The sequence below is a fragment of the Eschscholzia californica genome, unplaced genomic scaffold, assembly GCF_041429995.1.
Source record: "Eschscholzia californica isolate CP2 unplaced genomic scaffold, dmEscCali1.0.p SCAF_4, whole genome shotgun sequence".
In the NCBI taxonomy this organism is placed as follows: domain Eukaryota; kingdom Viridiplantae; phylum Streptophyta; class Magnoliopsida; order Ranunculales; family Papaveraceae; genus Eschscholzia; species Eschscholzia californica.
This window is the reverse complement of record NW_028238461.1, coordinates 1,457,556-1,561,027: the sequence shown is the minus strand read 5'-3', so window position 1 is coordinate 1,561,027 and position 103,472 is coordinate 1,457,556. Positions and strand designations below refer to the sequence as shown.

Here is a 103,472-nt window from a genome sequence, read left to right as displayed (position 1 = left end):
TTTTGGTTGAATAACTCTTTAACATCTTGCTCTTCTTCTCTTGATCCATAATAATAACTCTTTTTGATTCATCCACCTTTCTTTTGCTATTCATCTTCTTTCTTTTCCCTCTAACAGTGATTTTAAGTACTTAGTTGGTATTTCCTAGTGTAGTTTATCACGTGAGGAGATATCTGAAAGAAGAAAACGATGTAGAGAGAGAAAGTTTAATTGTACTCCAATAGCAGATGAAAAAGGTAGAGATGGAAATTGTTAAGAGAATTTGTGTACAACCAACCACATTAGGGAGTAAGCCTTATTTATAAATATCGGATTTGGAAACTTCCTAAACTCAATAAGATTACTAATTTGCTAATTAATAAACATCATTACTATTTTCTAACACAAGCCCTTATCTTTTTATACAGGCCGAATCATATTATTTGGTAACCCCGTCCCTCGATTTCTTTTTATTTTTAGAAACGAAAAAGGGGTCTTATTTTCTCCACGATTGCTCCTCTCTTCCTTACTTTTGCCCAAGACCAGATGACAGAGGGTGCGCCTATAGTGGTGTTATTTTTTTTTTTGGCTAAAATTTTGACTATGCTACACTTTAGTTTTCGTGGCTTATCTAGGAGATGCGATGTATTACTCCCATTTGTTCGAGAGTTTGTGTTGGAAATTAAAAGTGTTTAATTTCTGAATGATAAAGGAGATTATAACTTGCACCAAACAAAGAAGAATGAAGAAGATATTTAACTGAATTAAATTATTTGACTTGATTTGATTTTCAAATAAACTACTACAAAGAATGGTCTATTTATATAACCAAATTCTACCAACTAACTATGACCACAACTAACGTGATCCCACTAACTCATCTATTAACTCACAAGCTCGTCCATTAACCCACTAATTTAATCAACAAATAAATTAGAAATAAACTGATGATGATCATCATCAGTTTGAATCCCTCTCTCAGCATGTAAACTTATTTTTGCAAGATCTCAACTCTCCGTGCCCGTTAAGTCAATTTTTGAATCTTTACCGTACTTCTATTTTTCGGTTTTTCTTACTTAGGTTGTGTTTGTTTTTTATTTTGTGGCTGAATCTGAATTGGCTGAATCTGAATTGGCTGAATCTGAATTAGCTGAATCTGAATTGGGCTGAATTATTTAGAGTTAGATGTTTGTTTTTGAAATCTGAATTATTGAGTCTGAATTAAAATATTGACATTTCTACCCTCACTCATCTTTTAACACCAAAAAACCCTAATTTATAAATTATCCTTTTTCCTTCCATTTCATGCCCAAAGGAAACCCTAGCTTTTAAACCTTTCCCCCTCTTTACTGCTCTCTCTCTCTCCTTGCCTGGTAGGAGTCTCTCTCTCTCTCTCTCCCTCTCCCTCTCCCTCTCCCTCTCTCTCTCTCTCCCTCTCTCTCTAGACATAAGTTTGTGGTAATGGCGGTTTAGTTTGTGGTGGAGATGGTGGAGATGGTGGTGATGTCTGTTGGTGATATGTTTCTGGTGGTGGTGGTAATGGCGGTTTAGTTTGTGGTGGAGATGGTGGTAATGGCGGTTTAGTTTGTGGTGGAGATGGTGGAGATGGTGGTGGTTTCTGTTGGTGGAGATGGTGGTGATGGTGGTGGTTTCTGTTGGTGATATGTTTCTGGTGGTGGTGGTAATGGCGGTTTAGTTTGTGGTGGAGATGGTGGAGATGGTGGAGATGGTGGAGATGGTGGTGGTTTCTGTTGGTGATATGTTTCTGGTGGTGGTGGTAATGGCGGTTTAGTTTGTGGTGGAGATGGTGGAGATGGCGGTTTAGTTTGTGGTGGAGATGGTGGAGATGGTTTCTGTTGGTGGAGATGGTGGTGATGGTGGTGGTTTCTGTTGGTGATATGTTTCTGGTGGTGGTGGTTGGAAACGGTGGTGGTTTCTGGTGGTGGAGATGGTGGTGATGGTGGTGGTTTCTGTTGGTGATATGTTTCTGGTGGTGGTGGTTGGAAACGGTGGTGGTGATGGTGGTGGTGATGGTGGTGGTTTCTGTTGGTGATATGTGGTGCTGGTGGTTGGAAACAGTGGTGGTTCTGGTGTGGGTGACGGTGGTGGTTGTGGTTGTGGTTGTGGTGGTGGTGGTGGTGGTGGGATGGTGGGAAAACTTTGAAACAAAGAAATATTTTCAAAATCATGGGTACAAGTGTCATTTGACACAATTCAGATATTGAGCCATTGTTTCAGACTTGTTTTGAAGTCTGAAAATTATGGACTATTTTTCAGCCAATTCAGACATAGACTAAATTCAGCCAAAATTTCAGATTTTTTTAAATTAAAAAAAACAAACATCTGAAATCTGAATTGATCTTAATTCAGATTTCAGATCTGAAAATTTTGAAAAACAAACAGTACCTTACTCTAATTTTTGCATAACGAGTAATATATTACTGCCTCCCAAATTGCATATCTTCTCTTAGTTCTCTATCTGCAAATCTCATCTTTTTCAGACGAGTGTCTATCTTTCTTAAAACAAAATAAACTTCTCTCTCCTTTTTCATTTTTATTTATACGTTGTCTTTCCCTTTCTTAGATCTTTCTTTCTCCCAACCCTCCCTCTTCAACTCTCTCTGTCTAGTCTTTGTCTCTCTCTCAAATCCACTTCTATAACTTTTATTTTGGATAGTCGGAGAAGATAAACTTGAAATTCTAATTACTAAATTAATTCATTTTGTAAACTCGTTTCTCTATTTTTTTTTTACTTTTGAAATCGTAATGAACTTTTTATATTGATTTTGCAATTGAAGAGTACACATGAATGTTTTAAACAAGGCTATTAGTTTGGGCATTGTTATAAAATTTTGAAATACTATCATAAATGGATGTCAGACTTATCACAGACTTCATCGAACAAAATAAAACCTTCTATCGACCAGTATAAAGGATCGTAATTTGTAAGTATCCAACAAAGACCAATTCGGAGAAAAGCAAACAAGAAAAAAAAATAAAGGCAAAAGTGAAGATAGTTCTTCATCCTTTAATATGAGATTTGAGATAAAGAAGCGCATGAAGACAATATAAAGAGATTTCTTCAAGACTCGACATTGTTACAGCGAGAAAATCTAGAATTTGAGCAGATGCAATTGAGGTAGACTTCACGAATCAAGACACGCATAACATGTGTCACGTGCAACTTGTTCTTCATGAGAAGATGTTGCAGCAATATTTTGCCCGAAAATTCGACAACAAATTTTTTGGTTAAAATCATTTTTTCTTTTCCTTTTGTTTCCACCAACTGGCCGCCACTGTTTCTTCCCCTCATTGGTTAAGGTCGCCGACAACCTGCTGTCGCCGACGACGTATAACTTTTGTTCACATTTTTCTCTCTTCTTCTCCTCCCACCACCGCCACCTATTATCACCATCAACATTTCTCTATTTTTTTCTCTATCTTGCTCCCTTTCTCGCTGCCTCTCTCGTGCTCACTTTCTAGTACTATTTCGACGAAGGAAATCCCTCAGTCAGAATGGCAAACTGGCTTGGGGGATTCTCCCAAACTGCATTGATTGGGCAATCTCCTCAAATGGTTGGTGGTTTTGGGGGATTCTCCCAAACCACACTAGTTTGGGTATCCAAGTCGACGTGGTTTACCAGATCGACATGTTGGCAAAGGAGACACTTCCCTTCGTCACAGTAGATAAAGAGATAAAGGGAGGATGAAAGAGATAAGGAAAGAAGAAAAGGGATTGAAAAAGATAGTGGCGATGGTGAGAGGGGAAAGAAAAAAAAGAACGAGAAGTGAGAGAAAATGGTGGTGGAAATTGAAGGAGATGAAGAAGAAAAAGAAATATGTTTCTCCAAAAATTTTGGTAAAATCCACTTATCTTTAAAATTTCAAATATGATGGTATGCCTGGGCAGCCCCGGTTGAATCCCGGGCGGGTGACGTGGTCGGGCCTGATTTAGAAAGAAAAAGTGAAAATTCACTCTCTAAGAGCATCTCCAATGCAACACTCAAACTCTAAATCATAGAGTGCCACATAGGAATCTTTAGAGTTTTTCTTTAAAATCAATCTCCAATGCAAAACTCAATATGAATCTCAAAAATGATGTGTCAAGATTTGTTTTAGAGATCCTTAAGAGGACACTCTAAGAGCATCTCCAATGCAAGACTCAATCTTAAAATCTTAAGTGCCACCTAGGACTTTAGAGTTTTTTTTGAGAAAAAACATCTCCAATGCAAAACTCAATTGAGATCTTAAGATGATGTGGAAGCATTGAGTTTTAAGATGTCTCAACTAGAAACTCTATTTTTGAGATCTCATCTGAGAGTCTTAAGTGTCCTAGTCATCAAATTTAATTTTTAGACCAATAGAAAACCTTTCTTTCTCAACCACTTTTTCCTATTAAATGTGTGTGCGACATGTGTATCTATTAGAGTTTTTTAGAGTGTTGCATTGGAGAAGGACTTGAATTAGAGATACTCAAGTTAGCCACATAGGAAAGAGAAACTCAATTGAGACTTAACACATAAGCCAAATAGAGTTTATTTTAAGTTTTGCATTGGAGATGCTCTAAGTTTAGAGTGTCCTCTTGAGTTTCTCTAAGTGCCACATAAGCTAATCAAGTAATTTTATACCAAAATATAGATTTTTAGAGTTTCTCTTGAGTGTTGCATTGGAGAAGGCTTTGCAATAGAGTATCTCTAAAGGACCAAATAGGAAAGAGACCATTTAGAGATTCACTTTTCATACTTGACACATAAGATTTTTTGAGTTTTTCTTGAGTCTTGCATTGGAGATGCTCTAAATCTGGACCGATCACGTCGACCGGGATTCAACCGAGAGACTGGCCGGACATACCATCACCATTGTTAAAAATTTGTTTCTAGAAAATTTTTATGTTTCCACATTCCACATTCCACATTCCACATTCCACATACCGCCTGCCTAAAAGAAACTCATCTTCATACTTATTGGTCCATTTTTTAGTTCGCGGATTGAACAAAGCGAGAATTTATAGCCGTCGATTAAATTTTAAATCTAACGGTGTAACCAATCGATCCGCGTGACAACATCCGATAAAATCGCTTCTATAAGTAGTTGATTCTGAATCATTTCCTTCCAAACTCACACTACTAACCCCCGCCTGAAAATTTACAAGCTTATCTTCTTCTTCTTCTTCACAAATTCCGGTTTATTAGTATTCTTTATTCAAGTAGAAAATGGAAACAACAGGGAAAGTAAAGAAAGGGTTTGCAGGAAGAAAGGGAGGTGGTCCAAAGAAGAAATCTGTTTCTAGATCAGTTAAAGCTGGATTACAATTCCCCGTCGGAAGAATCGGTAGGTATTTGAAAAAAGGAAGATATGCTCAGCGTGTTGGATCTGGTGCTCCTGTTTACTTGGCTGCTGTTCTTGAATACCTTGCTGCTGAGGTAAATTCATTTCTTCTTTCTAGGGTTAGGTTTTCTAATTCTGCTGGGTAATCTTCAATATTTGCAACTAACCAGTTGAACTACTGAATTATATATATATATATATCTAGGGTTCTTTAATTCATTTCTGGGTGTTGTTTAATTTTTGCAATTAATAAGTGTTGATTTTAATTTGGGGATCTCGATTGTGGATGATTTAGGTATTGGAATTGGCTGGGAATGCAGCAAGAGATAACAAGAAGAATAGAATAATACCAAGACATGTACTATTAGCAGTGAGAAATGATGAAGAACTTGGGAAGTTATTATCTGGAGTAACAATTGCTCATGGAGGTGTTCTTCCTAATATTAATCCAATTCTATTGCCTAAGAAATCTGAGAAAGCTTCTTCTGCTGCTTCTACAAAGGAACCCAAATCTCCATCAAAGGGTACTAAATCTCCTAGAAAGGCTTGATCTTGATTTTTTCAAGCTTTGTTAGAGTTTAATACCCTTTACTTCTTTATCTCTCTACTTGTATGTAATCTAGGTTTTTTCAATTTCTTTCTTGTGTTTTGCTTATTAGAATCAGTAATGACAACATGGCAAAATTGGTACTTGTCTGATTAATGAAGCTTGTTTTTCCTCATGTGGTTGCTGTTCTATCTCTAATTCATTTTCTTGTCCAACTACCCACTAGACATTTCTAACACATCTTCATTTGAGAGAGAGAGAGAGAGAGAGACCATTAAACTCTTTTTTTTTTTTTTTGTGATGAAAGGACCATTAAACTCTTTAGGTCAATCTCTTTTTGAAAAATGGTTTTGGGTACTAGTCATCTTTGATGGTCAATCTTCTTCTTCATGAGAGTCTTTGTAGGATTCAATGACCAGAGGAAATTAAATCCAATTCCAACGTTAACCCATACATAACAAAATACAAGCTCAATTCAAGTTTTATCCTTTTTTTTTTTTTTTTTTTTGTTGAGAATTGAAGTTTTATCCTTTTTTTTTTTTTTTTTTTTTGTTGAGAATTGAAATTTTATTCCGACCATCTATAAAATAACTAATTTAAAATACAATCATTCTTAAAATAAAATTACTTGATAAGAAATAAAGTGAAGGAAAAAAAAACAAAAAATTGAAAAGATTAAAAAAGAAAATTAAAATCTTTCTCAATAAAATAACTAATTTAAGAAAAAAAAAATAAACAAATAAATAACTAATGTATTGACTTATTCTTCACAATTAGCAGATAGGTAACATTTAACTATTAAGTCTCAATAAAGATGGATTATGTAACACTCTTCAAATACACCCCACAAATGCTAGATTTCATTCCACGCTAAAGTACGTTGAGTTAGTCACAGATATAGTTGTACAGTGACCAGTAAACCTAACAATACATTGGTTTCAACAACAAAAAAAAAAAAACAATACATGGGTCATAATTGGTACTCTATCACTCCCGTTCTCCAATTATGAATATTATGTTGCTTCTAATAAACATTAAGTTCCTGTTAATTTTGCATTTGATCACAGCATATGCAAATCTAATGCTAGGAGTATTAAAATTTGAAAAAAGTACAACAAAACTAATTGTGAAGCAAAAGATTAGTATGAACGTCTTTCAAAGTAATTGAACAAATCAAACATACACTGTACTTTCTCATAATGCAGTCTAGAAGCAGAAAAACAAAGAGAGATATATCTTATCTATCTAGTTCAATAACAAAAAACCAAGTCTTCTTTTCTATTTGTTCTTAGAACCTAAGCTTGGTGAAGAACCACCTGTTCTTGCCTGTCTTGAACCGTTCCTCCAAGCGAGTCTTAGTCTCTTTGGCAGCAGTAACCTTCTTGTCACGAGATTGAAGAACATCTGGTGTGATAATGTCCTTGAGATCAACGTCAAGCGTGTAACGAGTGGGCATTATGTGGTTGTAGTTAACAAGCTTGATGAACGCCTTCACTCTAGACTTCTTTGCTGTTTTCTTAGCCGAATCCTTTCGGATCACCTTCTTTGGGTACTTGGAAATCCCCGCAACCAGGCAATGGCCATAAGGACGATCACGAGTTCCCTCATCAAAAGAACGAATTATCACAGCCTTGCGTCCTGCATACCGCCCCTGAAGAACTACAACAGCCTTGTTTGGCTTCAAGAACTTCACCATTTTTACTTGCAAGATTTCCTAAACTTGCCACCCAGCGCCTGGTCACACAAATGTGCAATACGTTTCAAATACCATACAAAATACAATAATACGGGGTTAAACAGATACAGATTTGCAGTTAACAAAGAGACTTAACAACTCATTTGATCACAATTTGTTTGATTGTTTATGGTGAGTGTGTGGTGCGTATGTAACAGGCATAAGCATGGACGCATCAACATGCCTGCAACGACGCACCCACAATTTTTATCCCAGACTTGTAACTGTGTCAACCACTTGATCAAAGTTAAGCACATGACTAAGCCTGGATCAGTTATAATATTTTTCATACCAATAAAGAGAATGATGACAAATAGACAATTGCAGCCGATGAAGATTCAAAACAACTCAAATTAAGCACTTGTAGCACAAGATAAAGGACCGATGTACTCATAGTAAATTGGGTTCTGATTCAGAAGCACATAACTTATTGAGATTATTGAATAGAAACAAATAAACAGCAGTGTGGGGGACGTATGGAACAGGCATTAGCATCAAAGCATAAAAATGCCTGCAACGACGTACCCACGATTTTTATCCCAGACTTGTAACTGTGTCAACCACTTTATCAAAGTTAAGCACATGACTAAGCCTGGATTAATCATAATATTTTCATATCAATAAAAGAATGATGATAAATAAAAATTTAAAATAGTCTCAACACAGCTCAATTAACACAAATTGTAGCTCAAGAACAGAAAAAAAAAATGTCCAAATGGACAAAGATTGTCACGGGTACTAAGCACAACAAGATGAAGGACGGACCAATTGACCCATAGATAGTATCTTTGGGGTTTTGATTTATAAGCACACAATAGTATATTGAAACGATTAAATAGTAGTGTGGGGGACGTTTGGAACAGGCATAAGCATCAAATAATAAAAATGCCTGCAACGACGTACACACGGTTAATGTCCCAGGCTTGTAACTGTGTGAACCACTTTTATCAAATTAAACACATGACTAAGCCAGGTATAGTAGGTATTCTAAAATTTCTCTCCTAATCAAGTGGAAGTTTAATTGATAAAATAAAAAAATAGGGGTGGAGAAAATGTGGGGTTCGAATGGAGCAGAAGTGAGCATTAAAAAGCAAACAATTCTGCAACGACGAACACCATTCAAAAAATTTGATATCCCAAACTTGTAACTGTGTCTACTATTTTACTTTTAATTTGAAGTAGACACATGACTTAAGTATGGATCAAAGTTTCATTTCATAATAATAAATAAAAAAACAATACTGCTGCATATGATCAAAATGAGATTTAGGGCAACAAAAATGGGGGTTAAAACAACTATAGCTGTTGGGTAAGGGATGTGTAAATCAAATATCATTATTAACACTAGATTACCAGCTTAAAAACACTACTAACTAGAACACTAAACTAGTACCTCAACTAAGATTTAAAAGGAAAAAAAAAAAAACAATTAGGGTTTCTCAGAGACCATACCGGCGATCCAAACGGAGAGGGAGAGGAGATGCAGGAGATGATGTGGTGGTTTAAATAATAAAAAGACATTTGAGAAAAGGATCACTTTTCTTTAGGGTTTTAACTCAATTACGTATTTTACCCTTCATAATTTCTTTAATTCCCTTCTTTCCCTAGACAGGCCCAACCTCAGGCCCGGCCCACGGTAAAGTATCGGTAACTATAACGGACCCCACTATAACGACGACGACCCCCGATGATTTTTTTTTTGCGTCGATGTTTTGTGGATACGAGTACATATAACAAAAATGGGGAGCAAATTTAACATTTACCAACAAGAAAGTCTCTTCTCTCTTTCTTTTCCAAGTTTTTCTTCAATTTCTCTCTCCTTTTTTGCTACTATGAAACTTATATGAAAGGGAAATGATAAAGTTACAAAAGATTTTGACAAAAAAAGGTTCCCAGCTGATGCGGCGAGTGTGATTTCAAACTTTGACCAAATCTAGGCCGTTGAGAGATGAAAAACACAACCACCACATCAGCTGGGAACCTTTTTTTGTCAAAATCTTTTGTGATTCTAGCATCTCTCTATATGAAATGGGTTATGTTGAGCCAAATAATGGTGAGTCTTGACCAGTCAAAGAAGTCAACTGATTGATATGGGCGGCACATTTCGAATCCTTAAATAGGCGCAAACGAGAACTTGACGGAATAAATAGATAGGTTAACCCAGAACTCTGTAGCCTCCACCTAACATGGGAGATTGACACAAGTCTCCTAGACACATTGCGCTACACTGGTTAGGAACTTGGTTTCCACATGTAATAGGTCTCGTGTTAATACTCCACATGTAATAGGTCTCGTGTTAATACTCTTTAACGTTGTGTAAAGATGTAAGAATATTGATCGAAGCACTATACCGCTGATTCAAAGTTGTAGTTCTCTAATCTCTCTTATTATTAATGAAGCTTGTTTCCCTTCTATGATCTGTTCGTATTTGATTGCCTCTTTTCTTGATTACAGTAATAAAACCTTAACACAGAGTGATTATCCTATATATTAAAACAGGTCAGTCGATTACATGTCTTTTAGACTATTGAAGAAATCAAGATACTAATCAAAACATATAGGTTAACTCTAATGTCCCAGCTGTTCAAGCTCAATGCAGGAAATGGCCTACAAATTAAGGTACCCAACATTAGAATCAGCAAATTTGACCGGAGTAAATTGAAGTGAAGTAAATTTCCGTTTAAACTTCCACGTACATGTTTTTTTACATCAAATAATGTATATTACCGGCGTTTAACAATCTCAAAGCCCAAAAATGAAATAGAGTTTCTTATGATAAATAAGGCAAAAAAGAAAAAAAAAAAATCCTCAGTTACTATATTTCGCACAATAAAACAGTGAAGAAGGTGGATACAGGAATATCAGCATCTGCTGCAGTTTCTTCATCAAACTTTTTACACCACCTAGGACTCTCTCTTGTTCTCTCCCCTCGGCCCTCTCCCATGTCTTATGATTTTCTTAACCACAGCAAGCGGATTTAGGAGCGGCTTGACTGGTTCCGGCTCCCTCCTCTGGTTTGCTTATCCTGATGGTCTGTGGCTGTAATAGTCCAATCAAAAGTAAGAATGTCAGAAGAACCATTAAAACAAATTTTATACCAGTTGTATAGATGAACATATAGGTATCATATTATTATTATTAGTTTGAAATTTTCATCTATTAACCTCATCGGTGATATTAGATGTGTTAACTCTGAACCCACTATAGGGTTTTGATTTTCTATCTTCTATAATGAAAGTAAGTTCTAAGAAAAGGAAGGATAGCTAGTACGTACTTCAGTCCTGGAGTCGGTTTCTGCAAGTCTTTGCTTGATATCGGTTGCTATGGAGAAGAAGACTTGCTCCACATTTAAGTTCGTCTTTGCACTCTGTAGCGAACGACACTTCAGTACAAACAATGTTTTCGTAAAAGCCAAGGAGATTTTGCATCAAAGACTTCAACTTACAGTCTCAAAGAACTTGATACCGTATTCATCAGCAAGTGCTTGACCCTTGGAGGTAGGCACAGCCTAGTAAAAGGAGACTCCTCTTTCAAAATAATGAAGGAAATGAAAAAGCGACCGAATCGAAAAAGAGAAATAATAAAATGGAACTGTGAAAGTATTTAGTTACTCCGTGAAGGACAGAGCTAAGAATTACAGAAGACTTACTCTTTTGCTTTCATCCATGTCAGCCTTGTTACCAACTAATATCTTGTTAACGTTGTCAGAAGCATGCTGCTCAATGTTGCGGATCCAGTTCCTGATGTCTGTGAATTTGTAAGTTGAATTTAATGAAAATTTGGAGGTAATCTATTATAATTAAAATGGTCAGTCGGTTACGGGAGAGATAAGTCTAGCCGTCCATTTTTGTTGGGAGTTTGATAAGATTACATCCAACAGCCGATATAAAATCATCTTCGTGTAAATTGACTCAAAACAAAAGGGTACTAGTGTCAACAAACAATTTTATTTTGAATATACTAGGACGCGGCAGAAACCTAGTAAAAATACAAAACTAAGGAGGTATATTTACTTAGGCAAACCTAACTTACATACTAAAAACCCGTGTGCGAAACTTGCATACCATGTGCGAACTTGTGCAAACCTTACTCTCTGTAAACCTTAAAGAAAAGAATGGATCATTTTTCACAAACGCAAATTTTGTCTAGCCATTTTTTCTAAAGTTTTGGTTTAATTAAAAAGAATTGAAGGGATGGCCCCCAATATACTAGTTGCCAACCCAGAGAACTAAGGAAATATTTAAGGCACGTTAGAAGAGAACTCACGATCTATAGTGCTCTATCAATCTTACGGTACTACTAAAAAACAATTGCTTGTGCAACACAAACAAGGACAAGAATCCAAACAATACATATTCAGATAAATGAACGGATGATCCATCTTCAGGTATTTAGAGGTTAAGAATCATTAAACTTGAATTTATATTTAGCTACGTGCAGATTCAGGTAAAGTTCAATGAGGGTGAAGAGAAGTACTGTTGAAAGATGATTCATCGGTAACATCATATACCAGCAAAATACCCATGGCTCCACGGTAGTAAGCTGCAAATAGCAAAAAAGATACTTCAGCTTTATATTCACCAAACTGAAATAAAGGGTGGATCTGAAATTACAACAAACAACATTGGTTGACAACTATACAACGTGATAGAACACATGGGAAAAGTCACTGCTTGGGCGTTGAGTGACATGGGAAAATCGCTTGGAAAATAAGACCTTTCTTGGGGAGTGACAATAAGACTCTATGGTCGAAAGACCCGAAACATGGGAAAATCATTTGTAAACTATAGACCTGTTGTGTGGGTGTCATGCTTGATTTCGGGTGCATACACTCAGAATTAGGAGTTATTTTAGGGTTATATACTTCTATAAGGTTGTTTTATGCGGTACGCAGCAGTTATTGTAGAGAGTCATAAGAAGGGTTGTGAAGGTCCTAACTTAGGTTTCTCTACAGATGTTCAATCTAACGAGCTATGTTTTTCCTACATTCTCTTTTAGTATTCCATGGTTTCAGCTTTCAAAAGACACGTTCACGAGATCCTTAAGTTATCAAAATTAGGATGAATATGTATTTTTCTTAGAAGCACCAAGAAAGACAAAATCGAGGACCCTGAGGCGTGGCACACGTTTCCTTAAACTCAACTAATACATTATGAGCGGAAAACGTGAGTAGGTCACCACCCTTCCATCATTCAACTATTACATTAGAAACACAAGAAGTGAGTAGGCATATATATACCTGTTGTAATAGTACGGAACCGCTCTTGACCGGCTGTATCCCAGATTTGTAGCTTAATCCGTTTACCGTCAAGCTCAATAGTTCTTATCTTAAAATCAATACTGTTGAAATTATCATATGATCTCATCAGATATACAAGTGTAAGAAGAAGAAGAAGAAAAGTAATATGTTTTTTTTTTTTTTTTTTTTAAAGTTTGGAGAGCACAGACAGACAGACAGACAGACAGACCCGATGGTAGTAATAAAACTGGTGGTGAAGGATCCATCAGAGAATCGTAAAAGTAGGCAACTCTTGCCCACACCTGCATAAATAAATCATAGTAGTACTATTAAGATCAGGCAGCATGAAGAAGATGGCTACATAATCTGGAAAGAAAACCTAAACCTAATTCCGAACCAGTAAGAATGTGATAATACCTACTACTACTACTTCATATCTAAATAAAATCAGAACAAGTTAACTCATGATATTATATCTATTAAAAGAAAAAGAAGAATGCTATTTACCGCTATCGCCGATGAGGAGAAGTTTAATAAGGTAATCGTAATCAGCTCGAGACCTAGCGGGTGGAGTAGCCATAGGAAATATTATATATATATCAACCCAAACCCTCCTTGTGATTCAATTTTCTACTAAAAAACAACAACAACAACAACAAGCAAATGAAGAAAGAAACAGAATTTTTAAAAGACAGGAGGAATTTCAGAAAAAAAAAAAAAATTTGGCCGCAAATTAAGGTACTAAAGAATACAACAACAATACCAGAGGATCGATCTAGAGAGAGAGAGAGAGAGAGTTTTTGTTTTCCAAATTAGGAATTTGAGAATAAACGAGTTCGCTAGTAAGTCGTCGTGGGGAACGCGGGACTTCTTCAAGTCTCCCTCCCTCTTTTCCTCTCTCTTCTCCCTCCCTCCCTCCCTCCCGGTTTAAGTGTTAAAAATGTTACACGTGTTCTCTCCTAGGCTCCATAATACTATCATTGTCAATTTCAACCGCTAGGATAACCAACCAATTTTAACTCTTACAAACACAAGTCTAAATCTAACTAAACTATGGCCGGTGTCCAATTACATTATTTACATCTTGATAACCCAAGTTCAACAAACTATAGAACTCACTTATTCAAATCGAATCTGAAACTCTCGTAATTTGATAATTATGTCAACACTTTTGAATGACCAAATGTTGACTTCAGTTTTTCTTTTTAAGTTGAGGTAACTTTCTTTTAACAAAAAAAAGGTTGAGGCATCTTTACCAAAAAGGATGGTCATATTTCAATGATTGGACTTTTACAAACATGATAAACTTCCATTGTTCACAAAATCCTTTTCCGCAGAGTAATAACATGTTTTCTTGTCCATAATCGTTGTGCTGGCGTTCAATTCTCAGGGTTACTTTCAAAAATGATGTAATTCTCAGGTTTTCTTTTAAAAATGATGTGTGTTTGACCAAAAAGTTAAAAGTATATATCACGATGAAATTTTAATTCAATTGTAGTGACTGCACAAATATAATTTCATTTAACATGTTAAGTATTTACGAAGGTTGAGCACGTCATATTGAAAGATTACATTCAATTATTTGTCTATTATTAGTTGGGAAGTTTTATAGGCAATGGCCAAACATGTGTAAAAGCTACGTGGGTTTTTACTGGAAACTTGATCCAACAAAGTTAACAAAATGTGGTTAGAGGCAACTCCAACTGGGATTTTTTTCCCTTCTACGAATAAAATTTACCAAGACCAAACAGGCAGTGGTACCACAGAGGGCTAGCAATGCTACTGGCCCATCTGCGCACAGCTCATGTCTCGACCTAGCTGGAGGAATAACAAAATCCCAACCACACATCCAAAACTCAGAATCCACCTTGGCTAAATACAGTGTAGTCATACTAAGGGAAGTCGGAACCCTGATCCTTATAGAATAAACTTGCAAAAATATTGGAATTTTATGCATTCAGAGAGGAACAGATAACGTTATAGAGCATTTTCAAATAATAGTCTATATAACTCCAACCTCTGTCTAACCTCAAAATAGTAAATTAACATCGATCCAAAAATAACAATTAACACTGATCCTAAACTCAGAAAAACTGATATTCACCTTGAAAAATCTCAGTTCATAATCGCCCTCCATATTCGTTGGTGAAATAGCAAAACCTTAGCCAAGGTGATTATAGTGTACTACAGTAAGGAAAACTCGAAAATATCCAGCAAATTCATTGTCAATATAAACTATTTCTAGTAAAAGAAACCCAATACTTTGCCACCAACATTCTTTCTCCTTGCTTCTTCATGATCCATGATCCCCGCTGATGTCGTCAGCACGATGTACCCAAACTGCATTACAACAAACCCATTGTCAAAATAACGCATATATCAACTTTGAGAGTTAACATGTATGGATAAAAGAAGGTTACAAAAATTATTTCTAAATACAACCATGGCCTTCTCGACAATACTTCCTGCAGGCATAAATGCAAATAGTACACTTCTGATGACGACTATAACATCCTATAACGATGACATCCAAAAGGCAAGAGCCACAAAAAAACTGTAGTATTATATAGTTAAATACTCTTATTACGACGGAAAATACGTACTGCTGAAAGAAAATGAATTTAATAAGTGAATAAGATTGGGTTGCTCCAAGTATCAGAGGCGAAAGAACATTTGGCCAGAGTAATTAAGAATATGTGGGTTCATATTGTTCTCTAGTTGTTTTTACAGCATTCATGACGGGGAAAGGCTTTCAAAGAAAACACAAGTTAACATGATAACAAACACTGTACCTGTCTAGATGGAAGCAACCTTGCAGTCCAAGGCTCAATTTCCTTGACTCCAACATCAAAACGAGGACTAATAACCCCGCACTTGTTGAGTCTTCCGTTCAGTTCTACAACGATCTTGCCAGATCGGTGATCGTCGACATATTCAAATTCCCCGATATAACCTGTAGTCGAAATAGTAAATCCATAAGTAAGTCTATAAGAGAAAAAAATCGAATGGAGGTGTCTTGTGGTTGAAACTGATGAATACCCACCATGCTTTTGCATGACCATGAGGAACTTGATGATCACTTTTGAAGAAGGACGGATCATGACCTGTCTCTTCCCCCGTTTCTCCGCATTATACATGCTTTTAAGAGCATCATTTAAGACACTAACTCTAACCATCCTTGCTTACCTAATCCCGACATCAAAAGAAAAAAAATGTTAAGTGATTTAAATTCAAAATAATTGAGCAAGTATACAAAAATTTAGGAACCAAAAATCGCCCACAAGCTAGTACAATGAGACCCGAGAGATTTCAAATAGCTGGAACATAACAACAACAGTTTGGCTTTGTTAGGTTTTTGAGACTTGTACGAGGCTTACATCTGGGTGCCGCCTCATTCTTACGTTTCCAGTCATCTAAGCAAACTATCTCAGAGGTTTAACATTGTTACTTACAAGATTGCGACCTAATTTCATTAAATAAATCTCAAGTGTCCTGAGTGAACCCAATACAAAGTTAGAATGATAGGACTAACAAAACCCAAATTGGCAAACGTCTTATACTCCACTGCTCTAAACCAGTTGGGATCTAATAGCTTCTTCGCTCAAGGTCTTTGTTTTCGGTTAGTTTGTTTTGATTCATAAACTTAATTCAGCATTTGGCTTGAAAAGAGAGAAACCCAGAGGTAATCATAACAACAACAAAATCAATACAATTACAGGAATTAGTTGAAATGGGGCATGAATACTTAGACCTAACATTTAATCAATCAATTCTTCATAAGATCTGTTTCATTGTTCATGAAATCAATTGAATCACTACATACAGTTAGATCGAACAAGCATAGAGATAGAGAGAGAAACCTGAAATGGAAGAAGATGAGAAGCCTTCTTCGACTTGGGAGATCAACAAAAAACTAGGGTTTTGGCGCCGGAGGGGATGACAAGTGAATCGTGATCCTATTTATGTGAACAGATTTTATTTAAATTACCAAATTATCCTTACTCTATTTCATAATGGCAAGAGAACTGAACTTGGGCTCACTAATTCTTACTCTCTGGGCTTCAGTTTTTGCATGTTAAGCAAATGATTAGAAGTGTTACGAGCACACAAGATATCTTACAAGGTCATGAGGCCGATAAAGACACAACCTAATTTCCGGAGCTTATAACACCTCTGATGGGACCCTTGAAAAATTTTACTTGTCAAGTGTCAATTATGATTCTTTTTATCAAAAATTTGCCTTTTGTCCTTACGACTTAATTTCTATTTATTTTGCAGTGTCCTTATTTTGTATTGTAGGGACAAAACACCCAAGTCGTGATTAGGATGCGAACAAAATCACATCAAAGTTTGCCTCTTGTGGTTGCTCTTTGCTTTTTATTTTTTCTCATGTGCGAGTGGCCTTATTTTGTGTTGTGCGGGCCCATACTAAACACATTCCAAATTCATCTCTAAAGTTTGTGATTATAACTCTCAAACTTTTCTTCAAACCTTCTTCGATAGCTAAAATTAGACCTCCTGAACTTATCTCAGAAGGTACTTCCCAAGTTTATCTTTTGACCCTCTTGAATTACTAAGATTACATCTCCTAAACTTATCTCCAAAAAGGTTGAGATCCCGCATTTGGTAGAACTAGGGATATACACTATTCTATATAATAAGGGAAGATGGTATATTTTTTAAAATGTACCCTCCTCTTAAATAGCTAAAATTACACCTCCCAAATTTATCTATAAGGATTAAGATTATATCTATCAAACTTATTTCAAGATTCTTTTTTAGGCTAAGATTATACTTCTTAAACTTAACTTCAAATGTATCTTTTTAGGAATTTTGTTTTAAATGTGAATCAGAATCAAATGTCATCTACCGATACTAGCCAGAAGAGATTTGTAATTGACGACATCAAATGTATTTCAGGCATATCTGCAAAAAAAATTTGAAAGTAAATCTCTATTTTCATTAATTAGGTATTTTAAGGGTGTAAAGAACAAACTTTTCTTTTTGTAGGAACACTTAATAAACACCTGCACATATTGTTTATAAAGGCTATCAGAGGAGTTGTTTGACACTTCAATATCGACTAATCACATCCTGAGATTGTCAATCAAAATGTTTGCTTACTATCACTCTTACTCATATATTCATGTAAATGCATTTGGAATGAATTAGAGACCGAGTCAAAATAGAAGTCCTTTAAGCTCACTCCTTAAAAAAAACTTTCGTTTTTTATGGACATTTTCCTTTGACCGGCCGGCGACTCTCGCCGGAGAAGATGATGAGTTGGCTAGAAGATGAGGTGGCAGAGAGAGGTTATGAGATGGAGGAGAGATAAATGTTGATTGGTTAACGGTGTTATAACGGAATCTTAAAAAGGGAGCCATATGGGTATTTTTGCTAATCTAAGGAGTTAGGCAGGAAGCTGGACACTAGGTTGGGGGCCATTTGGGAAATAACCCTTTTAATTTTCATACTTTAGTCCCACATGTGTGATTCTCTCGAGTGGCAACCCAATATCAAAATATAACCCATCAAGAGTATGTAAGTTGGTGGGTGTCTCGTGTGATGCTCACATGCACATTTTGTCCTTAACACTAATGCACATTAGTGGATGAAGTAAGTCTAAGTAGGAGAGAGAAAGAGATTTATTGATCTAACTAACCACTTAATTAACACTACAAAACAAACAGTCTTTAGTTACGGACAATTGCGTAGCTGTTGCCCTTATTTCTGTAGCAGATGATATTTTGCTACAACCCTTATCTCGTAACTGATATTGCCGTCACAAAAGGTATTAGCTACGAACTTTTTGCTACGATATTCATCCATAACTACTGATTAGACCTTTTGCTATGGATTTTTACCGTAACTAATGGTTCAAAACTATTTGACCATTAACCATTTATTTGTGATGGAGTAGTCCGTAACAAAAAGTCATATGTTACAAAAATATAATAGCCGTTGAACATCCCTAAACAAGGGAAATATCTGTAGCAAAAAGTCGTGCATTTTAAGACCCTAATACCTAGTTTATTAATCATGGCCCTGTTCAACCTGTAATATATGTATATATATATATATATATATATATATATATATATATATATATATAACATATATATAACTAAAACAGATATATAACCAAAACAAATACAATAACATGTCAATGATATATCTCATCCATACATTAATTAAAAATCCTTCATACATATATCAAAGTAAAAATCCATTACATTGAGTTAATCAAAATATGAACTGAATATAATTTAACGTACAATATATTAACAGAAAGAATCTCGTACGAGGATTCGCTTCTCCAACTTTTTCTGTAACAAGAGATAAAAAATATCATTAGAATGCAATGAAAAACGATGGTTCTTTTGATAAAATTAAATACGATATTTTTATGTACCTTAAAACTCTAGTAGTAGTTGGGTAGTATCCTCTTTAAATGGGTTGCTTTTATTTTATAATCATCTTCAGCATTCGATATCGTAGTCTGCTTCTATATCAACAAGAGATGACTTTGTAAGAAGGCATAATACAATCACAAGTCATCTAAGCAACTACTATCCACAAAGAATCAGTTAGGAGTACCTGCTATGAAGAGCCAAATAAGCTCAGAGCTCATCTTGAGAGCATTTGCATTAACTGCAACATGGAAATGGGAAAGGTGACCTTTCAACTAGACAAAGAATATACGAAGTACTAATTTACAAATGTGACACAAAACTAGGATATGCCAATAAAAGATACCATCAGGATATAATGTCATTGTACTAGTAGAATCAAAAACATTTTAGTTGTTAGCACTCTATGTTATTAAAGCCCCTGTACACTAGTAATACGAATTACCAAAACAACAAAAGGTCAATATACATTCATATATAAGTGCGGGCAAGACAATATTAAAAATCTACTAGCCACCCATTCAGCATAAAAATTTGATATTGAAAGACGAAGTGAATAACAATTTTCACACAATACTATCCCGCGGCAGCATCTCTTGACATGGACATTCTAAATGTTATATCCTTTCTCAGGTATTACCGAGTACCAAAATCAGTCAACAAAAAAACATCTAAATAAATGCAATGGTACCTGTAGTTGGCCGATTCTACTTCGACGTTCTAGCTCCTGTCTGTAGACAATAAAAAAATCCATAGAATGAGCAAACAGTTATGAGGTTTCATCAGGTGGTGAGGATGATCCAAGTGGGTATTCAGTTTTGGATATAGACAAGCATTATGGTTTCTCACAAAGAACCCATTCCTTAGCCTCTTAACTATTAGTAGATGAAAGTACAAAACGACCATATCTCGATCATCACTTAAAAAGTTCACTGAATATACAAACAACTATGCAACATCACCAGAAAATTTCAATTGCTATACACTCAATAGATCTAATGGTGATAAACTCATAGACATAAAAAATTTCGATTCCATACATATAAAGTAAAACTCAATTCTTTGTTAATAGAAATTTGAAATCAAATGAAAAAATTAGAAAGAACGGAATTCTTAGAAAAAACAAGCAATAGGTTTAATGAGTTATACCTCATTTTTCAAATTCCTAGAGCCTTCGTTTCTTTCTCGTTCTGCATAACAATGACCAAATTAGAAAATGAAACAACTGTTGCTGAAAATGTTAAAGAAGCACCAAAAATTTGAAGTACCTAGGGTTTTCTTGTTCCATACTCGCTTGAAAATTGCGTTAATCAGATCCTAAGAAACATAGATGATAAAAGAAAAATACTAAATTAGGGTTTCACAGGACCAAAATTGTAATGTACGATATCTTTCCGAAGAGAGAAGAACGAAAAGAAAAGGAAATTAGGGTTTTACCATATCAAAGGTGGTCTGATCTTCCATGAAGCATCACGCCCGCCTGGGTGAGAATAGCTTCCCTCCTGATTATTTTATGGCTTATTCCGATAACTTTAATCTAACCTAGTTCATATGGACAAGTCTAAATCATAGTCATGCCATAAGAATCCAATTTCACTGGTCTAAAACAATAAGCAAGAAATACTTAATAAAAGTAAAAATCAAGACAATTCATACTCCAATCAACTAGATTTATGTTAATTACTTTCAATTCTAGGTTAGAAAATCACAAAACCATATATGTCTCAAACAAATTATAACAAAATAAATCCATGAACTTTGAACAAAAGAAGAAACCCAGTATTCTTCTTTCTTTCTCTACGCTCTTCGGTCTTTGTGATTTAAGTGAGAGAAAGAGGGGGAAAATCAACTCAGAAGAAATTTACTGAGAGAGAAAGAGGGGAAAATCAGAGAAATACATGATAGCTCGAACCCCTTCTTCTCCAGCTCTCCCTCTCTTCTGCTAGAAACCCTTTGCTCCAACTCTCCCTCTCTCAGTTGATTTCTCCTTTTTCCTCGAAACCCTTCATCTCTTCTGATAGAAATCGTTCCTCCTTTCTCGAAACACTTTGCTCCAACTCTTCTTCTCTCGATCAATTTCTACTTCCAAAATACAAGAAAGATTTGGGGATGATTTGGTCACCCCAAATCTTTCCATATTTTGTAAACGGGACCCAAAATTGGAGCTCTATTTACAGAAGGCACTCAAAGCTTTTGGCGCTAATCCCAAACATTTGACGCAATTTTTTCCGCCCAAACTTAATTAGTATTAGCTACCGATCTTTGATCTATTAACTACAGGAAATTGGGCCGGAGGCCCAATTTCTAGTATTTTTTTGTTAAAAAGACAACTCATCTTTTTAACTAGCTAGGCCCCAAGTAAGTTATAAAAATAGGCTTCAAGGACATTTTTAAAGGCACCAACTTTTTAAGAGTCAAAAATACCCTTCATTCAATTAGAAATACCTAGTAATAATCTAACTAATAAATCAGGAATTTGAGTTTTCTCATGACCGAACCGAGTTGGATGGTCGACGCCGATTAAAATTTCTGGGGTTTGAATCGATTTTGGTTATAAGATAGGTTGATGTTTTTAGGTTTTGGTGATTTAATCTATTTGCTTGTTGTTTGAAGAGGCTTTTAAGGGGTTTGATTTAGTTTTTGGTTCTAAATTCTAGAGAGAGAAAGTTTTATATACTTTAAATGGAAGGAAAAATTGATAGTGTTTCAAGGTATAATTCAACTTCTTCATTGCTTTATTTTCATTGAGTTATGAATGATGGATGACAATTTGTTAGTTTTGATATTTATGTTCAAACTTATTTGTTGGATTTATATGGAAGTTGTGAAAGTATAGTTGATGCAAGCAATGTGTTTGATAAAATGCTTGAAAGAGATGTTGTTGCTTGGAATGCAACGTTTGTTGGTTATACAAGACTTAGATTGGTTGAAATAGCTATAAAGTTGTTAGATGAAATGCCTATGAGAAATATATTTTCTTGAACAATCATAATTGGTATTTATGTTCAAATTGAGAATTTCATGAAAGCTTTGGAAGTTTTTCGAAGAAATGTAAAGTGATGGTGCTAGAGCTTATAAAATGACTATTATGAATTTGTAGGGGTTTTAGCTAGTTTTTCGATACAACATTCTATTAGACAAAATATAATAATTTGTAACAAATTTCATGTTAAATCAATTCAAAAACTAATTTGCAAACCATTTGCATGACACTGCAAGGTGTTTGCAAGGCTCTGCAAGGTATTTGCAAGGCTCTGCAAGGTATTTGCAAAGCTTTGCAAGGCTCTGCAAGGTGTTTGCAAGGCTCTGGAAGGTATTTGCAAAGCTTTGCAAGGCTCTGCAAGGTGTTCGCAAGGTTGTGCAAGGTATTTGCAAAAGTCATGCAAGGTGTTCGCAAGGCTCTGCAAAGTTTTTGCAAGGCTCTGCAAGGTGTTCGCAAGGCTCTGCAATTTGTTTGCAAGGCTATCCAAGGTGTTTGCAAAAACCATGTAAGGTGTTTGCAAGGCTCTGCAAGGTGTTTGCAAGGCTTTGCAAGGCAGTGCAAGGTGTTTGCAAAGCAGTGCAAGGTGTTTGCAAGGTATTTTCTTAGACTAGGGTTAGGTTGGTCTTTTTACTGAAATTGAAAATTACATAATTGCCATCAGGGAGTTGAAGCCTAAAAAACTTTGATGAATCCTTTTTAACCAAAGTCATAATTTCTTAGGGAGTTTTGGCCAAATTCCCCTATTAACTATGGGTTGCTCGTAGCAAATGACCACCAATTGATATGCCAAACAAACCGTAGCCAAAAAGCACTTTCTAATTTTTTTAAAATTTGTGCGCGAGGTGCGCTTGATACGGAACAATGTGTAGCAAGAGCACACAAAGTTTGTAGCTGTTGATCGGCATCTACTACGACGTCGAAATATCCATAGCAAATGGTGACTAATAGCTACGATACTCTAAGTCCGTAACAAAAAGGGTGTAGCTAAAGCCCGTCAATTTTGTGGTGTAAAGTAGTCTATGTTGTTTTCGATTCATCTAGTTTGCTAAAGGATCTCATTTATACAAGTTGGTTTGATAAGAATTTGATTAACTCAAGAGTAAACATATTTTTATTTACTTTATTGGGGCATCCGTGTTTAACTTCTCTAGAACTTGTTTCATCAGCTGACATAAAACGTATTTTGTAGAACTTACTAGGTATGACCCGTGCCTCTGGCACGATGAAATTCATTGAAAATGTTGATGATTTTGTTTTTTATAGCAGGAAAATACATTTTCGTTGTATTTTTCATGAATTTGTACAGTGACGAATAAGTTTTACTTAATTTTGAAATGAACAATTACTTCTTTTTAAAAAGTAAACTTATAATTTAAGTTAGTTAGAAATAAAGAACTTCTGAAGAGAGGTGGTGAGGGGTGGATTGAAATGAGAGAGAGATTAAAATAGTGATAATCCTGAAATTATTACAAATTAGATAGCTTGCAATATATCTGCTTTGTTATAAACAAAAAGGTTAAGAGTTAATTCCTATATGGCCCCCTACTTTGTGACCAGCTTCCTTTATGGCCCCCTTTTTTTCGTAAATTCAAATATGGCCCCCTATTTTCAAGTAAATGTCATTACTACCCTTCTTAATTTTAAATTTAAAACATTTAAAAAACATTATTTCCACCTCACCCATCTCTCTCTACAACTCACCCATCTCTCTCTCTCCAATTCACCTCTCTATCTTTCCAACTCACCTCTCTCTCTTCCAACTCACCTCTCTCTCTCTATCCAACTCACCTTCATCTTCCCCGATTAAGGTCGCCGGCCGGAAAATTTTCCGGCCGGCGACCTCAAAAAAAAAAAAAAAAAAAAATTCCTCTCATCTCTCTCTCTCTCTAAAAGCTCCGGCGAAGGGGGTTTCCCTTCGCCGGAGCTCGTGAACAGACCAGATCGGTCTGTTCACGAACAGACCATTAGTGGTCTGCTCGTGAACAGACCATTAGTGGTCTGCTCGTGAACAGACCGATCTGGTCTGTTCACGAGCTCCGGCGAAGGGAAACCCCCTTCGCCGGAGCTTTTAGAGAGAGAGAGAGAGATGAGAGGAATTTTTTTTTTTTTTTTTTTGAGGTCGCCGGCCGGAAAATTTTCCGGCCGGCAACCTTAATCGGGGAAGATGAAGGTGAGTTGGATAGAGAGAGAGAGGTGAGTTGGAAGAGAGAGAGGTGAGTTGGGAAGATAGAGAGGTGAATTGGAGAGAGAGAGATGGGTGAGTTGTAGAGAGAGATGAGGTGGAGAGAGAGAGAAGGGTGAGGTGGAAATAATGTTTTTTAAATGTTTTAAATTTAAAATTAAGAAGGGCAGTAATGACATTTACTTGAAAATAGGGGGCCATATTTGAATTTACGAAAAAAAGGGGGCCATAAAGGAAGCTGGTCACAAAGTAGGGGGCCATATAGGAATTAACTCAAAGGTTAAAGAATCCTCTCTAAAGTACCAAAAGGAAAGGGAGTGAAAAGTCTGTAAAATTATTGATGTACATATAAATATCATACAACAAGTACCCAACAAAGGTGAATTAACTCCAAGCATTAATTTTATTTGTGCACAAAGTGGTATTTCCCACTTTCTAATAGGCTTCATACAACCTTACAACCTGCTTATACACCTCAAGTGGCATAAACCCAAGAACAACAATAGTCCCACGAGTTTTAATCCTATGTGCAATGTATAGAACTCTTGCGGTCAAATGATATGAAGCTGCATGTTTGTTTCCATGGGATCATCGTCGTTAGTTGTTCACCCTGCTCCCACCCACCTATACAAACTTAAAGCAAATACTTAGATAAATTACTTATGTAGATAATATAGGAAAAGGAAAGCGTCTCAATGATGTGACAACTCACAATCGAGTACGTCTTCAATGTCTACCAACTTACCCTGCCATGAGTACATAACTAAGAATGAACAATCAAATCAAATCAAAGAAATGCATAAGCTATTATATTCTCATCAGAGAAAGAAAACAAAAGAAAAGAAAATAATAGTTCTTCTATAAATATTCAAGAAACATAAGCATTTTGCCATTCCAAATCTATCTGACATATGAAATTTATTGACATTTGCCAGCTTGAAAAAATCTTAGATTTTCAAACTGATTTAAACTTTATGGGCATTATAATTCAATGGTTGATTTAGACCTAAAGGCATTATGATTCAACGGTTAGTATCAAGTGAAGTAGCTTATTGTCTAACAGTATGGGCATTATAATTCAATGGTAAGTATCAAGGAGATCAATCAAAACAAATGGAAATTTCAGCATTAGAAGATTAAGGTGGTACCATTCGATGAGATCAGATGGAAAACTTGAGAATAGAAACCAAAATGATGGTAGTTAAGCTCAATTCAGTAAAAAAAAAACTTGAGAAACTCATTACCAATTCATTTGCACGGTGCAAAAGGTTATCGACTCGTAAGTATAATTGAAGAGTTTAGATTCTATAACTCTTTCTCTATTGTATGATCCAAGTTTCAGTTCTCATTAGAAATAGTGAATCTAATTTGTTCATCAAAATATACCATTTCAGATTATTTTCTTGGGCATTTTGAGGTATTAAGGGGCTCGTTTCGATACTCGCCTGTGACTATATACGACTATACATTAGTTGAATAAAATTGACCGCACGAACCTAATGACTAAATGTACCATTTCCAGATGAACAATAACTATCTTACATATTTGGGATCAAAGCGCATTTCATTTTGTGTTAGAAGCACCCTAAAGGAGAAAACAAAAGGAAGTTGAATCCAACCTGTTAGTTAGCGTTCTTCAACTCTATGCTTTTCTCTCTATTGTTCTTTCAGTTTCTTCAAACCTACCTAATCACCAAAAGAGTGCTCTTCAACTAATGCGGTTATATACTGCTAGTTCTTCAACAACTCCAAAATTTAATCAGGATGGAGGAATCTATAAATGATTTATGGTAATAGATCTTATGCAAAAGAAATGAAATCACTTGAGCTAATTCAAACAATTCCAGCTAAGTACAAATTATAGAAGCAACTCATGAAGAATTTGATATCACAACTTGAGTTTGAAGTTTGAAGAACAACCCTTGTGTAGAAGTAGAAAACTTGAAATTTTATTCGAGTCGAAGTCAATTGTACACCTACTCCTGAAATAAAAGACAAAAAAAAAAAAAAGTTTAAAAAACCATAATCCCTTATGAAATATGTAATCATCCTGTATATTTTTTACGGGAGAAAATTTGTCCTTCCTTACGAGGAATAATAAGAAGAACAAAACTACCAAATTCTGAAAATATAATGATAAAATGAAGGGTCTATAATAATATGATTTTTACACAAAACAAAAGAAGTTTGATTTAGTTAAGATAGTTGTTCAACAATTGTGATACCCGAGTGAAGTTGATAGTTCTCAAGTGTCTGCTATGTAATAAAATCCAGTTATTGTTTTGGGTCGATACTCAATGAAGGGATGAGTTTTTCTTCCAATGATTCCGACTTGCTGAAAATTAATAAACAATATTCTACAATGATGGATAATAGTGATAAAAGTTTGCAACCCCTTAACTTATTTGAAGTGCTCATATTGAGTTTTAAAGCATATTACAAAGTTCTTATCGATACTTGAAAACCAGTTTGAATATTACATATCACCATATAATTGCTCAAGAATCATTTAAATTTCTTATGAGCATTTTAAGATTCACTTAAACTTCTTCTGAGCATTTAGATAAACACCTTTAGTGCAGTTTTAAAACATATTTAGAAAGTTCTAAACTGAACTTCAAAAAATAGTTTCATCACCATATATTATCAAAATAACAATTTAATTGGGAACGCATAATCATTTCAAACGATTATACAATGAGCAAATAGATCTAAACATATTTATCCATTATTTGGATATGATACCATTCGTAAGTTGCAATTATTTGGAGAAGACACCAACAATAAGTTGAAGCTCTCAATCCAATCTTTAAACTGAACAGTAAAATAAACTGATTTCCGAATAACTTAGCTAAAAAACATCACAGAGAGAAGGTTGGATTAGAGAAGGTGGTTGCTTACTTCAAAATTACCAATTGAATTGAAGTGAGGATTTCCCACTAACAAATTCAACAAAAAAAAAAAAAACTGAAGTGAGGATTACAAATGGAGAAATTGTCCAAATTCCCATTTATCCTAGTAAATCAGTCCCATAAGATTTGCAACTGAAGTTATATTCATTTGATGAATGAAGAATTGACTAAATCCTAACTTATTAGAGTAGATTCATCTCTCAAATTTGTAACCTAAACTGATAGTTGAAATTGATGATGATGCTAACCTGAGTTTCCGAGATAGAGAAGTCGAAGAGAAAGAAACGGTTGTGGTGGGAGAGCAACTGATCGTGGATGAAGAAGACGCATCGAGTAGGGGAGGAGAAGGGTTTTAAGTGTCACATTAAACTTGAGATTCATTTGAACTGTTCAGATTAAAGAGGATGGTTATTAATGGAGTTGCCCAAGTCAGCATCCAACTCACCAATAAAAACACTAATTTCGTCCTAGTCAGCTTGTCCTAGTCACAACCTTTGTGTTTTGTTATATAGATTAGACCAATTATCCTCAACCTAATAACACGATATAGAATGTCGAATGTTTCCGTTAGATTATTATTTACTCGAGAAAGAAGAAATTTATTCATTTTTGAAATTTTTGCGATATACTAGCATACCAAAGCCGAAAGAAAGGCAAGGAGAGTGTATGAAATTTATTTGTCATTAGGATCTATATTATGAGACACCATAATTAAGTTTTTGAAAGTTAAATTTCCTTGCACTCCAATTTGGTCTTATTTTTTGCATCCAAAAGTAAAATGAGAAGGGTCTTGTCCCTAATCCTTCCCAACTTTGAAGTTTAAGAAGTTCACTAAAACCTCTATTTTCTCCTTGATTTTGGATGGTTTGACTTTGTTCCAATTCTAGACTACTAAAAATGTTTCAAGAAAGATAAACTTTTCTCTCTCTAATAAACATAGTCTCTCGAACTAAATGCAAAACAACATGTCTCCAATTAGTTTTAGTCAATCTCCATTTATGTGTTCCCTTTTACATCTGCAAAACATTTCCACTGCTATATTTATCAACTTCAGCATTTCCATAAAACAACTTCACCCACTTAAAGAAATAAGCGCAGATTAAGAAAACGTTAAAACTTACAATTACTAATCCAAAAAGAACAAAAGGAAACAGATTATAAATTAACAAAGAAAATAACTTAGATTCTAAAAGACTGCTTCACAACACACTCATAATATTTGGTTCTTATTTACAGAGTCCGATGAGTTCACTATAGAACTCTAATATAATATGTGGATATCTATAAATATATGGAAATGATATTATTTTATTATTGCAGCTAGTATCCAATGTGTCACTCAAAAAACCATTTGCAGACCACTCATGTCTTTTTTTTTTTTTTTGAAATTGCAGACCACTCATGTCAAGAGTCATTCTATCTAAAGGAAATAGTAAATAGTCATCTTAACAAAAAAAAAAAAAAAACACTAGTAAATAGTCACCTATTGTTTGTAAGAATACTAGGCTTTTAACTAAAGGGGTGGCCTTTCAACAAAAAAAAAAGAAAAACTAAAGGGATGGCAGGATTCAGCTCAAATGGTTAAAAAGAACATCACTTGGTACTTCATATTGGGTCCCGTATTGAATAGATAAGGTTCACCCAATCTACCCATCATACAAATGATATATACTAAGAATCTAAAAACAGTAGGAACAAAGCTAGTGAAGCTTTGGTGGCGAATTTTAAAATCAACCGTCAGAGATTTTTTCTTGATTTATATAGCAAACTAAGGGTAGATTGACAAATCAATTCCAACCATTGATTTGAGATTCCCTCCTACCTCTACTAGAATATTTTTGCCTAAATCATTATTCATGGGTTTCAACTTAAAAAGAAGTTGACAAATCAATTTGAAAATTCCATCCAAATCTGGCTAGGATTTTCCCATTTGAACTTAAAAAGAAGTTTGGCATCACAACAATCGTTGGGGGAGCCTTTAACAAGATGAGAAGTGCCTTTAGTATGAAATGGGTTAAGCTTAGTAGTTCTAGTTAAGTATCAGAAGTGGCCCAGTTTTGTATTAGATAGCAGCAGCTAAGCCTCACATATGGGTTTCCAACGCGCTCCTCCATCTCTGCTATGGACACCTACAGAATTTGTACGGGTTCATATGGTTATAATGTACTTCACACTTCATCCCCAAAAAGTGGTAGGTTCTAAAGATACCCAACTTTGTGCTAAGCCCAAACTATTGGGGATGCCACTGAAATAAGAGGTCTCCATTAGGACTAACCCTAGCTATTATATATATATCAAGCCACTCTGTAGTAACTCTTCATAGTACAGAACACTAAAGTAGGAAGATGTTATATATCAAGCTACTTTGTAAGAGCAACTCGAGCGGGAGCCGGCTGAAGCTCAAAATTCGAATTTTGGGCTTAAAAAGTGGTTTTTAAGCGTAAGACAGACTGACATTAGAGTTTCTCTAAATTAATTCACCTATACAATCAAAATTAGCACATGTTTTATTTAGCAAAGGACGAAAAATGAGGGGACAAATAAGGAGGTAGTCTTGTCTTTTATGCCAACATTTTTCGTTATCGCGTCTTGTACCTTCCCTAACACCACAAATTGAAGGTGGAGGAGTCTATGTGTTTATTGAGTTTGACATTTTCTTTTCATGAATCATTTTGTACTCGATTTCCAAATTTTTGTGTCTTTGGACAAAGACGATACATAAATAAGTAAATTTATATTAATTCATAGATACGTAAAAATGTTATTTCAGAAAAATTTGCCATTGACCCGCCTTTCTCTTAGTGCTTTTTGTGGGTGGGCTTTGGACTAAGCATTCTCAACCCTGTAGACAGAGCAATTCGAGGGCAGTAAGACTACCCCGAGTCCAGACTGTCCAAACTTAGACAGAATGGTCTTAGTCCGAGTACCCTCATACTGCCTTATGGAAGGGTCGCTAATAGCGAGTGCTAGTCTATGACAAAATTTGAGAGCGTCTATAGACTCTCAAATGGGTAGGACTCTAATGTGAGATTAAGACTTTTTAATCGCTAATTAGAGATCTAACTAGACCGTCTTAACGTAAGAAAGACTAATTAGTCAGTACACTATATATATCTCCCTCCATCTCTCTAATCTCTTCTCTGTTTTCTGTCTCTCTCTATTCTTCTCTCTTCTCTCTCTCTCTCTACTTGGGGGATTTCGCCTCTTCTCTATTTCTCTATCAAGAACAAACATCGGATGTGCTATTGTCTTCGGTATTCTTCAAAACCCTTCTCAGGTTTTAACTCTTTCTCTCTCTCTAACTTTCTATTGATTGCCCTAATCTGAATCATTGCGTTTTTGTTTATGTCACAGTCATCTGAGAAAGTAGAGAAGATCTACTATAATGGCGACCTTAAGATCAAGCTTGCCGGCTCGATTGCGGCAACTCTTATCTGGCGAAGGAGCCGTCGGACCATCTCTAAAACTGGAGTCTGAGCCTGTAAGTTTTTTCATGTTTCTCATTTATTTCTACTTTATTGCATGCGATTATCACTTTAGGGTTTTATTAAATTGGGTTTAGTCAGTTGTAAGAGTTTAAATAGTTTCTAGGGTTGTAAAGTTGATTGCTTGACGGGGTAAATTAGGGATTAGTTTCTCTGTTGTATAAAATAATTATAGCTTAGATAATCAGTCTGGTCATCCGTGCTACAGTTAATTGTTATTTGAATTGGGCTTAATCAGCTTAAGAGTTTAAATAGTTTCTAGGGTTGTAAAGTTGATTGCTTGACGGGGTAAATAAGGGATTTGTTTCGCTGTTGTATAAAACAATTATAGCTTAGATATTCAGTTTGGTCATCCATGCTATAGTTTATTGTCATTGGAAGCAGTAGGATAAAGATATGTGATTCTTAGTCTTAGTTTTACTCGTGCTTTTCGATAGTATTTACGGGATAGTTGTTACAGAATATGATGTATTTGTGTTCGCTATGTACTCCATGATGTTAAAAGTCATTTCTTTCTTTGGTTTTATTTTGTCTTTTCATCATGTTCGAAGTACTTCGACTTAGGAGAAATCCCTTCTTTTAAACAGGGGCAGAAATACTGTGTCGTTATAACTAGTGCTAATTTGTTTTGTTATCTGTTAAACAGCCTCCTGCAATTAAAGCGTTCATTGACAAGGTGATCAAGAGTCCATTACATGATATAGCTACACATCTTTCGGGATTCAGTTGGGAGTACAACAAGGTTTACTTGGCCCCCCTTGTAATCTAAACATTATATTCTACAGCTTTATATGCTTTTCTTACTTAATTGTTAATATTATCTGCAGGGTAATTTCCACCATTGGAGACCGTTGTTTTTGCATTTTGATACATACTTCAAGACGTATATCTCTTGTAGGAAGGATCTTTTATTATCTGATAGTATTTTGGATGGTGATGAAGCTTTCCCCAAGCATGCGGTGCTTCAAATTTTAAGAGTGATGCAGACGATTCTAGAGAATTGTCATAACAAGAGTTCATTTGCTGGGCTAGAGGTATTGTAGAGATAGTTGGATCATTAACTTATACTTTACTTCACTTTACTTTGTGGGCTTGAATTTCTCCATTTTGTTCTAGTGTGTCAGCTCCAACTGTTATTGTTGTCTAAGGTCTTGCCTCTTTTTGATACTTCTAAGATCTTATTTTTGTCTTCCTTCATTGTTTCAGAATTTCAAGCTCTTACTCGCATCAACGGACCCTGAGATTTTAATAGCTACATTAGAAACTCTTTCTGCTTTGGTTAAAATCAATCCCTCCAAGCTACATGTGAGTGGCAAGTTGATAGGATGCGGCTCAATAAACAGTTATCTCCTTTCTCTGGCCCAGGGATGGGGAAGTAAAGAAGAGGGCTTGGGTCTGTATTCGTCTCTCGTGGCGAATGAGAGCGTACAAAATGAAGGATCTTCTTTGGTTACATCTGATGTGGAGAGTCAAAGTGCAATATCTCAATATTGGTTAGGTTCAACCCTTTATTTTGAATTCCGTGGGCATAATTCCCACAGCAATGGGGAACCTAGTACCATGGCAAAGTCTTCAGATTTGTGTGTTATACACATTCCAGATCTGCATAGAAGGAATGAGGATGATTTGTCACTTCTTAAACACTGTGTTGAGCATTACAATGTACCTCCAGAGCACAGGTTCTCGTTGCTGACCAGAATTAGATATGCCCGATCTTTTAGGTCTCTGAGTGCCTGCAGGTTGTATAGCATGATTTCCCTGCTTGCATTTATTGTGCTGGTTCAATCTAATGATGCTCATGATGAAATTGTTTCTTTCTTTGCAAATGAGCCGGAGTACACAAATGAGCTTATAAATATTGTCCGTTCAGAAGAAGCTGTTCCGGGAACTGTGAAAACACTTGCAATGCTCGCATTGGCTGCACAATTGGCTGCCTATTCATCATCACATGAACGTGGTCGTATTCTAAGTGGATCAAGTATTATTTCTGCAGGGGGAAACCGCATGGCTCTCTTGAATGTTCTTCAGAAGGCGGTCTTATCATTGAACACTTCCTCTGATCCGTCGACTCTTTCTTTTGTTGATGCACTTCTGCAGTTCTACATGCTCCATGTTATATCTTCTTCAAGTTCAGGCAGTGCTATAAGAGGCTCGGGAATGGTTCCGACGCTCTTACCCATACTACAAGATGTTGATTCTACTCATATGCATATTGTCAGTCTTGCTGTTAAAGCTCTACAAAAACTCATGGATTATAGTAATGCAGCTGTTTCTCTTTTCAAAGATTTGGGCGGAGTAGAGCTTTTGGCCCAAAGGTTACAGATAGAAATTAATAGAGTCATTGGTGTGGTTGGTCCAAGTGATAATTTGATGATCGTTGAGGGCATACCAAGGTTCGATGATGATCTTTTGTACACACAAAAGCGTCTTATCAAAGCTCTATTGAAGGCACTGGGATCTGCTACATATGCTCCTGCAAACTCTTCAAGATCCCAAAACTCCAATTCGTTACCTGGTTCGCTGTCATTGATATTTCGTAATGTAGATCGATTTGGAGGTGACATATATTTCTCAGCAGTGACAGTCATGAGTGAGCTTATTCACAAGGATCCAACTTGTTTCTCTGCATTGCATGAGTTAGGTCTTCCTGAAGCATTTATAGCATCAGTGGTTACTGGAATACTTCCTTCTTCAAAAGCTATTACTTGTGTTCCTAGTGGCATCGGCGCCATCTGTCTTAATGCCAAAGGCTTGGAGGCAGTTAAAGAAGCTATGGCATTACGTTTTCTTGTGGACATCTTCACCACCAAAAAATATGTGCTAGCAATGAATGAAGGCGTTGTCCCTTTGGCAAATGCAGTGGAGGAACTTTTGCGCCATGTTACGACATTAAGAGCCACTGGTGTTGACATCATAATCGAAATTATTGATAAAATTGGCTCTCTTGGGTACGGCGAGTCCTCTGCGCCGTTTGAGAAAGGAAATAGCAGTAATGTAATGGAAACAGACTGCGGTGACCAGAAAAATGAAGGGAATGACTGTTTAGTCAGTGCATCAAATTCCACCTCTGATGGCATTAGTGATGAGCGGTTCACTCAACTATGCATTTTTCATGTGATGGTTCTTATTCATAGGACGATGGAAAACTCTGAAACGTGTAGGTTATTTGTGGAGAAGAAGGGGATTGAAGCTTTGATGAGGCTTCTGTTACGACCTAGTATTGCTCAAACATCTGAAGGGATGTCTATCGCATTGCATAGCACAGTGGTTTTTAAAGGTTTTACTCAACATCACTCTGCTCCACTTGCTCATGCGTTTTGTTCTTCTTTGAGGGACCATTTGAAGAATTCCTTAAGTGGGTTTGAGTCAGCTTCAGGTTCCTTTTTGTTGAATTCGAGGTCTACACCTGATAAAGTGATATTTTCTTCTCTTTTTGTTGTTGAATTCCTTTTATTTCTTGCTGCTTCCAAAGACAACCGATGGGTAAGTGCATTACTAACGGAATTCGGGAATGGAAGTAAGGATGTCTTGGAAGATATTGGACGTGTCCATCGAGAGGTTTTGTGGCAGATTGCGCTCCTCGAGGATTCCAAACTTGAGGTAGAGGATAGTAGTTCGCTTTCTACTACAGACTCTCAGAGATTGGAAACAAATGGAAATGAAACTGAAGAGCAAAGGTTCAACTCTTTTAGGCAGTTTCTTGATCCATTACTAAGACGAAGAGTATCGGGATGGAGTGTTGAATCTCAGTTTTTCGACCTTATAAACCTGTATCGTGATCTTGGTCGTGCCACTGGTGGGCAGCAGAGGCTGGGTGTTGGAAGTCTCTCTAACCCGAGGCTGGGATCTGTCCCGCAATTGCATCTGCCTGGGTCATCTGAAGTTGCCGGGTCTAACAGAGTGGAGATTGATAAGCAGAGGTCTTATTATTCGTCATGCTGCGACATGATGAGATCACTTTCTTTTCACATCAATCATCTGTTTCTAGAGCTGGGAAAAGTTACGTTGCTGCCTTCTCGTCGGCGTGAAGATTCTTTTAATGTTTCACCTTCATCAAAATCCGTCGTTTCTACTTTTGCCTCCATTGTGTTGGACCACTTGAATTTTGACGGGCGTATTGATCCTTCCAGATCAGAGGTTTCCATCTCAACGAAGTGTCGATACCTTGGGAAGGTTATTGACTTCGTTGATGGTATTTTATTGGACAGAGCAGATTCTTGCAACCCTGTTTTGGTGAACTGTTTTTATGGTCATGGAGTTGTGGAAGCAATATTGACCACTTTTGAAGCTACTAGTCAATTACTTTTTACGGTTAATAAAACCTCTGCTTCTCCTATGGAAACAGATGACGGGAACTCTAGTCAGGGTGCAAAGGAAACAGACAATTCTTGGATATATGGTCCCTTGACTAGCTATGGAACACTTATGGATCACTTAGTAACATCAGCCTTAATCATCTCTCCCTTTACTAAACATTTGCTTGGTCAGCCTTTAACAAATGGAAACATTTCTTTCCCTAGAGAAGCTGAGGCATTTGTGAAGGTTCTTCAGTCCATGGTTCTGAAAGTGGTGCTTCCTATTTGGATGCACACTCAGTTTACTGATTGCAGTTATGAGTTTATTACAACAATTGTGTCAATCATGCGGCACATATATTCTGGAGTTGAAGTTAAAAATGTTAGTATCAACACTGGAGCACGTGCAAGTGGTCCTCCTCCAAATGAAGCTACCATATCGACAATCGAGGAGATGGGCTTTTCTAGGGTGAGAGCGGAGGAAGCTTTGAGACAAGTGGGCACGAATAGCGTTGAGATGGCAATGGAGTGGTTGTTCTCACATCCAGAGGAGGTCCAAGAAGATGACGAACTTGCTCGTGCTCTTGCTATGTCTCTTGGAAATTCTGGAAAATCTAGTGGGGAAGATGTTGAAAATCAAGTTATCCCAGAACAGGAGGAAGAATCACTTCAGCTTCCTCCTGTTGACGAATTGTTATCAACTTGTACCCGGCTTCTGCAGCTGAAAGAATCTTTAGCTTTTCCAATCCGAGACCTGCTTGTCATGATATGCTCCCAGAATGATGGTCAATACAGGCCTAAAGTCATATCTTTTATTATTGACCATGTAAAGCTGTGTAGTCCAGTTTCTGGTAGTTCGGATAATAATGTGCTATCCGCACTTTTTCATGTTCTTGCGCTGGTTCTTCATGAAGATGCGGTTGCACGAGAAGTTGCTTCAAGAAATGGGTTGGTAACGATTGCATCAGATTTACTTTCTCAATGGGACCCTAGTTCACATGGTGGGCAGAAACCCCAGGTCCCAAAATGGGTGACATCAGCTTTTCTTGCAATTGATCGACTGTTGCAGGTGGATCCGAAATTAAGTACCGAGCTTCCTGAGCAGTTGAAAAAGGATGTTATTACAAATCAGTCTCCTGTTACTGAAGAGGACCAGCCAAACAAATTGCAGTCCACGCTTGGAATAGGTCGACTTGGTATAAGTGTTCCTGAGCAAAAGAAACTTATCGAGATTGCTTGCAGATGTATTAAGCACCAACTTCCTTCTGAAACTATGCATGTTATTCTTCAGCTATGTGCTACACTAACCAGAACGCATTCTGTTGCTGTGAATTTTCTCGAGGAGGGAGGCCTTCCTTCACTGCTTTCTTTACCGACATGTAGCCTCTTTTCAGGTTTTGACAACATTGCTGCTACAATTGTTCGTCATATTCTGGAAGATCCCCAGACACTTCAGCAAGCAATGGAAGCTGAAATAAAGCACAGCTTAGTGGCTGCCACAAATAGGCATTCCAATGGAAGGCTCACTCCACGCAATTTTCTGCTAAATTTAGCTTCTGTCATATCTAGGGATCCAGCGGTCTTTATGCAAGCGGCCCATTCAGTGTGTCAAATTGAGATGGTAGGTGAAAGGCCATATGTTGTCTTATTGAAAGATCACGAGAAAGAAAAGTGCAAGGAGAAAGACAAACGACAAACAGCTGACGGTAAAACTATTCCTTGTGATATTAATTCAATGACAACAGGGGGCGGCAACTTTAAGGTACTAGATTTAAATCCCAAGAATGCCAAAGTACACAAAAAATCTCCACAGAGTTTTACAAGTGTGATTGAACTTCTATTGGATTCTGTAGTCACATTTGTACCTTCTCCAAAAGAAGACATTTTGACAGATGCGGTGCTTGGTGCCTCAAGTTTAGTGGAGATGGACATTGATGACCCTGCAAATAAAGGGAAAGGGAAGGCTGTCGATTCATTACCTGAACACCATGAAGTTAATAACCAGGAAGCTTCAGCATCCCTTGCAAAGACTGTGTTCGTTCTGAAGTTGTTAACTGAGATACTCTTGACGTATTCTTCATCTGTACATGTTCTGCTCCGTAGAGATTCCGAGGTGAGTAGTTGCAGAGGTCCTCCTCAAAGGGGCCGTATGGAAAGGTGTACGGGTGGGATATTCCACCACATTCTTCATAAGTTTTTTCCAAATTCTGGAAGCTACAAGGAGAAGAAAGTTGATGGTGACTGGAGACAAAAGCTTGCTACTAGGGCTGGGCAATTTTTGGTCGCCTCTTGTATTCGCTCAACAGAAGGTCGGAGAAGGGTCTTTACGGAGATCAATACTGTGTTCAATGAGTTTGTCGATTCATCTGATGGTTTTAGGCCACCTGATTGCTACATCCATGCATATATTGATTTGCTGAATGATATCTTGGCTGCCCGCTCCCCTACGGGTTCATATGTTTCAGCTGAAGCTTCAGCCACTTTCATAGAAGTTGGGCTGGTTCGATCAATGACTCGAACTCTTCGAGTCTTGGACCTTGATCATGCTGAGTCTCCAAAGGTTGTCACTGGGCTGGTCAAGGCTCTGGAGTTGGTAACCAAGGAACACATCAACGCTGCTGACTCTAGTCCAGCAAAGAGTGAGAATGCAGTAAAGCCTCCTGATCAGAGCCAACCAGGAAGAACAGAAACTGGTGGTGATAGGTTCCAGTCTTCGGAAGTCACATTCCGACCTGATAATAACGAAATAATGTCTGATCAGATTGGGTCTTTTAACACAATCCAAACATCTGGTAGCTTGGAATCTGTTACAGACGATATGGAGCATGATCGAGATAATGAAGGAGGTTTTGCTCCTGTCACTGAAAGTGACTTCATGCATGAAACTTCTGCCGAAGCTGGGGGCCTCGAAAATGGTACAGGAACTGTAGAAATTAGTTTTGATATCCAACCCAACCGGCAAAACAATCTGGGTGATGAAGATGATGACGAGGAGATGTCCGAGGATGATGGAGATGAAGTCGACGAAGACGATGATGAGGAAGAAGATGAAGATGATGAGGAACGTCATGATCTGGAGGAAGATGAAGTTCGTCACATGGCACACCCTGATACAGATCATGATGATCATGAGATAGATGAGGATGAATTTGATGAAGATGTACTAGAGGAAGAGGATGAAGATGATGAGGACGATGAAGATGGAGTCATACTACGGTTGGAAGAGGGTATCAATGGCATAAATGTTTTTGACCATATCGAAGTTTTTGGCAGAGAAAATAGCTTTCCGAACGATGCGCTGCATGTGATGCCTGTTGAAGTGTTTGGTTCTAGACGCCAAGGGAGGACAACATCCATTTACAATCTTCTAGGAAGAACTGGTGACAATGGTGCACCATCTCAACATCCTCTCTTGACGGAACCTTCTTCGGCACTCCGTTCGTCGTCTCTAAGACAATCAGGTTAGTTTCAACTGAATTATCTTATTTTCTGGTGGTATCTTAAATTCTTTATGTTTTGTTTGATTTGTCTCTTTTAAAAAATGCAGGTGACGTGGCCTTGTCAGATAGGAACTTGGATAATGCTTCATCACGGTTGGATACTATATTCCGGTCATTAAGGAGCGGAAGGCATGGCCATCGTTTCAACATGTGGGTAGATGATAACCAGCAGCGTGGTGGTTCAAGTGCACCTGTAATTCCCCAAGGTCTCGAGGAGTTGCTTGTTTCCCAGTTGAGAAGACCAGTTCCTGATACCCCTTCTGAAAATCCCAAGACAACAGAAACTCAAGTTAAAGAGGGGGTCCAGGAAGAAGCTGATGCAGGAGTAAGGGTTGAAACACCTACTGAAAACAATGAAAATGTTCCTGTTCCAGCACCTGGTTCTGAATTGAGTGTTGGAGCTAGAAGCGGGGAACTTGTAGCAGAAGCGAATGATCTCCATGGGATTGATGTTTCATCTACGCACACACAAGCTGTTGATATGCAATATGAACACAATGAAGCTGTTGTGAGGGATGTTGAGGCAGTGAGCCAAGAAAGCAGTGGTAGTGGAGCAACAATAGGGGAAAGTCTCCGTAGCCTTGAAGTGGAAATAGGAAGTGCTGATGGCCATGATGATGGAGGAGAAAGGCAAGGTTCTACAATGGGTGATCTGCAGCCAGCACGAGTGAGAAGATCAAACATTTCATCAGGAAATGCCTTGCCAAGTAGCAGCAGAGATGCCGCTCTGCAGAGTGTAACTGAAGATTCTGAAAGTCGTGGCCAGGGAGCAGATCAGGATGTTCCAGCTACTGATCAGCAATCAAACAGGGCAGTTGATGCTGGTTCAATTGATCCTGCTTTCTTAGATGCTCTTCCCGAGGAGTTGCGTGCTGAAGTCCTTTCTGCTCAACAGGGTCAAGTAGCACAGCCTCCAGATGATCAACCTCAACCTTCCGGTGATATCGATCCTGAATTCTTAGCAGCTCTCCCTCCAGATATCAGGGCAGAGGTTTTAGCACAACAACAAGCTCAGAGATTGCATCAATCACAGGAATTGGAAGGACAACCAGTTGAGATGGATGCTGTTTCAATTATTGCCACTTTCCCGAATGATTTACGAGAAGAGGTAACATTAGGATCATTGGTTAATTTGCACTCGCGTTGGCGTATGCGGACACACACATACACACAGACAGACACGGCACAAAGACTCACACATAAGAACACATTTCTTAACTTCTACCTTTTGTTGATTTGTCAGGTCCTCTTGACGTCCTCTGATGCTATTATTGCAAACCTTAGCCCTGCTCTCGTTGCGGAGGCAACAATGCTACGTGAAAGGTTTGCTCATCGTTATCATAGCCGTGCACTTTTTGGCATGCATCCTCGAAACCGAAGAGGTGAATCATCTAGGAGGGGTGAATTAGTTGGGTCAAATCTGGACAGAACTGGTGGGAGCATTGGTTCGCGTAGATCTGTGGGAGGGAAGCTAGTTGAAGCTGACGGAGTGCCTTTAGTTGACAAGGAAGCATTGTTATCTTTGATACGTTTGCTTCGTGTTGTTCAAGTACGTATTTGGTAAAACAGAATGACTTTACTAGATTCCCTTTAAAATTTTCACCGTATTGACATATCACTTTTTGCAGCCCATTTATAAAGGACAGCTGCAGAAGCTTCTTTTGAATCTATGTGCTCACCGTGAAACTAGAGCAGGTTTAGTGCAATTTCTAATGGACATGCTGATGCTCGATACAAGGAAGCCTGGCAATCACTTGAGTGATGGTGCAGAACCATCATATAGGCTGTATTCTTGCCAGAGTCATGTTATGTATTCGCGCCCTCAGTTTTTAGATGGTATAGCTTTGACTTTCTTGGAGTTTCATACTATATTTTAATGAAAATGTAGACTGTCAGGAAAAACTTGTGATATTCTTTAGCTTTACAAAGTGCTTAGTGAAAACTAGATCCGTACGTCACAGGGACATGTATTAATAAAAAACTCCAAGGTTGCTATCATTTTTATCACGTGTAAGCAACTAGCTTTTAGCATAACGTAAATAAAGAAGCTAAAACATCCTCTTTTAGATGTTAATTTTGGATCCTTCGGCAGAGGAACTAACACCAGTTTGCTGTTGTCTTATTGGTTTCCTAACAGGAGTTCCTCCCCTAGTGTCGCGACGTGTACTAGAAACTTTGACCTACTTGGCTCGGAATCATCCAAATGTAGCAAAACTTTTGCTTCAGCTGGAGCTTCCTCGTTCAACTGTTAGGGAGTTGCAGGCTCCAGATCAGGGACGTGGAAAAGCGTTGATGGTTATTGAAGATGACAAAACAACGAAAGAGCAGCATCAGGAGGGAGATGTTTCCATTGTCTTGCTTTTGACTCTCTTAAATTTGCCTCTCTATTTGAGGAGTGTTGCTCATTTAGAACAGGTATGGGTCTTTCTTTTCATCAAGATATACTTATTGAATTTCTGTGAAGTATTACTGTTAACTTTATCTTCATTGCCCTTTTCTGTTCAGTTGCTAAATTTGTTAGAAGTTGTTATTGATAACGCTGAAAGCAACACCAAAGCATCCACTGCAACTGAAGTGCCTCCTACTGAGCAACCATTAGAGCCTCAGAACACAGCAGTTGATGCTGGAATAAGTTCTGAGGCTGCAGGTTCTTCTGAGGATGCTAAGTTGGGTAAAAGTGAACCCTCAGAACCTTCAACTTCTGGTACAAATAAAGATAGTGACATCAATATTGTTATGCAAAGCCTACCACAAGCCGAACTGAGGCTTTTATGCTCTTTGCTTGCGCGGGAAGGGTATGATATGGTCCTACTTCTGTTGTCTTTGCTTTTTTCCTATGGGCTGTTTCAATATGCCTTGTTGATTCATATGCCGTGACTGTATTCTTTTGTTATAATTATGAACACATTTATTTTGATTGTGCAGTTTGTCAGAGAGTGCGTATGTTCTTGTGGGTGAGGTTTTGAAGAAATTGGTGGCTATTGCTCCAATTCATTGTCACTTATTTATAACCGAATTAGCAACTTCTGTACAGTCCTTGTCCTCATCTGCCATAAATGAATTGCGCTTATTTGAAAAGGCGGAAAAAGCACTACTTAATACTACTTCCACCGATGGGACTGCTATCCTGAGGGTCTTGCAGGCATTAAGTTCTCTTGTTATGTCTCTGCAAGAGAAGGAGAAGGACCTTCAAGGTAAGGATCATAAAGACACCCTTTCTCAAGTGCGAGAAATAAATGCAGTTTTGGAGCCCCTGTGGCTGGAGCTGAGTTCTTGCATAACCAAAATAGAGGGCTACTCAGATTCTCCTGGTGATCCATCCTCTTCATTAAGAGCGTCAACTCCTGCAACTACCGCTGCAATGCCTCCGCTTCCTACTGGCACCCAGAACATCTTGCCTTACATCGAGTCCTTTTTTGTAACATGTGAGAAGTTGGATCCTTCACAGTCATGTGCAAGTCAGGATTTATCTGTTGCCACCTCTGAGGCTGAAGAAGCTACCACCTCTACTGGTCAACAGCGGACGTCAGTTTCCACTGCAAAATCTGATGAAAAGAATGTTGTGTTTGTGAAATTCTCAGAAAGGCATAGAAAACTATTGAATGCCTTCATCCGGCAAAACCCTGGGCTCCTTGAGAAGTCATTCTCTCTTATGCTGAAGGTGCCTCGGTTTATTGACTTCGATAACAAGCGCTCTCATTTCCGATCGAAAATAAAGCACCAACATGATCATCATCATAGTCCACTCAGAGTTTCGGTCAGAAGAGCTTACATTCTTGAAGATTCGTATAACCAACTGCGAATGCGTTCGACTCGAGATTTGAAAGGAAGGTTAACCGTGCTTTTCCAAGGAGAGGAAGGAATTGATGCAGGTGGGCTTACAAGGGAGTGGTATCAGTTATTGTCAAGGGTTATTTTCGACAAGGGGGCATTACTTTTTACAACTGTTGGTAATGAATCAACATTTCAGCCAAATCCCAACTCTGTTTACCAGACAGAACATCTATCGTACTTCAAATTTGTTGGACGAGTGGTACGTTTTTTTTTTCTTGTTCTTATTGTACATCAGTGCACTTTCTCTTTGATTGATAGTTGCACCAGGTGACGTGCTTGTAATATTATTTTCTTGTTATTTCTTTTCAGGTTGGGAAAGCGCTTTTTGACGGGCAGCTTCTAGATGTTCACTTCACTCGGTCGTTCTATAAGCACATCTTAGGAGTCAAAGTAACTTATCATGATATTGAGGCTATAGATCCTGATTACTTCAAGAATTTAAAATGGATGCTCGAGGTGTGTTGCACTTCTGCCTTCTATTACTTCAACCTTACAGAACAAAACTTATTCCTACTTTTGTCTTTCTAACCAACTGTTTTCTCACTTCTGTAGAATGACATCAGCGACATACTAGACCTGACTTTCAGCATGGATGCTGATGAGGAGAAGCTGATATTGTATGAGAGGGCAGAGGTGAACTTCAATCACGGATTTCCTTTCATAGTTTTATGCTTTATTTTCTGTTGTCAAAATCTATATTCTGGTAATGTTAATGCAGGTGACTGACTATGAGCTGATTCCTGGTGGTCGAAATATCCGAGTTACGGAGGAGAATAAGCATGAATATGTTAATCTTGTTGCTGAGCATCGACTAACAACTGCTATTCGTCCACAAATAAATGCATTTTTGGAAGGTTTTAATGAATTGATTCATCGTGATCTTATATCAATTTTCAATGATAAGGAATTGGAGTTATTGATAAGTGGGCTTCCCGATATTGACTGTAAGTTTCTTTTTGTGTTTGTTTAATTATCTTGTACTTACGAACTAGGTTTCCTTTCTTTCTCTCAAGAACCCTTGAGACTTTGTCCCAGGACTTGCTCATGCTATTTTTTTTTTGTAGTGGATGACATGAGGGCGAATACGGAGTACTCTGGTTACAGTACCGCTTCTCCTGTAATCCAATGGTTCTGGGAAGTTGCCCAAAGTTTTAGCAAGGAAGATAAAGCTCGTCTATTGCAGTTTGTGACTGGAACCTCAAAGGTAAAAGCTTGACCTTTTCAAGAAGTATCGAAGGTTCCGTCGTGAACTTATATTTGTCGGGTCATTTGCCATTCAAGCCTTCCTGTATTTTTATATATCTTGTCGCTACCCATGCTACGAACATGAATTCTTCACTGGTTTAGTGTTGTCATTTGTGGGTTTAGCCATTCTTTTTCGTCAAAGTCTTTCTTTTCAGTTAACGTCTTGACTAATCTTAACATCAATTGTTGCAGGTTCCTTTGGAAGGTTTTAGTGCACTTCAGGGAATTTCAGGTTCCCAGAGGTTTCAAATCCACAAGGCATATGGCAGCCCTGATCACTTGCCATCAGCTCATACTTGGTATGGACTTCTGTCTCAAATCGATGTTTTCTTAATTTATTTAGCGATCCGACTTATTATCAAAAACATCTCTTTCTTCACAGGGTTTACTAGTTTCCCTCTCTCCTACGCCTCACTCTTTTTTTTTTTAATTCCAACATCTCTGGTTACGAATAATGGTGGTGATATGAGTACGTTAGATGCGACTAATTAACAACTCCTCTCTGTATATTTTCAATGCAGTTTCAACCAATTAGATTTACCAGAGTACCCATCGAAACAGCATCTGGAGGAAAGGTTGCTTCTTGCCATTCATGAAGCTAACGAAGGTTTCGGGTTTGGTTGATGAAATATCCAGGGAGTTTGTTGGGGAATACGGAAGGAGGAAAGGGAAGTCGGCAGAGCCTCTTGTAGATAATATTGTGTTAAAAGGAGAAGAAAATGTGATATGTGAAATTGAGAGAAACAGAGGCAGGTCAAGGAGGAGGGGAAAAGGGGGGGTGAGTGGGGACAAACTCAAAATGGTAGATATGATACTTATGTTTTTATTTTATTGTACAGAATTTTACTTGGCATTATATGCTAGTAATGGTTAAAACTGGGGAATTGCTTTTTGATATTTTTCTTGCCTATTCATTCAATCCATCGAAATTAGAAATGGGTACTTTGTCTCTGCTGGTTTTCTATATCTCTCACAGATCAAGGTTCTGAAGGAAAAATCTGTTTTAACAACACAACTCTTATAGGGGAGGGCAACCTGGTGGTTGTTCGTCCTAGGGTTGAATCCTCTTGTGAGAATACTGTTTTAGGTCCTTCTATACAGCACTTTTGCATATTGAATGGGTCGAAACTGTGGGCAAACTGCCCATTCCCTTCATCTTTCAGGACTGTATCCTCTCGAGTTTTTAATGGTTGCAGTTGAACACAGTATATGGAGAAAGTGGCAATGAAGATTGGACCAGGGTCGGAGACAGTTATATGTACAGAGATGACAGTTATATGTACAGAGATGATCTGTGAAATGGCCGGACGAGCCCTTCAATCCGGCCAGGTAAAACTAGGGCACTGGGCACCCTATAGGCAACCATCTTCTGAATGCTTTATGTATAGTGTTGTACCAAAAAAAAACAAAGCTTGTGAAGAAAAGCCTCAGATTGTCCGGTCCATGTGCTAGTCCAGTCGAGATTTTAGTGTTTAGGTTTCACTCGTCCAAAACCAATCAAACTTCGCTTGATATTATTCAGATCATATAATAAGTCTTACGTAATGTGTATGTATAAAGTTTAAATCTCTTAAAAACTTGTTGAAACACCATATCTAACGAAAATTAAATCTCAACGGGCAGTGCTTTTTTTTAATTTTCCTACTCATCAAATGGTTTTGGGTACTTACGCATGAAGAGAATAGCAGAGAGAAGCTCAAGATCACCCTGCCAGTAGAGAGAGAAGAGGAATAGAATCAGATAGAGAAGACGAGCACATGAGAGAGAAGAAGAGATGGACTTCTTAGTTGAATGAAAGGGGCGGGGTGGTCTTTGAAAGCCGTTGAGTGAACGGATTCTTGGTTTCAAACCGAAGCGTCTACAAAATTTCACTTATTTGGGCCGCTTGCTAATAGACACGCATACTAATGACATTTTTCCCAATGCATTTAGCAGCTACCAAAAACATATTTCTTTGAATCTAGCTACTTAATCCTTCTATGCTAGGTGTCAAAAAAATTAGTAAGGGTTCATTTCAGACAATATGGGCAATCACCCATAGCTAGCATGAAATGCTGCATTTATCACACTATAGTGACGTTATATAGTATTATTGGTACCTCTATTTTGTTTTATGTTATGAAGAGTTTTTTCAGAACTAGCTAGGGGGGGTGGTGGGGTTTGAAATTAGGGTTTAGTAGATCATTTTAATTATGGTTGCATGCATATCACTACATTAATACTTTTGTACTTGTAAGTAAACATTAGAAGAAGAAGAAGTATAGATGGATGATGGTAGAAAAACCTGTCAGATTATGTTGGGGGTTGTTGTTAGTGAGAGAAAGTCTGTCAAAAGGGACTTAACATGGGAAAGAATGGACAAGGGTTGGTTGTGAGAGTGTTGGCAGCAGAACCCATGACTGCAGCTGTTGCCTCCTCCCCACTCAGAACTCCTACTCCTAACTCTACTAGTGTCTATGTTGCTACTACTGTTTTATGTTATTCAAAGTGTAGTGTAGTACTTTCCTTACCAAATGGTCCTACTTGTTGGCCTTACTAGTGAGATAGAATCAAGATTTAGCTATAACTAGTGACTTGTTATGGAATCATAAGTTTTAAAATTATAACAAGAGTAATAAAAACAAGAAAAACTACACAGATTTTGGACAGAAATCTTAAGTGGCTTGCTTTAATTTGTTGTTTAGTAGATCAGAATCATCGAAAGTACGAATCACTACAATCTACAAAGAATTTGTGCCAAAAGTCTGTCTTTTTTGTTTTCTAGCATTTAAATATAGATTTTCTGTCTATAAGACGAAAAAAGGCAGAAAATGACCATATTACCTTGAAATCTATCTCTCCCCTCTTGTCCTGTTAACGAAACAAAGAAAATAGAGAGTCAAGTAGGGGGAGATGCTAGAGTGCCCAGCTTGGTGTCCAAAAGGATGTCCAGCTGACGTGAAATTCACTAAAAGACAAGATTTTTTCAAAGTTTGACTACAGTGGGGACCTCTTTTTTTTTTTTTTTTTTTTTTTTTGAAATCAAGGACCGTTTTTGTTTCTAAATGAGAAACTTTGAGCATTTTGCTGGGCAGTCTATCATTTCCCGTCAAGTAGGCAGGTCAACTTACCATTGTTCTTAAAATCATGTGAAATTGTTCTTCACAATAAATAGATAATTTTTCATTGAAGATCAGCTTAGTTCTTGAAAATCACATTCTAGGTAATATTTTTCTTTCTATATATTTTGGTTAATACTACCGAAGAAATAAGAATAATAAAACTGTGACATATATGAGACGAAATAGCAACCATTCATGAGACATGTTTTGACCCATTTCCCCTTATTCAATGATATTATTCCCACTTTACTACCTATATCTAACTCTAATAGATAGGGGGACTTTGTTTTTATGAAGGTTATATACCCACTCAAATGATCGCGATACTTATTATGTTTAAGCTCGCCGTTATAACTCCAACCGAAAAAATCTAACTATTATTAAATTGAGCGCACAATAATTAATCAAGTTTCTATTTGTATTACGTCTATCTTTGTTGGTCTTGAGAAAGGACCCTTCTCACATGACAAGTAGAATTGTGAGTTAATTAGGAATAGTAAAAGTTAAAACTCATTACCAAACCATCATACATCCATCATCCATCCCCATTTGTTTTGTCCTAATATAGCTTCTCCCTGCAAGATTAGGATCACTTCATTTACTCTCTTTCACTGTCTCTCTCACTCTATAGATAAATATACTAGACCTTTTTGTGGTGAGGTTTGTTCTCCATCCAGCCCCTCTCTCTCTCTCTCTCTCTCTCTCTCTCTCTCTCTCTCTCTCTCTCTCTCTCTCTCTCTCTCTCTCTCTCTCTCTCTCTCTCTATTTCCTACACTATTCATCTTCTCTATTTTTCATGTGTTCTCTCCTCCTTCTTTGATGAAAATCACAAGTCACCCATCAATATCTCAACCTCATAAGTCTCATGAATGAAAACCCTTTGCTTTTTATTCAACAAAAAAATCTAAACCAAAAAAAAAAAAACCACATACTACCTTCTCTCTCTCTCTCCCCCTGTCTCTAAAATTAAGTTATTCCTAGTAGTAGTGATCATATCTAAAGATGATGCCTTCTAATAGTATTATTCCATCAAAACCCATGTCTCAAGAAACTAACCCAACCTCTGGATCAAACAAAAAAGTTGGATCATCATCAACAACAACAACATCAGTGAAACTAAACCCACCAGAACAAGCACTAAAATGCCCTAGATGTGATTCTTCAAACACTAAGTTCTGTTACTACAACAATTACAATCTTTCACAACCAAGACATTTTTGTAAGACATGTAGAAGGTATTGGACTAAAGGCGGTGCTTTGCGGAACGTTCCAATCGGTGGTGGTTGTCGTAAGAACAAGAGAATTAGCACAAAATCAAGTTCTAGAAATGATTCATCATCAATAGATTACTCTATATCTCCTTCTTCATCAGAAAATATTAGTGGGTTGAAGTTTTTTCCTGGTATTTCATCTCCTTCTATGGAGTTTCAACTTGGTGGTGGTGGTGGACTACCTTTTTCATCAAGACTAATTAGTACTAATGGGGTTTATAATCAGTTTCTTCCTTATGGAGATCAAAACCCTAACACTAGTTCTACTTCAACTACTATAAATAATCCTTCTTTTATGGGTTTTAACTTTCATGGTGGTTCTTCATCAATATCAGATCTTACTACTACTACTACTACTAGTAATTGTACTAATGGAGGAGGGATTCAAGAAATGGGTAGTTCATCAATTAATGTTCATAGTAATCTAGCTTCTTCAATTGAATCTTTGAGTTGTATAAACCAAGATTTACATTGGAAATTACAACAACAAAGATTGGGTATGGGTATGCTTTTTGGTGACAATAATCACAAGGAGATAATAAGTAATGATGATTTGCATGAAATCCAGACAGAAAAAACACAACCAATTTTGTTTCAGAATCTTGATATCTCAAAACCAGATGGTTTAGCCCTTGGTAATAATAATAATCAAAGAAAAAGTGGGTCTGCTTCTCATGGTGGTGGAAACCCTAGAACAGAATGGTTCTTTGAGAATACTCCTACTACCAATTACATCCCAAATTCCAACATCAACATCAATCCCACCACCAACAACAACAACATTAACAGGCAAGGGAATGAAAATCCAAGTGGGTGGGATGGATTTCAAGGTTGGACTACTACTGGTTTGAATCATCAACACTATAATGGCTTACAAGAGTAAAAGTGATAGAAAACAAGGTAAGAGATAGAGAGAGAAAAAGGTAGGTAAGAGAAAGAGAAAAAGGGTAAGAAACAAAAGAAAATCCATCCTATATTATCCTGTTTATCTTCTCTTTTGTCTATCTTAACTTTTTTTCTTCATTTAGGGTTTTCTTTTTTTCTTTTTATGGGTGGGGTGGGAGGAGAAGATAGTTTTAGGTATTGGGGTGAAGCTTTAAACATGACAAAGATGATGAAGGGTTTAATTTGATGAAGGATGATTAGTCATGCATGTTTTTTTTTAGGTTTTTATGTGTCTTAGAATGGAAAAGATGAAGGACTAAAATTGTAGATTCTATTACTACTCTTATGGTAAGAATAATTTAAGAAAAAGTTAAGTATTTCTTCAATGTTCTTAGTTAAACAACATCTATGCAATCTCTCTCTCTCTCCCCCTCTCTCTCCCTCTCTCTCTCTCTCCTACCATGAATCTTTGATATGTGATTAACACAAACGGAAATGCTAAAACAACAACCGCCACATCAGCTGGGTAACTTCTTTTGTCAAAACCTTTCTGATTGTAGCATTTTCGTAACACAAATTATGGAAAAAGTTGGTATTTGTGTAAGAAATTTAGTACTAAGTAATGCTAGGAACAAGGAAAAACATACACATTTTGGGCAGAAATAATATGTGGCTTGTCGTGATTTATGCTATGATTCGCCCTTCGGATGATTTTGACTAGCTGAAGCCCAAATCACAACAAACTACATACAATTTCTGCTTAAAGTCGATGTTGTTTTTCTTATTTCCTAGCATTTTTTGTTTTGTAAAGATAGAAATTTATGAGTTTAAACATAAAATGCATTAATAATGATATTGTTTACTCTCCCAATATACATATTTGGGATATATAATAGTATATGTAATAGTATATGGAATAGGATTGTTGTAGGACTTAGAAACATATTTGATTTGTTTTATGTTTAGTCAGTCATCTTTTAGAACTCTCACTATCATCTCTGATTAGAGAATTCTGAAATTTTCAGCTATCTCTGAAAAAATAAAAACATAACAAAAGTGAAGCTTATAATAAAGATGTCCCCTTAGCCCTAAGCCCCTAACTAAGACAGAGAAAACCTATACACCCTTATGGCCACATCTCTCTCTCTCTCTCTCTAGGTTTCAATAGGTGTAGTTGAATGTATTATTTTTGCATGTCTGTGGTAGTGGTTCAAAAATGAGTTGAAGGAAACTTCTCCTTCATTTTCCAAGGAGAGAGAAAATCTTATAGCTAGGTTTTCATGAATTTTTTTTTTTTTTTGACAAAGATAACATATTAAGAGTTAAACCACATAGAGAGATGTTACAATGTGATAAGGAGCAGTTAGGAAAACAAACCGAAACACAAGAGTTGTTTTTCCTAGAGTTTGTAGCAAGCTTATGAGCCATGCTATTAAACTTTCTATTCACATACAAAAAAGTATAACTATCAAAATAAGAAACTATGCTCCTAGCTTCTTTCAAAATGTGCTTTGAAGTCCAGTGGGTAGTGTTCTTCCTGCCATTCAAGAAATTTGTGACATTCGTAGAGTCACCTTCAAATTGTACCTTCTTAAAACCATGAACTTGAGCCCATCGAATCCCAAGCAGACAGGCTTTGCTCTCTCCCTCATCTACTGTTCTGCTGGGGTTTTCATGAATGCAATGCCAAACAAGTCATATTTTTTTTTTAAAGGGGAAGCTCACTTTGGTTGTGTTGCCACATGTATTGTCACCAGTCAAGAAACCAAAGTTTGTATTTTAGGCTATTTCAAAAAATAGAGGTGATACTTTTCTTGAAGACTATTCCAGTTGAATCGTGGCCGGATACGTTATTTGACAAGATTTTGAGAAAGAAAAAGAGTTTTCTTTAAATCCTGCCCAACATTCATAGACCAATCACTCTCATCAAAAAAAAAAAAAACATTCATAGACCTAAAAGAATATGAATAGGTTTTGTGTGAGGAAAACCATTAACCTCCCTTGTATATTTATATTGTTAATAGTTTACATAAATATGTAATTGACATAGATAGCTATACACAAGAGAGGAAAGAAAATACATAAGAGAGGAAAGAATATGAATAGCTATACACCAGAATCCTTCCTTTCTCCTGAAAGATAACAAAACCATGTTGTGAAAATAGAACAAAACAATGAAGATCATCCACAAGTTTTCCTATAGATAATAAATTCTTAGTAAGAGAAGGAACATGAAGTGAGTCAGGTAAGGTGAGGACACCATGAGGAGTGGGAAGAGAAAGGGAACCTTTATGTCGAATGGTGAGAGGCGAACCATCACCGATGTAGACTTTATTTGAACCAGAATATGGAGTTAAGTGAGAAAAGTTACCGGAACCTGACGTCATATGACTTGAGGCACCACTATCGGCATACCAAGACGGATCTGACGGATTGGTGATGACGAGAGACTGAAGAGCATCAGCGGCAGCTTCAATAGATGCAGCATCGGCAACGTGAGCTTCTCGGCGAGGTGATAAAGATCGATCATGAGGACGACGACGAGATGAGTCACGGGTCCGACGAGGAGAGGGTTCTCGGTACGGTTGTCGTGGTGAATATTGATCACGAGGAGAGTCTCTTTGACGTCGCGGTGGTCGACCAGTAAGCAAAAAATAACGATCAGCAGAATGCCCAGGCTTCTTACACCACTGACAGACAAACGTCGGTGTGGACCGAGAGGCTCGTCTATCATGGCGAGGGGGAGACCGAGAAGACCGATCATAACGAGAGGAACGTTGTGGAGACCGATATTGGCGATGACTTGAATTGTGGGTAGAGACATAAGCACCTTCGGTAATAGGAGGAACAACCCGAAAGGATTTTATAACACCTTCTTGAGCCTGAAGCATAGGTAAAATATCTTTAAAAGTTGGAAGAGGTGGTTTAGAGAGAATGGATCCGGCTAAAGTTTCATAATCCGGGCCGAGACCTTTCAAGAACCAGTATACTTTCTCAGCTTCAGAAATATGATGACCAGTGGTGGCTAATGTTTCACATAAAACCCTGTAATTACGAGCATAATCCGCTATAGATGCATTACCTCGTTTAATACATTGAATTTGTTCCTTGAGTTGAAGAGAGCGAGTGATGCATGGACTAGCATAAGTTTGATTGAGCTGAGCCCAAACATCAGCCGCTCGGGTTAAGCCTATAATATCAGTCATTGCCTCTTTGGAGAGAGAACTATAGATGATCGAAAAAACAAGGCGATCTGTAGTTAACCAAGATTCATAGAGAGGATTAACAGTTAACGAACCTGTAGGGGAAGCAAGTGTGGGTTCCGGTGGAGGGACCGTATTATCAAGATGATGAACCAGACGTTGACTTTCCAATACAGATAAAATCTGAGGACGCCATAGCAAAAAATTTTCTGAATCAAGTTTTAAGTTGATCATAGAGCTAAGATGCGGATAAGATATCATAGTTGGTGCCGAGGGAGATAAAATAGCACTTGAAATAGAAGAACCGGGTGAAGATTCCATAGCAAACGAACTTAATAGTAAAACCTTTTGAAGATTTTAACCTCGATATGAAATCGGAAAAAAAATAGCTCTTGAAAAGAAGAAGACCTCGGTAAAGATGAACCGGACAATAGAATAATGATCTCGGTTGGAGACAACTGGAAAAAATAACAAGGATCGAACTCGTTAGAGAATGGCTCTGGATACCATAAAAGAATATGAATAGGTTTTGTGTGAGGAAAACCAGTAACCTCCCTTGTATATTTATATTGTTAATAGTTTACATAAATATGTAATTGACATAGATAGCTATACACAAGAGAGGAAAGAAAATACATAAGAGAGGAAAGAAAATACATAAGGTAGGAAATAGTATATACAATATATTGGAAAGAATCAAGTCCAATCTCATCCAAAATCTTTAGTCAATTATATCCCGAATCTGATTATTATTACCATTATTAAGACCAATCAAGATTGTGGTGGGACAATCATTTTTCTACAAAAAAAACATTTAGTGAAGTCTATTTCAATTGAGTTTTACCAGATTTATTTCTCGATAGACCAGAGTTCAAATCTTACTGTATCTAGCTCAAAGAAAAATATATATTCGAGAAAAATATATAGTATTATTTAGGGAGTTGGTTTGTGGTTTTGGAGAAAGTAGTACCCATTTCCATGGTGGTGATAAGCAATGTCCTATCATGGTGAAACTAGGGTAAGTTTTTGTCTACTTTATTATGTACCCTTGTTTACTTTTTATATTTCTAAAAGTGGATTTCATTCAAATAAGAAGAAGAATATACATTTTCCTTCATATCTTACTTTGAGCTAGCTAGCTAGTACTAAATAGATATATGTGTATATTTCATTTCATTAAGTTGATTTATCATATGATGTGATAATATTAGCAAACCAGGTTCTTCCTTTTTCTTAAAGAACTGAGTCTAACATGAGTTTTGGTTTGGAGAAATTGGTGCAACTTATTCCTTATTTTCTCTCTCTATGCTTTACTTTTTTCCTTTTGTGCAGGCAGCAAGACTGTTCATAACATAGTACTCTATCTCTCTCTCTCTCTAGATCTCTACATTGACTGCTTGTATGATCCTTTACAGCTAGAGGAGTCTAGACCTTTATCTCTCCCATATCACTGCAAAAAGCTTATACTTTGTGTACCCACATTGGGTTTCAATCCCCTCCCCCCACTCTCTCTCTCTCTCTCTATACTGTTGGAGATTTTGAGAAGACATTGAAGAGGGAATGCAATTGTACTTTTATTTAATGTTTAAATCTTCTCTCTCTATACCATTTATGTAAGATGCTTCTTATACTACTTACGAGCTTCTTTGTCTTTTCTCTCTCTCTCTCTCTCTCTCTCTCTCATCAATCTTCATTCTTTTCTTTCCTTAACATATAAGAATGAAGATCATAAATCCAAGCTCATCAAATTTATATTCTCTTATATCTAATTCAAACTCTTTTCATATTTATATCCAAATCTTGGATGTGTCAAAATATTTTAAGTACTATTTTTAATTCCAACGAATGGAATGTGTCGTATAGCCACGTCGCGTGTTTTATTAGATCTCGGGTTCAGATGTATTTTTCATTTAAATTTCATTACCAATTTCGTCTTTTAACATCGTTTGTGAGAGCAATGAGAGTCTGGACTATTGGTCTAAGTTCCGATTTCAAGTATCATGGCCTTTTAAGTGGCCACAACTCTTGTGGATAATTCGTAAGAATATAAGTGAGTCTTATATAGTAAAAGTGAGGGCAATATCGAAAACTGTTTAAATTTGGGTTGTCACAATTTTATCTTTATTGCTTTAGACTTTTGGGGTTTTAATTCTGTGTATATGATTATTACCACTGTCTCCTACCATCATTAAGAACATGAAAAGAAAAGAAATTGAAACAAGTGCAATACAATTCATATATACCCAATGCACAGAGAAAAAGACTTAGAAAGAGATTTGTAGATGAATGAATGGAGAAGGAAGCATGAATTGTAGATACCATTTTCAAACAAAGTAGGTAAGAACATGGAAGCGTGATTTACGTGAGAAACTCACAGAGATTTGTAGCTTTTGTTGTTTGGGGGGCAACTAGAATATCCATATGTCATTTCTCAAGGAATCCATGACCCTCTCTCTCAAATCTCTCTCTCTCTCAAATCTCTCTCTCTCTCTCTCTCTATAGACATCTGTGAGTGACACACGGGGTACTCTTGGGGTTTGTTTACATGAGATATATGTGAAGATGTGATTATTTATGGCTTGGATTAGAACAATTATAAGTATAACCTATTTACAACAGTTATACATTTAAATAAAATAAAATCGACTTCAATTTAGTGACCGGTTATGATCTTTCTACTAGGGTGATAATGGATAGTACCATGATGTGTTTAAAACCTATAAAAATAGATACTCATTTTAAATTGTTGAATCAGAGAAATTGAATACGATTTATTATGTAGACAACATTCAATAGTGTTGTATAGTCCAAAAATATTGTTTGAGCATACAAGATTTTTTTTTTTTGTTGAAATTTGAGCATACAAGATTGGCGATATGATTTCAAAAAAAAAAAAAAAAAAAGATTGGCGATATGATGCCAGTTTTATACTCTTATACATGTCACCACATCATTCCGGTTAGATACACAACATTTTCATGTCACTTAGAGTTTTCCAACACCATTACCTATTGATTGGACGTTTTATTAGACCTAAGGTTTTCATAGACAACAAGCCATATTTTTTTCTATCTATAAATATCAAATTGTCAACTCCAACATCAATACCAATGTAGTAATTTTATACAATTTGTAAACTTGGGTTCATTAATGAAATTTATTAATATCTTACCGACACCCCAAATTCAAAGATGTATGGTGTTTTCACCCAACATCTAAAGATTGTGGGTTCATAGACTTCTGTTATGGTGTGATGTGGAGCAACCCTCTAGACTACTAATGATACTGTCTGTTTCGACACACTTGAAATCCACGGTCTTAAACGAGCTCACTAAGAAGGGTGTTGTTTAACTTCTCACTAGGAACACAACACTCCGACTGACCGCTAATGTGGGGTTGTTAACAACATACCTCTCACGACCACATCAAAGTAGAGAGAATCGCGCCGATAACCTGTTATGGTATGATGCCGATCAGTCTTATAAGCTTCTCGTGATACTGTCCCCTTTGACACCTCATGAACCTCATAGTTTCAAAAAATCTCAAAGAAAAAATATTCAACCTCTTAAGAGGAACACCACACCCGTCTCTCAGGACTGACGTGGGGCATCTTATTTGACTAATCATTTCAATAACATCTCAAGACTGATTTTGAATATTGAGTGAAGAAGAAGAGAAATAGAAACCGTTTTTTGTTTGGTTTCGGTTTCCGTTTTTTGTTTGAATGTGATTGGGTGATGGGAGATCTAACGGATAGTTAGAGAGAGAGAAAAATGAAGACCTAAAACGAGAAAAATGCACACATCACACCCTCATTTTTGTACTCTTTCTAAACAACACCCATCTCCCATCATCATTGCATTTCTCCTCCCCTCCCTTGAGTCTTGACCCCACCCTTCTTTTGTTTTGGTTCTAAACAATTTCTCACCCATACCTACTTGTCATACATGCACCCATTTTGGCCCTACCAACATTAGTTCCACATTTTTTACAGCTGGCCCACTAGATGGGCTTGGGCTTTTCTGGCCCAAGCATAATGTCCCTATATAACGGGCTTAGGGGAGTTCAAGCAGTATCCTAATGGGCTTACTTTTGGGCTGTATACTTTTTGATGGGAAGTTCGAAAGACGCCCCCCCCCCTTTAGCTATAGTGCTTCCTAGAGCCAAATTGTTGAGGGTTCATGTATGTGTAAATGGAGGAATACCTTCAGCAGTAACAAGAAGCTGCTTTAGAGTTTCTGTTTTTGTTGTGGGAGGCTAAGATAGACTTGCGTAAAAAGGTCTAAGACAAGCTCATTATAACTAAATGTGTCACAAGCTATTGCTAAAAGTGTTCCAAGGCCACAATCTCGATTCCATCCTGACCGAAGTATGTAGCAAGAGATAATTTAGAGAGAAAGTACAACATTTTATCTTTTTGATTCCTGTCCGGCCACAAACCTCGGTCGATACTGAGTGGGATCGTGGTCGGGCTGGTTCTATTTAGAACATAAGAAGGGCAAGATTGAACACTAAAGGAGTTGTGGCGCAGTTGGCTAGCACGTACGTCTCATAGCTTCTAAGAGTAATCCTGAGGTCGAGAGTTCGAGCCTCTCTCACCCCATTTATTTTTGTTATTTTTTTTACTTATTTTTCTTCTCTCAGTATCTAGGTATTTCTTCTCCCATACTTTTTTTTTCTAGAAAGAGAGATTGTTAAAAGTCTTATGACATCAGTAAACACACAAAGGAAGTTGGAAGAAAATTGACTCTGGGGAGGAAAATGGAGGAAATTTCTCTTTTTCCTTGCCAACTTTACCAAAGTCCATTTTGAACAAATAATCTCATTGAAGTAATTCTATTTTTATATAGATTTTCTAAACAAATACCCTATGTTTCAACAAAACAAAAACAAATACCCTGTATAAATTATAGATTCACTTCCAACTATTTACGCGGTGCATTTTGTTTTCATTACTCCCCGCTACCATCTTATATCATTGATTAAGCTAGTTCTACTGAAATAATCTGTGGGTTTCCATCCCAAAGACAGGAGTTCGACTCTCTTTGTTGGCCCTCTAGAATCTTTTTAGTCTTCATTTTCCTATAGCCTATATAATCAATTATGGCATAGTTTGAGAAAATTTATCTTTAAATATGATTGATCACAAGGAGATTTATATGCAATCTTTATGTTAGAAAAAATATCATCATATACAATTTGGAGCACCCAAGAATGGACCATAGCCAACAAAGAGGGCCAACAAGAATTTCCTAAACCTAATAAGAAAATGTTATGGGACATGTTTGCCACGTGAAATTATATAGCAAAAATGAAATAAAATAGAGAGTAGAGACGCTAACTTTCAAATCTTGAAAAGGGTACGTAGTTATATATACAATTCGTAAGACTGCAAAGATTTGCCTGTATAGTTTTGTTTATATGGTTGTTAGATACCGACATCCTTCAATGTTTATTGATTTTCTTTTTGTTTTATTTGTAAATATTATATCCAACTACTGTTAAAGGCTTGGGACCGGTTAAAGACAAACAATGTAGAGTAAAGGAACCACTGTTTTCCAAATGAACAAACAAAAAACACACTAGCCCTAGGGTTAAGGTGTCATATTTCAACGAAACAAAAGAAAATTTGAAATGTCATAAGTCTATATATTTGAAGTGTCATAAGTCTACACAGCGGAGTCGAGCAAAAAACGGTAGAACTGAAATTATAAAAAGTATTTTGTCTAGATCTTCTTCATGAACCATGCACATCACAAAATCAGATGAAAATACCCAAGTAACGATTGAGATTTTGACAACCGAGTCTTCGTCAAGTAGTAAATACCCAAGTTCAACAAAAAAAAAAAGTAGTAAATTCCGGATTGATGAATGGCCATGTCACCTTCTAGATGACTAGATTGACAATAGAATTTAGGACTGGTATATTCAACTATCCAAGTCAAGATGGCTATCATATGTACATATTAAAAAAAAAGTTTCTAACAAAGAAAAAAAAAAGAAATTTAACCCAACAAGTCAACAAAACGAGGGTGGTTAATAGATGGTCTTAAACGAAGTCAAAATAGTCACAAATCAAGGGCAAGGGTGTTCTCGTAATTAGCTTAGTAATCGAGGTTATTTCCAAATCACACACATGTATATATTTTCTAAAATATCATAAATTCTTTCTAAATTGCATTCTTTCTAAGATTTTTTATTTTCTTTATTAAGAGAACAAAAAATAGAAACAAAACAAAAAATAGAAACTAACATTTTTATAAAGGTAGTCACTACTCACTAGTCAGTCTCTCTCAATCAAATTTCTACACAACAATATAGAGAATATTTTTTGAAGAGAGAAAATTACAGAGAGAGTAATGGGAGGGAAGAGATTTGGTGTTCTAGCATGTGCGGAAGATTCAGAGTTTGTGAAGAAGAATTATGGTGGATATTTTGGAGTATTTGTAGAAATGTTAGGAGAAGAAGGAGAAACTTGGGAAGTATATAGAGTTTCGATTGGCGAGTTCCCCGATGATAAAGAAATTGAATTGTTCGATGGATTTGTAATTACTGGTAGTTGTAGTGATGCTCATGGAAATGACACGTGGATTTGTAAACTTGTTAATCTTTTGAAGAAATTGAATTCGATGAAGAAACAAATTCTTGGTATTTGTTTTGGTCATCAGGTAATGTTTTCTCACTCTCTCTTTCTCTCTAGACATACTTACCCATACATATGTCTGTTTTCATTGTGATGATTTTCTTTCACTTTTTGTTTTCCTTCGGTTATGTTTTCTTTCAAATTTATTAATAGGAGTTTTGTCTCAATATGATTATTCACTCAGATATTAAGTCGCGCAATTGGAGGAAAGACAGGAAGATCAGAATCAGGGTGGGATATTGGCATAACTACTATCAATCTTTCGTCATCTAACAACGCATTGACTTCTCTCAAATTACCTTCCGTGCTTTCTATTATTGAATTCCACCGTGACGAGGTTAGTTTTTTTTTCAAATTAGAAATAACATGTTCCACAAACATCTTAGAGTAGGTAATTGAGCAACTATATATATTAATTAAGTCATTATCGATATTCTTTCTAACAACAAAAAAAAGTCATCATCCATATTGAGAAAAATATGTTTGTTTTCTTGATAGGTGAGGGAATTGCCCCCGACAGCTGAAGTGATGGCATGGTCAAATAAGACAGGGATCGAGATGTTTAGATATGGAGATCACATCATGGGTATCCAAGGTCATCCAGAGTATACAAAAGAAATACTCTATCACTTAGTGGATCGTCTCCTCCAACGCAATCTCATTCAAGACTTTCATGCTGAAAAGGCGAAGGCAAGTATAGAGACAAGTGAACCGGATAGAGAGGCATTGAAGAGATTATGTAGAAACTTTTTCAAGGGTCGTTTAACTACACAAACTACCAATAACAACATTAACATTTGAAAATGATATAACTATTGGAAAAGATTTACTCATGAAGCCATAGAGAAAATTGAAGGATTGGTGACTTATTTCAACTCCCTTGACAAAGAATGAAAATGCCACCACTACGATGTTGGTGACTAAGATGATGATGACGACGATGAAAAATTTATTTTTAGATATTTTCCTTCTTAATTTATCAATGTTGTTATTATGAGTAATATGGTATTGAATTTGATAATATTCAGATATTCACAATAGAATTGCTTGAATGAGAACTTCTGGAAAGTACATTTTGAACAAAGAATTTTCATTGAAGTGATCATAGTTTTTTAAGTATAAATTTTCTAAACAAATACCCAATATAAATTGTAGATTACCTTCCAACTATTTACTTGATTTTGTATCCAATTGTTATACTCCATATAATGATATATATATGGATATGTTGTACTCCATGCGCATATGTAAGTGGAGTTCATGTGTAAATGGAGGAATACCTTCAGCAGTAACAAGAAGCTGCTTTAGAGTTTCTGTTTTTTTTTTGTGGGAGGCTAAGCTAGACTTGCGTAAAAAGGTCTAAAGAAAAGCTCATTATAACTAAATGTGTCACAAGCTATTGCTAAAAGTGTTCCAAGGCCACAATCTCGATTCTATCCTGACCGGAGTATGTAGCAAGAGATACAACATTTTATCTTTTTGATTCCTGTCCGGCCACAAACCTCGGTCGATACTGAGTGGGATCGTGGTCGGGCTGGTTTTATGTTAGACTATAAGAAGGGCAAGATTGAACACTAAAGGGGTGGTGGCGCAGTTGGCTAGCGCGTAGGTCTCATAGCTTCTAAGAGTAATCCTGAGGTCGAGAGTTCGAGCCTCTCTCACCCCATTTTTTATATTTTTCCTTTGTAACTTACTTTTTTCTAAATCTGATTTCTAAGCACAAGTATTTCTTCTCCCTTGCCTTTTTCTAGAACCAGAAATTGTTGAAAGTCTTATTACATCAATAAACACACAAAGAAAGTTGGAAGAAAATTGACTATTGGGAAGCAAAGGGACGAAATTTAGAAGCTTCTAACTAGAATTTCTCTTTTTCTTTGCCAACTCTACCAAAGTCCATTTTGAACAAATAATTTCATTGAAGTAGTTCTATTTTTATATAGATTTTCTAAACAAATACCCTATGTAAATTATAGATTTACTTCCAACTATTTAGGCAGTGCATTTTGTTTTCATTACTCGATTTTGTATCCAATTGTCACAATAATAACGATACGCGCTAAACATTACACACCCTCCCCCACCCCCTCCCAAGATTAGACGGGAACTACGGGAAAATGGGCGCCGACAAAACTTTGGGAGGACCTATTTAGATTTATCCTTCTTTAGGCGGTGCTTTTCCTGTTAATTATGTGTAAGCCTGTCAATGGATATTCGACATCTGCATCCGTATTCGAATTTCAAAAAAATATCCGAAATTTCGGATTCGGATATTCCTTATCGAATATCTGCTTATCGGATATCGGATACACTCATATTCGATCCGATAAATATCTGTATCCGATAAGCAATATAAAAAATTTAAATTTATTCATAATAATATATAAAATGTATGGTTGAGATTTATTATTTAGATCTAATGGTCAAAAGTTTAAAGAACAAATCTGAAATTTTGTTAAAGTTTCGGATATCGGATATTATCCGATAACCGTTAATATTATCGGATTCGGTTATTAATTTCTAATATCCGTCGGATAATTATCGGATTCGGATAGCTTATCGGATACGGATATGCCTATATCCGATCCGATAATCTACCGTTTACAGGCCTAATTATGTGTCGTATTACATGCATGAAAATGAGCGCCAACAACACTTTGGAGAACCCATTTAGATTTACGCTTCTTTACGCGCCCTAACATATACTTACAGGCACGACCAAACTTTAAATGCACTCACCATTTTGTGATGTACACTCACATGTAAGGTAATTTTTGAAAATGCACCCACCATTTTTGTTGTGTACACTCACATGCAAGGTAATTTTGTTGAAGTCAGAGGAGATGTGAGTGTGGCAGGTAAAACGGTAAGTGTATATAACATTTCTCAACTTTTTGGGGCACTCGTGGTGTAACGGGCCTACCTGCTTTAATAGGAGGCCCTTTTGGAACTTCGGCTTCCCACAATAATGTTACCTTTTTATGAAGATATATGAATAGCTGGTCCTCAATTTGTACAGAAAACGAATCTGAAAGTGTTAGTTTATAAAAACGAATCTAAACTGATAAGGATAATTAAAAGTGCCCGCTTTGCAAAAAGAATGAAATTTTATAAGGTAAAAAGTTATATTATACTAACAGAGTACTTGACTTTCAAACTATAACTTCATGAAAATAATGTGTCCATTTTCAAGAATTTGAATAAGAAGCAAAATAATCCTTTAATTTTTGAGTCTATAGACCAAAAATTGGGTCCTAATAAGAGATTTAATCCTCTATAATCCTAAAAAGGATTTCAAAACCTAAATAATAATTTAAATGGATATCTAGTCCTTTTGGTCTCATCTAGAGAGAAAACACAAATCCATATAATACATATTAAAGATTTAATACCTATATTAACCTTCTTTAATATCAAAACGTGATTTACATTCTAAACTGTTAAAGATATTTTTTCCATTTTTATCTCAACTTTCTCTCTCCAATCACGTTTGAATTGTAACTAACTACTATATTGATAATATTTCGTAACTGAAATCCGGTAACTTTCCATCTCTCTCTCTAAAAACGAAATCTTCAGTAAACATAAATTAATCTCACCACCAGCTGTTAAAAATTCCATTGTTTAATATTCAATCAAGAGCTTTCATCAAAACTTCCATTGTTATTTAGGTTTTATACTGTTTATCTCTTTATTCTAGCCATTGTTATTCAGGTTTAAAATCTTATCTTTATTGCTTTATAGGTTAAAGATTCATATAGAATCGTTGAAAACATCAAATCTTGATTTAGGTCTTTCTTTTCTTGTTTTCCATTTCAATAACTTTGAATCTGTTTTGCTGTAATCTTAACTACCTTCGAATGGAAGATTTATATTTTCTCTCTCTAAAACTTTCATAACTCTTTAATATCTTTGATGTTTATTTCTTATTTAATGATTTGTTCAATGTTAGTATGTTATTTCTCCTTCCAATGTTCATTGTATATTTCTTCAGATCTACGTTAAATCCTCTTCTTTTTTTGTTTTTTTTGCAGATCAGAATCATCTGTCCGTACAGTTCTTGATCTTTGTGATTATCCACACTTATTCCTATAACAGAATATAAAGTACAGGTACTTTACGATAACTTTTCATGTTTTCTGATAAAATTTGCTAATAATATCTTGATGTTTATCCTTTCTGATTCTTGTAACAGAATAAAAATTACAGTTACGTTACGATAAATTACCATACTTTCTGATACAATCTGCATACATTTCACGTAAGATGATAGTATTAATGATCAAAGGTTCGTAAAGTATGAAAAATTTATCCAACATTACACGTCCTTTTTTTACCAGAACAGTGGCCATGACAAGCATATAAAACTTCTCTTAACCTAATAAACAATTGTACTTTTCCATATATTATACATAATTTATTGATCTGTCCCTGTTATTTATGATCCATCTCATTTGTTTTTTTATTAAATCTTTCATTATTAATGTATGTAAATTTGATTATAATTTTTTTTAACTAATACATATGTTTTTTTTTCTTGTAGTAAACCAGCACTGATGGAATTTCTTACAGAATCATCACATAAACTATAGAAGTATAAATTACGATGAAGAAGATTGTTTCTATGATCCTGTTTGGACAACGGAGTCTTACGTGAAGACTTACAAGGAACATATAAACCCTGCCCCTAACTTCGATGAACCATGTACATTTAATGAAGAGTCAAAAACACTACCATGTTTGATTCGCCGTAAACCTGGAAGACCAAAGACAGTAAGGATCGAGAGCTCGGGCAACATTCTGACGGAGTTTATTTTTAAGTTACCTAGTCTACTATGTTCTTTTCATTTACAATAAAACACAGATTACTGTTCAATAAAATTTCCTTTCAGTCGTACAAAGGTTGTGTTATTTACTATACAGTATACATAATTTATGATAAATCACATACTTTATAACAAAAAACATGATTTCAGATTTACATTTCCTAACAAGTTACTATAATTTATGGTACATAATGGATAATCTAAGTATTCAATGGTACATAATGGATTCAGTGATACATTTCCTAACATGACATAAAAAACAAGTAATTTATGTCAGAAAATAATCTAAGTATTCAATGGTACATAATGGATGACACACACGCATATGATAAATTACGTTGTATACATGACAAATGATGGTTTCCTCGTCATAAGTAACACATAATTTACGAACTTGTTTCATAATTTGTATTCGATGTGTGTTTATGTATGAGTAAAAAATGAAAGTTAAGTGAGAGAAAGTTGATATATATGTTTTGAATATTAACCCCCAAATCACGCTAATTGATCTCAGAAAATATACTCTTTCCAAATCTGAAAATTAAGTGAGAGAAAGTGATATATAGATTTGGTTTCCAAATCTGAAAGGATGAGAGAGAAAATCTATTTTGGAAAATATCCGTTTTCCAAATCTGTTTTGAAAAATCTGTTTTGGAAAATATCCTTGATCCGTTACTTCCTATTAAATCTTTTCAGTTTGTAACCTAAATATCTCCCCCAAATCACGCCCCCTGGTTTGGAAAACTTTCCGGATTCATTCCGAAATTTAACAACCCCGGATTTTTTAGACGAGGGACATGGAGGGTATTTATCAATAAAGTATGAGTTATTTATGCCCTTATTGTAAAAGGACTAAATGTCCATATTTTGGGAAGATTGGTCTATATACCTATTATGAAAATGATTTTGGTCTATATACCCATGGACTCATAATCCTTTAGGTTAAAAAAACGTGTTGACAAAAAAGAACATAGTATAAAGTTTAAAGAGATCTTATTTACTAAATAAAATATCAGAATTAGTTCAACCTTGTAGGCTCCTATTAGATATACCAAATAAGATTAAGCAAATTAATTATAAATACACACGTATATATCCCAGGGTCACAAGGATAACAAATCTAAAGAAAACCTAGGACTTGTACTTACAAATAGTCAAATACCATATTAATATACTAATAATTATATATAATGTGTTAAATCCATAATTAATGAACTTATGTACTTATTATATACTCAACAAAGCTTGTCAAATTTATACCAAAAAAATGTCTTTGGTAGGGCGATATCTGGTATAGACAGTGCGTTACAAAGGTCAATTTATGTATTTGTTTTTCCTTCACCAAATTGGTTCAAGGAGAGCGTTATAAGGATCATTTAACAAATAATGCTAAAATATAAGGAGTTGAATAAAAATGAACAATAAATCTAATATTCTATTTGCTTGTAGTTTTGTCTCGCATAATCAACCCAACCCTATTATCGATCACAACTATCAAATTCACCATTAGTTACAAGCTTTTAACGATATCTCAAGATCTCGTGGATGAAAAACTACCATTACTGAAGGAGGCAACTTACATCAAGAAAGAAGAGTCATTTGAATTAAACGAAGACATCGACTTAAACAAAAACATCGACTTAAACGAGGGTATTGACTTAAACAAAGACATATACAATGAAGATAATATGTCTAAGATAAAGATAAATTTTTATTTTTTGTCTTTTTCTATCGTTGAACAAACATTTTTTAGGTTTTAGGTCCGCGAGTTCGGCTGAAATTGGTCTATTTTTTCATCCGCTTTGGATGAAATTTGTTTAACTTTCCAGTGGTTATGGATGAAAATTTTCATTCGTGAATCTTTGTTTATGTTAAGGGAAACTTCTTAGAAAATTACTGTAATCAGTGTTAAAACCCTAAAATTTGTGGAGAAATCAAAGAAATAACAAGAGGTATGAGCCCTTCCATGGAGATGAGTGTTGTGTTAGTTATCTAGGATTTAGAGTTTCCGTCTCTATCTCTCTCTTTGATCGAACAACATCTCTATATCTCTCTTTGATCGAACATAATTTTTGGGGTTTCTCTCTCTTTGATCGAACATAGTTTTAGGGGCTTCTCTCTCTTTGGTTGAACATAGTTTTAGGGTAGGGAGCAACGTTTAATTTTGAGTTATTTTGGAAAATAGTGTTTATCTCTCCCTATCATAAGGAATGTTCTCCCTATCTAATGCACTGTTTTTACTGAACATTGCGCTTCCTATACCAAAGACCAAAAAAATGTACAAACGCATCGGAATTTTTGACATTGATACGTATTTTATTTTAATAGCAACAATCATATGATTTTATATTTATGTGGTTATCTTTGAGGGTTGTGGATTTTTTTATGCATATGGATTTTACTTTATTTAGCTAAAAGAAAAAACTATAGCCTATATAATCAATTATGGTTTGAGAAAATTTATCTTTAAATATGATTGATGGAAAGGAGATTTATATATATATATTTTTTTTGTTGAAATGAAAGGAGATTTATATGAAATCTTTTATGTTTCTTTTGTCGAGGGAAATCTTTTATGTTAGAAAAAGTACCAACATATAAATTTGGAGAACCCAATAAGGAAAATGTTATGGGACATGTTTGCCACGTGAAATTATATAGCAAAAACGGAAAAAAATAAAGAATGGAGACGCTAATTTTCAAATCTTAAAAAGGGTACGTAGTTATATATACGAGATTATTTAGCTGTATAGTTTTGTTTATATGGTTGTTTGATATTGACATCCTTCATTGTTTATTGAATTTTTTTTATTTGAAAATGTTATATGGAACTACTATTAAAGGCTTGGGACCCGTTAAAGACAAACCATATAGAGTAAAGGAATCACTATTTTCCAATGAACAAACAAAAAACACACTAGCCCTAAATTTAAGAGCAACTCTAACACGGGCCAGGCGCAGGCTACAAATTTGAATTTTTGGCATGCGCCCGACCCTCCAACAACAGTCAGCTGGGGTTCCGCCCCTGCCAATTGCTTCAGTCGCCCTTACATTAGGGGTAACTGAAGCAGTCCCCAACATGACCGTTAGGGACCCCTCCCAGCCGTTGGATTTGCTCAAACGACTGGAAATGGGTTCAACCACTATAAATAGGGGTTGAACCCATTCTAAATTCATCTCACACTCTCTTCATCTCTCTTGTTTCTCTCCATTTCATTTCTATCTCTCTTTTAATTTCTTTCTCTATTTCTTTCAAATTTTTTCTATCTTTTAATTTGTTCTCCCATGGATCCATTAGACATCAACGAATTCGACAACCAAAGTTATATGCGAATGTTGTCCCCTAACTCTACTTACCCGTCGGCTCAATTAGGAGTTGATGATTATGAAGTATGTGAGGATTCTCCCGTGCAAGAAGGGACGACTTCAACAAAGATAACTGGACGGGAACTGTATAAGCCGGAAGAAGATATTTTACTTGCTAATTGTTATTTGAAAATCACATTTGATGCGGTTGTCGGAAATAGTCAAAAATACAAAGTATTTTGGCAAAAAATATCGGATGAATATAATGCGAGTGCAAAGTTTCAACGCACACTTAGAAGTTGTAAATCTCGTTTCAATGAGATAAGCTAGGAATGTCAAAGTTTTATATCTACTTTGAGGATAATAGATAAAGTTCCAAAAAGCGGGGAAAACGATTATGACTGGGTAATTGTTTCAAACTTTTTAATTTCTTTTTTCTATCTTTTCACTTCATAATATATACTTAATATATATTTTGTTTATTTCAGTTACAAATAGCACTTGAAATGTATAAAAAAAATCACCAAGAAAAAGGCTTTAGGTTCCGACATATTTACAAAATTTTGATGACACACCACAAGTGGATGGCAAACATGCCAAGAGAGTCAACATCCGGCAAAAGAGATTCTAATACCAATCCATCGGAGGAAAGACCAATTGGCCGTAAACAAGCCAAAACAAATGCAAGAGTTGGAGAACCATCCACACATTCTGCTGCTTCAAAAACACAGAATGATGGATATTGGGAACAAAGAGATGAAGAATCCCAACAGAGAGCAACAACTTTGACGGAAGTTGTAAAGGTTCAACAAGAAACCCTACAGATTCAACAAGAGTATCTACAAGCAGATAAGGAACACAAGAACCGACAATATGGCATAGACTTATCAGGATTGATGCTAGGTCTCTCGACGAACATGACGCACGAATGCTTATAGCAGCACGAGAAGCTTGGTTCAACGGTCAACCACGAGACCCATTCTAGTTATCTTTAATTTTTCTATCGTTGTTTAGTCGTATTTAAGTAGTTTTAAATTTTTAATCAATTATAAGTTGTAATCGATGTTTTTTTAATTGAATTTTATTAAGTAAATTGAGAAATTTTATTTTCAAATTTTCGGCCTCAAGAGAAGCTGAGGCTGGAGCTGAATTTTTGAGGCTGAGCTGAGGCCAAAAATTTTGGGTGAAAAAGTAATTTTTTTCGACCTAAGACAAACTGCCATTGGACTTGCTCTAAGGTGTCATATTTCAACAAAACAAAAGAAAATTTGAAGTGTAATAAGTCTATATAGCGGAGTGAGCAAAAAACCATTGAACTGAAATTACAAAAGTATTTTGTCTCGATCTTCTTCAAGAACTAAGCACATCACAAAATCAGATAAAGTTGCACTATCTAATTTTTTTTTCATAAAATTGTGTGCATTGTACACAATATCACCGAAATTGATATTATTTGACACCCAGTAAAAATACAGTCATACCAGAGTAACGACTGAGATTTTGACAAACGAATAATTTCCTTTTCTTTGCCAAGTAATAAATACCCGATTGATGAATCGCCATGTCACCTTCTAGAAGAATAGATGGACAATAGTATTTACTATTTTTTTTTTTTGATGAAGAGATAGTATTTACTATTTGGTGTATTCAACTATCCAAGTCAAGATGGCTATTATATGTACATATTTTTTTTTATGTGATTATTATATGTAAATATTAGAAAAGAAAAAGTTTCTAACAAAGAAAAAATAATAATTTACCCAACAAGTCAATAAAACGAGGGTGGTTATCGTCTCAAAGGAAGTCAAAATAGTCTGGAAGCAACAACAAGAGTATTCTCGTAATTAATTTATTAATTGAGGTTATTTCAAAATCACACACGTGTATATATTTTCTTAAATTTCCGTTTTTCTTTCTAAATTGTTTGCTTTCTAAGATTTTTTTGTTTCCTCTAATAAGAGAACGAAAAATAGAAACTAAACAAAAAAATAGAAACTAATCTTTTTATAAAGGTAGTCAAGTGAGTCTCTCTCAATTAAATTTCAACGCAACAACATAGAGAATTTTTTTCAGAGGGAAAATTATAGAGAAAGAGAGAGCAATGGGAGGGAAGAGATTAATTTGGCTAGCGCGTAGGTCTCATAGCTTCTAAGCGTAATCCTGAGGTCGAGAGTTCGAGCCTCTCTCACCCCATTTTTTATATTTTTCCTTTGTAACTTACTTTTTTCTAAATCTGATTTCTAAGCACAAGTATTTCTTCTCCCTTGCCTTTTTTCTAGAACCAGAAATTGTTGAAAGTCTTATTACATCAATAAACACACAAAGAAAGTTGGAAGAAAATTGACTATTGGGAAGAAAAGGGACGAAATTTAGAAGCTTCTAACTAGAATTTCTCTTTTTCTTTGCCAACTCTACCAAAGTCCATTTTGAACAAATAATTTCATTGAAGTAGTTCTATTTTTATATTGATTTTCTAAACAAATACCCTGTAAGAGAAGAGTATATCACTTGTATAAATAAGGCTTAAAGAGAAAGTGTGAGGGAGTGCTTTTATAAACTTTTGATGTGTTGGTTAGTTTGTTAGGTTGTTATACAACCAACTTTCTCTCTCTATAACGACACTACAACTGTGTATATAAATGAGTTCTTAGCTCATATTGAATCAATGGAAATCACTCTTTCTTCTTCAATTTCTTCTTCCTGTTTCTCTCTCTATGCATCTAATACGAAACATTTCATGGTATCAGAGCTTCTAGGTTAAGAAAATTTTTCAAATTCAAGCTTCATCAATGGAGTCAGAAAGCTCGGATCGGTCAAATTCATCTTCTTCAATCTCAAAATCTCATTCTCCAACTCTAAACATCACAAATTACATCTCAGATAAACTTGATGAATCGAATTTCTTAGTCTGGAAAGATCAATTCGAAGCAATACTTATTAGTAACGATCTATATTGTTATGTTGATGGATCTATGAGTAAACCAGAGGTTTCGATCACTGATTCAGAAGGAAGAATTCTACCTAATCCTGAATATATCAATTGGAGAAAACAAGATAATTATGTTAAATCTTGCTTGAAAGCAACTTTTTCGAAATCAATTTCAGCAGATGTCTTAGGTCTTCAAACTTCTCGAGAGATTTGGAGCTACTTAGAAACAGTTTATACTGAAGAATTTGAGGCTAAGCAAGATCTTCTTCGTCGACAACTTCAAAATACAAAGAGAGGATCTGCATCTGTAAGTGAATATCTTCGTAAACTCAAATCTCTTGCTGATTCATTAACTGCTGTTAGAGATAGAGTTTCTGATAAAGAGATGATTCGAATCATATTGTCTGGCTTAGGCAAAGAATTCAATCAGTTTATAATCACAATTAATAATAGAACAGATAATATTACACTTCCTGAGCTTAGATCTAAGCTCCTTCATCATGAACAATGGCTTCTGAGTCAAGATCAAGATGATCAACTAGCATATTATGTCAGAACTTCTCAAGGTAAGAAACCTAATTCATATTCAAACACAAGTTCATATAGATCTGGTCCATCTGGCTCAAAATTCAATCATAATCAGCCTTCAAGACAATATTCAAACACAAATACTTTAAAATCAAATGATTCTCATATTAAAACACAAAATTCAGGACCAAATTCCAAATCAAATTCAAACACAACTTCAAATTCAAACACAAATGTATATTCAAACACAAATCGAAATTCAAACACAAATTCTTATTCGAACACAAATACAAATCAAAATTTTCATAACCAGAAGGCAGTTAATTTTGATTTTTCGAGCATTCCATGTGGAATCTGTAGAAAATGGGGTCATCAGGCTTATAAGTGTAGATTTCGATATGAAACTGATAAATATGCTCATCCTCAAGCATTTGCTGGCTTACATATTTCAGAAGATACTAAGTTTGATGAAAATAAACAAGAAGAGTGTAATATAGCTATTGTTGAAGAATGCTTTACTGCTTCTATGAAAAGTGATTATACATCAGAAGGTACTTGGTTGGCTGATTCAGGAGCTTCTAGCCATATGACCAATGATGCTAAGGTACTAGCTTCATCTCAACCTTATTTAGGTTCTCAATCTGTTCTAGTGGGTAGTGGTCGATCTATTCCTATTTCTAGTTCGGGAGATGTACAAATTCAGTCCAACTCTCATGAGTTCTGGCTGAAAAACACTTTGGTAGTACCTGAATTGAGAAAGAACCTCTTATCTGTCTCTAAGTTCACTAGGGATAATCAATGTTCAGTGGAGTTCTTTCCATGGGGATATGATGTCAAGGACCTAGCTACTCAGACAATCTTAACTACTGGTCCTATGCTAAATGACTTATATCCTATAGAATTTGACACTATTATCTCTCATGAAGAAGCCTATGTGTCAAGTGTCAATGGTTCCTTAGGCCTATGGCATAAGAGACTTGGACATACTTCAAAAAGTGTCCTTGAATCTCTTAATAAGTCAGCTCTTATTAGTCTTGATTCTTCTGAACCATTAGGAGTGTGTGAACCATGTCAGTTGGGTAAGAGAAAATCTCAACCCTTTGAACTCTCTTCAAGTATCACACCTTCTCCACTTCATATGATTCATTGTGACATTTGGGGGCCTTCTCCTGTTACTTCCATCTCAGGAGCAAGATACTATATACTGTTTGTGGATGATTATAGCAGATATTTTTGGATTTATCCTATGAAACTCAAGTCTGATAGTCTAAATTGTTTCAAACAATTCAAATTAACATTTGAGAAGCTTCTGTCTGCTTCTATTAAAGTATTTCAAACAGATGGGGCTCCTGAACTTTCTAAAGGAGATTTTAAGAAGTTTTTTTGGATGCTAATGGAATCTCCTTGAGGTGTTCTTGTCCCTATACACCTCAGCAGAATGGGAGAGCTGAGAGAAAGAACAGGCAGATCACTGAGATGGGTAATACTTTGGCCTTTCAATCACATGTGCCTAAAGAATATTGGTTTGAGTCTTTTGATACAGCTTCATATATCATAAACAGATTACCAACAAAGGTCTTAGATGGCAAAACTCCTTATGAAGTCCTATTTGGCCATACTTCTGATTTTTCTATGCTCAAAGTGTTTGGATGTGCCTGCTATCCACACTTAGGAGCTATTAGAACAGACAAATTGAGCCCAAAGTCTGTAAAGTGTGTATTCTTGGGATATAGCTCCATTTATAAGGGCTATAAGTGTTTGGATATGACTACAGGCAAGGTATACTTCTCAAGGCATGTGGTCTTTAATGAGGATTTGTTTCCATTTGCTATTGCTCCCAGCTCAACCACATCACCTGAAACTTCTACCCAAGTGGTACTTCCTATTATCACCACAGCTACTACATCTCATAGTCCAGCATTAACATCATCTAGTGCTTCTTCTTCTCCACAAATTTCTCAAGGGATTAGTGTTGCTTCTGTTCCTTCTTCAACCCAAGCTTCCTCATCTCAAGGTAATCATTCTAGTGAATCACATAGCTCATCTCATTTTGATGCTCCAGAGAGTAGTTCTAACTCTGCTCCTGGACAAGCTATTCAGCCTATACATAATATGACCACACGATCCAAAGTGGGTGTGCACAGACCAAAGTACTTGCCAGATTTTGTTTCTCATTTTACTGTGTGCCATCCATTACCCCAGGCATTTGTAAGTCTCTTAAACATACCTTCTGACCCCACCACCTATAAACAAGCTTCTAAAAGTCCAGCTTGGTGTCAAGCTATGCAAGAGGAATATGATGCTCTTCAAAAGAATGAAACCTGGTCCTTAGTTCCTTCTACTCCATCTATGAATATTTTGGGCTGTAAGTGGGTCTATAAGACCAAATTGAAGTCAGATGGGAGTATAGATAGGTACAAAGCCAGATTAGTGGCTAAGGGGTTTCATCAACTTGATGGCTTGGACTACTCTGAGACTTTTAGTCCAGTGGTCAAGTCTTCTACTATAAGAGTGGTTCTCACAATGGCTGTTACAAACAAATGGTTAATTAAGCAGTTGGATGTATCCAATGCTTTTCTTCATGGACTGCTTGATGAAGATGTGTTCATGATGCAGCCACCTGGGTTTATTGATTCAGAGAATTCTTCTTTGGTTTGTCATCTTCACAAGTCTCTCTATGGCTTGAAACAAGCTCCTAGAGCTTGGTACACAAGATTCTCTGATTTTCTTCAACAGTATGGATTTAGTAGGAGTTCTACAGATCACTCCATGTTTGTATACACCATGGGAGTAGATACTCTTGTTCTTCTGTTATATGTTGATGATATCATATTAACTGGATCATCATCATCTGCTATTCAAGCTCTTATTGACACCTTGAGCCTTGAATTTGCCATGAAGGACTTAGGTCCTCTTCATTATTTCTTAGGGATTGAGGTAAATGCTCTTCCTAATTCTGATCTCTTGTTAACCCAGCAGAAGTATACTTTAGAACTACTTCAAAAGGCTGATCTTTTGGATTCTAAGCCTATTAGTACACCTATTCTATTTGGAAAGAGATTATCAGCTCATGATGGAGTTTTGCTATCTGATCCTACTCTATATAGAAGTCTAGTAGGTGGATTACAATATCTCACAATGACTAGGCCTGATATATCATTTGGTGTCAATTATGTGGCTCAGTTTATGCATTCCCCAACTGATGCTCACTTACAATTGGTTAAAAGGATTTTGAGGTATCTCAAGGGCACTTTGGGTTCTGGTGTTCCAATTTGTGCAGGAGATATTTCTTCTCTCAAAGCTTATAGTGATTCTGATTGGGCTGGGTGTCCAGACACCAGGAGGTCGACTTCAGGCTATTGTGTTTTCCTTGGCTCTACTTTGATAGCTTGGTCTTCTAAGAAGCAGCCCACAGTGGCCAGGTCAAGTACAGAGGCAGAATACAAAGCCTTGGCCTTTGCTTCTTCTGAACTTCTTTGGCTTTCTTATGTTCTTAATGATTTGGGTGTATCACTCTCAGGCCCTTTTGAGCTCTTCTGTGATAATATGGGAGCTAAGCATCTTGCTTTAAACCCTGTTTTCCATGCTAGAACAAAGCATGTGGATATAGACTACCATTTTGTAAGAGAATTGGTAGCTTCAGGGGTTCTTAAACTCGAATTTGTCTCTTCTTCTATGCAGCTAGCAGATGTGTTTACAAAGGGATTGTCCAATCCTTTGTTTACTTCTCTTCTTCAATCTTTGATGTTTTTTGGTTCTTCTTCAACCTGATTTCTCTCTGTTCATCAGCTTGAGGGGGAGTGTAAGAGAAGAGTATATCACTTGTATAAATAAGGCTTAAAGAGAAAGTGTGAGGGAGTGCTTTTATAAACTTTTGATGTGTTGGTTAGTTTGTTAGGTTGTTATACAACCAACTTTCTCTCTCTATAACGACACTACAACTGTGTATATAAATGAGTTCTTAGCTCATATTGAATCAATGGAAATCACTCTTTCTTCTTCAATTTCTTCTTCCTGTTTCTCTCTCTATGCATCTAATACGAAACATTTCATACCCTATATAAATTATAGACTTACTTCCAACTATTTACGCAGCTCCTTCATAAAAAAAAAGAAAAACTATTTACGCAGTGCATTTTGTTTTCATTACTCGACTTTGTATCCAATTGTCACAATAATAACGCGCTAAACACTACACACCCTCCCCCACCCCCTCCCAAGATTAGACGGGAACTACGGGAAAATGGGCGCCGACAAAACTTTGGGAGGACCTATTTAGATTTATCCTTCTTTAGGCGGTGCTTTTCCTGTTAATTATGTGTAAGCCTGTCAATGGATATTCGACATCCGCATCCGTATTCGAATTTCAAAAAAATATCCGAAATTTCGGATTCGGATATTCCTTATCGAATATCAAATACGGATACACTCATATTCGATCCGATAAATATCCGTATCCGATAAGCAATATAAAAAATTAATAAAAATTTAAATTTATTCATAATAATTTATAAAATGTATGGTTGAGATTTATTATTTAGATCTAATGGTTAAAAGTTTAAAGAACAAATCTGAAATTTTGTTAAAGTTTCGGATATCGGATATTATCCGATATCCGTTAATATTATCGGATTCGGATATTAATTTCTAATATCCGTCGGATAATTATCGGATTCAGATAGCTTATCGGATACGGATATGCCTATATCCGATGCGATAATTTACCATTTACAGGCCTAATTATGTGTCGTATTACATGCATGAAAATGGGCGCCAACAACACTTTGGAGAACCCATTTAGATTTGCCCTTCTTTACGCGCCCTAACATATACTTACAGGCACAACCAAACTTTAAATGCACTCACCATTTTTGTGATGTACACTCACATGTAAGGTAATTTTTGAAAATGCACTCACCATTTTTGTTGTGTACACTCACATGTAAGGTAATTTTGTTGAAGTGTGGAAGGTAAAACGGTAAGTGTATATAACATTTCTCAACTTTTTGGGCACTCGTGGTGTAACGGGCTTACCTGCTTTAATAGGAGGCCCTTTTGGAACTTCCGCTTCCCACAATAATGTTACCTTTTTATGAAGATTTATGAATAGCTGGTCCTCAATTTGTAGAGAAAACGAATTTGAAAGTGGTTAGTTTATAAAAGAGTTAATTCCTATATGGCCCCCTACTTTGTGACCAGCTTCCTTTATGGCCCCCAAATTTCTGTAAATTCAAATATGGCCTCCTATTTTCATGGAAATGTCATAACTACCCTTCCCAATTAATATATTTTCAAAATAAAATTAAAAACAAAATCCTAAATTCCACCTCACTTCCCTCTCCACCACTCATCTCTCTCCACGTCAGCTATCTCTCCAACTCACCTCTCTCTCTCTCCAAGTCACACTCTCATGAAGGTCGCCGGCCGGAAAATTTTCCGGTCGGGGACCTTCAAACTTAAAAAAAAAAAAAAAAAAAAATTTTTCACTCACCTCTCTCTCTCTCTCTCTCCAAGTCAGCACTCACATGAAGGTCGTCGGCCGGAAAATTTTCCGGCCGGCGACCTTCAAACTTAAAATTTTTTTTTTTTTTTTTTTCACTCATCTCTCTCTCTCTCTAAAAATTCCGGCGAAGGGGGTTTCCCTTCGCCGGAATCTGGTCTGTTCTTCAACAGACCAGATCGGCCTGTTCTTCAACAGACCAGTTCGGTCTGTTCTTCAACAGACCAGTTCGGCCTGTTCTTCAACAGACCAGTTCGGTCTGTTCTTCAACAGAACAGACCGGATCTGTTGAAGAACAGACCGAACTGGTCTGTTGAAGAACAGGCCGATCTGGTCTGTTCCTCAACAGACCAGAATAGGTCTGTTGAAGAACAGACCAGATTCCGGCGAAGGGAAACCCCCTTCGCCGGAATTTTTAGAGAGAGAGAGAGATGAGTGAAAAAAAAAATTTTTTTTTTTTTTTTTTTTTAAGTTTGAAGGTCGCCGGCCGGCGACCTTCATGTGAGTGCTGACTTGGAGAGAGAGAGAGAGGTGAGTGAAAAAAAAATTTTTTTTTTTTTTTTTTAAGTTTGAAGGTCGCCGGCCGGAAAATTTTCCGGCCGGCGACCTTCATGAGAGTGTGACTTGGAGAGAGAGAGAGAGAGAGGTGAGTTGGAGAGATAGGTGACGTGGAGAGAGATGAGTGGTGGAGAGGGAAGTGAGGTGGAATTTAGGATTTTGTTTAATTTTATTTTGAAAATATATTAATGGGAAGGGTAGTTATGACATTTCCATGAAAATAGGGGGCCATATTTGAATTTACAGAAATTTGGGGGCCATAAAAGAAGCTGGTCACAAAGTAGGGGGCCATATAGGAATTAACTCTAATTAAAAGTGCACGCTTTGCAAAAAAAAAAAAAAGAAATTTTATAGGGTAAAAAATTATATTATACTAACAGAGTACTTGACTTTCAAACTAAGTTCATGAAAATAATGTGTCTATTTTCAAGAATTGAATAAGAAGCAAAATAATCCTTTAAGTTAAAAAAACGTGTTGACAAAAAAGAACATAATATAAAGTTTAAAGAGATCTTATTTACCAAATAAAATATCAGAATTAGTTCAACCTTGTAGGCTCCTAGTAGATATACCAAATAAGATTAAGCAAATTAACTATAAATACACACGATATATCCAGGGTCACAAGGATAACAAATCTAAAGGAAACCTAGGACTTGTACTTACAAATAGTCAAATACCATATTAGTATACTAATAATTATATATAATGTGTTAAATCCATAATTAATTAACTTATGTACTTATTATATACTCAACAAAGCTTGTCAAATTTATACAAAAGAAAATGTCTTTGGTAGGACCATATATGGTATAGGCAGTGCGTTACAAAGGTCAATTTATGTATTTGTTTTTCCTTCACCAAATTGGTTCAAGGAGAGCGTTATAAGGATCATTTAACAAATAATGTTAAAATATAAGGAGTTGAATAAAAATGAACAATAAATCTAATATTCTATTTGCTTGTAGTTTTGTCTCGCATAACCAACCCAACCCTATTATCGATCACTACTATCAAATTCACCATTAGTTACAAGTTTTTAACGATGTTTCAAGATCTCATGGATGAAAAACCACCATTACTGAAGGAGGCAACTTACATCAAGAAAGAAGAGTCATTTGAATTAAACGAAGACATTGACTTAAACAAAAACATCGACTTAAACGAGGGTATTGACTTAAACAAAGACGTATATAATGAAGATAATATGTCTAAGATAAAGATAAATCTTTTTTTTTTTTTGTTTTTTTCTATCGTTGAACAAACATTTTTAAGGTTTTAGGTCCGCGAGTTCGGCTGAAATTGGTCTATTTTTTCATCCGCTTTGGATGAAATTTGTTTAACTTTCCAGTGGTTATGGATGAAAATTTTCATTCATGAATCTTTGTTTATGTTAAGGGAAACTTCTTAGAAAATTACTGTAATCAGTGTTAAAACCCTAAAATTTGTGGAGAAATCAAAGCAATAACAAGAGGTATGAGTCCTTCCATGGAGATGAGTGTTGTGTTAGTTATCTAGGATTTAGAGTTTCCATCTCTATCTCTCTCTTTGATCGAACAACATCTATGTTTCTCTCTTTGATCGAACATAATTTTTGAGGTTTCTCTCTCTTTGATCGAACATAGTTTTAGGGGCTTCCATCTCTTTGATTGAACATAGTTTTAGGGTAAGGAGCAACGTTTAATTTTGAGTTATTTTGGAAAATAGTGTTTATCTCTCCCTATCATAAGGAATGTTCTCTTTGAGGGTCGTGGATTTTTGTATGCATATGGATTTTACTTTATTTAGCTAAAAGAAAAAATTATAGCCTATATAATCAATTATGGTTTGAGAAAATTTATCTTTAAATATGATTGATGGCAAGGAGATTTATATGAAATCTTTTATGTTTTTTTTGTCGAGGGAAATCTTTTATGTTAGAAAAAGTATCAACATATAAATTTGGAGAACCCAATAAGGAAAATGTTATGGGACATGTTTGCCACGTGAAATTATATAGCAAAAATGGAAAAAAATAAAGAATGGAGACGCTAATTTTCAAATCTTAAAAAGGGTACGTAGTTATATACTATACAATTCGTATGACTGCAAAGATCTATTTAGCTGTATAGTTTTGTTTATATGATTGTTAGATATTGACATCCTTCATTGTTTATTGAATTTTTTTTATTTGAAAATGTTATATGGAACTAACTTCTATCATTAGGACTAATATTTATATCTGGGATTCTCTATTTTTTTTTCTTGTCATTTGTTATTTTTTCGATTTGATTTCTGATTGTACTTGTCCTATCGAGCAGATCCTTCATTTTTTTTTTCTGTCAGTGAATAATTTGTCCAATATTACTATTAAAGGCTTGGGATCCGTTAAAGACAAACCATATAGAGTAAAGGAATCACTATTTTCCAATGAACAAACAAAAAACACACTAGCCCTAGATTTAAGAGCGACTCCAACGCGGGGCCAGGTGCAGGCTAAAAATTTAAACTTTTGGCATGCGCCCGGCCCTCCAACAACAGTCAGCTGGGGTTCCACCCCTGTCGATTGCTTCAGTCGCCCCTTACATTATGGGCAACTGAAGCAGTCCCTAACATGATCGTTGGGGACCCCTCCCAGCCGTTGAATTTGCTCCAACGGCTGGAAATGGATTCAACTCCTATAAATAGGGGTTGAACCCATTATAAATTCATCTCACTCTCTCTTCATCTCTCTTGTTTCTCTCCATTTCATATCTATCTCTCTTTTAATTTCTTTCTCTCCATTTCATTTTTATCTCTCTTTTAATTTGTTCTCCCATGGATCCATTAGACATCAACGAATTCGACAACCAAAGTTATATGGGAATGTTGTCCCCTAATTCTACTTATCCGTCGGCTCAATTAGGAGTTGATGATTATGAAGTATGTGAGGATTCTCCCGTGCAAGAAGTGACGACTTCAACAAAGATAACTAGGCGGGAACCGTATAAGCCGGAAGAAGATATTTTACTTGCTAATTGTTATTTGAAAATCACATTTGATGCGGTTGTCGGAAATAGTCAAAAATATAAAGTATTTTGGCAAAAAATATCGGATGAATATAATGCGAGTGCAAAGTTTCAACGCACACTTAGAAGTTGTAAATCTCGTTTCAGTGAGATACGCTCGGAATGTCAAAGTTTTATATCTACTTTGAGGATAATAAATAAAGTTCCAAAAAGCGGGAAAAACAATTATGACTGGGTAATTGTTTCAAACTTTTTAATTTCTTTTTTCTATCTTTTCACTTCATAATATATACTTAATATATATTTTGTTTATTTCAGTTACAAATAGCACTTGAAATGTATAAAAAAAATCACCAAGAAAAAGACTTTAGGTTCCAACATGTTTACAAAATTTTGATGACACACAACAAGTGGATGGCAGACATGTCAAGAGAGTCAACATCCGGCAAAAGAGATTTTAATACCAATCCATCGGAGGAAAGACCAATTGGCCATAAACAAGCCAAACAAATGCAAGAGTTGGAGAACCATCCACACATTCTGCTGCTTCAAAAACACAGAATGATTATTGGGAACAAAGAGATGAAGAATCCCAACAGAGAGCAACAACTTTGACGGAAGTTGTAAAGGTTCAACAAGAAACCCTACAGATTCAACAAGAGTATCTACAAGCAGATAAGGAACACAAGAACCGACAATATGGCATAGACTTATTGAGGATTGATGCTAGGTCTCTCGACGAACATGATGCACGAATGCTTATAGCAGCACGAGAAACTTGGTTCAACGGTCAACCACGAGACCCAAGAAACACCTTCTAGTTATCTTTAATTTTTCTATCGTTGTTTAGTCGTATTTAAGTAGTTTTAAATTTTTAGTCAATTATTAGTTGTAATCGATGTTTTTTTAATTGAATTTTATTAACTAAATCGGGAAATTTCATTTTCAAATTTTCGACCTCAAGAGAAGCTGAGGCTGGAGCTGAATTTTTTAGGCTGAGCTGAGGCCAAAAAAATTTAGGTGAAAAAGTGATTTTTTCGACCTAAGACAAACTGGCATTGGACTTGCTCTAAGGTGTCATATTTCAACAAAACAAAAGAAAATTTGAAGTGTCATAAGTCTATATAGCGGAGTGAGCAAAAAACCATTGAACTGAAATTACAAAAGTATTTTGTCTCGATCTTCTTCAAGAACTAAACACATCACAAAATCAGATAAAGTTGCACGTTCTAATTTTTTTTCATAAAATTGTGTGCATTGTACACAATATCGCCGAAACTGATATTATTTGACACACAGTAAAAATACAGTCATACCAGAGTAACGACTGAGATTTTGACAAACTGAGTAATTTCCTTTTCTTTGCCAAGTAATAAATACCCGATTGATGAATTGCCATGTCACCTTCAAGATTAGATGGACAATAGTATTTACTATTTGGTGTATTCAACTATCCAAGTCAAGATGGCTATTATATGTACATATTTTTTTTTATGAGATTATTATATGTACATATTAGAAAAGAAAAAGTTTCTAACAAAGAAATAATAATAATTTACCCAACAAGTCAATAAAACGAGGGTGGTTACCGTCTCAAAGGAAGTCAAAATAGTCTGGAAGCAACAACAAGAGTATTCTCGTAATTAATTTACTAATTGAGGTTATTTCAAAATCACACACATGTATATATTTTCTTAAATTTCCGTTTTTCTTTCTAAATTGTTTGGTTTCTAAGATTTTTTTATTTCCTCTAATAAGAGAACAAAAAATAGAAACTAAACAAAAAAAATAGAAACTAATCTTTTTATAAAGGTAGTCAAGTGAGTCTCTCTCAATCAAATTTCAACACAACAACATTGAGAAATTTTTTCAGAGAGAAAATTATAGAGAAAGAGAGAGCAATGGGAGGGAAGAGATTTGGAGTTCTAGCATGTGCAGAAGATTCAGAGTACATGAAAAAGAATTATGGCGGATATTTTGGAGTATTCGTAGAAATGTTAGGAGAAGAAGGAGAAACTTGGGAAGTATATAGAGTTTCAATTGGAGAGTTCCCCGATGATAAAGAAATTGAATTGTTTGAAGGATTTGTAATCACTGGTAGTTGTAGTGATGCTCATGGAAATGACGAGTGGATTTGTAAACTTGTTAATCTTTTGAAGAAATTGAATTCGATGAAGAAACAAATTCTTGGTATTTGTTTTGGTCATCAGGTAATGTTTTCTCACTCTCTTTCTCTCTAGACATACTTACCCATACATATGTCTGTCTTCATTGTGATAGTTTTCTTTCACTTTTTGTTTTCCTTCCATTCTGTTTACTTTCAAATTTATTACTAGATGTTTTGTCTAAATATGATTATTCACTCAGATATTAAGTCGTGCAATTGGAGGAAAGACGGGAAGATCAGAATCAGGGTGGGATATTGGCATAACTACTATCAATCTTTCGTCATCTAACAACGCATTGACTTCTCTCAAATTACCTTCCATGCTTTCTATTATTGAGTTCCACCGTGACGAGGTTAGTTTTTTTTTTTCAAATTAGAAATAACATGTGCCACAAACATCTTAGAGTAGGTAATTGAGCAACTATATATATATATATATATATATATATATATATATATATATATATATATATATATATATATATATATATATATTAAGTCATTATCGATATTCTTTCAACAAAAAAAGAAAGTCATCATCGATATTGATAAAAATATGTTTGTTTTCTTGATAGGTGAGGGAATTGCCCCCGACAGCTGAAGTGATGGCATGGTCAAATAAGACTGGGATCGAAATGTTTAGATATGGAGATCACATCATGGGTATCCAAGGTCATCCAGAGTATACAAAAGAAATACTCTATCACTTATTGGATCGTCTCCTCCAACGCAAGCTCATTCAAGACTTTCATGCGGAAAAGGCGAAGGCAAGTATAGAGACAAGTGAACCGGATAGAGAGGCATTGAAGAGATTATGTAGAAACTTTTTCAAGGGTCGTTTAACTACACAAACTACCAATAACAACATTAACAATTGAAAATGATATAACTATTGGAAAAGATTTACTCATGAAGCCATAGAGAAAATTGAAGAAGGATTTGTGACTTATTTCAACTCCCTTGACAAAGAATGAAAATGCCACGACTACGATGTTGGTGACTCAGTTGATGATGATGACGATGAAGAATTTATTTTTAGATATTTTCCTTCTTAATTTATCAATGTTGTTATTATGAGTAATATGGTATTAAATTTGATAATATTCAGATACTCACAAAAGAATTGCTTGAATGAGATATCTTGGGTTATTGAGCAAGCAAGTACTTATTTGTCTTTCTTTACTAACTTGTTCTTTTCATTTTGTTTCGAGGAATAAAACAAGATATATAATGATAGCATAATAGTTAGACAATTCAGAGACAGGATAATGGGGACTGAAATAATGATAGAATTGTTTTGCCTTCTTACCAAATTCATGCCTAACTTCTAAAGAGTAGGCATGGGGCATATGTTGTTTCCCCATTATAATTTATAAGGTATTTTTCTTATAAAGTTAGCTAAAAGATGTATGTTAAAACCCAATCTTTTGTTATTTTTTTCTCCTTTCCGATGAAAGATTTGGATTTTTGAGTCAAGATAATAGAATATTTTCAGTATATAGAATCTACAGTCAACCAATTGTAAATAACATAATTTGTTCTGCTTAAAATAAACTAAAAGCAAACGTCTTTTTATAAAATGTCTAAATTGTGGAAAACTTTTTTCCTTTTCCTGGGTCACTGAAAATACACAATGGCTCCACCATCCACAACTCCACCGCCACCCCACTGGCAACTACTACACCACCAGTCCACCACCACACACAAACACCACATACTGTCAATCCTTGCCCCTATAACCCAAGGGATGATTATAGTAGTGTCTACTGACTACTAACCACTGCTAATACTTTATACCAAGGAATGAAACTTCGGTTTCGGTGGAAGTTTCGGTCGGTCCAAAAGTGGAAACGTTTCGTGGAAATGTTTCGGTCAGTGTGGAAGTTTTACAATTTACGGAAACGATCGAAATATGTTGCAATTGAATTATTTATTGAAAATAAGACTTACAAAAAACATTTGTTACAAGGAGATGATGCAAGGGCCTAAAATGAAAAAAAAATGATAGACTTTGTGACAAAATCTGTTAATTTGAGGGCTAATCTGCAATATAACAATTTTTTTTAGGGCCTAAATTTAATTATTTGTTACAAATAACACCCAAAAGATAATAATGTTGCTGTGGAGGTAAATAATAGGGCTAATTTGCAATTTTATTTTCATAGGAGGGGGTTAACTTTAACAAAAGCAAATTCATAAGGGTGATAACCAATAACCTTAAGAAACCCTAATAATAACATATCCCACAACTCCCAGCCGACAAGTCCATCTTCTTCTCTTTCTCTCTCTAGGGTTTCTTGATTTTAAGGAAATAATGGAGATATATACAAAAAGAAAATGAAGAAGATAGAGATGAAGGTAAATATGATCTGATTTTGGGTTCTTAAGTCAGGGTTTTTGTAGATCCATCGTTTTCTTCCAGATCTGGATAAAATAGCTCGAAATTTCACGTGATTTTTGCCGAAATCATGCACGAAACGTCTGTAATTGATGTTTCGTTGCACTGGTTTGAAAAACCGAAATATTTCGGTCGTTTCGACCGAAATATTTCGATTTTTCATTCCTTGCTTTATACAACGACCGAAATTATTTCGATTTTTCATTCCTTGCTTTATACATAAGTATATTGTTTTAATGACATATTTTGACCGAACCGCAGTATTCTAACATTTTAAGATAAAAGAGTATTTTCAGTAATAACATGCCAAACAAGTCAAGTGGATTATCAAGAGATCTTGTTATTTAAGTGCCAATAGAAAATTTCTTGAAACCCAAACTAGGTCTACGTCCAAATCATGTTGAGTTTGGACTTTGGAGTGAAAGTTCAATGAAGAAACGCGAGAAGTTGCAAACAGAACATGGAGTAGAATCAGAGCACTAGAGGCATTCACACAGACAACATAGTGACATACCCCATTGGTGTTATCTGTTCGTCCCAATTAAAAACACCCCTCGATTTTCAGAAAATTGTTAAAAACATCCCCTCCCAAAATTCCAGGCACTTCCAATTGAGTCCTTTTGCTCTTTCAGGCTGTAGGAGGAACATTATAGGATACAAATTCAGCTTTGTCAATATCTTAATTCTAGGTCCCAGATTAACTTCGCCGAATTCACGAGTCTTAACTCAGCAAAACCGGTGACATTATATTCACTCATAAGACTTCATAATAGACCAAACATTCTTCAGACCTAATAATTGTATATAATCATCTGTTGTATATAAGAAAACTAGCATGCGAGTTGAACATCACATATCTCACAACAAAAAATACCAAAACCTAATCATATATCCTATGTTGGTAATGTTAATAAAATACTCTTCAGAACACATAGGGACCTTCCCCATCAGCACAAAAACGAAATCCAACAGGACGACTTAATCAAATTTTTAGCTGATCAGAATCTGCTACCCACCGGTTAGGGTTGCTGTTTTTCACTGTAGTTCATTAAAGAAACAAGTCAGACAGTTTAAGTTATGTAAGTTTCTAATCAAATAAACAGCAGATAGGAATATATTCATTTACCCTGGGGCAAGATAAACCAGCTCAAATCTGAACAAGCCAACAACGATTTCTTCGACAAAAAATGAAACAACAAAGAGATATAGTAATAACCATGAAACACCAAAAAGCTGCAAAATCCCATTATTCTCTCTTTTTTTCTTTTTTCTTGTTTGCTTTTTTTCAGTAAACTAAACACTATCAAGGAAAGATATATGATAACTTTCTGATGAATTCAGATTCTACAAAAATAAGTATTTATGATCTTATCTCGAGAGTCTGAGACAAAGACCATCGTGACTTCATTTTTTGAGCTCCGGTAGAGGGTAGTCGCAACCCGAACGAATAATAATAACAAGTTTAATACCAACTGATTGGTCCGAATGCTGTTTCAAATGGTTACATATCAAGAGACGGATAAGAACCCATACTGTTATAGCGTGAATTCCCGTTATCTGGGGTCGAATGTAATGGTGAGTTTAGTTCCCCTGAATGAGAAGATTTCCGGGACTTTGCGTTCTTAGGAGAAGCCATGTATGATGAAGTATAGTCAGTTGTCGTTGAGTAAAAAGATGACGATCCGTGCATTTTTGGTAAACCAGTTGGATCTGTACCCAAACTGTACCCCTTTTCAACTGTCTCAGCTTCCATTGGCAGTTCGTCCAAAGTCTGCAGGAAAAGCATTTTCAGATTGATCACACATAATATAAGATGGCGTCATTGTTCGTAGTGATTGAGAAAGTCTGTTGCTTTCCTAAACAAGGCTCATACTTCACAAAAAAAGGGTTTGTAAAATCATAAATGAATTTCCTCCTCAAACCCGGTTGAATCCAAACGAAAAATCCATATCCAAAAAGTTTTTAGAGTTGGTTTGATTTGAAAATAGTTTTTTATTTTGATTCGAACATATTTTCCGATATTAAAAGGTTTTCAAACACCACAGATTTTTTGGTGATACCAAAGATTCTGAGTTAGAGATTATTATCCCTTACAAATTTTCAGGAAATCACTCACCCGGAATGCTTGTTGCAGAACTCGAAGCAGGTCTCTAGTGCGTTTCCTTTTTGTGGCCATCTCGTCAGGTTCTTGCAGCATTTCTTCAAAAAGGTTGTCTCTGTTTTAAAATAAAAAATCAGCACATATTTCATTCAACATATGCCACAATACCACATGATGAAACGGGAAATGCAAAACTGTTTCCTTCTTCACCTGTACAGCTTTTTAATGAAAATATTGTGCAGCTCTCGTTTGGTATGATTGACCTACAATTAAATATCAAGAAAGATTGCTTCAGAAAATCTCTATATATATAATATGGAGATACATCATAAATTGAATAAAAATTATTACCGGCACCATTAAGACATCTTGGGCTCTAAAGGCCATATAAACTTATAAAGACCCTTGAGGCCATATAAATTTATAAAGACCCTTGACACCATATAACCCATTTGTTCCCACCTCTACTTTATTTATACCCTTGTGACTCCGGTGTCTCGGATTTCCCATCTTAAAGCCATATAACAAAAATCAATAAATGATGGATTTCCAGCCCCACCAATCACCGATCATGTGGCATCTGGGTTCTCGGACCGGATGCACAACCAACTGAGCAAAGTAGTTGTTTACAAGTCTTGGAGTTGAAACTAGAAAATAGAGAGTAGTGCTCCAAATTTGAAGAAAAGTGTTTAATGACATGGAGAGTTCCATAATGTTTATAATGAGCATCCCAACACAAAGAAAGAAAAATGGTTATTACCAGAAAGTGCATAATTGCTTTGGGCACGAAGTCCTCAATGTTCTTCCTGACAATGTCATAGTATGACCTCAAGAGCAACTTTGTGACGGCTATTTCAACTGCCTCCTGCTCCGAACGAGTTTCTGAGGGCTTCAGGACGCTTGGAGGCTGAGTAGGATACGACGAACACATTGATCAATATAAATGGAAAGCAATCAAAGCATTAAGGCCTTCAAAACTAAATCAGTATGAAGTGGATGACTGTTAGTAGTTAGTACTTACCTCTTTCAAATGGATCATAGATAAGGAGTGCTCCATGGCTTGAACAGGTTCACTGAATGGCCTACTCATTGAGGATGAGGTATCCCTGGCAGCAACACGGCTATCGTTTCCACCAAAAATAGATGAAATTCCCCAACTTGAACCCGTACTATTTCCTGATTAATCAGTATAACCATTACCAAACTTGAATAACCGATCAAAGAGAACTTCACCGAACTAGAATTCTCTAATATCGTGCTGATTATCCTGTATACTTCTGTTCGATGACAAACAAACTTTTTTGCAAAAGAACCAGCCTAACTACTCAAAGAGCAAGAGAACAAATCCCTTCTTGCTCTATCTTTTTGTTAAGAAAAAAAAAACTCTTCATATACAACAAAAAAAAACACAGGATAAATAATAAATGAAGATCGAAAAAGAAAAGAAGCAATTATCCATATTTACAACATTACCAGTTAACCGAGGTTTCTCTGTATCTGTGAGAGGTCGAGTTACCTGGTTGGTCAGATGGAAAGCATAATAAGATTCAATTGGTTAAGAAATTGAGTGAATCAATGAAGTAGCTGTTTAATACTAAACATGAATGAAGAATATGAGCGCCAAAAGTTTGTATACCTGATCAGGAACAATTCCATTTGCAGTAGATCTAGCAAGTATAGCTCGAGATTTCTGAGTTTTCTCGGATCCTGGAATTCTATCAGAATCCACCCCATCCTAGAACAATAATAAGAAAAATCCATTAAGACGAAAGAATACTCCCTCTATCTAATTCCAATCCCAAACTTGAGATTGACATTTGCAAGAAAAGTTAAGAAAATACCTTTGGTTTAGGCATAGAGGCAGATATTCTAGATTTGACCTGCTGGAGTGCAACCTCCACTGCTTTACTCCCTCCAATGAAATTTGGATGTGAAGTGTTTATATAATCCATCTACAGAATTTTAACGACAGAAGTTGAAATATTATAAGAAATGAAAATCGTTACGTATCACCGTTATTAAGATAACTCCATGTCAAAGCGCACCTCCATCTCAATAATGTGTCCAATCATCGTCTCAGAAGGTTCAAGACCTTCTCGCAAAAAATTTCCTATCACTTCATCCATGCGCTTCCTCAGAACAGGAAATCGTTGCAGCTCGTTAGCCATGCAACGATGGCTCATCTGATAAATTTCCAAATTTAGGTTTTCCCAACATAAATAAAAGGTGGACGCTAGTGGCAAATGCTTACATGAACAAGACAAATCCTACCTTCACTAGTTCATCATAGATAAATCTTGCACATTGAAGGCTTGGGTCTAACAAACGAGCAATCTGTCTTCGTATGAGAACTTCAAAAGGCACCTTCATGATTGTAGGTAGCAGAATAATTAATATCCAAGGGAAATAAAGTAATGGAACTAAAAATTATGAGGTCTTGCACGATATTCCAAGGGAAATAAAGAATCAAACTCAAATGCTAACCTCGGGTACAAATAGAGCGGACCTAGGACCAGTTGCATTTTGAATAGCTGTGCGGATGTCATCATCGGTTAAGTCATCACATGGATCGACTTCCTGCAATAGATTGTGAATAGAACCAGACAAACTTAATGAGAAACAAAATCCAATAAATTGTACACCTAGAATTTTATGGTATACGCTATGATACACCAGGGTGTGGCAAAGATGAAAATAACAAAATAATTGAATGCAGGGAGCAATATACAGACTTCCAAACTCTTCACGAAAATTGATTGGAAGATATAGTGAATCCGTGCTCCTCCAGATAGCTCTGATGTTGACATTTCCTCGTTTTTACCCTCTACCATTGATGAAAAAGCTGTGACCAAGAAATCATACATGAATATTGCGGTATTTTTTAAAATAATTGCAGAAAATATTTAACAAAGCAAAAAACTAATCCACCGTGTTAAAAGTAATCACTCCATGTAGAAGTTGGCATCAAGTACTGAAGTTCTGAATTATCATAAGTTCAGGATATCGCGTCACATAAAAACTATTACTATTATTTTTATCTACCCAATCATTTAAAGTATAGTATCAGACTTTGGGATATGCTGTCTTAAAGTAGATATGGCTGTCCTGATAAAACTAGAGTTTGGAGATCTCCGTCATTGAGACATGTAGAACAAAAATATAGTTTATCCTCGGGTTAAGGAAAGGGAAACAATAAGACCAAGGCATAAATACATGTGGTCATACAGACGAAATAAGTCTGGTAAAGGAATACTACAAAAGAACTCAATTTACCTTCCGAAAATTTTGAAAGAATGTTCAGGAGAAGAGCTCCTTGACCAGCCTGTAATTTATTAGTAGCAGGTATCAGTAAAATTGTTAGAATATAGATATAGGAAGTAAGAGATATGCAATCCAGTCCACTTAAAAGAGCAAACATTACTAATTCTAAGCTAGCGCCTGTTGCGCATCTTTCATCTCTTATTCTCAATCAATCCATTGAATGTAGAGGTACAATAAGAATATAAGACAAACTATTTTAGGCCATGGAAAGATCAGTTTTTTTCGAACTCGGAAAGGTTGCTAGACCATCCAACTGTAGCGTAATTAAATATCTAACTTTTACATAATTACTTGTGACAAACTTCTGACTTTCTATTGAGTTAGAGGGACTACTGGTTACGTTCATCACAGTAAGGTTCTAAGGTGAACTATTGTGACCAATTGCTGGCACGATCATCGTAGAAACCACCACCAAGAATAAATATATTGATGCATCAATTTAATGGTCAATGGTCAGCTGACTCAGCTCACATCAAGTTTTGTTTCTTACACCCAACCAAATAGAAAAACCAGCGAATCTGGAAACCACTTCTTTAAAGAATTAAACTACACACGTCATAAGATGTATAGTATGCAATACAAGGCACGATTTTGACAGCAACCATTAATACCTTTGATTCCGTTATTTCTCCATAGCTTGCATGCTCCTTTGCTACTGCTACTAATTGAGAACTTATGCGCGATTTTAACTCCGGAAGCACTGTTTTGATATGCTGCACTAGAATCTACAAGTAAAACATGGGAAAAAATCAAGTATGTCTTAAATAGCTGTTAAAATAAAAAGCATCTGCTATGCCGCTGAATAAGAACTAACTAATAAATTGTATGCAACGTCAGAACTCGGGAAAGATACAAGTATATCACAGTACTTAGAACTAATTGTACTGTAGCATAAAATTCACAAAATGGCTCCTCAATATTTCTACCTGGTTCAACTTTTTTGCTAGCTGAGGGACACCACAACGATCTGCAAGACTATTATATACCTGAAATAGAATTTAAATTTAGGACATAAATGATTAATTACTAAATTACACTAAAGTAATGACTAATAACCAGGTAAAGCAGTATTATTATACAGGCCGACTGCGAAAGAAGTTCTCCTCGTACAAAAGTGCATCTTTAATGCTCCGGTTTTGAATGATATCCTGTTCCAAATAACAACAAAAGAAGATAATCAGAGGCTTTCAAGCAGATATCTTTCCAATCAACAAACATGATGGACATCATCCAGCATTCACAGACTTAACCCATAAATCAGAAAGTGACCGTATTTTCAAATTCTGGAATTTCTGAACATGTGAGCAAGCAATCAGAATACTCTGTCCCACATAGCCAAAACCTTAACTTGCAAAGTAAATATGTTTCACTGTACATATGAACTCCCCGGATGTCTAATATAATAAAGTATCATGAGAATGTGACGACTTATACTCATGAAAAATTTCTGACTATGGAATTTAAAAGGAAAGAGTCAAAACAAAGAACAGGAGATGAAATCCTAGAAATACAACAAAAGTAATTTAATTTGTATCCAAAAAGTCTTAATTGTAACACCCAAGCACTGGCATCAGCCATATAAATTGATGAAATATATGTAGTAAAGTTCTACACTGAGACTGAATTACCTCTTGACTACGATTTACAACACCAATATAACCAAGTCGAAGAGGGACCACTTTCCCAAGCAAAAAGTTACGAGCATCCGTGCCCCTGTCCATGATATCCAGCTGCAGCCACATGGAAGAATCGTCACCACAAACTCTCGGTAGCAAATAGCAGTACTGGCAAAAATTACTGGTGTATTAGTGAAGAAAGATAAATTGATAAATCTCGTACCTTCGTAATAACACCGATTGTTCGATAACCTGCCAACCAACATCAGCATATATAAGCTACGGAATGAACTTCTTGCTGATTAATATTATACATGTTCTCTTCAACTACTTTTAAATAAACCACCAACTGAAAAAAGGATCACTATAATTTACCATCAGGATCAGCATTTGCTGCTATTTGGAGGGCATCTGAATTTGCTAAATCAGCATTTGCTGGTGTAACTGCTAATATTAGACAACTTGGGTGTTTGATATATGATAATATCATGGTTCTAATCCGGGCCTCAATGTCAGATGGCTGGTCACCTACTGGAACCTTTGTTATCCCAGGTAAGTCGACCAATGTAATATCTAAAACATTTGGCGAGTAGATCTTTAACCGGATTTGTTTGTCTGAAACACCTTTGTTACCTCCTGCTTCTCTCTCGGTTTCGGCCTACAATCAAGAACTTAAACTTAACGAATTAGATAAAATAGAATGTATATGAACTTGCAAGCAGTCTAGCGACTAACAAGATATTCGACTATAAATGGTCGGACAGGTCACCATGTATACATAATTGAATTTGCAACTTGCCGTCTATTAATACTTGAATTAGCAAACCAGTCTACTGACTCTGATTACAGAGTAAAACCTTTATCAATCTAGAACAAGTTACACCATATGAGTCCTACGAACTAGCACGATGACGACTGTCTTTACTCTGGCGTTATACAAACAAAAATTTGCACAACAACTGTGTACTCGAAGAGTCTCGAACACTGGTGGATATTAACAACCTAAAAAGATCCTCCAGTTTCGAATGCAAAAAGTCTTTCCACATCGTGATTTCGTTGTGTAATATGTTTAGGAGAGAGAAGTTACATGAACTGGGACTAGGTAGGGATAAGTGGCAGACACCTTTTGCTAACTGGTCACACCACCTGCCCTTCATTGCAGTGAGCTGTGATGCAACAGAATGATACCTAGACGAAATATGAAATGACGGTCGGTCCTTCAAGCTAAGACAATGGCGAAAAACTCATTTAAAGATTTCAAAGTTTAAACAAATAAGAGTTCGGATGATAAATTATTTTCTATTGGAAAGATACCCTAAACTGATAATGCCACACAGTCACGTACTCACGTGTAGTCTTCAAATGGTTTTAGGTCGGAGAAATTGACTCGTCAAAGTATACTGATATACTAGGTTATTCATATCTCTTAATGAAGTATGGAAGTAATCTAACTGAATTTCATAGTTCTTTCCTTTAACTCCCTGTGACTAACAGTACCTTCTTATCCTTCTCCACCACTCTAAACAATACTAAGGAGCTGGCTAATTCTTTACTCTAACCCATTATTAGCTCGACTACAAAAAATAATGGCGAGGCAATAACTAAATGGAACTAATTCAATGGGTTGATCAAACATAATTTAGATCAAGGAATTAAATTTTGAAATATATCGGTTGAAACGACAATGCCTACCTAATTCCCATCTAAACTGAAATTTCATTGCTTGATTTAGATACACTCATAAACTGATTATCAACTATAATTTAAATAACTAATGTCCAGGTATGGAAGATTTGTTAGTAATTCAAATGAATCTAGGTTTTAAACACTCAGTTGACAGATTATGAACTACAAAGTTATCAAATTTAATAAATCTCACCTGAATCTCTCTCCGTATTTCAGCAAAATCATAAAATTTCTTCTTAGGCAAGTGAAGAAACTCTCCATATTCTTCATCAACTCCTCCTCCATCAGGTTTTCGTTTCGTCTGTAATAATTGCAAAACCAATGGTCTTCGAGTACAAATATCAGAACCTCTAGGTAAAAAATCTCTTCCAACTAAAGCTTCAAGAACGCTAGATTTACCACTACTTTGACTTCCAACAACAGCTACCTGAGGTAACTCGATCGTTGAAGTACTACCTAATTGAGCAAAAATATCTTGAAGTTTATTCACGATCGGAATCACAGAATGACCTAGATGAAAATTCGTTGGAGTTGCTAAATGAGATGCAGAAGTTGATTCTTCCGCCATCGATGATTCTTTCTCGATGATCAAAACCCTAATTCGTCGGTTGAATCTATAGAGTAGAGAAGAGAGAGAGTAATCTAGAGAGAGAAAGAGGGAAAACTAGGTTTTCCTTTTCACTTTCCCGCCGTCTGTGGAAATGGGGAAGAGTTACTGGGGGAAACCGGGAAAAGGAAGACGGTGAAGGAATCTAGAGAGAGGAAATTATCTGGTTTTAATTGATTCTGGTGCCAGCGAAATTAAGGTTGAGAATTATCTGTGTGGGGTCATTTGCTTGATTGAGCCTTGGGTATTTCGGGTATTAACGTGCGCACCTGATAAATACATTGAGAAAATTCAAGCATTGTACCAAACGAGGTCAATTCAAATTTCAATGTGTAATGATGGCATGCACGCAATGTGTTCGAGCATTGTACCAATCGGATGTTTATTTTTCATCTAAATGGATAGTTGTCACCGTTTTACTAGATTTTTTAATTAACGTGTCTGTTCTATAATTTGCATGTCTTCCTATGAAGGAAAATCTAACTCTTCAAAATGTTTTTGTTTGTTCAGTAATTGACTAATTGGATCTGTCGTCGTCCAATGGTATTCTGATTTTTTTTCCATTCAGGTCATCTATAATCTTCTTAGCCTTCCAATAGTTTACAAATTCAATGTCTTCAAATGTTTACAAAAATATTTTGTTCATTAAGAAATGTTCTGAAACGTCTCAAAATAATTACGAAATATTTCATCCGTAAATGTCCTTCTAAGTCCCTATCCACTACTTAAAAAAAAAAAAAAAATATGTATTGTGACCGCCTTAGGCTGGAATCAACCATAAATGAAGAGAGGAGATTGGAGAAATTGTCAACAACCCTTGATTAGAGTGGTAAGAGGTATAATCTTTCACCCTAGAGGTCAAGGGTTCGAGACAAGATGAACAATTCAAAAAAAAAGATTGGGGAAATTTATCCATCTATGTTTAAAGATTGTGGCCAGAGTTTGGCCTGATCTTTTTGATTTTTCAATTTCAATAATTAGCCGCGTATCATCAATAGACAAAGATCATTCACCGGAGATAATGTACAGGTGAATTTGTTCGAAAAAACAACCTCAATATTATTTGAACTATAAGAGTTGAGTTTCTTAAGCTTTTGTCTGACCCCGCCCGCTAAGTCCAATGATCTTTAAGATGGGCTACCCGAAACGCCCGACCAAGAGGTACAGATTGGAGCCGACCCCGACCCGATTCCTATGCTCTAACCAACCGAGCCGCCATCCCCTTCAGTGTTTCTTCATTAGAAGATGCAGCTCACTGTACAACCTATGCCCAAACAGACTCACCCAGAAGGAACAATGAATCTCTTATTTGTTAGAACTTTTCATGAGCGATCCCGACACTTCCATATCTTACTGTTCCGTATTCGATGTTATCTACAACCACAAACAAACAAAACAGTCATGCTAGAAACAAATTATTGATTTTCACCGTATGAACTTTCGAAAATTCTGCCAAAATTTCACTTGAGAGCAAATTTAATGTTATTCTACCAATTGGATAATAAATAATAGAGGAAAACAAAAGATTTTTTTTGTGCAAAGGAGAATTATCTGTACAGGAGAGGTCAGTTCCAGCATTCTCATCCAGGTCTGAAATTCTTGGACAATTTCTCGTAGTATCTCCTTTGCTGTTTTTACGAAAGGAAAATAAAGAAAACGGAGTTAAAACGACAAAAAAGTAATGACAAAAGAATTTGAATACGACATATGCAATCACTCTCACATTTTCGGAAACAGAGGGCGAGATCTTCTTGACTGCTTTATCAAAGTGTGTTTCTTTTATCGTCCACCTCTTCGTCTCAAGACTTCCTTCTCCTGACGCTGGCTTTTCTTTTAGGGCGGCTCGCTTTTCTTCTAGGGCGGCCATGGCAGCTTCATTCATCTGTAACGACATAGAAACACCCCAATACTCAATTAGGTGAGTGAATTCAGCTCCTCCTTCAAGCAAAGATGGAGACCTTTTGAGGCCATTCATTATAACATACCACTGCAGAAAGATCGGCACCACTAAAATTATTGTAAGAGTCTTTTCGGCCAATGGAAATCAAATCCACTTCATCACAGATGGGCTTATTTCTTGCAAGAGCTTTTAGGATCAAACCACGTTCATCAGGACCAGGCAGTGGGACATATAGGTGTTTCCCAAGACGACCTGGGCGTAGGATAGCAGGGTCCATCACCGTGGGTCTGTCAAATATGAAATACCAATAGTTAATTAGCACATTTAGATTTAAAATGTAATTGAGAATCGATATGTTTTTTTCTTTCTAAATCAGGAAAGAAGAGATATGTGAGACCTATTTGTGGCACCAACGACGAAAACACTGTGGCGACGACATGCCTCATCTAACTCAGTGAGTAGCTGTAATTGCAATCAAATTTCAGAAAAGACGTGGCGTGAAGTTTGTTTCCGCAGTCACTAGAAAATGAAACTAAGCAGATAAGGAAACAGATAACAGTAAGAAAGTAGAATTGTATTTAACCTGATTTACAAGCCGCTCGACAACCCAACTGCCTTCTTTTCCACGGGTTGTTGTCAAAGCATCTATCTGAAATGAAGCAATTTTAGATTGTTACAAACCATTAAATCTAATTAAAAATACTTCCATGCCTTGCAACAGAAAATAATGGGATGAGTACATAAACCCATGTGTTTAATGTAATGAAGATTTGAAAAAAACGGAGTCGGGTCATTAATGTCTGATGCTTAATTGGATGTATATGCTATAACGTTTGATGCTTAATTGGATGTATAGGCTATAATGTTTGATTCTTAATTGAAGGTGTAAGAGTCAAGGTACCTCATCAAAGAATAGAATGCATGGTGAACATGTCCGCGCACGACTAAAGATAGTTCGAACTGCCGACTCACTTTCCCCAACATATTTGTTCAAAAGTTCCGGGCCCTACAACGACCACAGCGTGTGTCAATTAAATTTCATTTGAACTGCGAATTATGACGCAAAATGAGGCAGCAGACGAAACTACATATATATATATATAGAGAGAGAGAGAGAGACCTTAATGTGGATAAAATTCACTCCTGCCTCGTTCGCTATAGCCTTGGCAATTAATGTTTTCCCACAACCAGGAGGTCCATAAAGCAAAAATCCTTTCTCCAAATTTATCCCAAATTCCTGAACAAAAACAAGCAAATAAAGTTCCATAAATTGTATACTACTAATTTTCAAAAAAATAAATAAACTACTATATAACTGTAGAAAAGAGATGTCAAAGTGGTTGATTATCGTAATATTCAGTTGGCAAGCTAAGGGAGATAACAGGACTTCATAATCCAAATAAGTTCTAAAGAACAGCTAACCATAAGGCAGACCATCATGTTCATGTTGATAAATATACATACTTCTAAACACAAACCATCTTAAGTATAGAGCACACTAAGTTCAAGGTGACTCCTTTGAAATTTTCAGTAGCTACATATGACTTGGTCATATGTTACATTCCTTTTTATCTCAACATCAGATGATTAATTTTAGCACCAAAAGAATTATGACCTTCACCATCAAATTACCTCATATTCCTCGGGGCTTTTTATTCGGCTAACAATATAACGTTCAAATTCACTCCTTATAAAATCAAGGCCTCCAACATCCTCCCACTTGACATTAGGAATCGCTGAAAATCCTTCTCTTTTTGAAGATGGCTGAACCATCTTAACTGCTTCCTGAAGAATTTTGCAGAACAGATTAAACAAACAAGTACAAGCATCATCTTGAAATCGGCCTATCCAAACAAACAAGAGGCACAAAATAACAATTCATAACATAATTCTCCAAGGAAACTAAGAATTACGACTGAAAGTGGTTCACATCTATAGTTCTCTGACAAATAGGGAGATCCATTACCCACTAGTTGTAACTTGTGAGAGGATTCGAGTATTAGACAGATTGGTGAATACATTCGGGATATCATACAGTGTTGAGACAAGAAGGAAACAACTAAAACATCATGAATAAGGTCAAAGCTAGTCACTAGTAATCTAGTATTATCATACAAGAGATTTCAAACTAATTCCCCCTAGCTTTAAATCATTTCATGGTATTTAAGGTATGGAATACCTCAAAATCAGTCATGCTAATGCCAAGTCCTTCCAATTCTTCGGGTTCGAAAGGTTGCTTCCTCCCGTACTTGTTGGTGACTCCACTGCTTGATTTCCTGCCATCAATTATCCTATTCATTGCAAGGTTACCAGCCTTGTTAATCAATGCTGCCAAGTCCGCTCCAACAAAGCCTGGTGTCAGCCTAGCTATTTTCGCAAGATCAAAAGTACAATTCTTCTGAAGTCTAAGGTTACATGCAAGTATGAAAAGGATTTCAGCTCGTGCATTTTCATCAGGAACACCTAAAAAGATCTCTCTATCAAAACGCCCAGGTCTCCTCAGTGCAGGATCTACCGCATCAGGTCTATTTGTGGCTCCAATTACAAGAACATAGCCAGATTTTTGGGCAGAAGTTGCTGAACCTGAATCTCCATCTGCCGAGCCTGCCATCTGGTATGATTCATCCATGCAAGTCAATAATTGTGTGACAATTCGTTTTTCCATTTCCCTTTGCAGATTTTCTCTTTTTGAAGCAATAGCATCAATTTCATCAATGAATATAATTGAAGGAGCAGTCCTATACGCTTTTGAGAAAAGGTTGCGTATATTCTCCTCCGATGCACCTGTATCATCCACCATTCGCAAAATAAGATTTCATTTCCTAAGATTTACAATTCTTGAAATCATTGGACAAAATTGTGTGTTTGTTAGAATTTTAAAACTCTGTAAATTGAGTGATTCTAAAATATGTAAATAATCCAGGAGAAGTTTTTGCTATAGCATATTATAGTGTAATAGTAAGATACATTGTCAGTGATGAAGCCAAAAATTACGGCACAAGTTACATGGTTCTGTCTTAAAATCTATTCCACGGCCAACAATCGCACGATGATTTTACCTACAGAGATTGATATTTTAGGAGCTTCTGCATACATAACCCTAGCACTACGCATTGTATGCACCTCCATGAACTCTAGCGAAAAACATAAAACGGAGTAATCCACGACCTTTAATAAAACTAGACAAACATAACCTAAAATTAGAAATGGTAGGATACCCTCCTTACTCCTACCTTATCTCATTTTCTACATAGGACTGTAGTGGGAAATGACAAGATTGCCGGCAAAACTATCTTTCTCCCCTCTTATACTACTATCCACGTAGAAACGAGATAAAGAAAGGACATAGGAGGTAAGGTGGGGCCGTGGGCGTGGGGGATAGACTATCATCTTTAGTACGTAAATGGAGCAAGCAAAATTTTGGACAAGGAAAAATGGATTTGCGGGTCATACACTGGGTCTGGTATTTTATTTTATTTTGAGAAATTGACTACTGGAAACGCTGTGATAAGTACAATAACTGCCGAAATACTACCGGGTCTAAAGCCCGACAAATTAAATGGCCTATAGCCTGCCTACATAAACTACTTCATTTATACCCAAATTCAATCTTTCCGGATTTACATTTCCATGGGATCGAACCTGGGACCTGATATTGACCTGTATTCAAGTCACTTAGTAAAAGAAGGAAACTCATAATACCTGAGAGACCAGAGACAACTTCAGTAGCTGAAATCTTATAAAATGGAACTCCAGTTTCATTAGCAATGGCATGAGCAAGCTTGGTTTTTCCACAACCAGGTGGTCCATGCAACAAAATCCCAGACAAGGGTTTAAACTGCAACCACCTTGGCAATTCTGGGTAGTTAAGAGGATTAATAACCTCCATTAACAACTCATCTAAAACCCCTTTCATTCCTCCAAGATCCTTAAACCTTGGCCCTTCTTTCAGTTCACCATTCCCACCAACATTTCTCAATTCAATACTCTTCAAATTTTTCACTTTGCCTTCCCCAATTGTTTCAGTTTTCCTCTTCTTCTTCTTCACCGTATTGTCTATTTCCATCTCCATAACCCTAAATTCGTCAAGCTTCAAACTTTCATTCTTCAAATCTTCATTTTTAGCACAATAACTTTGTCTAAGCTTCAATTTCATCAAATCAACTTCAGGTTCAACTTTTTCTTCAAAAATTGCATCATCAGATGTCAAGTCCGCTTCATCTTCGTCATTAGATGATGAAGAAGAAGATGATGGCGATGGACTATCTTGAAATTTCGTTTTCCGACCACGACGATTTTTCGATGTTTTTGTACGAGACACTTTTAAAGCATGTTCAACGCTTTTAGTGAAAGGTTCAAGTTCTTGTTGACTGTAATTAGGGATATTTTTCCGGAGTTTTTCGACGATTTCGTCAAGTTCGAATCTGTTAAGCTTGAGTTTTTCGATTTCACGACGAAGAATGAAAGGACTTACTGCGACTAATGGAGAAGAACTTCCTTTGTCTCTCTTCTTCATCCCTACCGAGTGATTTTAGATAGAGAGGAGAGAGAGAGGCCGCCCGCCGTTGGTTGGTACCGTCGGAGGGGAATGAGCAGGCTAAAACCTGGAGAAATAGTGAGAGGCTTTGTTGGGTTTTAAGGTGGAATATTAGGGAGGGAAGTTTTATGGTAGGGAGATTTGGTGTTTGGACTCCCTTTTTTATAAATGACTTGCTATTTGGACTCCCTTTTTTCAGAGTTGCATTTTGGACTCCCTTTTTCAAAAAAAATGTTAAATATAACATTATGAGAGATGAAAATACTATTTTACCCTAACTAGATGAAAATACGATTTCAACCTTTATTTAGCCTAACGGCCTAACCTAACTCAAAATGAATTATAGAGTGGAAAAAACAGAGTTCGAGAAATGGCAACCCTTTCTATAATGGCAGAAAAAACAGAGTGAGAAAAAAGAGAATGATATAATCAAAGAAAACTCCATACCCCAATCATCATTTCAAAATGTTCAATACCTCAATCAAATTCTTATAAATTAATTACTTCTTAATCCATCCCAATCGGTAAAAATCCTACTTACTTCCTCTTTTGATAAAAAACAACTTAATTTGAAGAATCTAGTTCTGGTGGGTATTGTCTAAATAGATAGATTACAAGTTTGATTGAAAAATAGAATTTGATAAGATCAAAACTGGTTGATTTTAATAGTGGAAGAAAGGTAGAGAAAGAAATGGTTTTCATATTCAATACTTTCTCTCTCTATATATCAAATATATTTTATATATGTGGAAGCTAAGACATGGGTTTTCCTCTATGCAGCTGGACGATCATTGCTAGTAAATTCAAGGATAAAACAACAAAAATGATCTTTCTCCAATTAGGGGGTAATATAATTACACAATGATCTTTCTCCAATCAATACTTACACTCTTCTCTCTCTCTCCAATTATATTACCCTAATTGAAATGGAAAAGTATAATAATCCTGAAGATTGAAACCTCTTTGATGACTCCAAATCTCAAGAATCCATTAAAGACCTCTATAGCTTATCAAAAACTCCCCAAAAACCCTAAAAAGCAGAATCGAGTAATGAAAGTAGATAGATTATAAGAGTAGGAAACCCCTTTTCACTCTCTTCCAAATAACGAACAACTACTTGATTTTAGCACGAAACCCTCGAAGAACGGAACCCCACCCAAAGTCCAAATCTTCTCTCTCTAACTTTCTCTCACTAAGATTTTAGTTCTCTTAAATGTAAAATCTCATTAATTGATAGAGAAGAAAGTCTGAAACAATCTATGATGATGAAGAAGAACAAGTTTATGAATTGGTCCAAAACGAGAAGAAATCAGAAGTTTTGTTTTGCACCAATGGAGAAAAATCCAAAACCCTAGTAAAGTAGTTCAGGGGAACAGAGAAAAATGAATTGAACTTCGAATCATTACCGTAATAAGAGAGAGACAAAAATTTTGAATCAATCAACGGTCAAAAATTAGTACCTAGGGTTGAACTTGTTATATTTTGGTGTTAATTCTTTGATTTTAGGCATTCGTGCTTCAATGAATCATGTTTTTCACGGTTACAAATTTTATTTTACCTAGAGTTTATCTATGGTGTGTGTTGTTAAGTGGAGGGAGAAGATGAGTTAGAAGAAGATGAGACCAAACTACATGAGTTAAATAAATTAGGGGGTCCAAACAGCAATATAGATTATGCAAGGATAAAGTGGGAATTTTTTAAAGTATAACTATATAGACGGAATATTCCCGAATGATTCCGTTAAAAGGGAGTCCAAAATGCAACTTTGGAAAAAGGGAGTCCAAATAGCAAGTCAATTATACGAAAGGGGGTCCAAACAGCAAATCTCCCAAGTTTTATAGAGCCCATTCTTGTTTCACAAGTCGGTGCCAGTCGATTCGGACCAAATGGTCTCTTGTGAATTCGGTGGGCTGACATAAAACTTCCCTATTATGAATACCACTCACCTCTAATGTCTGACCAAGAAAATTCTTTTTTAGTGCCCAATTAGGATATTGCACCCTCAACGGTTAGATTTAAGTTACTTAGTTTGGACATGTGTGGTTCACACACACAAAAATTGACGAAATTGCACCTCTTCCTTCCTCGCTTCATGGGACAAAATTTGGAGCGAGAAAATCAAAACTAGATTCAGCGAATTAGACCATTTCTTTCAGACAAAGAGGGAAAAAGAAGAAGAGAAATTTCCTATTGTGAGAGGAGGTTTACATAGGCGGTTTAAGGTTTGCTTGTGGCGGTTTGCTTGTGGGTGTAGGCGGTTTTTGAAAGTAATTAATGACGGTTTCCAATTTGGATTGTTTCTAATTTTTTGGTTCAAATTGGAGTCGGCAATTGGGATCCCACCGGCTTACTAAGATATATAAATAGGGGGTCTGGATGCTTGTAATTAACACCAACAAACACATCAACAACAACTCTTCTTTAGAGAGCTAGAGAGAGAGAGCAAGAGTGAGAGAAATTTTTCATAGTTTTTGAGCGGTGTTAAATTTCTCGGTCGTCGAAGATTTAGTATAGAAGGTTATTACTATACGGTACCATCTTGGGACGAACTTGCGGGTTGTGTGAGTCATCTTCATCTATCCTTCAATAAAGATTTCTTGTTCGCCCGAGGACGTAGGCTTTAAAGCCGAACCTCGTTAAATTCTGTTCGCATATTTGATTTTGGCTTAGCTTTTCGAATAATCTTCATAATCGGATCAATTTCTAGGATAGGTTCGATAGCTTCCGCGACTTTCAGTTCTAACACCTATCCGTGACACAAATAAAAGACATATCAATCTTTGTCTCTCTTTCTCTCTCTCTCTCTCGTATATTTGTGTTGAAGATGATGAATGAAGAATATGGGTAATTTAGTCATTTTTGCGTAGTCGATCCAGGCACGCGAAAACTATCCCATTCTAAGAGTATAACGTGTATCCTAATAGGACATAAATAAAAGGATATCACTAATCGGACATTAGTAAGTAGTGCCTCGTGAAGGAGTGTCCGTATAATTCATCTACTTTGTGTAGGGGCGAGCAATGGTCGGCTAAACCAATCAGATCGAACTTGCTGAACTGAATTGAACAGTTTTTAGGGCGAACCAAACAATATACACCTTGGTTGAAAAAACGTACATCTAATTGTAGTATTGTTTGGTTTCGTTTCGGCTTACCTTTTTGAAAACTGCCAAAACCAAATGTACCCAATTATAAATGTATGTATATATAATTAATATGTACATTATATAATCATTACTCAATTGGATCTTGAAGTAAAAAATATAACTTTTCTAAAAATTATACTAGTTCAAAAACTGACTTAATATTTAAGTACACATTTTCATAAGGTAATTTTGCTAGAGCATTACCGGAGGTGATTAGGGTGCAAAATGTTCTAGTTGCAGAAGTCATGGCGGCCAAATTAGCTATTAATCATGCGAATCACTATATCGACATAAATGTATTATTGAAGGAGACTCGTTGATCGTGATAAAGGCGTGTTCGAATTCGGAAGAGGAACCACCGTGGAAAATTCGCTCTATTATTTTTGAGATTCTTAATGAAGCTGCAAATTTGGGAATTGACAATTCTCGCATTGTTCGCAATAACTTAACGCAGTAGCTCATGAGTTACCTAGATTTGCTTTTGCGGATAATGTAATCCAAAAGTTGGAATCTCCTAGCATTTCTTGTTGTATTGTAAGTCTCGTGGCCATTGACAAAGCATGAATTCAAGTTAAGTTAATAAATT

The 103,472-nt window shown here is 36.0% G+C and overlaps 11 protein-coding genes, 1 long non-coding RNA gene and 1 other non-coding gene across 17 annotated transcripts; 6 read left to right on the top strand and 7 right to left on the bottom strand.

The window, feature by feature from the left end:
* Positions 1-5,072: 5,072 nt before the first annotated feature.
* Positions 5,073-6,029, top strand: LOC147541339 (histone H2A-like). The gene is made up of 2 exons (XM_086635281.1): positions 5,073-5,402; positions 5,603-6,029. The coding sequence occupies exons 1-2, from the start codon at positions 5,193-5,195 to the stop codon at positions 5,855-5,857; spliced, it is 465 nt and encodes a 154-aa protein (XP_086491407.1). The 5' UTR covers positions 5,073-5,192; the 3' UTR covers positions 5,858-6,029.
* Positions 6,030-6,993: 964 nt separating this feature from the next.
* On the bottom strand, positions 6,994-9,097 carry LOC147541338 (large ribosomal subunit protein eL27). The gene is made up of 2 exons (XM_086635283.1): positions 9,042-9,097; positions 6,994-7,588 (listed from the first exon to the last, which is right to left on the bottom strand). Exon 2 carries the CDS (start codon positions 7,548-7,550, stop codon positions 7,143-7,145), a length of 408 nt encoding a protein of 135 aa, XP_086491409.1. The 5' UTR covers positions 7,551-7,588; positions 9,042-9,097; the 3' UTR covers positions 6,994-7,142.
* A 1,150-nt stretch (positions 9,098-10,247) lies between these two features.
* On the bottom strand, positions 10,248-13,813 carry LOC147541337 (ras-related protein RABE1a-like). Of its 2 annotated transcripts, none has more exons than XM_086673453.1 (9): positions 13,592-13,813; positions 13,336-13,458; positions 13,058-13,130; positions 12,829-12,929; positions 12,066-12,131; positions 11,239-11,336; positions 11,035-11,097; positions 10,864-10,956; positions 10,248-10,628 (listed from the first exon to the last, which is right to left on the bottom strand). In XM_086673453.1, the coding sequence occupies exons 2-9, from the start codon at positions 13,406-13,408 to the stop codon at positions 10,548-10,550; spliced, it is 648 nt and encodes a 215-aa protein (XP_086529579.1). In that variant the 5' UTR covers positions 13,409-13,458; positions 13,592-13,813; the 3' UTR covers positions 10,248-10,547. The 2 variants fall into 2 exon arrangements, with proteins under 2 accessions (XP_086529579.1, XP_086529580.1); XM_086673454.1 differs by having other exon boundaries at positions 13,336-13,461; positions 13,592-13,744.
* Positions 13,814-14,815: 1,002 nt separating this feature from the next.
* LOC147541336 (small ribosomal subunit protein uS8) lies at positions 14,816-16,913 on the bottom strand. 2 transcript variants are annotated; one of them, XM_086636757.1, is made up of 4 exons: positions 16,689-16,913; positions 15,872-16,014; positions 15,621-15,781; positions 14,816-15,168 (listed from the first exon to the last, which is right to left on the bottom strand). In XM_086636757.1, exons 2-4 carry the CDS (start codon positions 16,002-16,004, stop codon positions 15,070-15,072), a joined length of 393 nt encoding a protein of 130 aa, XP_086492883.1. In that variant the 5' UTR covers positions 16,005-16,014; positions 16,689-16,913; the 3' UTR covers positions 14,816-15,069. The 2 variants fall into 2 exon arrangements, with proteins under 2 accessions (XP_086492883.1, XP_086492884.1); XM_086636758.1 differs by having other exon boundaries at positions 15,872-16,021; positions 16,690-16,746.
* A 2,056-nt stretch (positions 16,914-18,969) lies between these two features.
* Positions 18,970-21,322, bottom strand: LOC147541335 (uncharacterized). The gene is made up of 5 exons (XR_015223957.1): positions 21,137-21,322; positions 20,676-20,780; positions 20,507-20,555; positions 19,241-19,969; positions 18,970-19,154 (listed from the first exon to the last, which is right to left on the bottom strand). It is a non-coding gene; the product is annotated as an uncharacterized LOC147541335 (long non-coding RNA).
* A 9,130-nt stretch (positions 21,323-30,452) lies between these two features.
* LOC147541334 (E3 ubiquitin-protein ligase UPL1-like) lies at positions 30,453-44,610 on the top strand. 2 transcript variants are annotated; one of them, XM_086637668.1, is made up of 17 exons: positions 30,453-30,592; positions 30,670-30,796; positions 31,447-31,542; positions 31,628-31,834; positions 32,007-38,556; positions 38,643-39,703; positions 39,839-40,144; positions 40,224-40,431; positions 40,733-41,010; positions 41,101-41,390; positions 41,521-42,628; positions 42,739-42,885; positions 42,982-43,062; positions 43,148-43,373; positions 43,494-43,633; positions 43,867-43,973; positions 44,196-44,610. In XM_086637668.1, exons 2-17 carry the CDS (start codon positions 30,701-30,703, stop codon positions 44,296-44,298), a joined length of 11,004 nt encoding a protein of 3,667 aa, XP_086493794.1. In that variant the 5' UTR covers positions 30,453-30,592; positions 30,670-30,700; the 3' UTR covers positions 44,299-44,610. The 2 variants fall into 2 exon arrangements, with proteins under 2 accessions (XP_086493794.1, XP_086493795.1); XM_086637669.1 differs by having other exon boundaries at positions 30,454-30,569.
* A 2,736-nt stretch (positions 44,611-47,346) lies between these two features.
* On the top strand, positions 47,347-49,308 carry LOC147541333 (dof zinc finger protein DOF5.7-like). The gene has a single exon (XM_086638516.1). The coding sequence runs from the start codon at positions 47,778-47,780 to the stop codon at positions 48,927-48,929; it is 1,152 nt and encodes a 383-aa protein (XP_086494642.1). The 5' UTR covers positions 47,347-47,777; the 3' UTR covers positions 48,930-49,308.
* A 1,729-nt stretch (positions 49,309-51,037) lies between these two features.
* LOC147541332 (uncharacterized) lies at positions 51,038-52,137 on the bottom strand. The gene is made up of 2 exons (XM_086632209.1): positions 51,246-52,137; positions 51,038-51,063 (listed from the first exon to the last, which is right to left on the bottom strand). The coding sequence occupies exons 1-2, from the start codon at positions 52,135-52,137 to the stop codon at positions 51,038-51,040; spliced, it is 918 nt and encodes a 305-aa protein (XP_086488335.1).
* Positions 52,138-58,493: 6,356 nt separating this feature from the next.
* Positions 58,494-59,830, top strand: LOC147541331 (gamma-glutamyl peptidase 5-like). The gene is made up of 3 exons (XM_086636808.1): positions 58,494-58,802; positions 58,962-59,114; positions 59,276-59,830. The coding sequence occupies exons 1-3, from the start codon at positions 58,494-58,496 to the stop codon at positions 59,576-59,578; spliced, it is 765 nt and encodes a 254-aa protein (XP_086492934.1). The 3' UTR covers positions 59,579-59,830.
* A 526-nt stretch (positions 59,831-60,356) lies between these two features.
* TRNAM-CAU (transfer RNA methionine (anticodon CAU)) lies at positions 60,357-60,443 on the top strand. The gene is given in 2 exon segments: positions 60,357-60,394; positions 60,408-60,443. It is a non-coding gene; the product is annotated as a tRNA-Met (tRNA).
* Positions 60,444-81,196: 20,753 nt separating this feature from the next.
* Positions 81,197-82,751, top strand: LOC147541329 (gamma-glutamyl peptidase 5-like). The gene is made up of 3 exons (XM_086636967.1): positions 81,197-81,618; positions 81,776-81,928; positions 82,151-82,751. Exons 1-3 carry the CDS (start codon positions 81,310-81,312, stop codon positions 82,451-82,453), a joined length of 765 nt encoding a protein of 254 aa, XP_086493093.1. The 5' UTR covers positions 81,197-81,309; the 3' UTR covers positions 82,454-82,751.
* Positions 82,752-84,743: 1,992 nt separating this feature from the next.
* On the bottom strand, positions 84,744-93,660 carry LOC147541328 (dynamin-related protein 3A-like). The gene is made up of 21 exons (XM_086673449.1): positions 92,891-93,660; positions 91,387-91,669; positions 91,235-91,263; positions 91,024-91,125; positions 90,475-90,543; positions 90,322-90,381; positions 90,007-90,120; positions 89,348-89,396; positions 88,807-88,916; positions 88,559-88,651; positions 88,346-88,438; positions 88,120-88,257; positions 87,916-88,026; positions 87,711-87,809; positions 87,548-87,590; positions 87,096-87,250; positions 86,835-86,981; positions 86,285-86,337; positions 86,090-86,189; positions 85,100-85,744; positions 84,744-85,011 (listed from the first exon to the last, which is right to left on the bottom strand). The coding sequence occupies exons 1-20, from the start codon at positions 93,263-93,265 to the stop codon at positions 85,475-85,477; spliced, it is 2,493 nt and encodes an 830-aa protein (XP_086529575.1). The 5' UTR covers positions 93,266-93,660; the 3' UTR covers positions 84,744-85,011; positions 85,100-85,474.
* A 563-nt stretch (positions 93,661-94,223) lies between these two features.
* LOC147541327 (cell division control protein 48 homolog C-like) lies at positions 94,224-101,653 on the bottom strand. Of its 2 annotated transcripts, none has more exons than XM_086673450.1 (11): positions 98,907-99,871; positions 97,384-97,988; positions 96,837-96,989; positions 96,325-96,441; positions 96,106-96,210; positions 95,788-95,853; positions 95,602-95,666; positions 95,290-95,491; positions 95,028-95,186; positions 94,862-94,932; positions 94,224-94,678 (listed from the first exon to the last, which is right to left on the bottom strand). In XM_086673450.1, the coding sequence occupies exons 1-10, from the start codon at positions 99,718-99,720 to the stop codon at positions 94,885-94,887; spliced, it is 2,334 nt and encodes a 777-aa protein (XP_086529576.1). In that variant the 5' UTR covers positions 99,721-99,871; the 3' UTR covers positions 94,224-94,678; positions 94,862-94,884. The 2 variants fall into 2 exon arrangements, with proteins under 2 accessions (XP_086529576.1, XP_086529578.1); XM_086673452.1 differs by lacking the exon at positions 94,224-94,678 and adding an exon at positions 101,586-101,653 and having other exon boundaries at positions 94,707-94,932; positions 98,907-99,917.
* Positions 101,654-103,472: the final 1,819 nt, after the last annotated feature.

Coding starts and splice junctions, on each gene's coding strand:
- LOC147541329 (XM_086636967.1), top strand. CDS start 81,310: ATGGGAGGGAAGAGATTTGGAGTTCTAGCATGTGCAGAAGATTCAGAG. Junction 81,619..81,775: donor GTATTTGTTTTGGTCATCAG/GTAATGTTTTCT, acceptor TTATTCACTCAG/ATATTAAGTCGTGCAATTGG. Junction 81,929..82,150: donor TTGAGTTCCACCGTGACGAG/GTTAGTTTTTTT, acceptor TTTTCTTGATAG/GTGAGGGAATTGCCCCCGAC.
- LOC147541328 (XM_086673449.1), bottom strand. CDS start 93,265: ATGGCGGAAGAATCAACTTCTGCATCTCATTTAGCAACTCCAACGAAT. Junction 87,251..87,547: donor AGAGAAACCTCGGTTAACTG/GTAATGTTGTAA, acceptor CTGATTAATCAG/GAAATAGTACGGGTTCAAGT. Junction 86,338..86,834: donor AAGCAATTATGCACTTTCTG/GTAATAACCATT, acceptor ATTTAATTGTAG/GTCAATCATACCAAACGAGA.
- LOC147541327 (XM_086673452.1), bottom strand. CDS start 99,720: ATGAAGAAGAGAGACAAAGGAAGTTCTTCTCCATTAGTCGCAGTAAGT. Junction 95,492..95,601: donor GTCGTTGGTGCCACAAATAG/GTCTCACATATC, acceptor CATATTTGACAG/ACCCACGGTGATGGACCCTG. Junction 95,187..95,289: donor GTGCCGATCTTTCTGCAGTG/GTATGTTATAAT, acceptor ATGTCGTTACAG/ATGAATGAAGCTGCCATGGC.
- LOC147541337 (XM_086673453.1), bottom strand. CDS start 13,408: ATGGCTACTCCACCCGCTAGGTCTCGAGCTGATTACGATTACCTTATT. Junction 11,337..12,065: donor CGATGAATCATCTTTCAACA/GTACTTCTCTTC, acceptor ACAAATTCACAG/ACATCAGGAACTGGATCCGC. Junction 10,957..11,034: donor GTATCAAGTTCTTTGAGACT/GTAAGTTGAAGT, acceptor CGTTCGCTACAG/AGTGCAAAGACGAACTTAAA.
- LOC147541338 (XM_086635283.1), bottom strand. CDS start 7,550: ATGGTGAAGTTCTTGAAGCCAAACAAGGCTGTTGTAGTTCTTCAGGGG.
- LOC147541331 (XM_086636808.1), top strand. CDS start 58,494: ATGGGAGGGAAGAGATTTGGTGTTCTAGCATGTGCGGAAGATTCAGAG. Junction 58,803..58,961: donor GTATTTGTTTTGGTCATCAG/GTAATGTTTTCT, acceptor TTATTCACTCAG/ATATTAAGTCGCGCAATTGG. Junction 59,115..59,275: donor TTGAATTCCACCGTGACGAG/GTTAGTTTTTTT, acceptor TTTTCTTGATAG/GTGAGGGAATTGCCCCCGAC.
- LOC147541336 (XM_086636757.1), bottom strand. CDS start 16,004: ATGGTTAGAGTTAGTGTCTTAAATGATGCTCTTAAAAGCATGTATAAT. Junction 15,782..15,871: donor CATGGTCATGCAAAAGCATG/GTGGGTATTCAT, acceptor TTTCGACTACAG/GTTATATCGGGGAATTTGAA. Junction 15,169..15,620: donor GGTTGCTTCCATCTAGACAG/GTACAGTGTTTG, acceptor GTTGTAATGCAG/TTTGGGTACATCGTGCTGAC.
- LOC147541333 (XM_086638516.1), top strand. CDS start 47,778: ATGATGCCTTCTAATAGTATTATTCCATCAAAACCCATGTCTCAAGAA.
- LOC147541332 (XM_086632209.1), bottom strand. CDS start 52,137: ATGACTGATATTATAGGCTTAACCCGAGCGGCTGATGTTTGGGCTCAG. Junction 51,064..51,245: donor TAAAGTCTACATCGGTGATG/GTTCGCCTCTCA, acceptor GTTATCTTTCAG/GAGAAAGGAAGGATTCTGGT.
- LOC147541334 (XM_086637668.1), top strand. CDS start 30,701: ATGGCGACCTTAAGATCAAGCTTGCCGGCTCGATTGCGGCAACTCTTA. Junction 43,634..43,866: donor TTGTGACTGGAACCTCAAAG/GTAAAAGCTTGA, acceptor CAATTGTTGCAG/GTTCCTTTGGAAGGTTTTAG. Junction 43,974..44,195: donor TTGCCATCAGCTCATACTTG/GTATGGACTTCT, acceptor TTTTCAATGCAG/TTTCAACCAATTAGATTTAC.
- LOC147541339 (XM_086635281.1), top strand. CDS start 5,193: ATGGAAACAACAGGGAAAGTAAAGAAAGGGTTTGCAGGAAGAAAGGGA. Junction 5,403..5,602: donor TTGAATACCTTGCTGCTGAG/GTAAATTCATTT, acceptor TGGATGATTTAG/GTATTGGAATTGGCTGGGAA.